The sequence below is a fragment of the Chroicocephalus ridibundus genome, chromosome 17 (genome assembly GCF_963924245.1).
Source record: "Chroicocephalus ridibundus chromosome 17, bChrRid1.1, whole genome shotgun sequence".
In the NCBI taxonomy this organism is placed as follows: Eukaryota; Metazoa; Chordata; class Aves; order Charadriiformes; family Laridae; genus Chroicocephalus; species Chroicocephalus ridibundus.
The window spans coordinates 7,987,019-8,111,962 of NC_086300.1; the positions used below are offsets into that span (position 1 = coordinate 7,987,019).

Sequence of the window (124,944 nt, forward strand, 5' to 3'; positions counted from 1 at the left end):
CCCATATTCTGATCCATCTCTCCATGTGTCTACCATCTCTTCCTAGTCCCCGAGACCCCTCTCCCATCTTTCCCTCTGCTTCCTTCATATCCATAACCACAAATTATCTTTTCTGCACTGTGTCATTATTCCATATATCCTCCGATCCCCCTGTGCTTTCAGCATTTATTCTTCTTCTCAATTCAACCCTTCATCCTTCACTGTAACACATTCAACTCTCCTGTCTCCTCTTCTTCTCCCCACCCATGCATCCACCCATCCATGCCTCCACCTGGCTTTCATTCGATCTCTGTATGCATCTATTACAGAGTCCCTTGCGGACTTGTCCCATTGCTCCACAAACCCACACAAGGATCACTCTTGATGACCACATGGTCCCCATTTGTTCCAGTCCAGCTCTATCCACATGCCACTCTTTCTGACGATTTCTCTGGCATAAGAGCCATCAGACCTGGGTGCTCTTTAGTGATCTTTGGCCTTTTCATATCCTTTCTCTGTAGTGGCTGCGGGCAGAGCCCAGGTGCTGCAGGAGCCGTCGGCAGAGACCAGCAAGGGCACCACCATCAGCATCAACTGCTCACACCCCAACATTAAGGGAAACATGAACATTCAGTGGTATCATCAGCTTCAAGACCAGGCACTGTGTCACATTGTGACAAGTGTCACCGGAGATAAACCAGTGTGGGACCTGCCGGAGCGGCTGTGGGTGTCGGCAGAGCGCCGCTCCAGCGCCCTGTGGCTCGCCCGGCCCCGGCGCGGGGACGCGGCCGTGTATTACTGCGCCCTGGGAGACACGGGGAGAGGAGCCGGGGCTGCGGCCGGGCAGGAACTGGCGTGGGCAGGGCCGGGCGTGTGTGTCGGGGCTGCAGGGACAGCCCCGGGCGGGCCCGCCACAGGGCGCTGCCGCTCCCAGCCAGGAGCAGCGCCTTTCTGCTCCGCACAGGGCGGTGGGCAGCAGGAATCCTCCTGCCCACGGGCAGCCGCACAGCCCTCGCTCCTGCCACACGGACTGCCCACTGCTGACATGGAACATACAGGGCCTCTTCTCGGCCTTTTGACTTTCCCCACGAGGATGCCGAGGGAATCCTGAGCAGGTGCTTTCCTCTGCTCTGCAACCATGGGGACTCCAGGGCAGAGTTACCAATGCCAAACCTGCCTTAGAAAAGGACAACCAGAAAGGGTTTCACAGTTCATTCCCCTGTAAAAGCTCAGATATACAATGGAAAACTGAGTCCTCCAGCTACAGAATTTCACACTCCTGCCCAAATGTTCCTGCTAGCCTTACACAGTCATTGCATGGGGTCAAGAGTTGAAGCTCCCCAGCAGCAGGAGAAGGGCATGTCGAGGTCAGAGGCACCTTCAAACGCTCCCCACAGGGGCTCAGTGGTGAGACCACGAGCTTCTTTGACAGGATTCAGCACATTTGCAGTTGGTGCCCAGGAGACAGGGCAAACTGCTTGGCCTGGACACACTGAGCACAGCCTCAAGGCATGCCAGGTTCCTCCTGGAGGAGTGAGTCAGTACGGGATTTACTGAGTTGCCCTAAGGGGCTGGAGGGCTGAGGGGAGTGAGAGCTGGCAGGAGTCCTCTAGCCTCCAGCCAGTCCCCGGGGAACCCTGTGTGGCTCGAGCAGCTGACAGAGGTGGACAAACCCATGGGCAGAGGCTTCTGAGTCACACAGGGAAAGATCAGCCCTGCTCTCTGTCCCAACTGGACTTGATAACTGTGTTCCCAGGGATCTCCTGGCAGGTGACAAACAAGGCAGAGCAACAGGCATGGCCAGGCCAGCACATGCATCTGATACATGGTCACATGGGATTGGCCCCTCTTATTGCTGTCTCTGTCTTCCCGTGTTTGCTCCTGGCCAAATTGCCTTGATCCTTCCCTTTCCCTGTCTCTGCTGCTTCTCCGAAATATCCCATGTCTTCCACAAACTAGAAAAAAACTTTTCCACTTCACAGAATCATAGAATGTGTTGGGTTGGAAGGGATCTTTGAAGGTCATCTAGTCCAACCCCCCTGCAGGAAGCGGGGACATCTTCAACTAGATCAGGTTGCTCAGAGCCTCATCAAGCCTGGCCTTGAATGTCTCCAGGGATGGGGCCTCCACCACTGCTCTGGGCAACCAGTTCCAGTGTCTCACCACCCTCATTGTAAAGAACTTCTTCCTCATGTCAAATCTAAACCTACCCTGCTCTAGCTTAAAACCATTGCCCTTTGTCCTATTGCTACATGCCCTTGCAAAGAGTCTCTCCCCAGCTTTCTTGTAGGCCCCCTTCAGGTACTGGAAGGCCGCTATAAGGTCTCCCCGGAGCCTTCTCTTCTCCAGGCTGAAAAACCCCAAATCTCTCAACCTGTCTTCATAGGAGACGTGCTCCAGCCTCGGATCATCTTTGTGTCCCTCCTCTGGATCTGCTCCCACAGGTCCATGTCCTTCTTGTGCTGAGGGTTCCAGAGCTGGAAGTGGAATCCCATAAGGTGTTTGATCCCCCTGAAGGTGGAAACATCCCTGAGTTTATAAGATGATCCTCTCTTCTCACCCTTCTGGAGGGTGTCGTCTTCAGGCAAAGGGGCAGACCGTTATACCTGAAGGGATGGGCAGTAGATGTCTGTGAAGCAGAGGGCTGTGCTGGATGTCCTCCAGCCAGAGAGAGGTGTTTTGTCTGACTGTGGGTGGGATGGTTACAGCAGGTGCTGTTCCCAGAGACATTTCCCTTGAAGGGCTTCATCCATGGCCTAGGGAGAAGGGAGAGAATACTCCTGTAGCAAAAGAGACACAGATACTGTTCCTGGGTGTGTCTTGTCTGTTCCTGGTTCTACCTCTTTTCAGACACTACGGAGGAACAGGGACCACATGAGTGGCTACAAATGGGTCTTTCTTCAGGTGGTTGCAGGCCCCTGTCTCCGGCTGGGCACTGCATGGCAGGAGCAGGTCACCATGGACCCTGCTCCCATGCTGGGGCTGGTTGGGCTGGTTGTGACCTCCAGGAGGAGCAAAAAGCAGGAAAACAGCCTGCAGCCTCCTAGACTAGAACTGGCCTTCTTCAGCGTTCAAAAGAGAAGCTTAAGAGAGACCTGTTCCTAAGACATGACTGGAGCATGAAAAGCCAGATGGAGCCAGACACTTCTTGAGCACAGTGACAGAGCGAAAGGCAATGGACATGATCTGGAACAGGGGAAATTCCTACTGAAAATTTGGAATTGTGGAGTTTTTTGATGATGAAGGCGCAGCATGGCTGTAGATAGATCCCACTAGGAATGGGTGTCTGCCTCCAGAGTCTTGACTAAAATACCATGAGCTGGAGATAGTACCAGAAGGTAAAAGGGGATAGAATGTGTGATGTTATGCCCCTTCAAATGCTGGGAACCCTGAGTTATGGAGCCTGAGGTGGAGATCGAGTTGGGACTTAGCGCATAGTGCAAATCCTGCCCATGCTGAGATTCATCTTAGGCATTGTCATCTCTGGAGTTTTCATGGCATTTCCTTAGAAATAAACCGCTCCCAATTTCTACTGTTCAGCAAAAGGGCATTTATATGAAAGCACAGTGCTTCACTCCTAGATCAAGACAAGGACGTGTTTGTGGCAGCGTTGCCAAGTTTGCCAAGCGATATATACAGCTCAGCACAGCACAGGTCTGGGCCTACTCAGGTCAGGTTAACTTAACGACAATGAGCGATTGGTTCTCTCTGCCATGAGTGGTGCATGGGATCACTCTGGAGTTCCTGTGGCAAGGGGGTGGGAGTAGGGGTCCCCACCTGCAGTACCCCCACCCCTTCACATGCCCTTTCAGCTGTGGGTGCGGGGCTGCCCTATCCCCATCCCTCACAGTGCAGCACTCCAATGGGTGTCCCATGTGCTCCCTGGGAGCGCAGGTGACCCACTCATGCCTAGTTCTGTTCCCTCCTGGTCCCTTACACTTTACCCTAGTGTAGGAGTCTGTTGTCCTTGATATCTCTGGGTTTGTTGCATCTACACAGCAGTTCTGGAGCCAGGTTCCTTGCTCATACTGTGGGTTGTCCTACCAGAACTGGACACAGCCAGAAGCCCCGGGCTGCTGGATGGTTCCTGTCCTAACTGGGGAGGACTCCACTGTGAGCTCGCTGGAACAGAGCGAGTCCCTTTCCACCACTGGGACCCCCAGATTCCCCAGGAACTCTTCATGGGGAAATGCTGAGAATGCCACTGGCTGAGGGAGCCACAGGTGTTGCTGTTGGAGGAGGGAGAAACCCAGAACCTTTGCTCCCCCAACAGCGTTGTTTCCAGCAGCTCTGTTATCTCGGGTCTGGGAGGGGGTTTTCTGACTCTCTCTCACTCCACAAACAGGTGGGTTGGTCTCAACATGCAAGTCAGATCTCTCATCCTCATGGCCTTCCTGGGGCAACTGCTGGGTAAGTCCTGGCTTTCTATAAATGCATCCTTCTTCTCCCAAGGCTTGCCAGGTTGATCAGGATCATGCAGAGAACTACTCCTTAACTAGAGGAAAATGCTGGGAAATATTGACTCACATTTTTGGATTTCAACCTGTTCTCTCAAGATCCTCTTTCTTTTGGATATGAAAAGAAAGAAGAGAGATACCTGCTTTTCTCTCACCTTCATGCCTTTCTCTCTGACTTTCGCTCCTGATCCGCATGCTGTCACCACAGGAGATCTCAGCTCTCATTTTTGCATGAGAGCACTCTCACATTTTCCCTTTCCAATGCAAATTGGCAGAACTTGTCAACACTGCCTGGAGGACATTTATGCTCTCATCCCACTGGCATTACCAGGGCGTCCCATTATGCCTCCTGGCTGGCACATGCCTGACATGCCTTCCAGTTTTCTCCTGTCTGTTTACACAGCCAGGGATCTCTCTTTCTACCATTCATCTCAGCATTGCCGCTCATCAGGGAGCTAGGAACTCTTGGAGATGACAGGCATAGTGAAACAGGATGAATCTTTTTGCCATAGCTCCATAGATGCCTCAACATGCTGGTCCCAGCACACAAAGGTTAGGCTGTTCCCTGGTTCTCTGGGCACTAGGAGCAGGGAGGAGGAACAGGACTTGGGAGGAGGAGCAGGGACACTGCACAGCTCTTCTCAAGCTCCACACTGGGCTCAGAGCTCCGAGCTGCTGCCCAAAACTCCTCTCCACCTGGATGTCCCCAGAACTCAGGATTTTCCTACAGGACAAGGGAGAGGCAGCCTTCTCTGCCTGGGTTTTGCTTCCACTCCTGGTTTGTTTCCCAGAGCCCTTCCCTGCTGAGCTGCTGACCTTCGCTTTCTTCCAGGCACCATGGGCCAGGTCACTGTCACCCAGCAAGAAGGACAAGTCACAGTGAAGCAGGGAGACAACTTTCAAATAACATGAACCTACCAGACTTCCAGCTATTATGGCTTGGTCTGGTACCAGCAGAGGAAAGGCCAAGGTCCCCAGCTGGTCTGTTATCAGGCAACTGCTGTCCGCAAGCCCAGTGGCCGTCTCACCACCGTGCTGAACACCATGGAGAAATACAGCCTCCTCCAGCTGGAGGAAGTCGGGCTCTTTGACAGTGCCTTGTACCTCTGTGCAGTGCGTGACACGCTGGTGCAGGGAGCTTCCTTGGCTGTGCAAGAGCCCAGGGGATGGAGGAGATGTGTCTGTGCAAGGCTGAGGATGAGGGAAGGGGCCGTCAGGTGTGCCCTGGCAGTGCTGCTTCCCCTGTACACCCAGGGGTCTGCAGGACAAGATCCTGTGATGGAACATTTTCTTTCCGTTCCACACATCAATTTATGCAACCATGGCCTTAAATATTCCCATACCACACTACATGAAGGCACAGTCTTCTTATTGCCAATGCTTTGGAAGTTCTGCTGTCTGATTAAACAGCACACACTTGAACCATTGCATTTATATATTAGCCATTTGTTTATCTTCACCGCTATTAATAACTGCAGGCACATCCATCCTCCACGACACCCACTGGGTTTGTCTTGTCTCAAGATGGAGACACCTTAAAGCTGGTTCCATTTTGTTATTTCCCTCTTGAACATTGGCCATGGCGGTTGATGTAAAGAGATGCTGTGCCTTTTCTTCTCCTAGGCAGATCCCAGCATGGGGCATCCATGGGTCTTCATTCCCCGGTTCTCGCTGGGGGCGTTAAACATTCTAGTGGGAGCTGGTCAGTTCCTCCTGCTCATCTGCTGTGATGAACTGGCACTTTTGGTAGCAAGTGTCCTGCATCTGCTCAGTCACAAATGAGTGCCTAAGCACTGCTCTCTTCCCCCAGACGGATTTTCTTTCCTTTTTGTCCCTGTGCATAGAGGTGGCTCCTCAAGGGAAACATCTCCATGAACAGCAGCTGCTGCTGCAGAGGCTCCCCACACAGGGACAGGCATTGTCCCTCACTCTGCTGGGTTGAGGGAGACACTCAGCACAGCCCTCTGCTTTACAGACAGTCCCTCTCCAAGCTTCACATAGTCACACGTGTGACCTCTAAATGCCTTTGCTTGCCAGGGTCCTGTCCCCTGGGCAAGCACATGGTCTACCCTAGTACAACAGCACAGTCCAGGGAAAGGCTGCATTGCTGTTGACAACAGGAACATTGGGTGCCCCTGACGTGTAACTGTCATCATCCCCTTGGGAGCTGCAGGCTCCAGTCCCCGAGAGGGAGATGCCAGGCTACAGTGACTTGGGCCCACAGCAGGAGCCTTTAAGGTTTTACATTTCAGGTGCAATTGGGTAGGCTAGAGTGAGAAAGCAAGAGCAGGAAATAGGAATGAAGATGACCCCAGTCCAGGTCAGGCAGTGCGCACACCATGGGTTCAGGTGCTCATGGATGACTTTCACCACCTCATTGTCTGCTGCAGGAGGAAAATGGCTGGGCACAAGCAAACCAGGACATGTGTGGGCTGTATGGAAGACACATTTTTGATGCAGGCAATCCATGAACACATTAGGACAGAGGCTCTCTGTGATCTGCTACTCACAAATGAGGAAGAACTGTTGGATGATGGAAAGTTCAAGATCAGCCTTGCCTGCAGTGACCAGGAGACTGTGGAATTTAAGCTCCTCAGAGAACTGACCAAGACAAACAAGACGACTACTGCAATGGACTTCAGAAAAGCGCATCTTGTAGTGGTAAGGAACCGACCGGCTTGGCACAATGCCCTGGGAAACTTCCCCAAGGCAGGGAGGTCCCAGAGGAGCTGGCTAACCTTCAAGGAGAGCCTCCTCAGAGCACAAGGATGGTCCTCTGCAAAATGGATTTAAAAGCACAGCTGGAGTGGAAAATTGCAAGAGATGTGAAGGGAATCAAGAAAGGTATTTCTGGGCCTATTGGCAGCAACAGGATGGCTAAGTAGATTTGGGCTCATTACTTGGTAAGGAAGTGGATCTGGAGACAAGTGACATGTACTCGATGTCTCTTTCTCCTCAGCTTTTACTGGTATGGCTTCTTCTCAGGGCTACCATATCCCTCACCCTCCCCACAGACTCTATGGGAATGAAGCAGCACCCACAGTAGAAGAATAAGGAATTAAGGAGCTCGTACTACCATTTGGACATACACAAGTTCATGGGATCACTTGGGATGCATCCAAGGGCATTCAAGGAGCTGACTGGACAGTATCTACCCAGACCCTGGAAGGAAGATGGAGACAATATTCTCAGGAACCTTCTCTAAGTGCATGAAAGGCAAGAAGGGGATTTGGAGCAGCTGACATGGTTTTACTGAGGACAAATGATGCCTCACCAACCTCATTGCTTTCCATGAGGAGTTGACAGGCACTGTGGGAAGGGGAGGGGCACTGCCTGGGGTGTGCCGTGACTTTAGCAAGACCTTTGACATAGCCTCATGGGTGCACACACATGCACACCCATAGGCAGACGAAGCTATGCACACTCACAGGCATGGACACGCACAAATATGTGTGCCGTTGGGGAATTTTTATTGTACCATTTGAGGCAAGTTAAACACTTGCCTATGCTTAGAGTTAAAAAAAAAAAAAAACAAAAACGAAAAAAAAACCCCAACAAACGACCACCAAATGATCAATCTATTGGCCAGAGTCCTATCACCATAAGCAGTTCTACAAGGAATCTGCAAAGATGAGTCAGAAGCCAATTCCTTATATACACTGGCAGAAGCACAGGTGCCAACTGTCATAAGTGATCTCCCTAAGGGTGCCGTGGGGGTGTGGGACCAGTCCCAGCTCTGTAAAGTCACTGGTGCCTCAGTGATCAGTATTCACAGGGCAGCAGAGTGTGGCACACCTGGGACAAGCCAGACTCCCCACAGGCTGCAAACACTGAGGCTGGAACACCTGAAATTATAATAACTGATCCCAGTAAGAAAGGCACTCTGCCTTTTCAAAGCATTCCTTAAAAATGTCATTTATTAGTGCCAGGACTAGAAAGAAAGAGATGATCATATAGGTAACCTTACATCCCTCGAGACGCTGGGAACACTGAGCAGGTCCCATTCTCAGAAGCGTTGCTCCATTTTGGTCCGTTGAGTTTTAGAGCATTTTCTTCAAAGGAAACAGTTCCATTCATCATTTCAACTGTCAAACGCCACAACTCTGCCAGTTGTTTATTGCATGTGAAAAACTACGAGCAGCTTTCCCATCCTTGTTTCTTAGGGTGGAAACCAAGGGATTGAGCAGGGGAGTAAGAATGATGCAAAGAAGAGCCACTGCTCTGCCTAGCGACCCTTTGGAGGGGGCTCCCATGTACGTGGAGACACACGTGCCATAGAAACTGGCCACAGCAGTGAAATGGGAAGCACGGGTTGAGTCAGCTCAGTGCCTGCCTTCTGCACAGCAAAGCCACAGGATGATTCTTGCTCTGCACCTGTAGAGAAGTGAGGATGAAGTGGAAGCAGCAGAGGGTGACCTCACCAATACTGAATGTGATGACATCCTTGTTGGCAGAAGTGCCAGCACAAGCCATGTCCAGGAGGAGGGGTGGCAGATGACTGAACTGGTGCATGTGCCTGGGTGCGCAGTAAACCAAGTGGGACGTGATCTTCTCATTCCCCTGCATGCTCTTTATGAGAGCAATTTGATCTCCCTCAGAAATACACCGTTTCACTGTCCTCATTTCTGTGCTGACTGCCCACAGTTCCCACAGGTTTAGCTCCAGTTTCCAGCCTCAATTCATTCAGCAGAATGAGTGACTTTTCCCTGCTGATGCCTCCAGGCCATGGCCCGAGATTTGGTGATGGAGGAAAGAGGTCACCCCAAAGCCTGTTCCCTGCATTACCACTCCTGCTATTCTGCAGAGCCAATCATCTTCTGGAACTCCACACCCACTACCCAACCACCCCAGCACAGCTCCGGCCATAGCAAGAGGAACACCCTTCCTCAAAAGCTCATAGGGCTGCTGCCCCCTCAGGGCCTCCTGCCTTTCTGGGCATCCATGAGCAGAGGCAGAGCAGGGCAACGCCTGATGCTCATTGGCAGCAGAGCAGCCCGGGATGCCTTCCTCAGCTCCAAGGGATGGTTCCCAAAAGAGAAGCCCCTGCAAGCCATCCCAACCTCCCACTCCTCTGAGAATGGAGACGGGTCTCCTTGTGCTCTCAATCCCTTCCATCCCTTCTCCTTTGGAAGCCAGGCAGTGTCCCTAGAGGGAAGGACCACGTGGATGCCAGGCTTGAATGCAACAGAACTTTAATGATTCAAAAGAGGGAAACAAAGTCATTCCACATGGAGGCCACCAATGCGTGGGGCCCCAAGGGCAGCTGTGAGTCTGCTGTCCTTGGCTATGGAGAAGTTCCCACATCATGTCTGTCATCCTGGCCCACAGAAGGAGATGAGACAGACAGTCCCTACCAGGCTGGCATTAGGGGGACAAGGGGATCCAAAGCAAACAAGGAAAAGGGAGAGAAAGGCAAAGCCATTCCGCTGTGTTGAAAACAACACTCAAAAGATCAATCCGCTGCCCAGCACCGTGTTCTGAGTTCCTCAGGGAGCCTCTTCTTGGGGCTTTCCTATAATCTTTATCAGAGGAGGGACCTTCTTCCATAGTAGCGGCTGGTAATGCCAGAGAGGTCACAGCACCCAGAGGTGATGGGCACTCCATCACATCTGAGGATGCTGCCAACGGCAGCGGAGGTGGAGGATCCCACAACGGTGTTCTGTGGGAAGGAGCTGAGGATGGGGCCAGGCAGGGTCACCACCACAGGAGAGGGCTCGATGACGACGGTGGAGTTCTGGCACTGCCTGACACAGGGCTCATTGCAGCTGTTGGCCAGAGGTGTTGGGCCACAGGGCCGGCAGGGCAGGCACTGGTTGTAGCAGGACATGTCTCTAAGGGTAGAGGTGCACCTGACAGAGAAGCAGGGAGGAAAGAGAGCACAAGGGTGGGTGAGGAGCAGCCTGGTTACCCTGTCACAAAGGATCTAAGGCCACTAATGAGTGGAGAGATGGAAGCTGTGTTAAGGAGACACATTGTTATCAATGGTCTACAAATTGGAGCCTGGCCCATGGAGGGTCTCGTAATTTGTAAACCAGGGCCACCACAGCTACATCCCAGCTACTCTCTTTGCAGAACTTCCCCACACTTCCCTCTAGCATGACAGGGAGCTCCAGGACACAGAAAAGAAGAGAGGCAATACCAGCTGAGAGGTCCATCGAGGAGACATATCACTTTGGAAGAGGAGGAGAAGGAGCTTCAGACTCACCTGGTTCCCAAGAAGGAGGCCAGAGAAGTGGAGGAGAGAGCAGGGACTTGGGCTGGCTTTTATACCTGCCCTTCATTGCCGCAGCACCAGAGGCACCCTTTGCAGAGGTAACAATTTTTGCACAAGCTCATCTTGAATGCAAACCATCACAGCTAATGATATGGGCTGTGCTTTGGTCTCCTGCACTGCTGCCTTTTCATTTCCAGAGTTGTACCATACCCATTCCTCAATCAAAGTTTCCTGTGATCACTGGGATGAAAGGCCCCAGGATTTCCAGGGCAGGAACGCAGCAGTGTAGGCAGAAGACTCAGTTCAAGTGCTGAGTGGGTCCAGAGGAGGCAAGTGACACCAGCCTGGGTCACTTCAATGGGGCTGTTTGGTGTCGTTCTCTGGAAGAAGCTCCAGCCGTCCTCCGGTGGCAGCCCAAGTGCTCCCGCACATGAGGAAGTGACACTTCCATCTCTTTCATTCCCTCCTCAGCTCACCCCGGTGGTCACTTGTTGTTGCCTCCCCAGGTGTGTGCGTTGTGCTGTTAGGTTTTTGACCCCATCCTGCCTAACACTGTCTTCAGGAAAAAACTGTGGCCTGTTTTGACTCGTCCCCACTCTGTGCAGTCTGTGAGTACACAAGTAAAGACATAGGAATGCCTGGGGCCTTGTCCTTTCCCAAATGCTCTAACCCTGCCACAGTTGTCCCCAGGTGTTGTCAGCAGGATCCACACCTGGGTGTGTTCCTGCATCTGTTCTTCTCATCTGTGCTTTACGAGCAGCTGTGTTAGCGTGGATGAATGTGGAATCACAAATTAGTGTATAATTTCAAGGTGGCCTGCATGAGACCGTGTGTGCATGTGTGTCCTTTTGTGTCCCTCCTCAAGAAGCAATATGCTGCTCATGACAGGGACATTCTCTGTTGCTCTCTCCATGAGCACCAGAGAGCAGCAGATTCCCAGATTCAGAAGGCACCTGAGTGCAGCTGAGTGGTGATGGCACCAGCCTGCTGGAGATGTGTCCAGGGAAGAGGCACTGAAATGCAGCCCCTGCCTCCTGACACCTCCTTCTCCTGCCCCTCCAAAGCTTCTGACAATTTCAGGCCACAAGAACAGTTTCCCTCCTGTTTGACTCCTTAGTTTAATTCATATTAGCAATATTGGGAGCTCCTCAGCAGGGTTGGCAGTCCCCGCTCCCTGCCTCTCCAGGCCAGGACACAGTTCCTTTCCCCAGTATTAGAGAGTTCAAAAGGATGGGGATTGCTTTCTGGGCAAGGAGAAAGGATGAGGGATCTTGTACACCATGTGCTGGCCATCCCTGAGTGGATCTGCTTCCAAAGCACTGTTGACTGTGTCTGGGATGGGACATAGCCCTCTCTCATGCCCAAGCCAATGCCAAACGTACTTGTGCTCTTCACAGGCGTGGTGCTGTGCCCGGCAGGGGCTGAGACCTTTTCCCAAACAGGTCCTGAATGAAAGGAACACAGAGTCTGATATCACTGCGCTGTGATTGGAAGAACAGACTCTGTGGATTTCATAGGAGAAGCCAAAGAACTGATGACAGCTTTGATGTTCATGCCCATAATGAACACTAGTGTCGGTGGTGTCTGGGGTGGGACACGGTCCTCTCTCATGTCCATGTCAATATCAAATGGGCTTGTTCAGCACATTGACCTGATGCCATGTCAGGCAGGGGCTGAGACCTTGGATCAAACAGGTCCTGAATGAAAGGAACATGAAGCCTGACATTGCTGTGCTGTGAGTGGAAGGACAGACCCTGTGGCTTACACAAGGAAAGCCAAAGAGCTGACAACTGCTTTGGTCTTACAGCCTACAAGGACCTTCATGTCCCACACTGGAATCTCAGTCTGAGTGCCCAGCAACTGCCGCAGGAGGGTACAGACATTAGATTTGAGGCCACATCCACCAAAGCCTAGTGCTGTCCCACAGGGGTTTCCAAAAGGGACCCTCTTTCCGACACGGGGTGTCAAGGGTGTATGGAGTTCCTGAGCCCATCTCCCCTCCTGAATGTTTGTCTTCCTGGACTCAGGCCCAACCAGGAGACAGTGTAGCCAAGGCTTCCCCCTTCCCTTTCATGTACTTTGGTGAGCTCATCGCCAGGGAGCTCTGCTGGGACAGCTCAGCCAGGGATGACTTCCCTCTCTGTGGAGCTGCTTCTGAGTCGAGACTCTAGTGTAGTTGAGGGCAAAGCTCATTGCTTTCTCAGGAGGTGATGGGCACTGTGGACAAGAAAAGGCAGTGGAGATGAGTATCTAGAGTATAGCAGGACCTCTGACAGCCTCTCCTGTCCTTTTTATGACCTAACTGGAGGTAATTGGGCTCAATAAGAGGATGGTAAGGTAAGAGTGGAATGTCGGTCAGAAAGAGTTGTGAGCAGTGGTGCAAAGCCCAGCTGGCAGACACGACCTGTGGGGTCCCACAGGGATCAGCAGTAGCACCAACACTTCCTAATGTTTTCATGTACAGTAGTGGGAAGGTCAGCACTTCCTGCAAGTTTGGGGATGACGCCCAAGTACAGGGAAGAGGCAGGACACTGATCTCTGTAAGCCAAATTGTTCCCAGCAGGTCCATGAAGTACCTGTTTCAAGGAAACCGAGAAGGTGGCCTAGACTCTGGAAGCACCCAATGGCAGGAGTAGAGGCAATGGACAGCAGCTGGCGCATGTCGAGCTCAAATTCAGTAATGGGCTAAAAGAATTGAGGACAGGAATAGATTTCCCTGGGGGTTTCTGCAATCTCCATCCTGGAGTGGCCTGATATAATGGGAATCAATAATGGGAACTGTTCAATGCAGGTGTTGGTCTAGATGACCTCTGAAGATCTCTTCTCACCTACATTCTGACACTGGGATTCCCCACCACCCCTGCCCTCCCTGACCCCTGCCCACCCATGGAGGACAGGGAGAGTCCATTTCCCAGTTGGGCAAAGTGCTCCCCGTGCCGGGGAGAGCCCCTGAGCGCTCTGAGCCCAGGTGAGCCCCCGAGCGGCGCCGGCACAGAGCTGAGCTCCGGGGCGGAGCTGGCGGCGGCGGAGAGGAGAGGAGGCGGTGGAGAGGAGGCGGAGCGGCCGGAGCAGAGAGCCGGGGCTGGCGGGGGGCAGCGAGGTGTGGGCGGCGGAGCGGCGGGATGCGGCGGTGCCGGGGCGCAGGGCTGTCGGGGCTGGCCGCGCTGCTGCTGGGTGCGTGGGGCTGGCGGTAGTGGATGGGTCCAGGGCTGTGCCCGGCGTGTTCCCCGGGGTGCCCAGCGCCAACTCTTCCCTCTCCTTCTTCAGCCTCTCTTTCCCACTCCTGGCTCTCTGCCATCTTTTATGCCTCCGAGCCTCCTCTTGCTATTTTCCCGATGTCCTCACCGTTTCGATCGGTAGACCTGCTTTGCATTCACCTTTGCATGTCTATTTTTGCATGCACCCTCTCCTTCCCCTGTGCATTCTGCAGTTCTTATTGCCCTGAAGATTGTCGTCTATCCTTTGCTGTAACACACACTTCCCCTCCTGGTCCTCTCTCACCATCCATCCACCCACCCACCCACCTGACTTTTATCTAATCTCCGCATGCATAAATTTCAACTTCACTCCCTGCCTTCTCTCATGCTTTCAGACACCCACACCCGGGTCACTCTCCATTTGTGTTGATAGGCCCATACTGCCATCTCTTCCTGTCCTGTGTCCCTGCCACTGTTCCTGACAATTCCTCTGCTAGAAGAGCCATCACAGCTGGACCACCTTTAACAGCTGTCGTCCTTTCCTTCTCCTTTCTCAGCAGCAGCTGCAGGAGGAGCCCAGGTACAGCAGCAGCAGACGGTAGAGACCCCCGAGGGCATCGGCATCAACATAAATTGCTCGCACCCCAATATAAACTCTTACGACTTCAAACACTGGTACACTCAGCTGCCAGGACGAGGCCCTGCATTGCTCATGCGCACACTTGAAGATTCGAAAGAGCTGCGGGACCCGCCGGGGCGGCTGTGGGTGTCGGCAGAGCGCCGCTCCAGCGCCCTGTGGCTCGCCCGGCCCCGGCGCGGGGACGCGGCGGTGTATTACTGCGCCCTGGGAGACACGGGGAGAGGAGCCGGGGCTGCGGCAGGGCAGGAACCGGCGCAGGCGGGGCCGGGCGTGTGTGTCGGGGCCGGGGGGACAGCCCCGCGCGGGCCCGCAAGGGGGCGATGCCGCCTCGACCCAACCGGCTCCAGCTGGCCCCGAGCCCCGGGCCGCTTCCCCCGCCCGACTGGGTCCGGGTCCGGCCCCGGCAGCGGCAACCCCGCACGCCAAGAGGGACGCCTTCCTGCACCGCACAGGGCGGCGGGCGGCAGAGATCCTCCTGCCCACGGGCAGCCGCCCAGCCCTCACTGCTGCCGCACGGACCACCCACTGCTGCTGCTCCATGGGCAGGTGCTGGGGATCTCTTTCCACCCCACTCAACGTTGCCAGGCACTCTTAGAAGAGAAAGACTCAACTGCTACAGTGCCCTCTCAAGCCCTTGCTCTGAAACCACAACCACAAGTGGTTTCTTGCTGGGAACTTTGTCAATCCGCTCAGCTACACAATTACAACCTGTACCCTCCAGCTTCACACTGCTTCTAGTGTTGCAAAGGCATCCTGTGGAGCTTGCAGTTCTACTCCGGCACCAACTTGAGAAAGAGATACTCATTGTCACAGACACCTTCAAGTGTCTCCTGCAGTGCCTGGTGATCGGAACATAGAGCTTGGGGCACCAGATTCCCCTTAACCTCAGATTGAGAGCCTTTGGTGTTGAAGGGAAGTCCAGGAGACAGGAGAGAAGCCTGAGCTGGGCACTAGCTGAAAGACACATCTGAGACTCAAGGTCAGACTCAGGAGGGAGCCCCAAAAGAGATGTGCTAAGTTACCCCATGGGGCTGAAGGTCTGTGGGGAGAGCTGAAAGGGGGCTTCTGGGCATGGGGTCCTGGGCCCAGCTAGTCCCCGGTGAGGCCTGTGTGGCTGTAGGAGCTGAGAGAGCTGGGACAGTCCGTGTTCAGAGGCTTCAGGGGCAGAGAGGAAAGGCTCAGTCCTCTTCCCTGCCCCAGCTGGGGCCTGTAGTGGCAGCCATAATTGTATTCCAAGGGAACTCCTGGCAGTTTTGCAGTCATTGGAGAGAAGAGGGGAGCCCACTGTCCTTCTGCCATGGCCTCGACTGAACAACAGGACAGTAAAGGCCTTGTGGGAGCGTGGCTGTGAATGGGGGCTGGTGTGCCAAGAACGTGCTTCCTGCAGTCCCTGCCAACTGTATGAGAAAGGCCCTGGGTGAGAAGAGGCAGAGGAGCCCTGCTCCAGGCAGCAGACACCAGAAGACATGAAAATCAAGTAGGCCTTTTGCTTGCCTGGGTATTGAGGTTCTGGGGCCCAGGGTGGGAGAAGCATGTGGAGGCTGTGTGTAATGTGGGTAAGTGAAGGGACACAGAAGGACTGCCTGCACAACACAGAGCTGGGTTGCCATGCCAGAGTGAGGCAGTGTGTCTGTCCCTGTGCAGCTGGTTTCTGGAGCAGATGCTCTTCACAGAGATGTTTCTCTTCAGGTTCCTCCTCTATGGGCAGAGGAGAAGGGAAAGAGTGTGTGACACCTGGGTCCAAGGCACTTCAGAGTGTGCCTGGTCCTCTCTCCATCCAGACAGTCCCAGGGACAGGGTGGACATGGGTGGGGGCAGGGGTGCCTTCTCCCTCTCCTGCAGAGCTGGGTGCAGGCCTGTGCAGCTGGCTAGGTGGTGGGTGTCAGGAGAAGTTCTCAAGGGATCTTTGTTCTTTAGATGGCCACTACTTAAACCATGATTCTTTTATGTCTCTAGAGGGCTGCCTTGTGGTAGAGGTCGGGGGACAGGCCCAAAGAGGCCTGGCTGGAGCAGCAGGGAGAGAGTTTTGCTCCACCCTCTGGGCTGTGGTTTGGAGGCCTCTTTGATCAGGCAGAGGTAGAAGAAGAGGTGAAGGTGCAAGCCTCGGGTCCCTCATGCTCGCAGGTCCCTGGGCACCCCCTGAAGAGAGAGCGTGACATGGTCCTGATTTTCCTGTCAGCCCTGGTGGGACTGGCTGACTTTGGTGAGATGTGACTTTCAGGCTGGGGAGATTGAGGCAAGAGTTTGTGCATCTGGTGGTGGAAGGGAGGAGATGTGAGTGCTGACTGCCGAGGACACCCGGGAGTGTATCCGTAGGGAGATCAGGGTCTGCATATGGGTACAGCAAATAATCTGGGAGATGTCAGGAGTAATGGGCATCAAAGGAGGAACAAGACCTCACCTGAACTTTGCAGCTTCTCAGCATTCCTGAATGTGCTGCTAATACATATTAAGCCTGAAAAGAGGGAAAGGTGCTGGGGAATGGACCAACGTGGCATAGAGCGGCTTCTCTGCTGTATGTATTGGATACAATGCTACCAATCTCTGTAGGGATGGTCATAAACAAGAAGCTGCAGAATAAACAAGGGCAAACAGCTAGCCATTTCTGAAGCTAGGAAAAGTGATAGGGACAGTGGGGACAGTGAGCAAACTGATGAAGTGGTAGATGGACAGGTCCATTGGCAAGCAAAGCTGAAAGCTCTTCCTGGCTTTACAGGTCATGCCCAAAAGGACTCTGTTCTCCAGTTCCCAGCAGAAATGACCATCCAGGTGGGACACAAGGCAACACGGCCTTGCAATTTCTCCACCAGCGATTCCAATCCCTACGCCTTCTGGTACCAGCAGAGCCAGACCCAGTCCCTTTAGATGCTGCTACGAGTAAGCAAGTACAGAGCTCGCAAGGCATCAGGGAGGTTCTCCTCCACACTGTCTGCAAAGGACTCCCAGGTGCTTCTGCATGTACGGGACACCGAGCTCCAGGACAGCGCTGCCTATTTCTGTGCACTGAGCCCACACTGGTGCCCACAGCTGGCAGCAGTGCACAGAAACGTGGGGGTGCTCTGAGGAGCAGTTCCCTCCCTGCCACTGCTTGCATGGAGCTCTGAGCTCAGCCTGCCCAGCAGTGGCACCTGGGGCTGTGGTGAGGGTGGGCCTCTGCCTCCCCAGCCTGTGCTGCTGTGAAGCACATGCCAATGTGACTTTTACAGCTGTGTCTAGATCCAGGGTCTTTGCTGGTGAATAGAACCAAAGAAACCTGACTTGGGGCAGGCCCATTGGAGGCTAAACCATAAAGAAGCCAAACCAGGCTTGTAAATGCCCTCTGTTTAAAATAGCTGGTATACTGGAGTGAGTCCGCAGGGCAAGTAACCTAGATGTTCAGTATGGATTCAATCATCTCAATGGAGAGCTCTACACTCAGGTGAAATCCGTCCCACACTGATCTTTGCCAATCTCATTGAAGTGTTTCCACAACAAAGCCCAAAATGGGTGGAATGATGGATTGTTAAAACTGATGTGGGGTTTCAGATGTGGAAATGTCCTGAGACATCTAGCATGAAGCATAGTGATTTGCATATTTTTAATTAGAAAGAACAAAGTACCTCCAGATACTGGATAGGGGGAAGGAAGAGGAGAGTAAATTTTGTTGACTGCCTTCTGTTAGAAGTAATGGCTTTTGAGATACCAGACATTGCCAAATTTTCTGTTGAACCAGAGCATGACTCTCTGAAACAGCCCCAAGAGTGGGACATAAATCCTTCCAGAAAATGTCAAACTAAACATAGAAATACATGCCCCTTTCCTAAAGCAGTGAGCCAGCTGCTAAAAATCATTTAGGGGGCACAGGTGAATCCCTGACAAAATGAAGCACTTGGCAACCTGGAATTCAAACCTGTGGGAGGACTACTCTTCCAGTGTTCTGTTGGAGAGCTGCTTCTGGATGGGGTTTGTGAGCCTTTCCAAGTGGTGGTCTTTAGAGCACTGGGAGGCATTCTGAGTTTACCCAGGAGGGAACAGAGGGAGGTGGGAGCATTAGAATTGAGGTGCAGCCCAGCCTAAGGTGGCTGTGAGGTGGATGAAATGGGCTCAGTGGGGAACTGGTGGCTTCTCACTACCTGTGATGCCCAGGTGCATTTACACATTGGTGAGGACCTTCTGCAGGGTGGAAACCATGGGAGGGAGGGGATGAACCTCTTTGGTCCCACTGAGGCCCTTTGAAAAGCCACTTCACTTGTTCTGGAAGGCCCACCACAGAGCTTGCTTCACATCTTTGTTCCTGAGTGTGTAAATGAAGGGGTTCAACACAGGAGTTACAGCTGTGTGAAAGGTGTTCATGAGTTTGTTCAGATCCAGGCAGTTCTGGGCCAATGGCTTGACGCACAGGAACATGGTGGAGCCATACCAGACTGTGATAACACTGAGGTGGGCGGAGGAAGTGGAAAATGCCTTTTTCTGACCATGAGCTGACATGATTCTGAGCATGGAAGAGGTGATGTACACGTAGGAGAGCTGGGTAACCACACAGGGCGCCACCAGAACAGTTTAGGAGGCAAGGATTGTTGCTAGCTCCATGGGCCACATGTCACTGCAGGAGAGGGCGAGGCAGGAATCTATATCACAGAGGAAATGATTGATGACATGTGGCCCACAGAACATCAGCCTGGATGTCAGAAAGGCCAGCAGCGAGACGGACAGAAAGCCTCCCAGCCAGGAGCTGAGCACCAGCCGAGCAGAGAGGACACTGCTGATGAGGGAGCTGTATCTCAAGGGGTAGCGTATGGCTAAGTAGTGGTCATAGGCCATGACAGACAAGAGAAAACACTAAGTGGAGCCTAGGGAGAGAAGAAAGAACAACTGGAGGATGCACACACTGAAGGAGATGGTCTGGCTACTCCCCAGCATGACTCCTATGGCTTTGGGAACAACACGAGTAGTGTGCCAGATCTCCAGAAAGGGGAGATTACGGAGGAGAAAGTACATTGGGGTACAGACGTTGCTGTTCATCCACATGAGAGCCATGATGGATGCATTGCATGTTACTCTCAGGGAGCACGTCAGTGCAAATACCACCACAAGGGAGACCCAGAAATGCCACGTGCCTGGCAAGCCAAGAAAAATGAATTCTTCCACAGTTGTCCCATTTGCAGTGTGCTCCCCAGAGTTGAGGTTCATTTGCAAAGACAGGAAAGTTTCTGTGAGCGTCTGCATGCCTGTGCTGGTCCTTCAGATGCCACTAGGAGTGAAACTAGAGCAAATGATGCCTCATCAACCTCATTGCTTTCTATGTGGACATGAGAGGCACTGTGGGAAGGGGAGGGGTACTGCCTGGGGTGTACCTTGATTTCGTCAAGACCTTTGACCTACCTTCATGGGTGCACACACATGCACACCCATGCGCACACAGAGGTATGCAGACTCACAGGCATGCACATGCACAATTACGAATATACAGACCAGTCACACACATTTATGCCCTCCTCCATGTGTGTATGTGTATGGCGGTGTGCTCTCCCCCTTTCCCCACCTCGGCTGCTGCTCAAGCCATAACCATCAGTGGGAGTTGTGATGAGTTGCAGCTGGACTTTGAGGGATGGCTGGCAACACAGTCAAAACACTGTCTGGAGTGGGGACCTAGCTATTTTGTTCCCATGCGAATATGACTATAGGACAACTCTCTTACTCTATAAATAGTGGACTGCGTGCCAGGATCTCCCCTCGAGTGGGGACACCCACTTAAGGTTCTTCTCCTCGAGGCTGAGAGGTTCCTTGCCACAACAGATTCTTGGTAAGTGACTAATAGCATGCTAAACTTTGAAATCTTAGCTAAGTGATATAAAGGATTGATTGCACATATATAATCCTTTAGACATAAACCGTTGAGCAAGTCTGGGACTAGGGCTGCATCCAGCCACGCCCAGACTCCTCTCTGAGAAGGAGTTTAGAAAGCAAGGGGGTCCTTACTGAACCTCGTGACTCAACGGGAGGGTTTCCCTGACAGCTTGTCTGACCCTGTCCTCTATGCAGTAAATAAACAAGTGTACCCTTCTACTGAAGCTCGTAAAACACTGTTGCATTCACTACTAACTTTGTTAAATTACTGTTTCATATAAATAAATATTTCACTATTTCTCTCTTACGAGTGAAGTTAATCACTCCCCCCATGACAGTCTGCGAAAACACATACACATGGATACAATTGCCAGAACACATACCCACAGAGGACATTGGTGCACGCTCACATTTGCATGTGTATTACCACAGGCACACACATGTATGTGTGAATGTGTTGTCCCAAATCTGGGTTCTTTACCCGGTGTGCAAGCCAATAACACACATAGCAGAGATATTTCCAAGTTTATTCCATTACTGCGCAGAAACGGAGTGCTCGTTCCAAGGGAGCACACCTTAGTTTCAAAAATTTCCCTTTTCATACACTGATTATTACATATGCTAATAATTGATACATATTCATTGTTATTCTCTTTAATGATTGGTCAAGGTTTCTTTGCTTCCTTTATGTATTGGTATGCAGACTCTGTCCTCTTCGTCTGTGCTTCTCTTTTAAATAGGTGGTATCAATGGGTCGGTGGTCACGGTCTCCCCCTACCAAAATTACCTTTTAACTACTTCTCCTCTAATCTTAGATTAATCATGTCAAGTTACTATTTCTCTATAATTAATGAAACATGGTTGGCGCTGTATAGATGACTTCTAGCAGCAGCGGCAGGTTCCCTTGGTTGCTTCAGATACATGCTATATTTCACTTTTCAAGTTAATATCAATTTTACTACAAGTGCACACATGAGTACAGCGAGAGGAACATGTACACAACCACGATCATGCACACACCCCACTGAGAACCAGGACTCCTGACACCAGCTCTCAGCCCCTCTAGAGGAATCTAGGCCAGTCCTTCAGACCCTACAGGTAAGGAAGGAATCAGCCCTGCATGCTCTGTATCAGAGCAATATGATCTCCCTCAGAAATATACCGTTTCACTGTCCCCGTTTCTGTGATGACTACCCTCAGCTCCCACAGGCTTAGCTCCGGTTTCCAGCCTCAACGCATTCGGCAACATGGATGACAATTCCCTGCTACTCCTCCTGATGCCTACTGGCCATGGCCCCTGGATTGGGCGATGGAGGGGAGAGGAAGGTGGAGTGGCAGCTATGGGCCATCCCAAGGGCTGTTTCCTGCTTAACCACTCCCGCCATTCTGCAGAACAAATCATCTTCTGTAGCCCCACACTGACCCCCTGACAGCCCAGAGCAGCTCTGGCCATAGCAAGAGGAAGGCCCTTCCTCAAGAGCTCATGGGGCTGCTGACACCTCAGGGACTCCTGCCTTTCTGGACATCTGTGGGCAGAGATAACAGCAAGGCAAGGCCTGATGGTCACTGGCAGGAGAGCAGACCAGGATGTCTTCCTCAGCTTCAAGGGTTGGTGCCCAAAACAGGAGCCACTACAGGCTGTCCCAACCTCCCACTCCTCTGAGAATGGAGACGTGTCTCCTTGTGCTCTAACCCCCTTCCACCCCAGAGCAACACCTTTCTCCTTTGGTAGCTTGGGGAGTGTCCACAGAGGGAAGGACCACATGGAGGCCAGGCTTGAATGCAGCAGAAGTTTAATGAGTCCAAAGAGGGAGACAAAGTCACTCCAGGTGGGGGCCGCCAGTTCATGGAGCCCCACGGGCAGCAGCAGAGGCTCTGTTGTCCTTGGCCGTGCAGAAGTTCTTGCATGCTGTCTGTCTGCCTGCCCCATAGAGGGAGAGGAGACAGCAGGTCCCTACCAGGCTGGCATTAGTAGCACCTTACTGCCAAGGGGAACTGAAGCAGTCAAAGAAAAGGGAGAGAAAAGCAAAGCTCTTCAGCTACACCAAAAACACATCCTAAATCTCGATCCCTTGCCCAGCATCATGTTCTGCATTGCTCGAGATGTCTCCCTGGGGCTTTCCCAGCATCTTTATCAGAGGAGGGACCTTCTGCCACAGTAGCGGCTGGAAATGCCAGAGAGGTCACAGCACCCAGAGGTGATGGGCACTCCATCACAGCTGAGGATGCTGCCAACAGCAGCGGAGGTGGAGGATCCCACAACGGTGTTCTGTGGGAAGGAGCTGAGGATGGGGCCGGGCAGGGTGACCACCACAGGAGGAGGCTCAATGACGACACTGGAGTTCTGGCACTGCCTGATGCAGGGCTCATTGCAGCTGTTGGCCAGTGGGGTCGGGCCACAGGGCCGGCAGGGCTGGCACTGGTTGTAGCAGGACATGTCTCAAGGGCCTGGAGGTGCACCTGCAGAGGATCAAGGAGGAAACAGAGCACAAGGGTGGGTGAGGAGCAGCCTTGTTACCCCGTCAGAAAGGAGCCAAGGCCACTACTGATTGGGGAGCTGGAATCTTGGCCAGGAGACACACAGTCTTCATCACCCTACAAAGAGTAGCCTGGCCCATGGAAGGTGTCTCCTAGAGCATAAACCAAAAGCCCTGTCAGCCACCACTCAGCTTGTCTCTAAGCAGACCTTCTCCCTGCTTTCCCCTAGCATGACAAGAAGACGCAAACCCAAGGATGGAGAGAGACAATATCAGCTGAGAGGTCCATCGAGGAGAGATCTCACTTTGGAAGAGGATGAGAAGGAGCTGCAGACTCACCTAGTCCCCAAGGAGAAGAAGGCCAGAGAAGTGGAGTAGAGAGCAGGGACTTGGGCTGGCTTTTATACCTGCCCTTCATTGACGCAGCACCAGAGGCATCCTTTGCAGAGGTAACAATTTTTGCACAAGCTCATCTTGAGTGCAAACCATTGCAGCTAATGATATGGGCTGTGCTTTGGTTTCCTGCACTGCTGCCTTTTCATTTCCAGAGTTGTTCCATGCCCATTCCCCATTCCCCATTCCCCAGTGAAGGCTTCCTGTCATCAGTGGGATGAAAGGCCCCAGGATTTCCAGGGCAGGAATGCAGCAGTGTGGGCAGAAGACTCAGATCAAGTGCTGGACAGGTTCAGAGCAGACGACAATAGCCTGGGTCACTCTGCTCATCTCGCCTCATCTCACCCCAATGGTCACTTACTGTTGCTTCCCCGGATGTATGTGTTGCACTGCCAGGTTTTCACCCCACCCTGCCTAATACTGCCCGGTTCCCAGGGGTCCTCAGAAGAATCCATGGTTCATGGTGTTCCTATGTGTGTTCTTGTCTTTTGTGTACTTGTAAGCAGCCAGGTTTTTGTGAATGCACATGGGAACACAAATTTTTGCATGATTCCATGCCAGCGTGCCTGAGCCTGTGTGTATGTGTCGTTGTGTGTCACTCATCAAGAGGGCATGTGCTGGTTATGGCAGGGATACTGTCCGCTGCTCTATCCATGAGCACCACAGAGCAGCATGTTCCCCGGGGCAAAAGGAGCCCGAGTGCAGCTGAGCGGTGATGGCACCAGCCTGCTGGAGGTGTATCCAGGGAAGAGGCACTGAAATGTAGCCCCTGCCTCCTGACACCTCCTTCTCCTGCCCCTGCAGAGCTCACACTCTGCTGCTGCCTATTTCAGGCCACAACGAGGATGGTTTCACTCCATTTTGGATCCTTAGTTGAATTCAGTGTGACACTATTTAGAGTTCCTCAGCACGGCCTCTCCAGGCCAGGGCACAGCTGCTCTCCCCAATGCTAGAGAGTTCAAAGGATGCGGATTGCATTCTGGGCAAGGAGAAAGGCTGAGCAATCCTGCCCACCTTGTGCTGGCTGCCCCTGAGTGCACTTCTTTCCAATGCAGTGTCGGTGGTGTCTGGGGTGGGACATGGCTCTCTCTCATGTCCATGTCAATGCCAAACGTATTTATGTAGCTTATCAACCTGGTGCGGGGACAGGCAGGGGCTGAGACCTTGGATCAAACAGGTCCTGAATGAAAGGAACATGAAGCCTGACATTGCTGTGCTGTGAGTGGAAGGACAGACCCTGCGGCTTGCACAGGAAAGCCAAAGAACTAATGACCACTTTGGACTTCAGCCAATAAGGTCCATCATGTCCCACATTGGAATCTCAGTCTGAGCCCAGCAACTGTCCCTGGGAGGGAAGGGACGTTGGATTCAAGACCACATCCCCCAAAGCCAGCTACTGTCCCACAGGGCTGTCCAGTATAGACCCTCTTTCTGACAAGGGCTGTGCCCAGTGGGGAAATTTTCTAAGGCCATCTCCCCTCCTGAATATCGGTCGCCCTGTGCTCACATCAAGCTTGGAGACAGTACAGCCAAGGGCTTTCCCCCTTGCCTTCGAGAGACCTTAGTGAGATCAGAGCCAGGGAGCTCTGCTGGGAGAGCTCAGCCAGGGCAGGTTCCCCTCTCCGTGGAGCTGCTGTTTCTGAGCTGAGGCTCTAGTGTAGCCACGATAGCTGACTGTTCCTTTTCTATTGCTACCTGAGAGCATCCAGCAGAACCCCGTGCCCTTCCCTTCCACATCTGCTTTTAAATGTCCAAGTTTTGTCCAAGAATGTCCGAGACCTATTCGAGAAAATAAGAGTACTGTTAAAATAGCAAGCACTTGACCTCCAAACCTTCCTGCCATGCCCTGCTGCTGTGCCATTTGCCCTCCCCTTGGCTCCTTCCAGGCCACCAGCGTCCCCGTGGCCGAGGTGCCCGTGCCGGGGACAGCCGGTGCCTGCCCTCCCTCACAGCCGGTGTAGCTGCGGGCAGCTCTGCTCCGGCCGGTCTCTGCCCCGGTGCCGCCTTCCTGCTCAGGGCGCAGGGCTGAGCCCCGGGGCGGAACTGGCGGAGGCGGAGAGGAGAGTAGAGGAGGTGGCGGAGAGAAGGGGGCACGGCAGGAGCAGAAAGCCGAGGCTGGCGGCGGGCAGCGAGGCACGGGCGGCGGAGCGGCGGGATGCAGCGGTACCGGCGCGCAGGGCTGTCGGGGCTGGCCGTGCTGCTGCTGGGTGTGTGGGGCTGGTGGCGGCAGGCAGTGGGCTGTGTGTTACCAGCGCTGGAGCCGGGGCTCTCCTGCTCCTTCTCGAACCTTATTCCCCCTCTGTTCTCCTTTCTACAGACATCCCTTCTGCCCTCAATGAGGACATTCCCTCCCAGATGACCTGTCTCACTCTGTTACTCCATCCATCCATCCATCCATCCATCCATCCATCCATCCATCCATCCATTCCTCCCAGTCCATATCTTTTCCTTATTCCTTTCTCCTCGTCTTTATTCTGTTCTTCCAAACATCCCTCCTACATTCTTGTCTCCAACCAAGCACTCTCAGAGAAATTTTCTCTCCATACTTTGTTCTCTGAACATATCCCCATCATCAGTGACCTGTCTTCTCCCCTCTCCTGGTGCATGACATTTCCTGCTGAAGCAAAGTGATTCTTCTTTTCTTCTTGGCAGTGGCTGCAGGCAGAACCCAGGTGCAGCAAGAGCCGTTGGCAGAGACCACCGAGGGCGCCGGCATCAGCATCAACTGCTCCCACCCCAACATAAAGATCACCTACTTCATCCACTGGTACCGTCAGCTCCTGGGCCGAGGCCCTGCATACCTCGTGAGCAGCCTAAAAGACTCCAAAGAGCTGCGGGACCCGCCGGGGCGGCTGTGGGTGTCGGCAGACCGCCGCTCCAGCGCCCTGTGGCTCGCCCGGCCCCGGCGCGGCGACGCGGCGGTGTATTACTGTGCCGTGGGTCTCCCACGGGGAGAGGAGCCGGGGCTGCAGCCGGGCAGGAACCGTCGCGGGCGGGGCCGGGCGTGTGTGTTGTGGGCGGAGGAACAGCCCTGGGCGGGCCCGCCAGGGGGCGCTGCGCTCCGCCCGCCGGGGCCCCTCCGGACAACCGGAAGGGGTTTCACAGTTCGTTCCCCTGTAAAAGCTCAGATATACAATGGAAAACTGAGTCCTCCAGCTACAGAATTTCAGACACCTGCCCAAATGTTCCTGCTAGTGTTACAAAGTCATTGCGTGGGGTCAGAAGTTGAAGCTCCCCAGCGGCAGGAGAAGGGCATGTCGAGGTCAGAGGCACCTTCAAACGCTCCCCACAGGGGCTCAGTGGTGAGACCAGGAGCTTGTTTGACAGGATTCAGCACCTTGGCAGCTGGGGCCCAGGAGACAGGGTAAACCGCTTGGCCTGGACACACTGAGCGCAGCCTCAAGGCATGCCAGGTTTCTCCTTGAGGGATGAGTCAGAAAGGGATTTACTGAGTTGCCCTCAGGGGCTGGAGGTCTGAAGGGAATGAGAGCTGGCAGGAGGCCTCTGGTAAGAGGCTGTGGGCTCCAGCCAGGCCCCGGGGAACTCTGTGTGACTCAAGCAGCTGACAGAGGTGGTCAAACCCATGGGCAGAGGCTTCCAAGGCACAGAGTGAAGGATCTGTCTTGCTCCCTGTCCCCGTCCCCTGCGCCATGGGGCTTCCCCCACCTGACCGGAACCGGCATCAGCACCAGCACTGGGCGTGGCATCAGCATCCACCATGGCCCCAGCACCGGCATCACCGGGTCCTCCTTGGAGTCAGTGCCTGGGCTCAGCCCCATTTCTCATCAATGGCTCCTGTGGATCTGTGCTCCTGAAGGCAGCGGACAGCCCCTTGGTCAGCAGACACATGGAGACTGAGATGCTCAGTGCAAGGCAGGGAGGGGAGTGTGGTGTTTCCTACAAGATTCTCTTGCTTCCCCATAAAGTGCTCCCAGTGTTCTGGGTAACGTGGCGTCCTCTGGCCTGTCCGTAAAGGCCTGACAGCTTTGTCTCAGAAATGCCTCACAGACGTAGAATAAGTTGCAATGGCAGTCATCCACCCCAGCGAACCATAAATGTTTGTAAGAGCTCCTTCAAGTTCTCTTTACTGTGGCCTACCACCTGCTCCTCAGCCCTGTCAGGGCCAGACCTTCACCTGGGCTGTAGTGGTTCCCTTGCTTTGCAGCAGTGCTTGATTTTATTCCTCTGACACCAATGGAGACAAAGAATTCACCCCAGAACACCTTTGGATCCTCCCTCTTGCCTAGGTAGCTGATTCCTTCTGGACATGACAAAGCTGTTTCAAACAGGGCAGTACGTTGCCCCAAAGGAAACACCAATATAGTCAAACAGGGGGACCTCCCCAGGGGGCACATGCTTCTGCTTGTCTTTGTCTTCTCCGTGCATCTCCTAATCATAGTGGGAATAGCCTCATGGTTGTCACCGCAGGATCCTGAGGTAGCTCTTCCTTGGCTGGTTTTCCTTCTTGGAGATCTGCTGTGCCACCACCGTTGTCCCCAGATGCTGGAGGCATTCCATCATTTGTGTTTCCTGCTTTCCTTTTCCCACTTCTTCCTAGGTATGACTGAGTTCCTGATCCTCTCAGCCACGTCCTTTGATCATTCTGTCACCATATGCAAGCTGCTCGGTGAAAAATGCTGTCACGACAAAGAAAGTCTGCTTCCTGCCAGCACTGGGAGCACGCACAGTCGGCTTTATGGTCATCTTTGCCCAGGTGGCTCTGCTGCTGCAGTGCCCTTTCTGCACCAAGAAGGTTGTTGACCAGTTCTACCGAGATGCTGGGCCAGCAGGATCATGGCCTGTTTGGGTTGGGTTGACCTTGGCTGGCTGCCAGGTGCCCACCAAGCTGCTCTGTCACCCCCACTCCTCAGGAGGACAGGGGGAGAAAAGAAGACGAAACAAGAGAAAACAAGCTCATGTGTTGAGAGAAGGACAAGGAGATCACTCAGCCATTACTGTCACGGGCAATACAGGCTTGACTTGGGGAAATCAATTTAATGTATTGACAATCAAATCCGAGTAGGATAACAGAAAATAACAAATCTAACAGCACCTTCCCCCCACCCCTCTCTTCTTCACAAGCTCAACTTCACTCCTGACTTCTCTACTTCCTCCTCCCAAGCATCTCAGGGGGAAGGGGAACGGGGGGTGCAGTCCGTTCATAACGCTTCTTCTCTGCCACTCCTTCCTTCTCGTGCTCTTCCTCTGCTCCAATGTGGAGTCCTTCCCATGGGAGACTTTATGAACCGCTCCAACACAGGCCCTTCCCATGGATTGCAGTTCTTCATGAACCGCTCCAGCATGGGCCCTTTCCATGGTCTGCAGTCCTTCAGGCACAGATTGTTGCAGTGTGGGTCCCCCGCAGGGCCACAGGTTCCGCCAGAAAACCTGCTGCAGTGTGGGGTCCTCTCCACGGGGCCACAGGTCCTGCCAGCAGCCTGGTCCAGCGTGGGGTCTCCATGGAGTCACAGCTTCCTTCAGGGCACATCTACCTGCTGTGGTGTGGGGTCCTCCATGGGCTGCAAGTGGATATCTGCTCCACCTCTAACCTCCATGGGCTGCAGGGGGACAGCCTGCGTCCCCATGGTCTTCACCATGAACTACAGGGGAATCTCTGCTCTGCGCCTGGAGCACCTCTTCCCACTCCTTCTTCACTGACATTGGTGTCTGCAGGGCTGTTTCTCTCACCTATTCTCACTCCTCTCTTCCAGCTGCTCTTGCGCAACTGTTTTTTCCCTTCTTAAATATGTTAGCATAGAGGTCCTACCACTATCGCTGGATGGCTCCGATTTAGTCAGTGGCGGACCTGTCTTGGAGCCGGCTGGAGCTGGTTCTGTTCAACATGGGACAGATGCAACTTCTGTCATCTTCTCACAGAAGCCACCCCTGCAGCCTCCCTGATACCAAACCCTTGTCCAATAAACCAGATACAGTCCACCCCTCGCCTCTGTGAATCGCATATTTGAGAATTGTCCTTAATAGATGCATTCATCACACAATCTACAATGTTCACAAACTTCTCTTACATCAACAAAAAAGAATTCCTCACACCAAAATCGAAATAACACCATCACAACACCCACTAAGGTGGGCAATTTACACACACTCCACGCCCCGTCCCTCCACAACAATGACATCAGCAGCAATTCCCCACAATTATTCCACTCTCTGGTCTCTAGCAATGTTTAGTCCATGTTCCAGGGTTCCCCAGGGCTCAATTTCAGGGCCAGTCCTCTTTAATGGTTTCATAAATGATCTGGAGGCAGGAATCAAATGTACCTTGAGTAAGTTTGCCAACGATACTAAACCAGGAGGAGCTGTGGACTTCCTTGAGGGTAGAGAGGCCTTGTAGAGAGATCTGGGTAAACCAGAGCACTGGGCAATCACCAGCCATATGAAAAGCAACAAGATCAAGTGACAGATTCCTCGCCTGGGATGAGGTAATCCTGGTTACACATACGAACCGGGGGATGAGAGGCTGGAGAGCAGCCCCGTGGAAAGAGGTCAGAGGGTTTGGGTCGATGGCAAGTTGAATATGAGTCACCAGTGTGCCCTGGCAGCCAAAAGGGCCAACAGTGTGCTGGGGTGCATCAAGCCCAGCGTAGCTAGCTGTTTTTGGGAGATGATTGTCCCACTCTACACTGCACTAGTGTGGCCCCACCTCGAGTCCTGTGTGCGGTTATGGGCGCCTCAACTTAAGAAGGACAGCAAACTATTGGAGTGTGTCCAAGAGAACGGTGATCAAGATGGTGAAAGGTCTCGAGGGCAAGACTTAGGAGGAGTGGCTGAGGTCACTTGGTAGGTTCAGCTTGGAGAAGAGAAGGCTGAGGGGTGACCTCATTGCAGTCCACAATTTCCTCAAGGAGGGGCAGTGGAAGGGCAGGTGCTGATCTCCTCTTTCTGGTGACCAGTGACAGGACACATAGAAATGGTATGAAGCTGCATCAGAGAAGCTCAGATTGAACATTAGGAAAAGGTTCTTCACTGAAAGGGAGATCGGTCACTGGAACAAGCTCCCCAGGGAAGTAGTCACAGCACCAAGCCTGTTAGAGTTGAAGGAACGTATGGATGATGCTCTTAGTCATATGGTTTAGTTTTAGGTAGAATCATAGAATCATAGAATCATAGAATCATTTAGGTTGGAAAAGACCCTTAGGATCATTGAGTCCAACCATCAACTCCACCCTATGAAGTTCTCCCTTACACTATATCCCTTAACACCACATCTAAACAAGTCTTAAACACATTCAGGGATGGTGAATCCACCACCTCCCCGGGCAGCCTATTCCAGTGTCTAACCACTCTTTCTCTGAAGAATTTTTTCCTAATGTCCAGCCTAACCCTACCCTGCTGCAGCTTGAACCCATTCCTTCTTGTTCTATCACTAATTACCTGTGAGAAGAGACCAGCAGCAACCTCTCGACAATGTCCTTTCAAGTAGTTGTAGAGAGTGATGAGGTCTCCCCTCAGCCTCCTGTTCCTCAAACTAAACAGTCCCAGCTCCTTCAATCGCTCCTCATCAGATTTATTCTCCAGGCCCTCCACCAGCTTCGTTGCCCTCCTCTGCACTCGCTCCAGCACCTCGATATCTCTCTCATATTGAGGTGCCCAAAACTGGCCACAATACTCAAGGTGTGGCCTCACCAGTGCTGAGTACAGGGCGACAATTACCTCCCTACTTCTGCTGGTCACACTATTTCTAATACAAGCCAGGATGCCATTGGCTTCTTGGCCACCTGGGCACACTTCTGGCTCATGTTCAGCCGCTTGTCAATTAGAACCCCCAGGTCCTTTTCTGCCGGGCAGCTCTCCAGCCACACTTCCCCAAGCCTGTAGCAATGCATGGGCTTGGGGAAGTGTGGCTGGAGAGCTGCCTGGCAGAAAAGGTAGTCCTGCAAGAAGCAGGGAGTTGGACGCGATGATCCTTATGGGTCCCTTCCAACTCGGGATATTCTAAGATTCTATGACATGCCAGCACACATAAAAATACATGTGCATATACATTCAGTTACATGGGAACCCCTGCGCAAGCACACACACACACACAATTTCACCCCTGAGACTTGTCACTACATAAGTGTTCACATATGCTTATACACACTTGCACCTAGATATATATGCAAGCTCCTGTACTGAGGAGAAATAACTGGACTCCAGACGATCCAATGTGAATCAACAGAAGCCGTTTATTAAGCACAGATCATCATCTTTTATACCCTGTGTTGTAGCCGTACATGCCACTTGCTTATTTCTGATTAGCTGGTTACACTGTCCACGCGCTGTCCATGCAGTTCATTCACACATCAGATTGGTTACAAGAATTCACATAGTAAATTGCTTAGTCATTAGCACAATATGTTTTCTGCCTTCTCAGTTCCCGTTTTTCCCATGTACTAATTCCATCTTCTACCACCTGTTTTGCCCTTAATCCAATCTCTCATAGTAGGGAGGCTGGCTCACATGACCATTTTCTCTCAGACACATTCCTACAATATGCCCTTTTTCTTCTTGAGCCAGCCAGACCTTATGCATGGCATTTTCTATCATGTCAGTCACTTTGCGGAGAACACACAAGGCTGCCATAATCAATAATAATATAACCAACAATAGCATGAGCCCTTGCTTTAGTAAATCTGATAACCATCCCATTATACCCCATGAGCTTAACCAATCATCAAAACCGTTTTTAACCACTTTTAATTTGGACGTGTTATCCTTCAGCTTCCGTAACTGCTTATGAATGGATGATAAGTGGTCAGAAAGGTTCATACAACACATACCTTCAAAATCTTCACATGCATGACCCTGAGCCAACAGCAAAAATCAATCATCACCCCTATGGTGTCTCCACAAAAGTTCACGAGGGACGTGTTAAATGTTGGGTAAACTGAATTGAATCCTGCTGTATTAAAAGAAGCCGAAATACCAAGGGTTCTCAATTTTGTGCTCAGCTGCAACTTCCAATCACAAAGATAAGCCCAACACTAATTCTCAGTGGCATCTTCAAATATCAGTACCCTTGCCCTTCTTTCTGCGCTGTAGATGACCGAACCTGTTGCTACAGTGACGTACTACCTGTTCCCACTAGTCCTCTGGAACCGACCAAACCTCTGGCAGTAGCACTGCGTAACAGCACTGTATGCCACACCTTGACCAATCCTTGTGAATGGTAGACTTCCCTAATCTCCTGTCGCTCAGCCAGCTCGTGTTGAGGTGAACCTGACTCTGTGTACTCTATTGCAATAGCTAAACGAATTAAACCCGTCACCTTACTTAGTTCTTTATTAAAACACACAGCATGCCAGATTTAAAACACACAGCACACTGGATTTAAAACACACAGCACACCCTGTCACCTTACTTAACTCCTTATTAAAACACACAGCACACCGGAATTAAAATACACAGCACACTGGATTAAAAACAGACAGCATACCCTGTCACTTTACCTAATTCCTTATTAAAATACACAGCACACTAAAATTAAAATACACAGCACACCGGATTAAAAACACACAGCACACCGGGTGGCAGCACGTGGTCTTTCAAACCACCACCGGCCTCAACAATCCTCACAAGGCACAAGGATCTATGGGTCACAGTTCCACACCTAGGGCACTGCACTTCTTCAGCCCTCATTGTCGTTGTTGGTATTGTGGGGTAACTCATTTGAATCCGTCTGCTCAAACCAGGGCTTTATCCGCTTGGCTGGTACCCATCTGGTTCCAGCATCTGTAGCGACACAGGCATATCCTCGACCCCAGGTTAATAGTCTACACGGTCCTTCCCACTTCCCTGTCACACTGTTTTTAACTGCTACCATGCCATTTTCCTGCCTAAAATCTCCCAGGTCTCTCTGCAGGCCTGTGCCGTGCCGCACGATTGGAGGTACAAGGCAGTGTTGAGGAAGGCGTAGGAAGTTCAGGATGTAAATGGCTTTGTTCAGTCGATCTACAGGACTCAGCCCTTGCTCTCCCCCTTTTTGTTTTTGAAGTAAATTTTTTAAAGACTGGTTCATGCGTTCCACTATGGCTTGACCCATCAGAGAATGTGGTGTGCCAGTCACATGTGTAATGCCTCACAGCTGTAGAAATACCTCTGTTGAACGGGCTACATACCCTGGGCCATTATCAGTCTTTATCACACGCGGTACACCTAAGGCTGCAAACGCGCATCGCAAATGCTTTCGTACATGTTTACTAGATTCACCAGTCTGCACAGTTGCCCAAATTGCAGTTGAATAACAGTCTACACTCAGGTGTATAAATTTCAGTTTTCCAAATTCTGACACATGGGTTACATCAGTCTGCCAGAACTCCAAAGGTCCGTGCCCTTGGGGACTGACGCCTGGGTTGAAGTTAGGTATAAATGGTTGACAATCAGCACAAGTTCACACAATATCATGTGCTTGTTGTTGTGTTAAAGAAAATTCCTTCCTCAATGCCTTCGCATTTTGATGAAAAAAAAAAATTACGCGACTTTTCAGCTTGCTGCATAATGTTCCAAGTTGTTACCAACAGTGTGATAATCCGCAACTGTGTTTCCCTCAGTTAAAGGACCAAGTAAACAGCTATGAGAGCGTATGTGGACAATAAAATAACGAAACTGTCTTTTTCATAAAAGCAACATTAATTGCAGTAAGAGACTAAATAACAATTGGTTCTCTACTTGTTTTATAAATGCTCCTTCAAGTCCTTGAACAATACCAGTAGCATATTGAGATTCTGCCTACATTTAACAGTTCCTGTTGAAATAAGTCAAAGGCCTTTACTGTGTCCCTGAACCATCTACAAACACCGAACAGGTGCCATCAAGAGGCTTTGGTGCTCACAGGATGCGCGGCTGTAAAGGAATTTGTGAAAGTGACTGTAATAGTCTGTGCTAGGGGAAAGAATAATTTATTTGCCCAATATAATGTACTAAGAAGGTTAAGACTTTGTGATAACCAAGGGTCAAGGTCATCCTTTTTGATGGGGACATGTATGTGGCTTGGATCCATTCCAGAAAGCTGGTGACAGCACAAACGACCCTGGAAAAACAATCGTGGTAACATTTCAATCATCATAGTTACTGGTTTTGAAAAGGTATGTGGCAAAAATACCCCCTCTAATGAAGTCAGGCTCTTTGTGAGTGCATCACCGCACTGTCCTATCAGGGCATAAAGTTGAAATTCTTGTAGGAAGGTGTTCAATGCGTCTTGCAGCAGTAGGAGACTATATCTTATCTTGCAACATGCTGTAATGCCTTCGGAGCTGTTGGGGTTAATGAACATAGAACTTATGGGGGGGCGGGGGTGGGGTGGGGGCAGACACAGTGCTTCAGGGCATCCCCTGTATCTTCAAAGTGTGCTCATGTCTCTCTCCCCCTCTCTGACCCGAGACAGCCCCCCTATATCCTACACTGCATTGAGTGGAGAAGTACAGGCTAGAGTCACTGCATGCATGGCCAGTGCACGCAGCAAGTCCCACCAGACTCTCCTGCACTGGACTGAGTAGAAAAGTACAGGCTAGAGTCGCTGCACACGTGGCCAGCGTATGCAGCGAGTCTCACCAAACTCATGATCCAGCTTTGCTAACAGCAGCTGTCTGATACGTGACTACATTGTTGTAATCCCTTCTTGTTATCTTCTTCTGTGAAGGTCAGGTTCTCATGGATACACACATAGTTTTTAGAGAACATATTCTACAACTCGTACAAGGGTACGATGCAAAGCGGCATTTACAGCTGATCGTATAATGCTTATTAAACACAGCAAACAGCATACTAAACATAACAGACAAATTCCTTCCACATAGGCAATGAGTATAATTTGCTTCAACCAACCCCACCCCCGAGTCCATCCAGCAAAAAGATTTTCAAAAGTGGTCTCCACAAGTTGCTGGTTCAGTCGGTGCAGTTCCTGCAACTGGGCATGGATGGATTTGGAGCGGTCACTTAGATTCATACAATACAGTCCTTTAATATCTTGACAACCATGTCTGTGAGCTGAAAGCAAAAAATCAGTAGCAGTTCTGTTTTGCAACATCGCATATCGAATACTATCTACATCTAGCAATAACTCAGAAATAGCGGTACTAGTAGCATTGTTAAACTTATCCTTGGCAGCAAGAGAGTCGTTGTTATCACGAATCCTTGGCAGCAAAAAAGTCCTTGTTAGCAAGAGCGCATGCGGACTCCCTGTTCTCGCTGGTACTGTGCTTTGATCTTCTTCCACAACAGGCCAAGATTCTCAAGCAGCTAGATAAGGTGTCTGAGAGTCCATTACAGGCTTATGTCATCCAAATGTTTTTCTTGCCAGCACCCGAGACTGAATAACGATTGGTGTGATATATGTGTTTTCCAGCACCCACGTGCGAGTCCCTTGAGTGTATTTACAATCCTCCTCGCCGATCTTCCGTTGCTTTCCCATATTCCACCCCCTTGCTCAAGAGACTGCTTCTGCTGGGGTTCATTTTAGTCTCGCAGGGTATAACACAGAGCAATCTACTAAGGCATGCAATAACATATACACATATAGGAAAAAACCCAAAAACATATCTCTATGGTACTGCTTTGAATCAGGTGTCCTATTTCTCTTTTTCTGATGCTTTCTCGTAATGCGTATGGCATACTTTTGTGCTAACGTGGCACATTTCCCATCTAATTGTTCCTGTTTGGTTTCTTTTTTTTTCTTTCTTTTTTTTTTCTCTTTTTTTTTCTCTTTTTAATTTTTTTCTTTTTTTTTCTTTTCTCTTTTTTTTTCTTGTCTCTTTTTTTTTTTTCCATCACTTACGACTGACATAAAAGTCTGCCTTTGCAACAAGAGCTCAGTTTCTCATTTTTCCTTAAGTTTCTCATTTTCATACAGAGCATCCTATAGACTTTGTCTCAAGTCCTTTTCCCAATCAACCATGATCTTATAGACAAACAACAAACAACCAGCGATACGCCCTGCACGGGCAAGCCATTCCCGAGAGTGTAAACGTGTCGGCTCGTGAAAACTCCCCCAATATTTCAGGACTTCCATCGGTTCTACAGCCCATCCTGGTGTATCTGCCTGGGGAGCGCTCACCTTACGTCTAAACATTGTGTATATACAAACTTCTTCACTTGACAGAGTGTCAGCCCTAGATGCATACGAGAACAGTACCACACTGGCAGAACACCTGCTCAAGTGGAGTCACCTAACGACACTGCACACAACAAAAAGCAAACAGTAGCACACATGCTGATCAGCAGGTATAAGCTGGCGCCCACACACACTTACACAGCAGACATAAAAAACCAGCACTTCTATCTCAGGGAGACGACTGGGGAGGGGGTGAGGCGGGCAATGTCAGGAGCAAACAGCTCCGGCTCTGTCCTTCTCTGCTGACATTCTGCCTCCTCCATCGGCCTCAGGTGGAGCAGAGGGGATCAGCAGGGGATCGTCCCAGACCTTCGTACCTGGCCAGTTTGATCCCCCTCCCGTGGGTTCTAATGCTGCAAAAGCCCCGGCTGCCATGGCTCGCTCTGCCTTCATATCTTGTAAGGTCGATAACACCAACCACCATGTTGTCGCTAATGGTGATGCCTCTTTGTCTCCTTTACTTATCACTTCCCACAGTTTTTTCCCAACAGCCTCCTGTATTTCTGGTTTAAAAGCTGTCTGGGGCTCTGGTGCGAATCCGTTCTCTCTGCACCAGGTTAACAACCTTCGGAGCATACGCTCGTCGTATTTCACCCCTCTCTTAGAGGGGATATGCAGGAGAAGTCTTAGTATAGCCCCTTCTTCTTTTGTTACTTGTTGCCCCATCTCCTGCCCCGGCTGCTCACCTCTCTCTGGGTGTCCATGGCCACGTCATCTGTTTCCTCTATTCCGGGTTGCCGCCCAATCCGCCCGGTCTCAGTCCAGCTGAGCCGTCCTCCAGCTGGTGGATCTCCTTCTGGGTCTTCCGCCCCTTGCATTCCGTTGCTCAAGACAAGTGCCAATCGGTATCACGTCGGGGTCACCATCTGAGGAGAAATAACTGGACTCCAGACGATCCAATGTGAATCAACAGAAGCCGTTTATTAAGCACAGATCATCATCTTTTATACCCTGTGTTGTAGCCGTACATGCCACTTGCTTATTTCTGATTAGCTGGTTACACTGTCCACGCGCTGTCCATGCAATTCATTCACGCATCAGATGATTGGTTACAAGAATTCTCATAGTAAATTGCTTAGTCATTAGCACAACATTTTTTCTGCCTTCTCAGTTCCCGTTTTTCCCATGTACTAATTCCATCTTCTACCACCTGTTTTGCTCTTAATCTAATCTCTCATAGTAGGGAGGCTGGCTCACATGACCATTTTCTCTCAGATGCATTCCTACACTGTACAAACACAGACATGTGTTCGTCTGCTCACATGTATGCCCACAGACATACAAACAGACACACACTGACAACACACAAACACTTACCTCCACACCTGCAAAAATGTGTGTGGACACAAACACATGCACAGACATAAACAGAAATGTCCTCGTTCACACGCACGCTGGCAGACACTCACTCTCACGTGTGCATTTGCAAATGCCCACACAAATGCAAATACAGAGGCACAAATATGCCCCCAGGTGCAGACAGATGCATATGCACATGAGGAAGCCCAGCCTCTCCCCACATTCTGAGAAGCAGGACTCCACGGGCAGCTCTCTGCCCCTGTGCCCCTGACAACTTCAGGCAAGTCCTCGAAAGCCTACTGCTAAGAAGAAGACACATGAGGTGCCAGCCACTGTTGGTGGATTTAGTGACAGCAGAGGGCTTTTGGGCTTTTGTGTGTTGGCCAGAAGTAGTTCAACTGATTGTGTTCTCAATTACAGGAAAGAGAGAAGGTGTATTGAGGTCCAAGCAGCGGGGTCTTTTTTTGAAATTCAACCATGTTCACATACCAATTCAGTCCATGAGAGACAAAGTCAAAGCTCAAGACCATCCCTATTGCTGCAGCTCCAGGCATTCTCCACTTTACAAGTCAAAATGATCCCGACGTTTTGCAAGCTCCGGCCCATCCCTGGTGATTGCCGTAAGGCAGTTGTGGAGGTCTGGGACCAGTTCCAGGTTCAATGCAGGGAGAGGTGCTGCCCTGACACGCTCACATGGCAGCAAAGGGTTGTGTGCGGGGGGTGAGCCCCATGGCCTGCAGCTGCAAATGCTGGGGCTGGGACACCAGAGAGGAAGCTGGCCTGATGAAGTTGCCTTAAGATAAATACCATCTCTTCAAAAGACAAACTAATATTAATTAGCAGGTGGCATCAGGAGGAGATTTCAAGCTGCCTGAGCCAAGCCCCAACATCTGTCAGTGAACGTGGCTCATTTGAGCTCAGGGAGCTGCTCTGCTGAGGTGACCATCTCCTCATCTGCTTTTAGCACTGGAGCAGCCGGGAGAGCCAGAGGAGTGGTGGCAGAAGGCTGTGCCCAGCACTGCACAGGCACCGGGAGGACAAGCCTTGTGCCCTGAGAACCTCCCAGAAAGGTTGGCATTTTCCAAGGGTCCTCACCTGGCCTGGAAGGCTCCCATTCAGGTCCCCCCAACTGGGACCTGCCTCCCTTGGAAGGAGTCCCTCTCCCAGCTGTGCTCTGCAAGTGCAGCATCAGGAAGCAAGGTGCCAGACAAACGGTTTTTCCGGCTTTGACAAACATGCAGGTATGGCCTGCTCTGAGCAAGCTCTTGAAATTGGTGACCTGCAGAGGTGCTGTCCAACCTAAATTATGCTATGGAAAGAGTAAAGACAGTTGGGTTAGTTGGTTTGTTAAATGCTAAAAGTAAGGAGAGGACAAATGGAGATCCTACCTGTGTTGAGGAAAGTGAGAATGGAAGGGCTATGGTCAAGTGGAAGGACCGTCTCTTTGGGTTTGAGTGTGTTTTTTTCCCCAATGAGCTTGAGATGGGAACGATTTATGAGATGGGATGGGAAGTGTGGCAGGAAACTTGATTTGTTGGTTCCTGAGACATCTTCTTTTGGACAGAGGAAGAAAGTGCCCAGTGCCTCGTTGGGCTGAGTAGGGCAGCTGGTGTCTGCAGGGTGTGGGGGTGTTGACCGTTGTGTTTCTGAGACCTGCGGGTTTGGGTATCCTGAAAGGAGCTTGGGACTAGATACCATGCAGGAGCCAGGAGAGGCCAACCCAGCCAAGGGCTTGAGGATGGAGAGAGAGAGGACGCAGGCATCAGGGAAGGAGACACTCCCAACACGTTGCAGAGGGGGATGTGTCAGAGAGGTGGGTCACCAGGTGCAGGCCTATCCCCCTTTCACCCCTCACCTTGCAAAGGCAGAAGCTGTTGACTGCAGGAGCAACATGTGCCAGTACTGGGGAAGGGAAAACCGCAGCACAGGCATTTGAGATGCGCTAAGAACAAGCATTTTCTCCTCCCCATTTCATTCTTTGTTCCCCTTGCAGAGCCATTTCCGGCAGCTCTGCTCTCTCGGGGCTCTTGGTGGGGACGTGTGGGTTTTCTGAGTCTGTCCCACACATGCAAGAGGATCGGTCTCAGCACGCACATCAGGTATCTCGTCCTCTCTGCCTTCCTGAGGCAACCACTGGGTAAGGATTGTCTTTGACTGGAGGCATGATTCCTCTTCTTCCCAGGAGACCCACACCCCCTCAACACGTCTCTGCGGGGAGCTGCTCTTGAATTATGGGCAAATGCACCTGCTTTCTCAAGATACTGCTACATAGAGAAAAGATGAGACCAAGAAGAAAGAGCTCCTCTCCTGACCATCATAGACCCCTTGCTTTCCTTTTCTCTTGCCACCCATCCACCTCTCTCTGCCTCTCTCTTCTGATCTCTCCGAGCCCAGTGTTTCACAGACATACCATTGCAGAAGCTCTTTTCTATCTTGGTAGTACACCTTTCCTGACCTTGTACTTGTGTTTTGACACACAGGGTTTTTTGAAAGCTGATGCAGGGACATGAAAGCTCTCTCATGCCACTCACGCTCTTAGGGTGTCCCAGTCTCTCTCCAGGCTGGTGCATGTCATGCAGCTTGCCCGGACTATCCATTCCTCCTGCAAGTCCTCAGTGCCTGGGCTTTCTTTTCCCTCCCTACCTTGACTTCGGAGCCTCCTGAGAGGACAGGGAATGGGGAGCAGCATGAAAGTGCTCACAGGTGTTCCCATGATCTCTCACCATGCTGGAGGTGACCTGGAGCCAGCACAGGAGGGCCAGGCACCACAGGTTCTTCCCTGGACACTCCAGGCAGCAGGAGAGTGGAAATTAAAAGTGTGGGTGAAAGCACAGCTCTCCTCTGGGGGTATCCCTGTGTGAGGTAGTTGGCATTACTGTGTTGTGAGATCCACGCTGAGCTGAGGTGTGAGGCTGCCTGCTCAAAGATACCGCCTTGCTGTACCCATCCATGGGGCTAGTGCTGCAGAGAAAGGAAAAGGGAGCCTGCTCCTCTGACATTTTGCATCTCCTCTTGTTTTGCATTTCAGAGTCTTTCCCTGCACAGTCACTGACCCTCTTTTTCTTCCAGGCACCATGGGATAGACCACTGTCACCCAGCAAGAAGCACAAGTCACAGTGAAGCAGGGAGACACCTTTGAAACCACCTGCACCTACCAAACCTCCAGCTTTGATGCCTTGCTCTGGTACAAACAGAGAAAAGGACAAGCTCCACAGCGTATCTCCTATCAGGCAGCAGCTGGCTACAAGCCCAGTGGCTGTCTCACCACCGTGCTGAACACCACCGAGAAATACAGCCTCCTGCAGCTGGAGAAAGTCGAGCTCTCTGACAGTGCCTTGTACCTCTGTGCTTTGCAAGACACCCTGGTGCAGGGAGCTTCCTTGGCTGTGCAAGAGCCCAGGGGATGGAGGGGATGTGTCTTAGAGTTGGGGAAGGGGTCGTCAGGTGTCCCTTGGCAGAGCTGCTTCCCCTGTACGCTCAGGGATTTGCAGGACAAGATCTTCTTCCAGGAGGGGACAGTGCCAGTGGCCTGAGAGGAAATAGAAGGGTGGTGAAAGACTCTCAGGTTCCCTTGTTTTCACCGGGGGTTATGTGGTTATTCTGCCCAATGGCACTAGTGAGCTGATGGGCAATGCAGGAGGTTGTGGGGGTTTGTGCAATGGTTCCTCGTTTGCTGCTCTTTGCTTTCTGGAGAAAGCATCTGAAAGATGGAAAACCTGCCCTCTGGCAATGCTCCTTCCTGGAATTACATGATTGCAATAATTTTCAAAAATACTCAGAACCACCATGCGGACCCTCCAATTGCTGCATGGCCGTGTGCTGAGATCTGGAGGACCTGCTCTCCCCAGTGCACTCTGCCCATCCTTGGAGCCCTTCTCATGCAGTACCTCATAGGTTTCCCGCAGCCCTGCCCCATTTCTTCTGCAGTGTGACCAGGCTGTGCAGCTCTATGCAAGATCTCGGTAGGGGAGTAGACCACCAAGCAGAGCTGGACAACATGCCCTGCCAGGAGAAGAGCTGGCCTAGGGGAAAGATACTTTGTGATTCCAACATCAACCTGGGAGTCCCCTTAGCCCTGCACATCTGTGCAACTGCTGGGCTGTGCAGGGGACTCTTTGGGGGCAGAAGGTGTATGGGTCGCCTGCCCTTACTGTCCTTGCCCTCGGGTTCAGGCCATGCTCCCTCATTCAGGGGAGAAGTTGGAGGATTAGGATGAGAAGGTCAGGGGTTGTTCTGAAGGCTTTTTCTCACACCATCTTTGCTCCTGCATCCTTGGGGGCCACCTTCTGACTGAGCTTCTTTTCCCACCACAGGGCTATCCAGAGCAGGAGGAATTCCCTTCTGCACAGGCTTGTGAGCTGCTGACCTCTCAGAGCCTCCAGCAGCACTGGGGAGCACTCTCTAAGGGAAAGCAATGGTCAGTCTCCTTGTTGCAGGACGTGTTCTGATGCCAAGAGATTCCATGTGAGCAGAGATGCTGGAATACAGGGCCTGATACCCACTGGCTGTGGAGGAGATGAGTATATCTTCCTCAGCACCAAGGGACAGTGAATGGAAGGGACCCATTACCCCATATCCCACCCTCCCCTTCCTCTTCTGCTTGTGCCCTCACCTTATCCCCCACCACCCAAGACAAAGTCTTTCTCCCTTGGCATACAAGACAAGGTCCACCATGAAAAGGATGACATGGAAGCAGAGGTCAGCATGCAGAAAACTTTAATGACTCTGAGGTGGAAAGAAGTTCACTTGTAGAGGAGGTGGCCAGAGCAGGGAGAGGATCAGCAGATGCCAAAATTCTGCTGCCATTGCCCACAGTTGAAATCCCACAGGCCTATCCCACAGAGGGTGAGGGGCCAGTAGATGCCCCATGGTGGCTTTGCAGGTCTTATGGCCTAGAAGAACAAAAAATACCAGAAGAAATGGGAGAGAGAATAAGGCACGGAAGTTAGACTTTGGCCAGATTTTCAGCGAACCCCAGCAGCTCTCCTTTGGAAGGGCAGCAATGGCTGCTCAGTCTCCCTAAAATCAATGGCCAGGAGCTTTGTCTTCAATCCAGCATCAGGTTCCTGGGGGTCCTTGTCAGGGCTGTCACCAGCGCATTTAGCAGGGGGGACACCTTCTGCCACAGTAGCGGCTGGAAATGCCAGAGAGGTCACAGCACCCAGAGTTGATGGGCACTCCATCACAGCTGAGGATGCTGCCAACGGCAGCAGAGGTGGAGGATCCCACAACGGTGTTCTGTGGGAAGGAGCTGAGGATGGGGCCAGGCAGGGTCACCACCACAGCAGGAGGCTCAATGACAACGGTGGAGTTCTGGCACTGCCTGACACAGGGCTCATTGCAGCTGTTGGCCAGCGGGGTGGGGCCACAGGGCCGGCAGGGCTGGCACCGGTCATAGCAGGACATGTCTCTGGGCTGCAGGAGCACCTGTGAGAGAGGGCAGAGAGGCAGTAGAGCACATACATATTTGAGGAACAGTCTGCCAGGAGTCTGTCACTCCACCACAAGCGTGTCAAAGGCACCTGCTGAGCCAGGAGCTAGAAACTGTGCAGTGAGGCAAAAGGGTTACCAGACACAGTACTGTGAGGATCACCCCGGCCCAACCAGGCTGCTGCCAATCTTTGCAGTGAAGGGCAACCTCAGCCAAGTGCCAAGTCCTCTTTCAAGATAATGCAAAGTGTCTCCAAGCCCAAGGAGGCTGCTGCCTATCTCTTAAGAGAACAGCTCCCTCAACCAAGTCCCAGACACTCTCTACTCAGACCTTCACCCTTCTTCCCCTTCTCATGGAGAGCAGCACCACAGCCCACTATAGGAGGGAGGAGTACACACCTGCATGAGCAGAAAACAACACAGGGAAAGGGCTTCAGACTCACCTGGTTCCCAAGGAGGAGGAGGAGAGAGAAGTGGATGGGAGAGCGAGGAGTTGGGCTGGCTTTTATGGTGGCCCTGACCTGCCCTGGGCCGAGAGGTAGCTTCTACCGAAGTGGCAATTGTCTAAGCTGCTCATGATGAACAGAAAACATCCCAGCTAATGACATGGTCTGTGTGGTTGTTTTCTCAATGCCACCTTCGCATTTCCTGGCTTATGCTGTCCACCTTCCCTCACGGAGGCTTCTTCTGAGTGCTGGGATTGTGAGACGCCATGATTTCCAAGGCAGGAATGTGTCAGTGAGTCAGTCTGGTGAGTGGTCTGTGGCTGCAATTACAGGAAAGGGCCAAACTACTCCCCACCCTTTAATCCATGGTTCGTCTCCCAAGGACGTGCCTTGTCTTTCTCTCCCTCCCAACTCACTCCAGTAGACTCTTTTAATCTTTTACCGAGGAAAATAAGCAGCCTTCCCCTAGCTATGGGTATTGAGGGCTGCAAAATTACTTCCACTGTTATTTCAATGCTGCTGAATACCAAAGTTATGTGTTTCCTCTACCACCACCGGGATATTACTCTGCCTTGGCGAGGCCACATCTGGAGGTGGAACTTCGTTAATTTGAGGGTGGCAGAACACTGGAACAGGCTGCCCAGAGAGGTGGTGGAGTCTCTGTGTCTGGAGACCTTCAAACCCATCTGGATGCGTTCCTGTGCAGCCTGCTCTAGGTGAATCTGCTCTGACAGGGGGGTTGGACTAGATGATCTCCAGAGGTCCCTTCCAACCCCCATCATTCTGTGATTCTGTGATGACCTCCCTCGAACTGCTGACCACACCCTTCTTAATGCACCCAGGAGACCACTGGCCCTCTTGGCCACAAGGACACATTGCTGCCTCACAGTCAACTTGCTGTCCACCAGGACTCCCAGGTCTCTCTCTACAGAGCCACTTTCCAGCAGATCAGATCCTATCCTGTTATTCCTCCCTTGGTGTAGGACCCTACACTTGCCCTTGTTGAACTTTATTAGGTTCCTCTCCACCCAAGTCTCCAGCCGGTCTATGTCTTGCTGTATGGCACCACAGCCTTCTGCTGTGTCAGCCACTCCTCCCAGTGTTGTACCATCACCAAACTTGCTGAGGGTATACTCTGTCCCCTCATCCAGGTTGTTGATGGGTACATTGAACAAGACTGGGCCCAGCACTGACCCCTGAGGAACATCTGCTAGTTACAGGCCTCCAACTGGACTCTGTGCCACTGCTCCTGGTCTCAAGGACATAGGATTCCTCAAGACTGGTCTTTGCTTGTAAAGACTGAGGCAAAGAAGGCATTCCACACCTCAGCCTTTCCATGTCCTGTGTTGCCAAGCTGTGCAACATCAGAGAAGGCCCACTCATTCAGCAGGGGGACTACAGTTCCTCTAGCCTTCCTTTTGTCACCTGTGCCCTTAGAGAATCCCTTCTTGTTGCCTTTGACAGCTGTTGCCAGAGTCAGTTCCACTTGGCCTTTGCCTTTCCTAACCTCATCCCTGCATGCTTGGACAGTGTCCCTGGAGTCCTCCCCAGTTTCCTCTGCTCACTTCCTTCTTGTGTTTTAGTTTGGCCAGGAGCTCCTTGTTCATCCATGCAGGCCTCCTGGCATGCTTTCCTGACTTTCTGCTCATTGGGATGGCCCGCTCTTGAGCTTGGAGGAAGTGGTCCAGATGTCTTAAGCCTCTGTTGCCTCCAGGGCTATACCCCACAGGAAATTTCCAAGCAGGTCTTTAAAGACACCAAAGCCTGCTGTCCTAAAGGCCCAGGTTATGAGCTTGCTATTTACCCTCCTCAGTCCCCTTGGGATCATGAACTCCACCATTTCACGGTCACTGCAACCCAGGCTGCCTTTGATCTTCACATCCACAACAAGCTCTTCCTTCTTGATACCTATGAGGTCCAGCAGAACACCTGTCCTCATGGGATCCTCTATCACTTGGGGGATGAAGTTGTCATCCATGCACTTGAGGAAACGTGCTTATGTCCTGCTGTGCTGCTCCTCCAGCAGATATTGGGGTGGTTGAATTTTCCCATGAAGGCCAGTGAATATCAGACTGCTCCTCCCTGCCTGTAGAGGGTCTCTTCTGCTGGTTCTTTCTGATCAGGTGTCCCATAGGGGACACCCACTACAGTGTGTCTTTATCTGTCTTCTCTTTAATGCTTACCCACAAGCTCTCGGTTGGCACATCACCCATCGCCAGGCAGAGCTCCATGCACTCCAGCTGCTCTCTCACAGAAAGAGAAAGTCCCCCTCCTCATCTTTTCAGTCTGTCTTCTGAAAGAGCCTGTATCCCTCACTGAAACATGCCAGTCATGGGAGCCATCCCACCCTGTCTCCATGATCCCAACATGATTGTAGCCCTGCAACTGCTCATTCATCTCTAACTCCTCACGTTTATTCTCTTTAAGGGCAATGAACTGTTTTGTAGTTGTAAACCCGTAGGTGGGGCAGAAGCCTTCCGCTTGGTGCCAGAAGTCACCAGCATCCATCCTGGGATTGTGCCTTTAGAATCTGCTTTTAGGAGTCTGCAAGCGGTATCCAGTTTTTAAGAACCATCTTTTAAAAGCACAGGAACAGGCAATTCCATTGTGTCTCAAGCTAAGCAAGAGGGGCAGAAGACCTCATGGAACTCAAGAGGAAAAAGAAATTGTAAAAACTCTGGAAGGAAGGTCAGGCTTCACAGGAAGGTTACAGAGCTGTGGTTAACATATGCAGGGAAAAGGCAGGAAAGGCCAAGGCTCAATGAGAGTTGAGAGTTGGCCCGTCTTGTGTCAGTCAACAAGAAAGGATTTTTAAGTACGTAGACAGCAAGAGGAGGTCTAAAGGAAACACTGAACAAATACCTGTTGAAGATGGTCACTTGACTAAACTCCTGTCGAATTAATAAGATATCCTTCAAAGTAAGGTCACCCACCGAGTGGATGAAGGGAAGGCGGTGGATGGAGTTTTTCTGAATTTTACTAAGGCTTTTAATAGTGTCCCTATCCTTCCGGAAAAGTTGGAAAGTCAAGTGAGTTCAGGAGAGTCAACTGTGGGATGAGCAGGAATATGGTGTGCTGGGTGAAAAACTGGCTGAAAGGCAGGGCTCAAAGGGTTGTAGTGAATGGGGCTACATCTGGCTGATGACCAGTCAGCACTGGTGCTCCTCAGGGCTCAATTCTAGGGATGGTTCTGTTCAATATTTTGATCAGTGATCTGGATGTAGGAGTTGAGTGTGCCATGAGCAATTTTGCTGATGATACCAAACTGGGAGGTGTTGACGGGTCTCTGGAGGGACAGGAGGCCCTGCAGAGGGATCTAGGTAAATTGGAGCATTGGGCAATCATTAATGGCATGAAATTTAACTAGTCCAAATGACAGATTCTGCATCTGGGATGGAGTAACTCCAGACACAGGTATAAATTTGGAGAGGAGTGGCTGGAGCTGCCCTGCAGAAAGGGATCTGGGGGTGCTGGTTGTCAGCAGGCTCAACAGGAGTCAGCAGTGTGCCCTGGAGGCCAGAGGGCAAACCACAGCCTGGGGTGCATTAACACAGTCCAACCAGCCGGTCAAGAGAGGGGATTACCCCGCCGTATCAAGTGTTGGGGTGGCCTCCCCTTGAGTACCGTGCGTAGTTCTGGGCCCCACAAGTTAAGAAGGAAGTGAAGGTGCTTGAATGCATCCAGAGGAGGACAACAAAGCCTGTGAAAAGGCTGGAAGGAATGTCCCATGAGGAGTGGCTAAGAACTTTGGGCTTGTCTAGTTTGGAGAAAAGGAGTCTGAGAGGTGACGTCATGGCTCTCTATAGCTTCCTGAGGAGGGGAAGTGGAGAGGGAAGTGCTGATGTCTTCTCCCTGGGATCCAGTGGCAGGACACATGACAATGGTTCAAAGCTGCATCAGGAGAGGTTCAAAGTTGTCATTAAGAAACAGTTCTTCACCAAGAGAGTGGTCATACACGGGGACAGCCTTCCTAGAGAGGGGGTTGATGCCTGTCAGTAGTTAAGAGGCATTTTTGGACAATGCCCTTTATAACATGCTTTAACTTTTTTAACTTGCAACTGCTTGACGACCGACGAATGCCCACTGCTTGCCTTGCATTTGTTATGCCTGAGAATATTCTGTGGTCTTACAGTTGCTGGCACAAGGAAGTGCTCTGGAAAGATCCTTTTACCAAATTTTTGGAGGACGTAAGGTTTGCTCTTCTGCTCATTACAGAGCTTTAGGTAAAGCAGGGATGGACTATGTGGGGAAAAAGAAGAACCTAGTCCATGCAAATTAGCACAAGCAACTATGGGGGCTGTAATTACCTTGGGAAGACATGAGGACTGACACAGTCCTCTCTTTGGATGCTGAAATGAGGGACATTCTCCAGACACCAGGTTTGCTGGCCTATGAGAAAGCTTAGGTGTATACAAACGCTCTGCAAAAGTACTTCTCCCACAAGAAGGAAAGCAATCAGAAAAGGGGGACAATAACTGCTGCTTTTCCAGAGAAAAACCAGACAGAGGTGGATAAGCCCCTGGAGACTCCTGAGGACTCCAGCCCTGTTGTTCAGGAAGTGCTTGATAATATGCATCCACGGTATTGGAAGAATGCGCAAGTGCTCCTAGGTGAACTAGGGCAGCACAAGCATATCTCTTCTTGGGAAAACCAGGGAAGTGTTGTGTACAAAAGAGATGTCATTAAGGGGTCCCACCTGCTTGATTTAGTCCGAGGTGTCCTTCAGACTTGTGTCCCATCTGAGAAGACCTAAAGGCTGGAATGTTTTTAGGAAAGCCATGGCTGCAGTGAATGTCCCATCATGCATCACGGGTCATACAACAACCACGGTCTCTGGAAAAACTAAAAGTGACTGAAGATGTCCAAGAAGCATCCCAGACATCTTGTAATATGAGGATGATACCTAAAAATCAGTGGTGCATGCTGTAAACTTTACTGTTGAAATAAAAATATTCATGGAACCATGGAATCACAGGATGGCTTTACTAGGAAAGGACCTTTAAAAGGCCATCTAGTCCAACTCCCCCTGCCATGGAGGTTTTATATTCATAAAATCTTGAAACTTTGCTGTCTGTTGTGTCCATTCAAAAAACATGTTGGGTTGGGTTGAGATTAGAAAGCACACGGTCAGCTGTGCAGTTGGGTTGTAAGCTTTATTTATGGAACACAGTTACGAAAATGACTGCAAGAAATGCTGGTCTGGGTCTTCTGAAAATTATTTTGAGTAGGTGTGGCCATGAGGAGAGCTCCATCTTCATATTTTACAAAACACGTCAGTATCTGATCATTTTCTACTGGATTGTGAGAATACAAATTTGAAAACTGTTTGGAAGGTAATCCTTTGTTATGGTGATGTAGGAAAAGACGCAGTGGTATCCACAGGCCATGAGGGGGAGATGCTGCAGTTGCTTCCTCTGGAAAGCACTTTCTGTAGCATTGTGATTTTCAAAGGCCATGATGCTTTCAGGAAAGAGAGCACTCTTTGAGTGGGGGGTAACCACATGAGTCAAAAAACTCTGTGTGGTTCTGATGTGCCAAGAAAATTGCTAGCCAGTGCTCTCTGGGCTGGTTATGAGGGTGTGTGGTCACCACCACGCTCACTGGTCTTGGGGGAACATGGGCCCTAGGGAGCTAGTTCCTCGGCTAAGCACCCAGAAGTGTTTCCCTGGTGTAGGGCTCTGCTAAGACAAAAGGAGAAGGAGGCAAGAGAAGTGGATGAGAGAGTGAGGAGCTGGGCTGGCTTTTATCATGCACCTTAACTGCCCCAGGCTGCCAGAGGCATCCCTTGCAGAGGTGATTCTTTGCTGACAAGCTCATCTTGAATGCAAAACATCCCGAGCAATGCTATGAGCTATGTTTTGACTTCCTGGATTGCTGTCTTTCCATTTCCTGCTTTATGCCAGGCACATTCTCCAGTGGAGGCATCTTTTGCATGACAGGATGAGAGCCCCAAGCATTTCTGGTGCAATACACGTTGGCGTGGGCAGACGACTCACCTCACATGCTGGAAGAGTCCAGGAAGGGTCACTCAAGACACACTAAACAGATGCTTTGACAACACACACACACACACATACTCACACACTAATCTAGACCTCCAGGCATCTAGAGTGAAATGAGGAGACTCAAGACACCCAATGAGAGGCTGCCTACACCGTCCAGGGCACAGGGCATGGACCTGACAGAGTCATCTTCTGCAAATCCTGTTTGAAAGAGTTCATTGTAGCTGAGGGAAGACTGATGTGCACTCAGGGAGAGCCAGAGATGCAGCTGAGGAGAGTGACATACCCAGCTTGATGCCATTCACCCACACAAAAGCCCTTTCCCTGTTATCCATCTGTGCCTGAGTACCAGGGACATGGATATGGGGTTTAGCCGTGGGATAGAGGTGTTTGTAAGCTCTGATGGAAGAGCCTGTGGGTTCACTTCTGACCGTATGGTGAAGCAAGCCATGTGCAGGTGACCAGGTAGGCAGGCCCTGCTGTGAGCTTAGTTCGGAGATCAGAGGCAACCATTGGTCAATTGCAGGATCAGTGTCTCCAGAAAGATGATTCATTCCGTTTACTGTGGACGTCTGCTTAGGATGGGATAAGTCCCCTGTGTGAGCTCATGTCTCTCTACTAACTGTGGGCAGAGTCTGTAGAGTCTGTTGGAGTGGGTCCAAAGAAAGGCTCCAGAAATGATCCGAGGGTTGGAACACCTCTCCTGTGAAGAAAGGCTGAGAGAGGTGGGGTTGTTTAGCCTGGAGAGGAGGAGGCTCTGGGGAGACCTTCTTGTGGTTTTGCAATTTTTGAAGGTGGCTTATAAGAAAGAAGGAGAAAGACATTTTACCAGGACCTGTAGTGAAAGGACAAAGGTCAATGGCTTAAAACTGAAAGAGGGTAGATTTAGATTTAATATATAAGGAAGAAATTATTGTATGATGAGGGTGGTGACACACTAGAAGAGTTTGGCCAGAGATGTTATGGAAGCCCTGTCATTGGAAGTTAGTCTCAAGGTCAGGTTGGATGGGGCTCTGAGCAACCTGATCTAGTGAGAGATGCCACTGGCCATGGCAGGGGGTTGGACTAGATGGTCTTTCAAGGTGTCTTCCCATGTGTGCAAATGCATACATGAGCACAGCAAGAGGAACATGTATGTGAGCATGAACCTGCACACACACCGCTGAGAACTAGGGCACCCAATGCCAGCTCTCAGCCTCTTGGGATGACTCTAGGCAAGTCCTTCAGGTGCCACAGTCAAGGCAATGAATCAGGCAGCATCAGCTTTAATGAACTCAAGAGCTTGACGCTGGTTCAGTAAATTCTTTTCTCGCCAGAAAAGAGAGAGAAAGCACAGTGGAGTCGAAGCTGCCATGACCTTTCCAGATATTGAGCTTCTCCATGCCCCAGCTCTGCGGGTCAGGCACAACATAAAATCTAGAGAACATCCATATTGCTGCAACTACAAAGAATCTCCACATTACAACGGAAAAAACTCCTCCGGCCCTCAGATCATCCCAGATGTCCTAAGTGATCTCTTTAAGGACGATGTTGGGGTGTGGGACTTGGCCCAGCACTGTAAAGGGTACAGTGCCTCAGTGGTGAGCCTGGGACAAGCCCGACTCCCCACAAGCTGCAAAAACAGGCTGGAGCACCAGAAATGACATGGACTGATCCCACTAAGAAAGTCACTCAGCATCGTCAACGCATTCCTTAAAATGCTATTTACTAGCGCTAAGACTAGAAAGAGAGGATAGGAGGGATTGAAGGAGCTGGGACTGTTTAGTTTGAGGAAGACGAGGCTGAGGGGAGACCTCATCGCTCTCTACAACTACTTGAAAGGACATTGTCGAGAGGTTGCTGCTGGTCTCTTCTCACAGGTAATTAGCGATAGAACAAGAGGGAATGGCTTCAAGCTGCAACAGGGTAGGTTTAGACTGGACATTAGGAAAAAAATTCTTCACAGAAAGAGTGGTCAGACACTGGAATAGGCTGCCCAGGGAGGTGGTGGAATCACCATCCCTGAATGTGTTTAAGAGTCGTTTAGATGTGGTGTTAGGGCATATGGTGTAGGGGAGAACTTTGTAGAGTGGGGTTGATGGTTGGACTCGATGATCCCAAGGGTCTTTTCCAACCTAAATGATTCTATGATTCTATAGATAACCTTGTATCCCGTCAGAGGGTGGGAACTCAGAGCTGCTCTATATCAGCTGCTCTCAGAGAAAGAAAGAATCACAGAATGGCTGAAGTTGGAAGGGACTCCTGGAGGTCATCTTGTCCACCCTCCCTGCACAAGCAGAACCACGAAGAGCCAGTTGCCCAGGACCGTGTCCAGGTAGTTTTTGAACATCTCTAAAGAGGGAGACTTGGTAAACTCCTTGGAATACCTATGCCAGTGCCCAGTCACTCCCACAGCACAGTACAATGTGCTTCCCCCTCTCCAGGGCACAGGTCACTGGACTGATCCCATCCACAGAGGATTACCCAGTTTCGGTCAGTCGAGTATTAGAGCATTGTCTTCAAAGGAAACAGTTCTATTCATCAGTTCTACCATCAAACACCACAACCCTGCCAGCTGTTTATTGGATGCGAACAAATACAAGCAGCTTTCCCATCCCCGTTTCTTAGGGTGCAAATCAAGGGGTTGAGCAGAGGAGTAAGAATCGTGTAAAGAACAGCTGCTGTTCTGTCCAATGACCATTTGGAGGTCACTTCCCATGATGGTGGAGACACATGGGCCCTAGCAACAGACCATAGCAGTGAAATGGGAAGCACAGGTTGAGGTAGCTTCGTGCCTGTCTTCTGCACAGCAGAGTCACAGGGTGGTTCTTGCTCTGCACCTGTAGGAAGTGAGAATGAAGATGGGAGGTTCTCATCACCAATACTGAAGGTAATCACGGACTTGTTGGCACAAGTGCCAGCACAAGCCATGTCCAGGGCAGCTTGTGAATCAGCTAAGAAGTGGAGGATGTGCTTGGGCCTGCAGGAAGCCAAACGGGAGGTGAGTATTGCATGCAGAGAAGGAGGCAGGGAACTGGCCAGCCTGTTCTGTGCCTGAACTGTGCCTGCCACCAGCCAGATGCACACAGCCTTATGCACGATGGCCTCATAGTGCAGTGGGTTGCAGAGCGTCAAGCAGTGGCCGTAGGACATGAGATCGTAGAGGAAGCATTGAGCACTTCCCAGCAGATGGAAGAATGGAAGAAGTACAGGTGGGCCATGCAGCTGTGGAAGGAGATGTGTATGTCCCCTGGCCTGTGTATGTCCCCCAGCACCTTGGAAGGAAGGCACAAGAGAAGAGAGACTGCAACTTTTGGTCTTCAGTCATTCTGAGCTACACTTCATCCGTCCTAATTCCCTCTCAGTGGAGGACATGGGTGGGGGGATTACCATCCTTGCATGTGTACTTTTTTTGCAAGGCAACTGAATTTTCATGGTGGGAAAGAGGATATGAGACTGTAGTGGCTGCCAAGAGATAGTTCCACTGGTCATAAGGGATAAGATTTACACGTGTCCTGGCTCCGGTGGGGATAGGGTTAGTTCTCCCCAGGCTCCAGCAGGGACACAGGTATTCCATCCCATGTGAGCCATTCCCACAGGGAGCTGCTGGGGGAGGGGGCAGGAAGTCGAGCTTGGAGCAGGCTGGGGCATCCAGGGTCTGGTCGGTGAGCGGCGATTCTGTAATCGTGTTTGTATATTCCTCTATCCGTGTTGTTGTTTTCTTATTCCCTTTGCTGTTCTGTTAAACTGCCTTGGTCTTAACCCACATGTTTTGCCTTTTTTCTTCTTATTCTTCTCCATATTGGGGAAGCCCGAGAGAGCAGCACATGGTTCTTTGTTGCCATATGAGGCCAAACCACATCAACACGTTAAAAAGTACTCTCCCCCCGAGAAGGGCAGCCAATTTCTGAGTACAAATTCTTTGGGGGGACCAAGGAAGCAGTCAAGAGCTCTGCACCTGCCTTCAGCACTCATGGGAAGTGCACCCAGTACCCTCATCCTTGCTGATCTTCCCGTTCTCCTGCACGATCTCTATCACAGCAATTTGATCTCCTTCAGAAATAAACTGTCCCCACTTCTGTCCTGACCACCCTCAGCTCCCACATGCTTAGCTCCAGTTTCGAGCCTTGATACCTTCAGTGGCATAGACAACTTTACCCTGCTGCTGCCTCCAGGCCATGGCCCCTAAATTACGTGGTGGAGGGGAGAGGTCATCCCAAAGGCTGTTCCCTGCATGACCACTCCTGCTATTCTGCCAGCAAATCATCTTCCGGAGCCCCACACCCTTCACCCCACCACCCCACAGCAGCTCCGTCCATAGCAAGAGGAACACCCTTCCTCAAGAGCTCATGGGGCTGCTGGGTCCTCAGGATCTCCTGCCTTCTGGGCATTTGTGGGCAGAGATACCAGCAGGGCAAGGCCTGATGCTCACTGGCAGCAGAGCAGCTACAGATGTTTTCCTCAGCTCCAAGGGATGGTTCCCAAAAGAGGAGCCGATGTAGGATGTTTGAACTGCTCATTTGTCTGTGACTGGAGCAGGGTTTCCTTGTGCTCTCAACCCCTTCCACCCCTTGTGCTTTGTCAGGATGGGAAGTGTCCACAGAGGGAAGGACCACATGGAGACCAAGCTTGAATGCAACGGAACTTTAATGAGTCAAAAGAGGGAAAGAAACTCATTCCAAGTGGGGGGTGCCAGTTCATGGAGCCCCACGGGCAGCTGTGAGGGTGCGGTCCTTGGCCGTGGAGATGTTCCTGCATCATGTCTGTCTGCCTGCCCCATAAAGGATGAAGAAGACACATGGTTCCCACCAGGTGGGCCTTGAGGGAACCTTGCTGCTAAGGGGATATGAAGCAAACAAGGAAAAGGGAGAGAAAAGCAAAGTCGTTCAGCTATGCTGAAAGCAACATTGAAAACATTGAACCTTTGCCCAGCACCATGTTCTGAGTTCCTCAGGGTGTCTCCTTGGGGTTTCCCCCACAGTCTTTAGCAGGGGAGGCACCTTCTGCCATAGTAGCGGCTGGAAATGCCAGAGAGGTCACAGCACCCAGAGGTGATGGGCACTCCATCACAGCTGAGGATGCTGCCAACGGCAGCAGAGGTGGAGGATCCCACAACGGTGTTCTGTGGGAAGGAGCTGAGGATGGGGCCAGGCAGGGTCACCACCACGGGGGAGGGCTGGATGACAACAGAAGAGTTCTGGCACTGCCTGACACAGGGCTCATTGCAGCTGTTGGCCAGAGGTGTTGGGCCACAGGGCCGGCAGGGCTGGCACTGGTCGTAGCAGGACATGTCTCAAGGGTGGAGGTGCACCTGGGAGAGAAGCAGGGAGGAAAGAGAGCACAAGGGTGGGTGAGGAGCAGCCTGGTTACCCCACCACAAAGGAGCCAAGGCCACTTCTGGGTGGGGAGCTGGAAGCTCGGCAGGGCCCACATGGTATATATTGCACTACAAAGAGCAGCTGGCCCAGGGAAGGCCTTTCATTGGGCATAAACCAAAAGATCCCTCTGCCACGTCCCAGTCTCTCACTAAGCAGGCACTCACCCCTCTTCCTTCTGTCAAGAGAAGAAGTCAGAAAACCCAGGAGAGGACATAGCCAATATCAGCGGAGATGTCCATCAGGGAGAGATCTCACTTTGAAAGAAGAAAAGAGGCTCCAGACTCACCTGGTTCCCAAGGAGAAGGAGGCCAGAGAAGTGGATGAGAAAGCAGGGACTTGGGCTGGCTTTTATACCTGCCCTTCATTGCCACAGGACCAGAGGCACCCTTTGCAGAGGTAACAATTTTTGGACACAGTCATCTTGAATGCAAACCATCGCAGCTAATGATATGGGCTGTGCTTTGGTTTCCTGCACTGCTGCCTTTTCATTTCCAGAGCTGTGCCATGCCCATTCCCAAATGAAAGCTTCTTGTTACTGCTAGAATGAAAGGCCCCAGGATTTCCAGGGCAGGAATGCAGCAGTGCAAGGCAGAAGAGTCAGCTCAAGTGCTGGAGTGGTCCAGGGCAGGAAAGACACCTCAGCTTGGGTCACTCCGGTGGGGCTGTTTGAAGTGTTTTCCTCAGGAAGACAATTCAGCCATCCTCAGCTCGACGCCCATGGGCTCCCATGCATGAGGACGCTTTCCCTCCCTCCTCTACTCCCTCCAGTGGTCACTTGTTGTTGCCTCCCCAGGTATGTGCGTTGTGTTGCTAGGTTTTGAACCTGTCCTGACTACCACTGACCTCAGGAAAAAATTCTGGCTGCTTTGGAATGGTGCCCACTCCCTGGAGTCTGTGAGTACACAAACAATGGCATGGGCATGCCTGGGGCCTTGTGCTTCCGCACAGAGTTCTAACTCTGTAACAACCCCATCTGTCCTTGGCAGACTCCACGCTTGCTTGTGTCCCTACTTGTCTTCTTGTCTTATGTGCACTTGTGTGCAGCCGTGTTTGTGTGGATGAATGTGGGAGCACAAATTTGTGGATGACTTGATGCTGTTGTGCATTAATGTGTGAGTGTGTGTGTCCTCGTGTGTCCCTCATTACAAGGGAATGTGCTGCTTATGGTGGGGACAGTCAGAATAATGTCGAAGTGCAGCAGGTTCCCAGGGTCAGAAGGAGCCCGACCTCAGCGGAGTGGTGATGGCACCAGCCTGCTGGAGATGCGTCCAGGGAAGAGGCACTGAAATGCAGCCCCTGCCTCCTGACGCCTCCTTCTCCTGCCCCTGCAGAGCTCACACTCTGCTGCTGCCCATTTCAGGCCACGACAAGGATTGTTCCACTCCAATTTGGATCCTTAGTTGAATTCAGTGTAATGATATTGGGAGTGCCTCAGCATGGCTGGCAGTCCCCACTCCCTGCCTCTCCAGGCCAGAACACAGCTGCTCTCCCCAGTGCTAGAGAGTTCAAAGGATGGGGACTGCATTCTGGGCAAAGTGAAAGGCTGAGGAATCCTGCCCACCATGTGCTGGCCATCCCTGAGTGGATCTTCTTCCAAAGCAGTGTCAGTGCTTTCTGGGATGCACTTGTGCTCTTCACAGGCCTGGTGCTGTGCCAGGCAGGGGCCAAGACCTTTTCCCAAACAGGTCCTGAATGAACGGAACACAGAGTCTGATATCACTGCACTGTGAGTGGAAGAACAGACTCTGAGGATTTCACAGGAGGAGCCAAAGAACTGATGACAGCTTTGATGTTCATGCTCAGAATGTTCATGTCCTATATTGGAATCTCAGTGTGAGCACCCAGCAACTGTCCCTGGGAGGGAAGGACATTGGATCCAAGGCCACAGTCCCCCAAAGCCCACTGCTGTCCTGCAGGGCTGTCCAGAGACACCCTCATTCAAACAAGGGCTATGCACAGTACAGAAAGTTCCTGAGCCCATATCCCTGTCTGAATGTTTGTCTGCCTGGACTCACATCCAGCTTGGAGATGACGCAGCTGAGGGCTCCTCCACTTCCCTGTAGTGACCCCATAGAGATGAGTGCCAGGGAACTCCTCCAGGGGAGCTCAGCCAGGGCTGGTTTCCCTCTCCATGGAGGTGCTTCCCAGCTGAGGAGCTGATGGCCAAGCTCATTGCTTTCTCAGGAGGTAACAGTCACTGTGGAGAAGGGAAAGGCAGGACATGAATGTACATAGAGTTTAGCAAGACCTTTGACAGCCTCTCTCCTACTTCCTTCAGAGCCAAATTGGGGATAAATGGGTTGGAGCATGATAAGGTGAGAGGAAAATTGGCTGGAGTGTTATGCAGAAAGAATTGTGAGCAGTGGTGCAAAGCCCAGCTGGCAGTCAGGTACTAGTGGGGTCTCTCAGGGATCAGCAGTAGGACCAACACTGTTTCTTGATTTCTTGAGCAACATGAGAGGTGGGAAGGAGAGCACTCCCAGCAAGGCTTTGGCAAACACTGACTCAGGGGGAACAGTTGCTACACTGAGCTGTGTAGAGGTAAAGTGTTCTGAACGGGTCGAGGAACCACATATTCAGAGGAGAAGGAGTAGACGGGCCTTGCCTCTGGAAGTGCTCAATGACAGGAGTAGAGGCAATGGACATCAGCTGAAACAGGGGAATTCTCGTGAAGCAGTAGGCTAAAAGAAATAGTGAATCAAGGAAGGGGTTTCCCAGGGAGGCTGTGCAATCTCCATCCTGGGAGGTGTTCAAGGCTGGGCTGAATGTGACCTTGAGCAACCGGATTTGTTCTAAGCAGGGGTTGTTACAGATGACCTCTGGAGATCCCTTCTCACCTACATTCTGACACTGTGATTCCCCACCACCCCTGTCCTCCGTGATCCCTGCCCGCCCATGGGCACATTTGTCCTCACACTCCCTCTGCCCCAACACAACTCCTAGGCATTGTGCTGGGGCTGCAAAGCAGCAGCTGAAAAGAGGCTCTCAGCTGCCTCACTCCCAGCTGCAGGAAACGAGTGGCTGCTGGTTCCAGTCCATGGGCTCGGAGAGAACCCTGGGAAGCTGGTCCATGCGCTGGTCCAAGGCCCCGCTGCTGTGCCAGGCTGCAGCTGGCGCTGTGCAGGCTTCTTCTTGCTGGAGGACGGGGAGAGTCCATTTCCCAGCTGGGAAAAGCAGCAAACCCTGAGCGGTCTGAGCAGGAGCGAGCCCCCGGGCGGTGCCGGCGCAGAGCTGAGCCCCAGGACGGAGCTGGCGGCAGATGGCAGGAGCGGAGAGGAGGCGGTGGAGAGGAGGCGGCCTTGTGGGGCTGGCCGCACTGCTGCTGGGTGCATGGGGTGGCAGGGCCGGATGGGGCCGGGGCTGTGCCCAGTGGGTGCCCCAGGGAGCCCAGCGTCAACTCTTCCCTCTCCTTCTTCAGCCTCTCTTTACCACTCCTGACTCTCTGCCATCTTTTGTGCCCCTTTCCAACCCCCCGAGTCCCCTCTTCCTGTTCTTCCTCTTTCTTCCCCACCTCTGTCGGTACTAGCCTCCTTGCATGTACACCTGATTTTTCATGCACCCTCTCCTTCCCTTGTGCATTCTGCAGTTCTTATTGCCCTCAATATAGACCTCTCTCCTTCACTGTAACAAGCCCTCTCCCAGTCTGCTCTTTATTCACTCACACACTCATATTCTGACTCATGTCTCCATGCATCTACCATCTCCGAAGCCTCTTCCTACTCCTCGAGACCCCTCTCTCATCTTTCTCTCTGCTTCCTTCATATCCATAACCACAAATTGTCTTTTCTGCACCGTGCCATTATTCCATATATCCTCTGATCCCCCTGCGCTTTCTGCATTTATTCTTCTTCTCAATTAAGCCCTTCATCATTCACTGTAACACTTCCAACTTTCCTGTCTCCCCTTCTTCTCTCCACCCATGCATCCATCCACCCATGCATCCATGCATCCATCCCTCCACCTAGTTTTCATTCTAACTCTGTATGCATCCATTAAAAAGTCCCTTGCAGACTTGTCCCCTTGCTCCACAAACTCACACCAGCATCACTCTCGATAGCCACATGGTCCCCATTTGTTACAGTCCAGCTCTATCCACATGCCACTCTTTCTGACGATTTTTCTGGCAAAACAGCCATCAGAGATGGTTGCTCTTAGGTGATCTTTGGCCTTTTCTTATACTTTCTCAGCAGTGGCTATGGGCAGAGCCCAGGTGGAGCAGGAGCCGTCGGCAGAGACCACCGAGAGCACCGGCATCAGCATCAACTGCTCGTATCCCAACATAAAGCTTTCCTACTACATCTACTGGTACCGCCAGCTCCCGGGACGAGGCCCCGCACTGCTCCTGAGCACTCTCAAAGACTCCAAAGAGCTGCGGGACCCGCCGGGGCGGCTGTGGGTGTCGGCACACCGCCGCTCCAGCGCCCTGTGGCTCACCCGGCCCCGGCGCGGGGACGCGGTGGTGTATTACTGTGCCGTGGGTCTCCCACGGGGAGAGGAGCCGGGGCTGCGGCCGGGCAGGAACCGGCGCGGGCGGGGCCGGGCGTGTGTGTCGGGGCCGAGGGGACAGCCCCGGGCGGGCCCGCCAGGGGGCGCTGCCGCTCCGGCCGCCGGGGCCGCCTCGCCCCAAACGGCCCCAGCCAGCCCCTGGCCCCGGGCCGCTTCCCATGCCCGACCAGCCCCGGCAGCGGCAACCCCGCACTCCCAGTGGGACGCACAGAGAAATCCCCCGCCACACTGCCGCCACCGCCGGGGCAGGAATGGCGCCCGGAGCGCTGGCCGTGTCCGGCGGGGCCCGCCAAGGAGAGATGGCAGCCGCCGGCCCCGCTGGCGCCCGGCCGGGAGCAGCGCCTTTCTGCTCTGCACAGGGCGGCGGGCGGCAGAGATCCTCCTGCCAACGGGCAGCTGCCCAGCCCTCTCTCCTGCCGCACGGACCGCCCAGTGCTGACATGGAACATACAGGGCCTATTCTGGGCCTTTTGACTTTCCCCACGAGGATGCCGAGGGAACCCTGAGCAGCTGCTTTTGTCTGCTCTGCAACCACGGGGACTCCAGGGCACAGTTGCCAATGCCAAACCTGCCTTAGAAAAGGAGAACCAGAAAGGGTTTCTCATTTCATTGCTCTGTGAAAGCTCAGATATACAATGGAAAACTGAGTCCTCCAGCCCCACATTTTCGCAGAGCTTTCAAAATGTTCCTGCTGACATTACAAAGTCGTTGCATGGGGTCAGGAGTTGAAGCTCGCCAGCAGCAGGAGAAGGGCATGTCGAGGTCAGAGGCACCTTCAAGCGCGCCCCACAGGGGCTCAGTGGTGAGACCAGGAGCTTGTTTGACAGGATTCAGCACCTTTGGAGTTGAGGCCCAGGAGGCAGGGTAAACCGCTTGGCCTGGACACACTGAGCGCAGTCTCAAGGCATGCCAGGTTCCTCCTTGAGGAGTGAGTCAGAAAGGGATTTGCTGAGTTGCCCTCAGGGGCTGGAGATCTGAGGGGAGTGAGAGCTGGCAGGAGGCCTCTGGCAAGAGACTGTGGGCTCCAGCCAGTCCCCGGGGAACCCTGTGTGTCCCAAATAGCTGACAGAGGTAGTCAAACCCCATGGGCAGAGGCTTCCAAGGCACAGAGTGAAGGATCAGCCCTGCTCCTTATTTTCTTTCGACTTGATGGCTTTATTTCCAGGGAACTCCTGGCAGGTGACAAACAAGGCAGAGCAACAGGTATGGCCAGGCCAGCACTCACATTAGACACATGCTCACACACTTTAGCCCCTCTCATCGCTTTCTCCATCTGTCTTCCCACACTTGCTCCTGTCCAAATGGCCTTGATCCCTCTCTTTCCCCATCTCTGCTGCTTCTCCTAAACATCCCATGTCACACACAATCCCCAAATACTTTTTGACCCTATCCCATAAGGCGTTTGATCCCCTTGTAGGCAGAAACATCCCTGAGTTTTTGTGATGATCCTCTCTTCTCACACTTCTGGAGGGTGCCATCCCTAGAGAAAGTGGCTGATTGTGATACTTGAATGAAGAAGGATTTGATGTCTGTGAAGCAGAGGGCTGTGCTGGATGTCCTCCAGCCAAGAGAGCTGGTGTGTCTTACTGTGGGTGGGATGTTTACAGCAGGTGCTCTTCCTAGAGACATTTCTCTTGAAAGGTCTCATCCATGGCCTTGGGAGAAAGGAGAGAAAACCCTGTAGGGACAGGGAGTCAGACACCTGGATCTAGGTGCTATTGGCCATTCCTCGTTCTGCCTCCTTTCAGACACTACCGAGGCACAAGGACCACATCATGAGTGCAAAAGTTCCTCTCTCAAACCCCATGACAGGTGAGTGCAGACCCTTTTCCCTGGCTGGGCAGTGGATGCCAGGAGAAGTTCACTGCTCCCATGCTGGGGGCTGGTTGTGCTGGTTGTGATCTCCAGGAAGAGCAAAAAGCAGGAAAACAGCCTGCAGCCTCCTAGTCTCTGACAACAGACTGCTTGCTCTCTTCCTTCAGGCTTCCACAGGAGTTTTCCGGTCCTCAGGTCCCTTTGGCAGTGTGACCTGGAGCTGAGAGGCAGCGCTTCTACACCAAGCTATGTCTGCCTGAGGGGATGCTCAAGCACCTTCTGACATGGAACACTGTGAGAAGCCTGGCTGTGGCCTGACTTCCCAAAGACGAGCCTTCCCGTGCTGAACAACCTCCCCTTGGCACTTGTAAAATTAGGGTCACAGTTTGGTTTCGTTCCTTGGGCTGAGCACTTTAACAACTTCAATTAGTCTCTCTGCAGAGCCTCCTCGTGGCAGAGATGTGGAGTCCCAAGCCAGACAGTCCCAAACTCCTGTCTGCAGCAGCAGAGAAAGGGTTTTGCTCCACCCCCTGTGCTGAGGGTTGGTGGGTGCTTTGGGCTGGCAGAGGGAGGAGAAGTGGTGAACTCTCAAGCTTCAACTCCCGCTTCCTGTGACATGCTTTGACACGGGGTGCATGGGAGAGTGTGACATGGTCCTGATTTTCCTGGCAGCTCTGGTGGGACTGGCATATTTTGGTGAGACACAAGGTTCAGGCTGGGGAGGAGCAGGGCAAGAGGTTGTTGTGCCAGTGGTGGGAGAAGAAATTTGAGTTTGACTCTGCAGGAAACTGGGATTCATTCCACAGGGAGAGCAGGGAGTACAGGTGGGAATGGAAAATCATCTGGGAGATGTCAGCTGTAATGGGTATGGAAGGAGGACGAAGACTCTGCACATGCCTTTCAGTGCTCGCAAGAACCTTTCTATGGGTTATTTTTGCACGGGTGTTTAGAGAAAGAGAGAGCTGCTTGGGTAGAGTCCTACACTGGAAATGGAAACTTCTCTCCCAGGTGTATTTGACCAAATGCTGCCAGCCTGTGTAGGGATGGTTGAAATTCTAGGGGAAGGCTGGGTCAATGCAAGGAATGTTGGAATTCCTTTACAGGTCATGCACAGAAGGACTCTGTGCTCCAATTCCCTCCAGAAAGGACCATCCAGGCAGGATACGACACAACACTGCACTGCAATTTCTCCACCAACTATTCCGGTGCCTTCACCTACTGGTACCAGCAGCTCCCAAAGCAGTCCCCTCAGATGCTGTTGTGGGTGAGCAAATACAAAGCTCATGTGGATTCAGGGAGGTTCTCCTCCATGCTGTCTGCAGAGGACTCCCAGGTGCTTCTGCATATGCGCGATGCCGAGCTCCAGGACAACGCTCTCTACCTCTGCGCACTGAACCCACATCTGTGCCCTCAGTGTGCAGCACTGCACAAGAAGGGGAGGGTGTACCCTGGGGAGTGATTCCCTCCCCACCACTGCTTGCATGGAGCTCTAAGCTCATCTTGCCCAGGAACCACACCCGGGTGCTGTGGTGAGGCTGGGTCTCTGTCTGCACAGTCTATGCATCAGGGAGAGGATCTGAGAATTGGTTAGGTTGAAAAGCATCTTTTGAGATCATGCAGTCCCTGTTAAAGCTGGGCCAGCCAGAGCAGGTTTCCCAGGACTACGTTCATTTTGGTTTTTCTGCTGGTGGGCACTCACTCTTCTCCCATCAGTGGGCATTACTGAGAAGAGTCTCTTCTTCATTCCCTCCCATCAGCTATTTACACACATTGCCAAGATCTCCCACAAGCCTTCTCTTCCCCAGGCTGAACACTGCCAGCCCTCTCAGCCCATCCTCAGAGGAAACATGCTCCAGTCCATCCACTATTTTGCTGTGCTCACTCCAGTATCTTTCTTGTACTGGGGAGCCCAGAACTGGACCCAGCACTCCACAAGTGGCCTCACCAGCACTGAGTGGAGAGGAAGGGTCAGGTACCTTGTCCTGCTGGTGATTCTCTTCCTGCTGCAGCCCAGGATGCTGTTGGCCTGCCTTGCCACGAGGGTGCATTGCCACAGCAGGCTCAGGGACACCCCTGAGCCACTGAGACTGAGTGGGACACAGCAGTGAGTGTTCAGGAGAAGCATCCCAGAGGCTTCTTCAGCTATAACTTTTCCTGAGCGTCCCTCAATGACCACTGTGTGAGAAGGGGGCTCTTGGTAGGAGACATGACTGCTCATGTCGCTTTACTTCCCAGGTACAGAAGCCCAAAGTGGGAAAATGACTTCCTGGCCCTATGTCTGGGGATCAGGCAAAGCTTAGACATGTGAGCAGGACCCATCAACCAGGCATTGGACAAGATTCCCTGTTCAACCACTTGAGCTGTCCGCCTGCTTTTCATGTCTCCCCTCCAGCCCTGAGCACTCACTAGTACTTGGCTGGGGCGATGCCTGTGTCCCTGAGTCCCTCTGGGTTCTCTGCCCAACAGAAAACCACTGGTGGCTGCATTTCCAGGATGTGCATTTCTGGGCTCTAGTTTGTCCCTCTGTGCACAAGGCTCTTGCCATACTAAGTCCCTCAGCCTTTCTTTATGAGAGAGGTGTTCCAGTCCCCTAATCATCTTGGTAGCCCTTTGCTGTACCCTCTCCAGCAGTTCCCTGTCCTTCTTGAACCAGGGAGCCCAGAAATGGACACAGCACTCCAGATGCAGCCTCACCAGGGCAGAGTAGAGAGGAAGGATGACCTCCACTCGATCTGCTGGTCACGCTCTTCTTGATGCACCCCAGGATGCCATCAGCCTTTTTGTCCACCGGGGCGCATTGCTGGCTCATGTCTGAGGCCAGGTTGTCCACCAGGATTCCCAGGTCCTTTTCCACTGAGCCACTCTCCAGCAGGTCAGCCCGCAACCTGTACTGATGCATGGGGTTATTCCTCCCCACGTGCAGCACCCTACGCTTGCCCTTATTGAATTTCATAAGGTTTCTCTCCACCCAGCTCTCACGCCTTTCCAGGTCTCACTGTATGGCAGCACAGGCTTCTGGTGTGTCAGCCACTCCTCCCAGTTTTGTATCATCAGCAAACTTGCTGAGGGTGCACTCTATCCCTTCATCCAGGTCATTGATGAATATATTCACTAGGACTGGGCCCAGTACTGACCCCTGGGGAACACCACTTGTTACTGACCTCCAACTAAACTCTGTGCCTCTAATCACAACCCTCTGAGCTCTATCTTTCAACCAGTTTTCAATGCTTAGGGGAAGGGTCACAGGTGAGGGGGAAAGAGGGGACTGGGGATGAGCAAGGGGAGCCAATAGAGAGGAGGAAGGAAAAAGGGAGGTACTTGCAAGTAGGCAGCGGCTGGTCAGTGCGCTTGTTGGGATGAGCCCTGTGCCCGATCACCACAGTCCCCTCTACCTTCTTCATAAATCCTTTCTTAATCTTCCTTCTGTCTACCTTCACTCCCTTTCCCATATGTGAGTGCTGCAAGGTCTGAGTGCCAGTAAATGGAGCGACTGATGTGCAAGAGAGATCTGGGTGCCAGTAACTGGGCAAACAACCAATGGCCATGGGGACTGTAGGCCTGGGTGCCAGTAACTGGATGGACCAGGGTGTGCTGCAAGGTCTCAGTGCCAGCAACTGGAGAAGCGGCCTCTGGTCACAGACCCTGTCGATCTCTGTGCCGGGGCTGGAGGGACTGGGGTGTAAGCAAGGTCTGGGTGCCAGCAACTGGAGAAGGAAGAACGTGTCCCAGGGCTCATATCTCTTGCTGTCAGCAACTGGAGGCACCACACTGCACATGTGTGTGTGAGAGGTCAAAGGACCAACGACTGCAGGGACTTCAGTGTGTTTTCTCCTGGGTGAATTGAACCTGACATGCATGGGTGATTATGTGGACTCTACCAGCATATTTCAAGCTGGCCCATCCAGAGAGTGGGAGAAAAAGCTGTATCTAAAGTCTGAGACAGAGATGGGTAAGTGAGCTCAAGGCTAGTGCATGGCTATTAGAGAGCCTCATGTGGTGGCAATATCTGAGGGATCTGCAATTGTGAGGGTGGTTGTGAGAGGAGCGGGTGATTGCATGTATCTGTCTGTTGGAGAAAAACAGCCTAGTCTAGCCAGAGACCCCAGTGCTGGGTAAGAGGGCCCAGGCTGCAGGCAGGGCTATTGGATGGGCTGAGGGCCTGTGTTGGTATTTGAGACACGCACAAATGTGGGTGTGCTTGTGACTCCAGAGGGTGAGGGGGTGTGTGTTAGAACTAGGGAAGTACATGTCACGGCCGTAATGGAGTCAGTCAAACAAAGGGACACTTTAATGATGAAGAGACCGGAGCATCTCTGGTAGGCTGAGAGAACTGGGCCCGTTCAGCCCCAAGAAGAGAAGGCTCAGGGGAGATCTCATCAAGGCATACAAATAGCTGAAAGGCAGCTGTGAAGAAAGTGGAGCCAGGCTCTTCTCCCTGGTGTCCAGTGACAGGCATTTGGCACAAACTGAAACAACGGAGGCTCCGTCTGAACCCCAGGAAACCCTTTTTCACTGTGAGGGAGCCCTGGCACAGGGTGGCCAGAGAGGTTGTGGTGTCTCCGTCCTTGGAGGAATACAAAATCCATCTGGACATGGTCCTTTGCACCCAGGTCTAGGTCACGCTTCCTGAGGTGGTGTGTGGACCCACTGACCTCCAGACATCCCTTCCAAACTTACTAATTCTGTGTTTCTTTAACAGAAGACATGAGGAGGGTCTGAGAGGACTGGCCTTCTTCAGCCTTCAAAAGAGAAACTAAAGTTGAGAGCTTTTTCTAACACTTGATTGGAGCATGAAGAGCCAGATGGAGCCAAACTCCTTCTTGAGCACAGTGAAACAGAGAAAGGCAATGGCCATGGTCTGGAACAGGGGAAATTCCTACTAGAAATTTGGAGTTCTGGTTGTTTTTTGTTTTTTTTTTTGTTTGTTTGTTTTTGGTTGTTTTTTTTTAATGCATGCATGTTGATCCCATTAAGAATGGGACTCTGCCTCCACAGAGTCTTGACTAAAATACCACCAGTTGGAGATAAGAAGGTAAAGGGGCATAGCACAGGTGATGTTATGTCCCTTCAGGTGCTGGGAGCCCCAGCTCTGGGGCATGAAGTAGAGCTCGAGTCGGGTCTTAACACATAGTGCAAATCCTGCCCATGCTGAGATTCATCTTAGGCATTGTCATCTCTGGAGTTTTCATGGCATTTCCTTAGCAATAAACCGCTCCCAATTTCTACTGTTCAGCAAAAGGGCGTTTATATGAAAGCACAGTGCTTCACTCCTAGATCAAGACAAGGACGTGTTTGTGGCAGCGTTGCCAAGTTTGCCAAGCGATATATACAGCTCAGCACAGCACAGGTCTGGGCCTACTCAGGTCAGGTTAACTTAACGACAATGAGCGGTTGGTTCTCTCTGTCATGAGTGGTGCATGGGATCACTCTGGAGTTCCTGTGGCAAGGGGGTGGGAGTAGGGGTCCCCACCTGCAGTACCCCCACCCCTTCACATGCCCTTTCAGCTGTGGGTGCAGGGCTGCCCTATCCATAGCCCTCGCAGTGCAGCACTCCAATGGGTGCCCCATGTTCTCCCTGGGAGTGGGTGTCACCACTCATCCCTCATCCTGCTCTCCGGTGAACTTATACCATTTTCCTAGGGTAAATCGTCCTTATCATCTCTGGGTTTGTTGCATCTACACAGCAGTTCTGGAGCCAGGTTCTTCTCTCACACTCTGGGTTATCCCACCAGAATAGGACAGAGCCAGAAGCCCTGGGCTGCTGCACAGCAGCTTTCATCTTGTGTTTGGGGGAATCTGGGGGAGAGTTGTTTTTCCCAGGTAGCTGAGGAAATAATGGGAAGAAGTGAGAGAAATGGAAGAGACTTCTGTTCCCAAAGGAAATAACAGTGTCCCCAAAGAGCTCAGGCCCCCAGGCAAAGTTCTGAAACTTCACTGTGGAAGAAACCCCTGACGTCCAATATAAGCCAGCACTGGTGTTCAGAAGAGCAGGGGATTCTCGCTGGGGAGGAGGGGACTCCACTGTGAGCTCACTGGGAACAGCCTCTTCCCACCACTGGGACACGCAGAGCCCACAGGGGCTCTTCATGGGGAAATGCTGAGAATGCCACTGGCTGAGGGAGCCACAGGTGTTGCTGCTGGAGGAGGGAGAAACTCAGAAGCAGCATCTGAGGCACAGGAGGAACAGATCTCTGCTCTTCCCCGCTTCTTCCTTTGCTCCCCCAACAAAGTTGTTTCCGGCAGCTCTGTTATCTCGGGGCTGGGAGGGGGTTTTCTGACTCTCTCTCACTCCACAAAGAGGTGGGTTGATGTCAACGTGCAGCTTGGATCTCTCATCCTCACGGCCTTCCTGGGGCAACTGCTGGGTAAGTCCTGGCTTACTATAAATGCATCCTTCTTCCCCCAAGGAAATCCTTGCCAGCCTGATCAGGATCATGCAGAGAACAACTCTTGAATTACAGGAAAACACTGTGAAATACCAGCTCACATTTGTGGTTTTGCACCATTTTTCTCAAGACGCTCTTACTGTTTGAAAGGAGAGAGAAGAGATACCTCAGACCTCTTCTGCTGCTCTTCTCTCACCTTCAATGCCTTTCTCTCTGCCTCTCTCTTCTGATCCACCTGCTCTCACCATAGGAGATCTCATCTCTCTCTGCACTCTCACATTTTTTCTTTCCAATGCAAATCAGCAGAACTTGTATGCTCTCATCCCACTGACATTAACTGGGTGTCCCATTCTGCCTCCTGGATGGCTTATGTCTGCCATGGCTTCCAGTTTTCCCCTGGTTGTTGACTCAGTCGGGGATCCCTCTTTCTACCATTCAGCTCACCATTGTATATACTCAGGGAGCTAGGAGCCCTCAGGGATGAGAGGGATGGGGAAGCAGGATGAATCTTTTTGACAGAGCCCTATGGATGCCTCAACATGATAGAAGGGTGCTGGTCCCAGCATGCAAACACTAGGCATGAAAGGCTGTTCCCTGGTTCTCTGGGTAGTAGGAGCAGGAGCAGGGAGGAGGAGCAGGAGGAGCAAGGAGGAGCAGGGACTCAGCACAGCTCTTCTCAAGATCCACACTGAGCTCAGAGCTCCACATTGCTACTCAAACTCCTCTCCACCTGACTGTCCCCAGGCCTCAGGATTTTCCTCTAAGGCAGATGACAGGGAGCCTTCTATGCTTGCTTTTCACATGTGCTGGTGGTTTTCTTCCCCTGCTGAGCTGCTGACCTTCGCTTTCTTCCAGGCACCATGGGCCAGGTCACTGTCACCCAGCAAGAAGGACAAGTCACAGTGAAGCAGGGAGACACCTTCCAGACAACCTGCACATACCAGACTTCCAGCTTTTATGCCTTGCTTTGGTACCAGCAGAGGAAAGGCCAAGGTCCCCAGCTGGTCTCCTATCAGGTAGCAGCTGGCCGCAAGCCCAGTGGCCGTCTCACCACCGTGCTGAACACCATGGAGAAATACAGCCTCCTCCAGCTGGAGGAAGTCAGGCTCTCTGACAGTGCCTTGTACCTCTGTGCAGTGCGTGACACCCCGGTGCAGGGAGCTTCCTTGGCTGTGCAAGAACCCAGGGGAAGGAGGGGATGTGTCTGTGCAAGGATGAGGGTGGGGGAAGGGGCTGTCAGGTGTGCCCTGGCAGTGCTGCTTCCTCTGTACACCCAGGGATCTGCAGGACAAGATCCTGTGATGGAATGTTTTCTGTCCATTCCACACATTGATTTACGCAACCATGGTCTTAAATAGTCCCATACCACACTAAATGAAGGCACAGTCTTCCTATAGCCAATGCATTGGAAGTCTGGTAAAACACAAGCAGCACGCACATGAGCCATTGCATGTACATATTAGCGATTTATTCGTCTTCACCACTCCTAATACCCACAGGCACATACATCCTCCCCAACAGCGACTGAGTTTGTCTTGTCTCAAGATGGTGACACCTTAAAACTGGTTCCATTGTGTTATTTCCCTCTGGAACATTGGCCATGGCAGTTGATGTAAAGAGATGCTGTACCTTTTCTTCACGTAGGCAGATCTCAGCATGGGGCCTCCATGCATCCTCATTCCCCTGTTCTCGCTGGGGACATTAAACATTCTAGTGGGAGCTGCTCAGTTCCTCCTGCTCATCTGCTGTGACGAACTGGCACTTTTGGTAGCAAGTGTCCTGGATCTGCTCAGTCACAAATGATCAAATTGTGTCTGAGCACTGCTCTCTTCCCCTAGAGGGTCCTTCTGTCCTTTAATCCCTGGGTACTGTGGTGGGGGAAACAAAGGAAACATCTCAAGGGAAACATCCCCATGAACAGCAGCTGCTGCTGCAGAGGCTCCCCACACAGGGACAGGCGTTGCCCCTCACTCCACTGTGTTGGGGAGGATACTCATCACAGCCTCACAGACTCTCTGGGAATTTAGCAGCACCCACAGTAGAAGAATATGGAACTAAGGAGCTCTTAATACAATTTGGACATACACAAGTTCATGGAATCATCGGAGTGTGGCAACCTGGGACAAGTCAGACTCCCCACAGGTTGCAAACACTGAGGCTGGGCCACCAGAAATGACACTGACTGATCACAGTAAGAAAGGCACTCAGCCTCTTCACAGCATTCCTTAAAATGCTATTTGTTAGCATTAAGACTAGAAAGAAAGAGAAGACCAGTATGGATAACCTGACAGCCCTTCAGATGATGGAACCCAGAACGGCGCTACATCATTTGCCATCACAGAATGAGAGAATCACAGAATGGCTGAGGTTGGAAGGGAGCCCTGCAGGTCATCTGGTCCAACCTCCCTGCTCAAGCAAGGGCACCTAGAGCCATTTGCCCAGGATGGTGTCTAGGTGGCTTTTGAATATCTCTAAGGAAAGAGCCTTGGCAACTTCCCCGGGCCAGCCAGGCCAGTGCTCTGTCACTCCCACAGCACAGGACAATGTGTTGTCCCCTTGACAGGGCACAGGACACTGTGCATATCTCATCCACAGAAGGTTTACACAGCTTTGGTCAGTCATGATTTCAGATCATTTTCATCAAAGGAAACAGATCTTGTCATCGTTTCTACTGTCAACAACTACGACCCTGCCAGAAGTGTATTGTACACGAACAAGTATCAGCAGCTTCACGTCCTTATTTCTTGGGGTGTAAATCAAGGAGTTCAGCAAGGGAGTAAGAAAGGTGTAAAGAACAGATGCTGTTCTGTCAGTAGATGGTTTAAATCACCATTAAAAAGAAAAGAAAGAAAAGAACTTTTGGCTACAGTGCCCTTAATTGGAGCTGTAAAACCCACATGGATCCTGTGCCCTTTTCCTGCCTTTCCAGGATCATTTTTGTAGAGCTGGCCATCCTAAGGGCCGTTCCCTGTATTAGCACTCTAGACATTCTGCAAAACAAATCATGTTCCGGAGCATCACACCCATCACCGCACAACCCCAGAGCAGTTCTGGCCATAGCAAGAGGGACACCCTTCCTCAAGAGCTCATGGGGATGCTGACACCTCAGGGTCTCCTGCCTTCCATGGCATTTGTGGGGAGACACAGATCAAAGCAAGGTCTGATGCTCGCTGGAAGTAGAGCAACTCAGAATATCTTCCTTAGCTCCAAGGAATGGTGCTCAAGAGAGGAGCCACTGCAGGCTGTCCCAACCTCCCACTCCTCTGAGAATGGAGACGGGTCTCCTTGTGCCCTCACCCCCTTCCACCCCAGAGCAACACCTTTCTCCTTTGGCAGCCTGGGCAGTGTCCACAGAGGAAAGGGAAAGGACTACATGGAGGCCAGGCTTGAATGCAATGGAGCTTTAATGAGTCCAAAGATGGAAAGGAAGTCATTCCAAATGAAGGATAGGAGTGTAGGGGGCCCTGGAGGCAGTCAAGAGTCTGCTGTGCTTGACCATGTAGAAGTCTTCGCATGATGTCTGTCTGCCTGCCCCATAGAAGGAGAGGAGAAAGATGATCCCCACCAGGCACGTCTTGGTGGGACCTTGCTGCCAAGGGGAATTGAACGAAGCAAGGAAAATGAAAGAAGGACAAAGCCGTTCAGCTACACTGCAAACACATCCCAAATCCTGATCCTTTGCCCAGCATGATGTTCTGAGTTCCTCAGGGAATCTCCCTGGGTCTTTCCCAGCATCTTTATCAGAGGAGGGACCTTCTGCCGCAGTAGCGGCTGGAAATGCCAGAGAGGTCACAGCACCCAGAGGTGATGGGCACTCCATCACAGCTGAGGATGCTGCCAACAGCAGCGGAGGTGGAGGATCCCACAACGGTGTTCTGTGGGAAGGAGCTGAGGATGGGGCCAGGCAGGGTCACCACCACGGGGGAGGGCTGGATGACAACAGAAGAGTTCTGGCACTGCCTGACACAGGGCTCATTGCAGCTGTTGGCCAGTGGGGTGGGGCCACAGGGCCGGCAGGGCAGGCACTGGTTGTAGCAGGACATTCTATAAGGGTTTGGAGGTGCACCTGGGAGAGAGAATACAGACAGTGAAGAGCACAAGGGTGAATGAGAAGCAGCCTTGTTTCCCTGTCACAAAGAATCTAAGGCCACTACCGAGTGGGGAGCTCAAAGCTCAGCCCAGAGCCCCATGGTCCTTATTGCCCTACAAAGAGCAGCCTGGACCATGGAGGATCTTCCCTAGTGCATAAACCAAAAGATACCTCTGCCACGTCCCAGCCTCTCACTAAGCAGACGCTCGCCCCTCTGACAAGAACATCCAAGCCCCAGCACAGGCCACAGACAATATCAGCTGATATGTCCATCAAGGAGAGACCTCACTTAGGAAAAGAAGGAGAAGGAGCTGCAGACTCACCTGGTTCCCAAGGAGAAGGAGGCCAGAGAAGTGGAGGAGAGAGCAGGGACTTGGGCTGGCTTTTATACCTGCCCTTCATTGCCACAGCACCAGAGGCATCCTTTGCAGAGGTAACAATTTTTGCACAAGCTCATCTTGAATGCAAACCATCACAGCTAATGATATGGGCTGTGCTTTGGTTTCCAACACTGCTGCCTTTTCATTTCCAGAGTTGTTTCACGCACATTCCCCATTCCCCAGTGAAGGCTTCCGGTGATCAGTGGGATGAAAGGCCCCAGGATTTCCAGGGCAGGAATGCAGCAGTGTGGACAGAAGAGTCAGCTCAAGTGCTGTATGGTTCCAGGGCAGGAAAGACGCCTCAACATAGGTCACTCTGTTGGGGCTGTTTGAAGTGTCGTTCTGAGAAAGAAGCTCCAGCCGTCCTCACCTAGACACCCATGGGCTCCTGTGCATGAGGAAGTGCCACATCCTTCTCTTGCCCTCCCTCCTCAGCTCACCCCAACGGTCACTTGATGTTGCCTTCCCAGCTGTGTGCGTTGTGCTGCTAGGTTATGACAACATCCTGCCTCACACTGCCCTCAGGAAACTGGCCAGTTTTGACTGTCTCCTTGCAGTCTGTGAGTACATCAAAGACACCATGGGCATGCCAGGGGCCTTGTACTATCCCAGAATGCCCTAGCCTTGCTGTGGTTGTCCCCAGATGTCCTCAGCAGAGCCCACAGTGCATTTTTATGTGTTTCCATCTTGTGTGCTTTTGAGTGCAGCCAGCTTTTTGTGAATGGATACGGGAGCACAAATTTGTTTATGATTCCACACCAGTGTGCATAAGCCTGTGTGAGTGTGTGTATATGTCCTTGTTGTCCCTCCTCAGGAGGGAATGTGCAGGTCATAGTGAGGACAATCTCCCCTGCTCTCTCCATGAGCACCACAGAGCAGCAGGTTCCCAGGATTAGGAGCCCGAGCGCAGCTGAGTGGTGATGGCACCAGCCTGCTGGAGATGCGTCCAGGGAAGAGGCACTGAAATGCAGCCCCTGCCTTCTGAGATCTCCTTCTTCTGCCTCTCCACAGCTGACACTCTGCTGCTGCCCATTTCATGCCACAACAAGGATGGTTCCACTCCACTTCGGATCCTTAGTTCAATTGAGTGTGACAATATCAGGAGTACCTCAGCATGGCCGGCAGTCCCCGCTCCCTGCCTCTCCAGGCCAGGACACAGCTGCTCTCCCCAGTGCTAGAGAGTTCAAAGGATGGGGATTGCTTTCTGGGCAAGGTGAAGGCTGAGAAATCCTGCCCACCATGTGCTGGCCATCCCTGAGTGGATCTGCTTCCAATACCGTGTCAGGGATATCTGGGTTAGGACACAGGGCCCCTCTCATGCCCAAGCTAAGGCCCAACGGAGTTGTTCAGCTCATTGGCCTGGTGCTGTGTCAGGCAAGGCCTGAGAGTGTGTCCCAAACAGGTACTGAATGAAAAGAACATGAAGCCAAGGGCCAAGTGCATTGCTTTCTCAGGAGGTAACAGGCACTGTGGAGAGGGCAAGGGCAGGGGATATGGGTACCTGGAGTTCAGAAGGAACTTTGATACCCTCTCCCATTCTTCTTTATGACCAAATTGGAGATGAATGGGTTCATTAAGAGGATGATAAAATGGGTGGAAAATTGGCTGGACTACCAGGCTCAAAGAGTTGTGCCTATGGAGAAATGGGCTGACTGGAGCCTCATGAAGGCCAAAAAGTGCAAGGGCAATGTTTTGTATCTGATGGAGGAACCAGCCCATGCACTCACGTGAGCTGGGAGCTGGCTGCCTAGGAAGCAGATCCACAGAAAAGGATGTGGGGTATAAGGACAGCAAGCTGAACGTAAGACCACAGTGTGCCCTTGCAGCAAAGGTCAAGTGCATCCTGAGCTGGATTAGTCAAAGCGTAGCCCACAGGTCCAGGAAGGTGACCCTGCCCCTCTGGCCCATGTGAGACCACATCTGGAGCACTGCCTCCAGGCTGAGGTGCCCTCTTCCAAGAAGGATATTGACCTACTGAAGCAAGTCCAACAAAGGCCACCAAAGTAGATAGGGGGCGGGCAAACATGACGTGCGAGGAGAGCCTGAGAGAACTGGGCCTGACCACCTCGGAAAAGGAAAGGCTCAGGGGAGACCTTCTTGCTTTCTACAACTACTTGATCAGAGAGAAAAGAGACAAAGGACGAAGACACTGGAAGTGCTAAGTGACTGAGTAGCGTCAATGGACATCACCTAGCACAGGGAGAAATCTGTAGGATTTCATATGGGAAGCTGGACCATCTGCTGTGCCAAGGCCCCACTGCTGCGCCAGGCTGCAGCTGGCGCTGTGCAGGCTTCTTCTTGCTGGAGGACAGGGAGAGTCCATTTCCCAGTTGGGCAAAGTGGTATTCGTGCGGAGTCCCTGAGCAGCGCCGGCACAGAGCTGAGCTGTGGGGCGGAGCTGGCGGTGGCGGAGAGGAGAGGAGGCGGTTGAGAGGAGGCGGAGTGGCTGGAGCAGAGAGCCGGGGCTGGCGGGGGGCAGCGAGGGGCGGATGGCGGAGCAGCAGGATGCGGCAGTGCCAGGGCACAGGGCTGGCAGGGCTGGCTGCGCTGCTGCTGGGTGCGTGGGGCTGGCGGTAGTGGATGGGTCCAGGGCTGTGCCCGGCGTGTTCCCCGGGGAGCCCAGCGCCAACTCTTCCCTCTCCTTCTTCAGCCTCTCCTTCCCCCTCCTGCGTCTGACATCTTTTGTGCCCCTTTAAAAACCCTCCGAGTCTTCCTATTCTTCTCCTCCCTCTTTCGTCACCACCTCTATTGGTACAAGCCTCCTTGCATGCACGCCTGATTTTTCATGCACCCTCTCCCTCCCCTGTGCATTCAGCAGTACTTATTGCCCTCAATATAGCCCTCTCTCCTTCACTCTAAGAACCCCTCTACCTCTCTACTCTTCCTCTCTTCCCTCGCTGATCTTCTGACCCATCTCTCCATGCAACTACCATCCCTAACCCCTCTTCCTGCTCCCTGAGGTCCCTTTCTCTTCTTACCCTCTGCTTCTCTCATATATGTAGGCACAAGTTTGATTTCTGCATCGTGCCATACATCCACTCATCCCCCTGTGCATTCACCTTTTATACTTCTGAATTCATCCCTCCATCCTTCACTGTAACACACTCACCTTTCCTGTCCTTCTGCCTCTCATCATTCATCCATCCATCCATGCACCTGACTTTCCTTCTGTCTCTCCATGCATCATTTGCAATTTCCCTCCCAGACTGCTCCCCTTGTTCCACACATGCCAGGATCACTCTCCATCCCTGTTGATGAGCTCCCTGTCCCCAGTTGTGCCAGTCTGTCTCTGTCTCACTTCCACCCTTTGTAACGATTTCTTGGGGAAAAGAGCCATCAGAGCTGGGCGACCATTCTTGATTTTTGGCCTTTCCTTCTCTTTCTCGGCAGTGGCTGTGGGCAGAGCCCAGGTGCTGCAGGAGCTGTCGGCAGAGACCACCGAGGGCACTGAAATCAACATCACTTGCTCGCACCCCAATATACAGACCATGGAGTTCATCTACTGGTACTGTCAGCTCCCGGGACGAGGCCCTGCATTGCTCCTGAGCACTCACAAAGACTCCAAAGAGCTGCGGGACCCGCCGGGGCGGCTGTGGGTGTCGGCAGACCGCCGCTCCAGCGCCCTGTGGCTCGCCCGGCCCCGGCGCAGGGACGCAGCCGTGTATTACTGTGCCGTGGGTCTCCCACGGGGAGAGGAGCTGGGGCTGCGGCCGGGCAGGAACCGTCGCGGGCGGGGCCAGGCGTGTGTGTCGGGGCCGGGGGGACAGCCCCGCGCGGGCTCGCCAGGAGGCGCTGCCGCTCCGCCCGCCGGGGCCGCCTCGCCCCAAACGGCCCCAACCGGCCCCTCGCCCCGGTCCGCTTCCCTCGCCCGACCGGCCCCGGCCCCGGCAGTGGCAATCCCGTACACCCAGTGGGACGCACAGAGAAATCCCCCGCCACACTGCCGCCACCGCCGGGGCAGGAATGGTACCCGGAGCGCTGGCCGTGTCCGGCGGGGTCCGGCAAGGAGCGATGGCAGCCGCCGGCCCCGCTGGCGCCCGGCCAGGAGCAGCGCCTTTCTGCTCTGCAAAGGGCTGCGGGTGGCAGAGATCCACCTGCCCACGGGCAGCCGCCCAGCCCTTGCTCCTGCCGCATGGACCGCCCACTGCTGACATGGAACAAACGGGGCCTCTTCTCGGCCTCTTGACGTTCCCCACGAGGATGCCGAGGGAACCCTGAGCAGCTGCTTTTGTCTGCTCTGCAACCACGGGGACTCCAGGGCGCAGTTGCCAATGCCAAACCTGCCTTAGAAAAGGACAGCCAGAAAGGGTTTGTTATAGATTGTGGCCCAATAATTGACAGGAACCAGTCCAATTAATCAAATTAGTTTATTAAGCAAGCGGCAGCAAGCAAAACAGCGCTGGGTGGCCGGGGAGTCTTTGCTCCGCCAACGGCGCACACCCACTTCCCGAAAGTAGCTGATTATATACTCTTCTGGTTCCCGTATATGTGTCAATCCTGGTATATTCTGTGTCTGAGCGACGTGTTGCTAGGGGGTTGTTGCGTGAAACGGGGCCAAGCGGTTTTGGCAGAAGATAAACCCCCTTGCGTTCTAACACTCCTCACCGAGGTGGGAGGCTAGGTGCGGCTAGGTTTAAATTCTGAGTGATGCCCAATTCAGCACTATCAGTCCAATCGCGTTTAATATGTATTAAACTACTACGATTTGGATACACTAATAGTGGACTGCACCTTCAGTCTAGTCGTGCTCCTGAACTAGCACGGCCTCTCTCAAGTTTTGGTCGCGTTCAGTGAGAAAGCGAAACGGCTAGCTACTTAAACAGTGCAGTTTATTTAAACAACAGATATACAGGTTCTTTAGGATTGCCGGTGATAAATACACTGTCTGCAAAGCACGTGCAAATAAAGATATTGCTAAGTATACAAACGCGCGACAAAATTATAAACGATACAGCCTGGCTATAAATGTAGGGTAGAGATTCTCTAGAGAAATTTCTAAGTCCCCGAGAAAGCGCTCGGTGTAATTGAAGTCTTACCCAAAGGCGTCCCTATGGGGGGGAAGAAAGGCTCAGCCCGTCGACTGATCCCGGAAATCAGCGGTGGAATTCTTCGCGATGGTGTCTTCCCTGACATTCCCTCTCTCTTGGGCTATTTTTATATTATTTTTTTATCTTCAAAGTGGAGTTTGAGTGACTTTAGTCATACGTACTTTTATTATGATTAATGTATTCAAGGAGGAGTGTTCACACCTCAGGGGCGGATAGCCTCCGGGATGGAGGTGTGTTTTGGTACATTGTGGTGAGCAAAGTTCGCACAACAGGACAGCATTTCATCAACATTCGACGAAATGTTGGCTCGGGTAGCGTGTAGGCCGCTTATCAGTTCCGTAGTACCATCTCGTCCCCATATCTGCTATTCGTCACAAGGGAATGCCACGGAACAAGCGTGTTCCGTTCCATCCCTCGTGTAGTTTCGCAGACAACCTTGTACAGGGAATCACAAGTGTTGCATTCTTCGTGTGCTAGCTGCGGCTGTATTCTACCTCAGAAGCCTCTTGATTTTATGACTTTCCTTAATGTGTGAACAATGCTGTATTTTTGTATTCTTGGCCAATTTAGTAATTATTCCACAGGGGTCGGTCTTGTCCCGCCTCCTGGTGGTCGTGAGGCTGAAGGCTCCTCATCTTGATCAGTGTCCTTGGGGAGACTCTTTTCAGCTTATCGCACAACTTAGCTCTTCCCTTTGAAGTGTTAAAGCACACCAGATGCCTGTGATTTAGGCCTTGAGGTGTCAAAGCGCACCAGATAGCACACTGGATGCCTGCGATTTAAGTATGTGAAGAGTCGAAACATTGTAATTTTTCACCAGCCTTTAAGAAAGCCTGATTTGATTAACAAACATGATTTTATTTATTACAGGTTTCACATTCTTTTACTCTTTAAAAGCTCAGATATATAGAATGGAAAACTGAGTCTGCCAGCTACCGAATTTCACACTCCTGCCCAAATGTTCCTGCTAGTGTTACAAAGTCAACCCATGGGGTCAGGAGTTGAAGCTCCCCAGCAGCAGGAGAAGGGCATGTTGAGGTCAGAGGCACCTTCAAGCACTCCCCACAGGGGCTCAGTGGTGAGACCACGAGCTTCTTTGACAGGATTCAGCACATTTGCAGTTGGTGCCCAGGAGGAAGGGTAAACACTTGTCCTGGACACACTGAGCACAGCCTCAAGGCATGCCAGGTTCCTCCTGGAGGAGTGAGTCAGAACGGGATTTACTGAGTTGCCCTAAGGGGCTGGAGGGCTGAGGGGAGTGAGAGCTGGCAGGAGTCCTCTAACCTCCAGCCAGTCCCCGGGGAACCCTGTGTGGCTCGAGCAGCTGACAGAGGTGGTCAAACCTATGGGCAGAGGCTTCTGAGTCACAGAGGGAAGGATCAGCCCTGCTCTCTGTCCCAACTGGACTTGATAACTGTGTTCCCAGGGATCTCCTGGCAGGTGACAAACAAGGCAGAGCAACAGGCATGGCCAGGCCAGCACATGCATCTGATACATGGTCACATGGGATTGGCCCCTCTTATTGCTGTCTCTGTCTTCCCGTGTTTGCTCCTGGCCAAATTGCCTTGATTCTTCCCTTTCCCTGTCTCTGCTGCTTCTCCGAAATATCCCATGTCTTCCACAAACTAGAAAAAAACTTTTCCACTTCACAGAATCATAGAATGTGTTGGGTTGGAAGGGATCTTTGAAGGTCATCTAGTCCAACCCCCCTGCAGGAAGCGGGGACATCTTCAACTAGATCAGGTTGCTCAGAGCCTCATCAAGCCTGGCCTTGAATGTCTCCAGGGATGGGGCCTCCACCACTGCTCTGGGCAACCAGTTCCAGTGTCTCACCACCCTCATTGTAAAGAACTTCTTCCTCATGTCAAATCTAAACCTACCCTGCTCTAGCTTAAAACCATTGCCCTTTGTCCTATTGCTACATGCCCTTGCAAAGAGTCTCTCCCCAGCTTTCTTGTAGGCCCCCTTCAGGTACTGGAAGGCCGCTATAAGGTCTTCCTGGAGCCTTCTCTTCTCCAGGCTGAAAAACCCCAAATCTCTCAACCGGTCTTCATAGGAGACGTGCTCCAGCCATCGGATCATCTTTGTGTCCCTCCTCTGGATCTGCTCCCACAGGTCCATGTCCTTCTTGTGCTGAGGGTTCCAGAGCTGGAAGTGGAATCCCATAAGGTGTTTGATCCCCCTGAAGGTGGAAACATCCCTGAGTTTATAAGATGATCCTCTCTTCTCACCCTTCTGGAGGGTGTTGTCTTCAGGCAAAGGGGCAGACCGTTATACCTGAAGGGATGGGCAGTAGATGTCTGTGAAGCAGAGGGCTGTGCTGGATGTCCTCCAGCCAGAGAGAGGTGTTTTGTCTGACTGTGGGTGGGATGGTTACAGCAGGTGCTGTTCCCAGAGACATTTCCCTTGAAGGGCTTCATCCATGGCCTAGGGAGAAGGGAGAGAATACTCCTGTAGCAAAAGAGACACAGATACTGTTCCTGGGTGTGTCTTGTCTGTTCCTGGTTCTACCTCTTTTCAGACACTACGGAGGAACAGAGACCACATGAGTGGCTACAAATGGGTCTTTCTTCAGGTGGTTGCAGGCCCCTGTCTCCGGCTGGGCACTGCATGGCAGGAGCAGGTCACCATGGACCCTGCTCCCATGCTGGGGCTGGTTGGGCTGGTTGTGACCTCCAGGAGGAGCAAAAAGCAGGAAAACAGCCTGCAGCCTCCTAGACTAGAACTGGCCTTCTTCAATGTTCAAAAGAGAAGCTTAAGAGAGACCTGTTCCTAAGACATGACTGGAGCATGAAAAGCCAGATGGAGCCAGACACTTCTTGAGCACAGTGACAGAGCGAAAGGCAATGGACATGATCTGGAACAGGGGAAATTCCTACTGAAAATTTGGAATTGTGGAGTTTTTTGATGATGAAGGCGCAGCATGGCTGTAGATAGATCCCACTAGGAATGGGTGTCTGCCTCCAGAGTCTTGACTAAAATACCATGAGCTGGAGATAGTACCAGAAGGTAAAAGGGGATAGAATGTGTGATGTTATGCCCCTTCAAATGCTGGGAACCCTGAGTTATGGAGCCTGAGGTGGAGATCGAGTTGGGACTTAGCGCATAGTGCAAATCCTGCCCATGCTGAGATTCATCTTAGGCATTGTCATCTCTGGAGTTTTCATGGCATTTCCTTAGAAATAAACCGCTCCCAATTTCTACTGTTCAGCAAAAGGGCATTTATATGAAAGCACAGTGCTTCACTCCTAGATCAAGACAAGGACGTGTTTGTGGCAGCGTTGCCAAGTTTGCCAAGTGATATATACAGCTCAGCACAGCACAGGTCTGGGCCTACTCAGGTCAGGTTAACTTAACGACAATGAGCGGTTGGTTCTCTCTGCCATGAGTGGTGCATGGGATCACTCTGGAGTTCCTGTGGCAAGGGGGTGGGAGTAGGGGTCCCCACCTGCAGTACCCCCACCCCTTCACATGCCCTTTCAGCTGTGGGTGCGGGGCTGCCCTATCCCCATCCCTCACAGTGCAGCACTCCAATGGGTGTCCCATGTGCTCCCTGGGAGCGCAGGTGACCCACTCATGCCTAGTTCTGTTCCCTCCTGGTCCCTTACACTTTACCCTAGTGTAGGAGTCTGTTGTCCTTGATATCTCTGGGTTTGTTGCATCTACACAGCAGTTCTGGAGCCAGGTTCCTTGCTCATACTGTGGGTTGTCCTACCAGAACTGGACACAGCCAGAAGCCCCGGGCTGCTGGATGGTTCCTGTCCTAACTGGGGAGGACTCCACTGTGAGCTCGCTGGAACAGAGCGAGTCCCTTTCCACCACTGGGACCCCCAGATTCCCCAGGAACTCTTCATGGGGAAATGCTGAGAATGCCACTGGCTGAGGGAGCCACAGGTGTTGCTGTTGGAGGAAGGAGAAACCCAGAACCTTTGCTCCCCCAACAGCGTTGTTTCCAGCAGCTCTGTTATCTCGGGTCTGGGAGGGGGTTTTCTGACTCTCTCTCACTCCACAAACAGGTGGGTTGGTCTCAACATGCAAGTCAGATCTCTCATCCTCACGGCCTTCCTGGGGCAACTGCTGGGTAAGTCCTGGCTTTCTATAAATGCATCCTTCTTCTCCCAAGGCTTGCCAGGTTGATCAGGATCATGCAGAGAACTACTCCTTAACTAGAAAAAAATGCTGGGAAATATTGACTCACATTTTTGGATTTCAACCTGTTCTCTCAAGATCCTCTTTCTTTTGGATATGAAAAGAAAGAAGAGAGATACCTGCTTTTCTCTCACCTTCATGCCTTTCTCTCTGACTTTCGCTCCTGATCCGCATGCTGTCACCACAGGAGATCTCAGCTCTCATTTTTGCATGAGAGCACTCTCACATTTTCCCTTTCCAATGCAAATTGGCAGAACTTGTCAACACTGCCTGGAGGACATTTATGCTCTCATCCCACTGGCATTACCAGGGCGTCCCATTATGCCTCCTGGCTGGCACATGCCTGACGAGCCTTCCAGTTTTCTCCTGTCTGTTTACACAGCCAGGGATCTCTCTTTCTACCATTCATCTCAGCATTGCCGCTCATCAGGGAGCTAGGAACTCTTGGAGATGACAGGCATAGTGAAACAGGATGAATCTTTTTGCCATAGCTCCATAGATGCCTCAACATGCTGGAGTTGTGCTGGTCCCAGCACACAAAGGTTAGGCTGTTCCCTGGTTCTCTGGGCACTAGGAGCAGGGAGGAGGAACAGGACTTGGGAGGAGGAGCAGGGACACTGCACAGCTCTTCTCAAGCTCCACACTGGGCTCAGAGCTCCGAGCTGCTGCCCAAAACTCCTCTCCACCTGGATGTCCCCAGAACTCAGGATTTTCCTACAGGACAAGGGAGAGGCAGCCTTCTCTGCCTGGGTCTTGCTTCCACTCCTGGTTTGTTTCCCAGAGCCCTTCCCTGCTGAGCTGCTGACCTTCGCTTTCTTCCAGGCACCATGGGCCAGGTCACTGTCACCCAGCAAGAAGGACAAGTCACAGTGAAGCAGGGAGACAACTTTCAAATAACATGAACCTACCAGACTTCCAGCTATTATGGCTTGGTCTGGTACCAGCAGAGGAAAGGCCAAGGTCCCCAGCTGGTCTGTTATCAGGCAACTGCTGGCCGCAAGCCCAGTGGCCGTCTCACCACCGTGCTGAACACCATGGAGAAATACAGCCTCCTGCAGCTGGAGGAAGTCGGGCTCTTTGACAGTGCCTTGTACCTCTGTGCAGTGCGTGACACCCCGGTGCAGGGAGCTTCCTTGGCTGTGGAAGAGCCCAGGGGATGGAGGAGATGTGTCTGTGCAAGGCTGAGGGTGGGGGAAGGGGCTGTCAGGTGTGCCCTTGCAGCGCTGCTTCCCCTGTACACGCAGGGGAAGTGCCCTCGGGGGTCCGTTCCACACATCAATTTATGCAACCATGGCCTTAAATATTCCCATACCACACTACATGAAGGCACAGTCTTCTTATTGCCAATGCTTTGGAAGTTCTGCTGTCTGATTAAACAGCACACACTTGAACCATTGCATTTATATATTAGCCATTTGTTTATCTTCACCACTATTAATAACCGCAGGCACATCCATCCTCCACGACACCCACTGGGTTTGTCTTGTCTCAAGATGGAGACACCTTAAAGCTGGTTCCATTTTGTTATTTCCCTCTTGAACATGGCGGTTGATGTAAAGAGATGCTGTGCCTTTTCTTCTCCTAGGCAGATCCCAGCATGGGGCATCCATGGGTCTTCATTCCCCTGTTCTCGCTGGGGGCGTTAAACATTCTAGTGGGAGCTGGTCAGTTCCTCCTGCTCATCTGCTGTGATGAACTGGCACTTTTGGTAGCAAGTGTCCTGGATCTGCTCAGTCACAAATGAGTGCCTGAGCACTGCTCTCTTCCCCCAGAGGGATTTTCTTTCCCTTTTGTCCCTGTGCATAGAGGTGGCTCCTCAAGGGAAACATCTCCATGAACAGTAGCTGCTGCAGAAGCTCCCCACACAGGGACAGGCATTGTCCCTCACTCTGCTGGGTTAAGGGAGACACTCAGCACAGCCCTCTGCTTTACAGACAGTCCCTCTCCAAGCTTCACATAGTCACACGTGTGACCTCTAAATGCCTTTGCTAGCCAGGGTCCTGTCCCCTGGGCAAGCACATGGTCTACCCTAGTACAACAGCACAGTCCAGGGAAAGGCTGCATTGCTGTTGACAACAGGAACATTGGGTGCCCCTGACGTGTAACTGTCATCATCCCCTTGGGAGCTGCAGGCTCCAGTCCCCGAGAGGGAGATGCCAGGCTACAGTGACTTGGGCCCACAGCAGGAGCCTTTAAGGTTTTACATTTCAGGTGCAGTGACCAGGAGACTGTGGAATTTAAGATCCTCAGAGAACTGACCAAGGCAAACAAGACGACTACTGCAATGGACTTCAGAAGAGCGCATCTTGTAGTGGTAAGGAACCGACCGGCTTGGCACAATGCCCTGGGAAACTTCCCCAAGGCAGGGAGGTCCCAGAGGAGCTGGCTAACCTTCAAGGAGAGCCTCCTCAGAGCACAAGGATGGTCCTCTGCAAAATGGATTTAAAAGCACAGCTGGAGTGGAAAATTGCAAGAGATGTGAAGGGAATCAAGAAAGGTATTTCTGGGCCTATTGGCAGCAACAGGATGGCTAAGTAGATTTGGGCTCATTACTTGGTAAGGAAGTGGATCTGGAGACAAATGACATGTACTCGATGTCTCTTTCTCCTCAGCTTTTACTGGTATGGCTTCTTCTCAGGGCTACCATATCCCTCACCCTCCCCACAGACTCTATGGGAATGAAGCAGCACCCACAGTAGAAGAATAAGGAATTAAGGAGCTCGTACTACCATTTGGACATACACAAGTTCATGGGATCACTTGGGATGCATCCAAGGGCATTCAAGGAGCTGACTGGACAGTATCTACCCAGACCCTGGAAGGAAGATGGAGACAATATTCTCAGGAACCTTCTCTAAATGCATGAAAGGCAAGAAGGGGATTGGGAGCAGCTGACATGGTTTTACTGAGGGCAAATGATGCCTCACCAACCTCATTGCTTTCCATGAGGAGTTGACAGGCACTGTGGGAAGGGGAGGGGCACTGCCTGGGGTGTGCCGTGACTTTAGCAAGACCTTTGACATAGCCTCATGGGTGCACACACATGCACACCCATAGGCAGACGAAGCTATGCACACTCACAGGCATGGACACGCACAAATATGTGTGCTGTTGGGGAATTTTTATTGTACCATTTGAGGCAAGTTAAACACTTGCCTATGCTTAGAGTTAAAAAAAAAAAAAAAAAAAAAAAAAAAACGAAAGAAAACCCCCAACAAACGACAACCAAATGATCAATCTATTGGCCAGAGTCCTATCACCATAAGCAGTTCTACAAGGAATCTGCAAAGATGAGTCAGAAGCCAATTCCTTATATACACTGGCAGAAGCACAGGTGCCAACTGTCATAAGTGATCTCCCTAAGGGTGCCGTCGGGGTGTGGGACCAGTCCCAGCTCTGTAAAGTCACTGGTGCCTCAGTGATCAGTATTCACAGGGCAGCAGAGTGTGGCACACCTGGGACAAGCCAGACTCCCCACAGGCTGCAAACAATGAGGCTGGAACACCTGAAATTATAATAACTGATCCCAGTAAGAAAGGCACTCTGCCTTTTCAAAGCATTCCTTAAAAATGTCATTTATTAGTGCCAGGACTAGAAAGAAAGAGATGATAATACAGGTAACCTTACATCCCTCGAGACGCTGGGAACACTGAGCAGATCCCATTCACAGAAGCGTTGCTCCATTTTGGTCCGTTGAGTTTTAGAGCATTTTCTTCAAAGGAAACAGTTCCATTCATCATTTCAACTGTCAAACGCCACAACTCTGCCAGTTGTTTATTGCATGTGAAAAACTACGAGCAGCTTTCCCATCCTTGTTTCTTAGGGTGGAAACCAAGGGGTTGAGCAGGGGAGTAAGAATGATGCAAAGAAGAGCCACTGCTCTGCCTAGCGACCCTTTGGAGGGGGCTCCCATGTACGTGGAGACACACGTGCCATAGAAACTGGCCACAGCAGTGAAATGGGAAGCACGGGTTGAGGCAGCTCAGTGCCTGCCTTCTGCACAGCAAAGCCACAGGATGATTCTTGCTCTGCACCTGTAGAGAAGTGAGGATGAAGTGGAAGCAGCAGAGGGTGACCTCACCAATACTGAATGTGATGACATCCTTGTTGGCAGAAGTGCCAGCAAAAGCCATGTCCAGGAGGAGGGGTGGCAGATGACTGAACTGGTGCATGTGCCTGGGTGCGCAGTAAACCAAGTGGGACGTGATCTTCTCATTCCCCTGCATGCTCTTTATGAGAGCAATTTGATCTCCCTCAGAAATACACCGTTTCACTGTCCCCATTTCTGTGCTGACTGCCCACAGTTCCCACAGGTTTAGCTCCAGTTTCCAGCCTCAATTCATTCAGCAGAATGAGTGACTTTTCCCTGCTGATGCCTCCAGGCCATGGCCCGAGATTTGGTGATGGAGGAAGGAGGTCACCCCAAAGCCTGTTCCCTGCATTACCACTCCTGCTATTCTGCGGAGCCAATCATCTTCTGGAACTCCACACCCACTACCCAACCACCCCAGCACAGCTCCGGCCATAGCAAGAGGAACACCCTTCCTCAAGAGCTCATAGGGCTGCTGCCCCCTCAGGGCCTCCTGCCTTTCTGGGCATCCATGAGCAGAGGCAGAGCAGGGCAACGCCTGATGCTCATTGGCAGCAGAACAGCCCGGGATGCCTTCCTCAGCTCCAAGGGATGGTTCCCAAAAGAGAAGCCCCTGCAAGCTGTCCCAACCTCCCACTCCTCTGAGAATGGAGACGGGTCTCCTTGTGCTCTCAATCCCTTCCATCCCTTCTCCTTTGGAAGCCAGGCAGTGTCCCTAGAGGGAAGGACCACATAGAGGCCAGGCTTGAATGCAACAGAACTTTAATGATTCAAAAGAGGGAAACAAAGTCATTCCACATGGAGGCCACCAATGCGTGGGGCCCCAAGGGCAGCTGTGAGTCTGCTGTCCTTGGCTATGGAGAAGTTCCCACATCATGTCTGTCATCCTGGCCCACAGAAGGAGATGAGACAGACAGTCCCTAGCAGGCTGGCATTAGGGGGACAAGGGGATCCAAAGCAAACAAGGAAAAGGGAGAGAAAGGCAAAGCCATTCCGCTGTGTTGAAAACAACATTCAAAAGATCAATCCGCTGCCCAGCACCGTGTTCTGAGTTCCTCAGGGAGCCTCTTCTTGGGGCTTTCCTATAATCTTTATCAGAGGAGGGACCTTCTTCCACAGTAGCGGCTGGTAATGCCAGAGAGGTCACAGCACGCAGAGGTGATGGGCACTCCATCACAGCTGAGGATGCTGCCAACGGCAGCGGAGGTGGAGGATCCCACAACGGTGTTCTGTGGGAAGGAGCTGAGGATGGGGCCAGGCAGGGTCACCACCACGGGAGAGGGCTCGATGATGACGGTGGAGTTTTGGCACTGCCTGACACAGGGCTCATTGCAGCTGTTGGCCAGAGGTGTTGGGCCACAGGGCCGGCAGGGCAGGCACTGGTTGTAGCAGGACATGTCTCTAAGGGTAGAGGTGCACCTGGCAGAGAAGCAGGGAGGAAAGAGAGCACAAGGGTGGGTGAGAAGCAGCCTGGTTACCCTGTCACAAAGGATCTAAGGCCACTACTGAGTGGAGAGATGGAAGCTGTGTTAAGGAGCCACATTGTTATCAATGGTCTACAAATTGGAGCCTGGCCCATGGAGGGTCTCGTAATTTGTAAACCAGGGCCACCACAGCTACATCCCAGCTACTCTCTTTGCAGAACTTCCCCACACTTCCCTCTAGCATGACAGGGAGCTCCAGGACACAGAAAAGAAGAGAGGCAATACCAGCTGAGAGGTCCATCGAGGAGACATATCACTTTGGAAGAGGAGGAGAAGGAGCTTCAGACTCACCTGGTTCCCAAGGAGAAGGAGGCCAGAGAAGTGGAGGAGAGAGCAGGGACTTGGGCTGGCTTTTATACCTGCCCTTCATTGCCGCAGCACCAGAGGCACCCTTTGCAGAGGTAACAATTTTTGCACAAGCTCATCTTGAATGCAAACCATCACAGCTAATGATATGGGCTGTGCTTTGGTCTCCTGCACTGCTGCCTTTTAATTTCCAGAGTTGTACCATACCCATTCCTCAATCAAAGTTTCCTGTGATCACTGGGATGAAAGGCCCCAGGATTTCCAGGGCAGGAACGCAGCAGTGTAGGCAGAAGACTCAGTTCAAGTGCTGAGTGGGTCCAGAGGAGGCAAGTGACACCAGCCTGGGTCACTTCAGTGGAGCTGTTTGGTGTCGTTCTCTGGAAGAAGCTCCAGCCGTCCTCTGCTGGCAGCCCAAGTGCTCCCGCACATGAGGAAGTGACACTTCCATCTCTTTCGTTCCCTCCTCAGCTCACCCCGGTGGTCACTTGTTGTTGCCTCCCCAGGTGTGTGCGTTGTGCTGTTAGGTTTTTGACCCCATCCTGCCTAACACTGTCTTCAGGAAAAAACTGTGGCCTGTTTTGACTCGTCCCCACTCTGTGCAGTCTGTGAGTACACAAGTAAAGACATAGGAATGCCTGGGGCCTTGTCCTTTCCCAAATGCCCTAACCCTGCCACAGTTGTCCCCAGGTGTTGTCAGCAGGATCCACACCTGGGTGTGTTCCTGCATCTGTTCTTCTCATCTGTGCTTTACGAGCAGCTGTGTTAGCGTGGATGAATGTGGAATCACAAATTAGTGTATAATTTCAAGGTGGCCTGCATGAGACCGTGTGTGCATGTGTGTCCTTGTGTGTCCCTCCTCAAGAAGCAATATGCTGCTCATGACAGGGACATTCTCTGTTGCTCTCTCCATGAGCACCAGAGAGCAGCAGATTCCCAGATTCAGAAGGCACCTGAGTGCAGCTGAGTGGTGAACAAGAACAAGAACAGTTTCACTCCTGTTTGACTCCTTAGTTTAATTCATATTAGCAATATTGGGAGCTCCTCAGCAGGGTTGGCAGTCCCCACTCCCTGCCTCTCCAGGCCAGGACACAGTTCCTTTCCCCAGTATTAGAGAGTTCAAAAGGATGGGGATTGCTTTCTGGGCAAGGAGAAAGGATGAGGGATCTTGTCCACCATGTGCTGGCCATCCCTGAGTGGATCTGCTTCCAAAGCACTGTTGACTGTGTCTGGGATGGGACATAGCCCTCTCTCATGCCCAAGCCAATGCCAAACGTACTTGTGCTCTTCACAGGCGTGGTGCTGTGCCCGGCAGGGGCTGAGACCTTTTCCCAAACAGGTCCTGAATGAAAGGAACACAGAGTCTGATATCACTGCGCTGTGATTGGAAGAACAGACTCTGTGGATTTCATAGGAGAAGCCAAAGAACTGATGACAGCTTTGATGTTCATGCCCATAATGAACACTAGTGTCGGTGGTGTCTGGGGTGGGACACGGTCCTCTCTCATGTCCATGTCAATGCCAAATGGGCTTGTTCAGCACATTGACCTGATGCCATGTCAGGCAGGGGCTGAGACCTTGGATCAAACAGGTCCTGAATGAAAGGAACATGAAGCCTGACATCGCTGTGCTGTGAGTGGAAGGACAGACCCTGTGGCTTGCACAGGGAAAGCCAAAGGGCTGACAACTGCTTTGGTCTTACAGCCTACAAGGACCTTCATGTCCCACACTGGAATCTCAGTCTGAGTGCCCAGCAACTGCCGCAGGAGGGTACAGACATTAGATTTGAGGTCACATCCACCAAAGCCTAGTGCTGTTCCACAGGGGTTTCCAAAAGGGACCCTCTTTCCGACACGGGGTGTCAAGGGTGTATGGAGTTCCTGAGCCCATCTCCCCTCCTGAATGTTTGTCTTCCTGGACTCAGGCCCAACCAGGAGACAGTGTAGCCAAGGCTTCCCCCTTCCCTTTCATGTACTTTGGTGAGCTCATCGCCAGGGAGCTCTGCTGGGACAGCTCAGCCAGGGATGACTTCCCTCTCTGTGGAGCTGCTTCTGAGTCGAGACTCTAGTGTAGTTGAGGGCAAAGCTCATTGCTTTCTCAGGAGGTGATGGGCACTGTGGACAAGAAAAGGCAGTGGAGATGAGTATCTAGAGTATAGCAGGACCTCTGACAGCCTCTCCTGTCCTTTTTATGACCTAACTGGAGGTAATTGGGCTCAATAAGAGGATGGTAAGGTAAGAGTGGAATGTCGGTCAGAAAGAGTTGTGAGCAGTGGTGCAAAGCCCAGCTGGCAGACACGACCTTGTGGGGTCCCACAGGGATCAGCAGTAGCACCAACACTTCCTAATGTTTTCATGTACAGTAGTGGGAAGGTCAGCACTTCCTGCAAGTTTGGGGATGACGCCCAAGTACAGGGAAGAGGCAGGACACTGATCTCTGTAAGCCAAATTGTTCCCAGCAGGTCCATGAAGTACCTGTTTCAAGGAAACCGAGAAGGTGGCCTAGACTCTGGAAGCACCCAATGGCAGGAGTAGAGGCAATGGACAGCAGCTGGCGCATGTCGAGCTCAAATTCAGTAATGGGCTAAAAGAATTGAGGACAGGAATAGATTTCCCTGAGGGTTTCTGCAATCTCCATCCTGGAGTGGCCTGATATAATGGGAATCAATAATGGGAACTGTTCAATGCAGGTGTTGGTCTAGATGACCTCTGAAGATCTCTTCTCACCTACATTCTGACACTGGGATTCCCCACCACCCCTGCCCTCCCTGACCCCTGCCCACCCATGGAGGACAGGGAGAGTCCATTTCCCAGTTGGGCAAAGTGCTCCCCGTGCCGGGGAGAGCCCCTGAGCGCTCTGAGCCCAGGTGAGCCCCCGAGCGGCGCCGGCACAGAGCTGAGCTCCGGGGCGGAGCTGGCGGCGGCGGAGAGGAGAGGAGGCGGTGGAGAGGAGGCGGAGCGGCCGGAGCAGAGAGCCGGGGCTGGCGGGGGGCAGCGAGGTGTGGGCGGCGGAGTGGCGGGATGCGGCGGTGCCGGGGCGCAGGGCTGTCGGGGCTGGCCGCGCTGCTGCTGGGTGCGTGGGGCTGGCGGTAGTGGATGGGTCCAGGGCTGTGCCCGGCGTGTTCCCCGGGGTGCCCAGCGCCAACTCTTCCCTCTCCTTCTTCAGCCTCTCTTTCCCACTCCTGGCTCTCTGCCATCTTTTATGCCTCCGAGCCTCCTCTTGCTATTTTCCCGATGTCCTCACCGTTTCGATCGGTAGACCTGCTTTGCATTCACCTTTGCATGTCTATTTTTGCATGCACCCTCTCCTTCCCCTGTGCATTCTGCAGTTCTTATTGCCCTGAAGATTGTCGTCTATCCTTTGCTGTAACACACACTTCCTCTCCTGGTCCTCTCTCGCCATCCATCCACCCACCCACCCACCTGACTTTTATCTAATCTCCGCATGCATAAATTTCAACTTCACTCCCTGCCTTCTCTCATGCCTTCAGACACCCACACCCGGGTCACTCTCCATTTGTGTTGATAGGCCCATACTGCCATCTCTTCCTGTCCTGTGTCCCTGCCACTGTTCCTGACAATTCCTCTGCTAGAAGAGCCATCACAGCTGGACCACCTTTAACAGCTGTCGTCCTTTCCTTCTCCTTTCTCAGCAGCAGCTGCAGGAGGAGCCCAGGTACAGCAGCAGCAGACGGTAGAGACCCCCGAGGGCACTGGCATCAACATAAATTGCTCGCACCCCAATATAAACTCTTACGACTTCAAACACTGGTACACTCAGCTGCCAGGACGAGGCCCTGCATTGCTCATGCGCACACTTGAAGATTCGAAAGAGCTGCGGGACCCGCCGGGGCGGCTGTGGGTGTCGGCAGAGCGCCGCTCCAGCACCCTGTGGCTCGCCCGGCCCCGGCGCGGGGGCCGCGCTCGCGTATTACTGCGCCCTGGGAGACACGGGGAGAGAAGCCGGGGCTGCGGCCGGGCAGGAACCGGCGCAGGCGGGGCCGGGCGTGTGTGTCGGGGTCGGGGGGACAGCCCCGGGCGGGCCCGCCAGGGGGCGATGCCGCCTCGCCCCAACCGGCTCCAGCTGGCCCCGAGCCCCGGGCCGCTTCCCCCGCCCGACTGGGTCCGGGTCCGGCCCCGGCAGCGGCAACCCCGCACGCCAAGAGGGACGCACAGAGAAATCCCCCGCCACACTGCCGCCGCCGCCGGGGCAGGAATGGCGCCCGGAGCGCTTGCGGTGTCCGGCGGGGCCCGGCAAGGAGAGATGGCAGCCGCCGGCCCCGCTGGCTCCCGGTCAGGAGCCGCGCCTTCCTGCACCGCACAGGGCTGCGGGCGGCAGAGATCCTCCTGCCCACGGGCAGCCGCCCAGCCCTCACTGCTGCCGCACGGACCACCCACTGCTGCTGCTCCATGGGCAGGTGCTGGGGATCTCTTTCCACCCCACTCAACGTTGCCAGGCACTCTTAGAAGAGAAAGACTCAACTGCTACAGTGCCCTCTCAAGCCCTTGCTCTGAAACCACAACCACAAGTGGTTTCTTGCTGGGAACTTTGTCAATCCGCTCAGCTACACAATTACAACCTGTACCCTCCAGCTTCACACTGCTTCTAGTGTTGCAAAGGCATCCTGTGGAGCTGGCAGTTCTACTCCGGCACCAACTTGAGAAAGAGATACTCATTGTCACAGACACCTTCAAGTGTCTCCTGCAGTGCCTGGTGATCGGAACATAGAGCTTGGGGCACCAGATTCCCCTTAACCTCAGATTGAGAGCCTTTGGTGTTGAAGGGAAGTCCAGGAGACAGGAGAGAAGCCTGAGCTGGGCACTAGCTGAAAGACACATCTGAGACTCAAGGCCAGACTCAGGAGGGAGCCCCAAAAGAGATGTGCTAAGTTACCCCATGGGGCTGAAGGTCTGTGGGGAGAGCTGAAAGGGGGCTTCTGGGCATGGGGTCCTGGGCCCACCTAGTCCCCGGTGAGGCCTGTGTGGCTGTAGGAGCTGAGAGAGCTGGGACAGTCCGTGTTCAGAGGCTTCAGGGGCAGAGAGGAAAGGCTCAGGTCTCTTCCCTGCCTCAGCTGGCGCCTGTAGTGGCAGCCATAATTGTATTCCAAGGGAACTCCTGGCAGTTTTGCAGTCATTGGAGAGAAGAGGGGAGCCCACTGTCCTTCTGAAATGGCCTCGACTGAACAACAGGACAGTAAAGGCCTTGTGGGAGCGTGGCTGTGAATGGGGGCTGGTGTGCCAATAACGTGCTTCCTGCAGTCCCTGCCAACTGTATGAGAAAGGCCCTGGGTGAGAAGAGGCAGAGGAGCCCTGCTCCAGGCAGCAGACACCAGAAGACATGAAAATCAAGTAGGCCTTTTGCTTGCCTGGGTATTGAGGTTCTGGGGCTCAGGGTGGGAGAAGCATGTGGAGGCTGTGTGTAATGTGGGTAAGTGAAGGGACACAGAAGGACTGCCAGCACAACAGAGAGCTGGGTTGCCATGCCAGAGTGAGGCAGTGTGTCTGTCCCTGTGCAGCTGGTTTCTGGAGCAGATGCTCTTCACAGAGATGTTTCTCTTCAGGTTCCTCCTCTATGGGCAGAGGAGAAGGGAAAGAGTGTGTGACACCTGGGTCCAAGGCACTTCAGAGTGTGCCTGGTCCTCTCTCCATCCAGACAGTCCCAAGGACAGGGTGGACATGGGTGGGTGCAGGGGTGCTTTCTCCCTCTCCTGCAGAGCTGGGTGCAGGCCTGTGCAGCTGGCTAGGTGGTGGGTGTCAGGAGAAGTTCTCAAGGGATCTTTGTTCTTTAGATGGCCACTACTTAAACCATGATTCTTTTATGTCTCTAGAGGGCTGCCTTGTGGTAGAGGTCGGGGGACAGGCCCAAAGAGGCCTGGCTGAAGCAGCAGGGAGAGAGTTTTGCTCCACCCTCTGGGCTGTGGTTTGGAGGCCTCTTTGATCGGGCAGAGGTAGAAGAAGAGGTGAAGGTGCAAGCCTCAGGTCCCTCATGCTTGCAGGTCCCTGGGCACCCCGGTGAAGACAGAGCGTGACATGATCCTGATTTTCCTGTCAGCCCTGGTGGGACTGGCTGACTTTGGTGAGATGTGACTTTCAGGCTGGGGAGATTGAGGCAAGAGTTTGTGCATCTGGTGGTGGAAGGGAGGAGATGTGAGTGCTGACTGCCGAGGACACCCGGGAGTGTATCCGTAGGGAGATCAGGGGCTGCATATGGGTACAGCAAATAATCTGGGAGATGTCAGGAGTAATGGGCATCAAAGGAGGAATAAGACCTCACCTGAACTTTGCAGCTGCTCAGCATTCCTGAATGTGCTGCTAATACATATTAAGCCTGAAAAGAGGGAAAGGTGCTGGGGAATGGACCAACGTGGCATAGAGCGGCTTCTCTGCTGTATGTATTGGATACAATGCTACCAATCTCTGTAGGGATGGTCATAAACAAGAAGCTGCAGAACAAACAAGGGCAAACAGCTAGTCATTTCTGAAGCTAGGAAAAGTGAGAGGGACAGTGGGGACAGTGAGCAAACTGATGAAGTGGTAGATGGACAGGTCCATTGACAAGCAAAGCTGAAAGCTCTGGCTTTACAGGTCATGCCCAAAAGGACTCTGTTCTCCAGTTCCCAGCAGAAATGACCATCCAGGCGGGACACAAGGCAACGCGGCCTTGCAATTTCTCCACCAGCGATTCCAATCCCTACGCCTCCTGGTACCAGCAGAGCCAGACCCAGTCCCTTCAGATGCTGCTACGAGTAAGCAAGTACAGAGCTCGCAAGGCATCAGGGAGGTTCTCCTCCACACTGTCTGCAAAGGACTCCCAGGTGCTTCTGCATGTGCGAGACACCGAGCTCCAGGACAGCGCTGCCTATTTCTGTGCACTGAGCCCACACTGGTGCCCACAGCTGGCAGCAGTGCACAGAAACGTGGGAGTGCTCTGAGGAGCAGTTCCCTCCCTGCCACTGCTTGCATGGAGCTCTGAGCTCAGCCTGCCCAGCAGTGGCACCTGGGGCTGTGGTGAGGGTGGGCCTCTGCCTCCCCAGCCTGTGCTGCTGTGAAGCACATGCCAATGTGACTTTTACAGCTGTGTCTAGATCCAGGGTCTTTGTTGGTGAATAGAACCAAAGAAACCTGACTTGGGGCAGGCCCATTGGAGGCTAAACCATAAAGAAGCCAAACCAGGCTTGTAAATGCCCTCTGTTTAAAATAGCTGGTATACTGGAGTGAGTCCGCAGGGCAAGTAACCTAGATGTTCAGTATGGATTCAATCATCTCAATGGAGAGCTCTACACTCAGGTGAAATCCGTCCCACACTGATCTTAATGGTGTGTCTGCCATCTTGATGCCTCCTCCTTCTTTAGTGGTCACATGGACGCCCTTCAGTGTCCATGTGCAGAAAGAAGAGCTTTGAGAACATGATGCCTCAAATGAAAATTGGAAGGGGGAAAAGCAAGTGCCCTTTGGAAGTGCTGACGTCCTCCCAATGAGTGTGAGGAGAGAGTTGCTGCCCAGCCAGCCTTTCACAGTTCTGCAGTTTGGGGACTTTGCCAATCTCATTGAAGTGTTTCCACAACAAAGCCCAAAATGGGTGGAATGATGGATTGTTAAAAAATGATGTGGAGTTTCAGATGTGGAAATGTCCTGAGACGTCTAGCATGAAGCATAGTGATTTGCATATTTTTAATTAGAGAGAACAAAGTACCTCCAGATACTGGATAGGGGGAAGGAAGAGGAGTGTGAATTTTGTTGACTGCCTTCTGTTAGAAGTAATGGCTTTTGAGATACCAGAACTTGCCAAATTTTCTGTTGAACCAGAGCATGACTCTCTGAAACAGCCCCAAGAGTGGGACATAAATCCTTCCAGAAAATGTCAAACTAAACATAGAAATACATGCCCCTTTCCTAAAGCAGTGAGCCAGCTGCTAAAAATCATTTAGGGGGCACAGGTGAATCCCTGACAAAATGAAGCACTTGGCAACCTGGAATTCAAACCTGTGGGAGGACTACTCTTCCAGTGTTCTGTTGGAGAGCTGCTTCTGGATGGGGTTTGTGAGCCTTTCCAAGTGGTGGTCTTTAGAGCACTGGGAGGCATTCTGAGTTTACCCAGGAGGGAACAGAGGGAGGTGGGAGCATTCGAATTGAGGTGCAGCCCAGCCTAAGGTGGCTGTGAGGTGGATGAAATGGGCTCAGTGGGGAACTGGTGGCTTCTCACTACCTGTGATGCCCAGGTGCAGTTACACATTGGTGAGGACCTTCTGCAGGGTGGAAACCATGGGAGGGAGGGGATGAACCTCTTTGGTCCCACTGAGACCCTTTGAAAAGCCACTTCACTTGTTCTGGAAGGCCCACCACAGAGCTTGCTTCACATCTTTGTTCCTGAGTGTGTAAATGAAGGGGCTCAACAAAGGAGTTACAGCTGTGTGAAAGGTGTTCATGAGTTTGTTCAGATCCAGTGAGTTCTGGGCCAATGGCTTGACGCACAGGAACATGGTGGAGCCATACCAGACTGTGATAACACTGAGGTGGGCGGAGGAAGTGGAAAATGCCTTTTTCTGACCATGAGCTGACATGATTCTGAGCATGGAAGAGGTGATGTACACGTAGGAGAGCTGGGTAACCACACAGGGCGCCACCAGAACAGTTTAGGAGGCAAGGATTGTTGCTAGCTCCATGGGCCACATGTCACTGCAGGAGAGGGCGAGGCAGGAATCTATATCACAGAGGAAATGATTGATGACATGTGGCCCACAGAACGTCAGCCTGGATGTCAGAAAGGCCGGCAGCGAGACGGACAGAAAGCCTCCCAGCCAGGAGCTGAGCACCAGCCGAGCAGAGAGGACACTGCTGATGAGGGAGCTGTATCTCAAGGGGTAGCGTGTGGCTAAGTAGTGGTCATAGGCCATGACAGACAGGAGAAAACACTGAGTGGAGCCTAGGGAGAGAAGAAAGAACAACTGGAGGATGCACACACTGAAGGAGATGGTCTGGCTACTCACCAGCATGACTCCTATGGCTTTGGGAACAACACGAGTAGTGTGCCAGATCTCCAGAAAGGGGAGTTTATGGAGGAGAAAGTACATTGGGGTACAGACGTTGCTGTTCATCCACATGAGAGCCATGATGGATGCATTGCATGTTACTCTCAGGGAGCACGTCAGTGCAAATACCACCACAAGGGAGACCCAGAAATGCCATGTGCCTGGCAAGCCAAGAAAAATGAATTCTTCCACAGTTGTCCCATTTGCAGTGTGCTCCCCAGAGTTGAGGTTCATTTGCAAAGACAGGAAAGTTTCTGTGAGATTCTGCATGCCTGTGCTGGTCCTTCAGATGCCACTAGGAGTGAAACTAGAGCAAATGATGCCTCATCAACCTCATTGCTTTCTATGTGGACATGAGACGCACTGTGGGAAGGGGAGGGGCACTGCCTGGGGTGTACCTTGATTTCGTCAAGACCTTTGACCTACCTTCATGGGTGCACACACATGCACACCCATGCGCACACAGAGGTATGCAGACTCACAGGCATGCACATGCACAATTACGAATATACAGACCAGTCACACACATTTATGCCCTCCTCCATGTGTGTATGTGTATGGCGGTGTGCTCTCCCCCTTTCCCCACCTCGGCTGCTGCTCAAGCCATAACCATCAGTGGGAGTTGTGATGAGTTGCAGCTGGACTTTGAGGGATGGCTGGCAACACAGTCAAAACACTGTCTGGAGTGGGGACCTAGCTATTTTGTTCCCATGCGAATATGACTATAGGACAACTCTCTTACTCTATAAATAGTGGACTGCGTGCCAGGATCTCCCCTCGAGTGGGGACACCCACTTAAGGTTCTTCTCCTCGAGGCCGAGAGGTTCCTTGCCACAACAGATTCTTGGTAAGTGACTAATAGCATGCTAAACTTTGAAATCTTAGCTAAGTGATATAAAGGATTGATTGCACATATATAATCCTTTAGACATAAACCGTTGAGCAAGTCTGGGACTAGGGCTGCATCCAGCCACGCCCAGACTCCTCTCTGAGAAGGAGTTTAGAAAGCAAGGGGGTCCTTACTGAACCTCGTGACTCAACGGGAGGGTTTCCCTGACAGCTTGTCTGACCCTGTCCTCTATGCAGTAAATAAACAAGTGTACCCTTCTACTGAAGCTCGTAAAACACTGTTGCATTCACTACTAACTTTGTTAAATTACTGTTTTATATAAATAAATATTTCACTATTTCTCTCTTACGAGTGAAGTTAATCACTCCCCCCATGACAGTCTGCGAAAACACATACACATGGATACAATTGCCAGAACACATACCCACAGAGGACATTGGTGCACGCTCACATTTGCATGTGTATTACCACAGGCACACACATGTATGTGTGAATGTGTTGTCCCAAATCTGGGTTCTTTACCCGGTGTGCAAGCCAATAACACACATAGCAGAGATATTTCCAAGTTTATTCCATTACTGCGCAGAAACGGAGTGCTCGTTCCAAGGGAGCACACCTTAGTTTCAAAAATTTCCCTTTTCATACACTGATTATTACATATGCTAATAATTGATACATATTCATTGTTATTCTCTTTAATGATTGGTCAAGGTTTCTTTGCTTCCTTTATGTATTGGTATGCAGACTCTGTCCTCTTCGTCTGTGCTTCTCTTTTAAATAGGTGGTATCAATGGGTCGGTGGTCACGGTCTCCCCCTACCAAAATTACCTTTTAACTACTTCTCCTCTAATCTTAGATTAATCATGTCAAGTTACTATTTCTCTATAATTAATGAAACATGGTTGGCACTGTATAGATGACTTCTAGCAGCAGCGACAGGTTCCCTTGGTTGCTTCAGATACATGCTATATTTCACTTTTCAAGTTAATATCAATTTTACTACAAGTGCACACATGAGTACAGCGAGAGGAACATGTACACAACCACGATCATGCACACACCCCACTGAGAACCAGGACTCCTGACACCAGCTCTCAGCCCCTCTAGAGGAATCTAGGCCAGTCCTTCAGACCCTACAGGTAAGGAAGGAATCAGCCCTGCATGCTCTGTATCAGAGCAATATGATCTCCCTCAGAAATATACCGTTTCACTGTCCCCGTTTCTGTGATGACTACCCTCAGCTCCCACAGGCTTAGCTCCGGTTTCCAGCCTCAACGCATTCGGCAACATGGATGACAATTCCCTGCTACTCCTCCTGATGCCTACTGGCCATGGCCCCTGGATTGGGCGATGGAGGGGAGAGGAAGGTGGAGTGGCAGCTATGGGCCATCCCAAGGGCTGTTTCCTGCTTAACCACTCCCGCCATTCTGCAGAACAAATCATCTTCTGTAGCCCCACACTGACCCCCTGACAGCCCAGAGCAGCTCTGGCCATAGCAAGAGGAAGGCCCTTCCTCAAGAGCTCATGGGGCTGCTGACACCTCAGGGACTCCTGCCTTTCTGGACATCTGTGGGCAGAGATAACAGCAAGGCAAGGCCTGATGGTCACTGGCAGGAGAGCAGACCAGGATGTCTTCCTCAGCTTCAAGGGTTGGTGCCCAAAACAGGAGCCACTACAGGCTGTCCCAACCTCCCACTCCTCTGAGAATGGAGACGTGTCTCCTTGTGCTCTAACCCCCTTCCACCCCAGAGCAACACCTTTCTCCTTTGGTAGCTTGGGGAGTGTCCACAGAGGGAAGGACCACATGGAGGCCAGGCTTGAATGCAGCAGAAGTTTAATGAGTCCAAAGAGGGAGACAAAGTCACTCCAGGTGGGGGCCGCCAGTTCATGGAGCCCCACGGGCAGCAGCAGAGGCTCTGTTGTCCTTGGCCGTGCAGAAGTTCTTGCATGCTGTCTGTCTGCCTGCCCCATAGAGGGAGAGGAGACAGCAGGTCCCTACCAGGCTGGCATTAGTAGCACCTTACTGCCAAGGGGAACTGAAGCAGTCAAAGAAAAGGGAGAGAAAAGCAAAGCTCTTCAGCTACACCAAAAACACATCCTAAATCTCGATCCCTTGCCCAGCATCATGTTCTGCATTGCTCGAGATGTCTCCCTGGGGCTTTCCCAGCATCTTTATCAGAGGAGGGACCTTCTGCCACAGTAGCGGCTGGAAATGCCAGAGAGGTCACAGCACCCAGAGGTGATGGGCACTCCATCACAGCTGAGGATGCTGCCAACAGCAGCGGAGGTGGAGGATCCCACAACGGTGTTCTGTGGGAAGGAGCTGAGGATGGGGCCGGGCAGGGTGACCACCACAGGAGGAGGCTCAATGACGACACTGGAGTTCTGGCACTGCCTGATGCAGGGCTCATTGCAGCTGTTGGCCAGTGGGGTGGGGCCACAGGGCCGGCAGGGCTGGCACTGGTTGTAGCAGGACATGTCTCAAGGGCCTGGAGGTGCACCTGCAGAGGATCAAGGAGGAAACAGAGCACAAGGGTGGGTGAGGAGCAGCCTTGTTACCCCGTCAGAAAGGAGCCAAGGCCACTACTGATTGGGGAGCTGGAATCTTGGCCAGGAGACACACAGTCTTCATCACCCTACAAAGAGTAGCCTGGCCCATGGAAGGTGTCTCCTAGAGCATAAACCAAAAGCCCTGTCGGCCACCACTCAGCTTGTCTCTAAGCAGGCCTTCTCCCTGCTTTCCCCTAGCATGACAAGAAGACGCAAACCCAAGGATGGAGAGAGACAATATCAGCTGAGAGGTCCATCGAGGAGAGATCTCACTTTGGAAGAGGAGGAGAAGGAGCTGCAGACTCACCTAGTCCCCAAGGAGAAGGCGGCCAGAGAAGTGGAGTAGAGAGCAGGGACTTGGGCTGGCTTTTATACCTGCCCTTCATTGACGCAGCACCAGAGGCATCCTTTGCAGAGGTAACAATTTTTGCACAAGCTCATCTTGAGTGCAAACCATTGCAGCTAATGATATGGGCTGTGCTTTGGTTTCCTGCACTGCTGCCTTTTCATTTCCAGAGTTGTTCCATGCCCATTCCCCATTCCCCATTCCCCAGTGAAGGCTTCCTGTCATCAGTGGGATGAAAGGCCCCAGGATTTCCAGGGCAGGAATGCAGCAGTGTGGGCAGAAGACTCAGATCAAGTGCTGGACAGGTTCAGAGCAGACGACAATAGCCTGGGTCACTCTGCTCATCTCGCCTCATCTCACCCCAATGGTCACTTACTGTTGCTTCCCCGGATGTATGTGTTGCACTGCCAGGTTTTCACCCCACCCTGCCTAATACTGCCCGGTTCCCAGGGGTCCTCAGAAGAATCCATGGTTCATGGTGTTCCTATGTGTGTTCTTGTCTTTTGTGTACTTGTAAGCAGCCAGGTTTTTGTGAATGCACATGGGAACACAAATTTTTGCATGATTCCATGCCAGCGTGCCTGAGCCTGTGTGTATGTGTCGTTGTGTGTCACTCATCAAGAGGGCATGTGCTGGTTATGGCAGGGATACTGTCCGCTGCTCTATCCATGAGCACCACAGAGCAGCATGTTCCCCGGGGCAAAAGGAGCCCGAGTGCAGCTGAGCGGTGATGGCACCAGCCTGCTGGAGGTGTATCCAGGGAAGAGGCACTGAAATGTAGCCCCTGCCTCCTGACACCTCCTTCTCCTGCCCCTGCAGAGCTCACACTCTGCTGCTGCCTATTTCAGGCCACAACGAGGATGGTTTCACTCCATTTTGGATCCTTAGTTGAATTCAGTGTGACACTATTTAGAGTTCCTCAGCACGGCCTCTCCAGGCCAGGGCACAGCTGCTCTCCCCAATGCTAGAGAGTTCAAAGGACGCGGATTGCATTCTGGGCAAGGAGAAAGGCTGAGCAATCCTGCCCACCTTGTGCTGGCTGCCCCTGAGTGCACTTCTTTCCAATGCAGTGTCGGTGGTGTCTGGGGTGGGACATGGCTCTCTCTCATGTCCATGTCAATGCCAAACGTATTTATGTAGCTTATCAACCTGGTGCGGGGACAGGCAGGGGCTGAGACCTTGGATCAAACAGGTCCTGAATGAAAGGAACATGAAGCCTGACATTGCTGTGCTGTGAGTGGAAGGACAGACCCTGCGGCTTGCACAGGAAAGCCAAAGAACTAATGACCACTTTGGACTTCAGCCAATAAGGTCCATCATGTCCCACATTGGAATCTCAGTCTGAGCCCAGCAACTGTCCCTGGGAGGGAAGGGACATTGGATTCAAGACCACATCCCCCAAAGCCAGCTACTGTCCCACAGGGCTGTCCAGTATAGACCCTCTTTCTGACAAGGGCTGTGCCCAGTGGGGAAATTTTCTAAGGCCATCTCCCCTCCTGAATATCGGTCGCCCTGTGCTCACATCAAGCTTGGAGACAGTACAGCCAAGGGCTTTCCCCCTTGCCTTCGAGAGACCTTAGTGAGATCAGAGCCAGGGAGCTCTGCTGGGAGAGCTCAGCCAGGGCAGGTTCCCCTCTCCGTGGAGCTGCTGTTTCTGAGCTGAGGCTCTAGTGTAGCCACGATAGCTGACTGTTCCTTTTCTATTGCTACCTGAGGGCATCCAGCAGAACCCCGTGCCCTTCCCTTCCACATCTGCTTTTAAATGTCCAAGTTTTGTCCAAGAATGTCCGAGACCTATTCGAGAAAATAAGAGTACTGTTAAAATAGCAAGCACTTGACCTCCAAACCTTCCTGCCATGCCCTGCTGCTGTGCCATTTGCCCTCCCCTTGGCTCCTTCCAGGCCACCAGCATCCCCGTGGCCGAGGTGCCCGTGCCGGGGACAGCCGGTGCCTGCCCTCCCTCACAGCCGGTGTAGCTGCGGGCAGCTCTGCTCCGGCCGGTCTCTGCCCCGGTGCCGCCTTCCTGCTCAGGGCGCAGGGCTGAGCCCCGGGGCGGAACTGGCGGAGGCGGAGAGGAGAGTAGAGGAGGTGGCGGAGAGAAGGGGGCGCGGCAGGAGCAGAAAGCCGAGGCTGGCGGCGGGCAGCGAGGCACGGGCGGCGGAGCGGCGGGATGCAGCGGTACCGGCGCGCAGGGCTGTCGGGGCTGGCCGTGCTGCTGCTGGGTGTGTGGGGCTGGTGGCGGCAGGCAGTGGGCTGTGTGTTACCAGCGCTGGAGCCGGGGCTCTCCTGCTCCTTCTCAAACCTTATTCCCCCTCTGTTCTCCTTTCTACAGACATCCCTTCTGCCCTCAATGAGGACATTCCCTCCCAGATGACCTGTCTCACTCTGTTACTCCATCCATCCATCCATCCATCCATCCATCCATTCCTCCCAGTCCATATCTTTTCCTTATTCCTTTCTCCTCGTCTTTATTCTGTTCTTCCAAACATCCCTCCTACATTCTTGTCTCCAACCAAGCACTCTCAGAGAAATTTTCTCTCCATACTTTGTTCTCTGAACATATCCCCATCATCAGTGACCTGTCTTCTCCCCTCTCCTGGTGCATGACATTTCCTGCTGAAGCAAAGTGATTCTTCTTTTCTTCTTGGCAGTGGCTGCAGGCAGAACCCAGGTGCAGCAAGAGCCGTTGGCAGAGACCACCGAGGGCGCCGGCATCAGCATCAACTGCTCCCACCCCAACATAAAGATCACCTACTTCATCCACTGGTACCGTCAGCTCCTGGGCCGAGGCCCTGCATACCTCGTGAGCAGCCTAAAAGACTCCAAAGAGCTGCGGGACCCGCCGGGGCGGCTGTGGGTGTCGGCAGACCGCCGCTCCAGCGCCCTGTGGCTCGCCCGGCCCCGGCGCGGCGACGCGGCGGTGTATTACTGTGCCGTGGGTCTCCCACGGGGAGAGGAGCCGGGGCTGCAGCCGGGCAGGAACCGTCGCGGGCGGGGCCGGGCGTGTGTGTTGTGGGCGGAGGAACAGCCCTGGGCGGGCCCGCCAGGGGGCGCTGCGCTCCGCCCGCCGGGGCCCCTCCGGACAACCGGAAGGGGTTTCACAGTTCGTTCCCTGTAAAAGCTCAGATATACAATGGAAAACTGAGTCCTCCAGCTACAGAATTTCAGACACCTGCCCAAATGTTCCTGCTAGTGTTACAAAGTCATTGCGTGGGGTCAGAAGTTGAAGCTCCCCAGCGGCAGGAGAAGGGCATGTCGAGGTCAGAGGCACCTTCAAACGCTCCCCACAGGGGCTCAGTGGTGAGACCAGGAGCTTGTTTGACAGGATTCAGCACCTTGGCAGCTGGGGCCCAGGAGACAGGGTAAACCGCTTGGCCTGGACACACTGAGCGCAGCCTCAAGGCATGCCAGGTTTCTCCTTGAGGGATGAGTCAGAAAGGGATTTACTGAGTTGCCCTCAGGGGCTGGAGGTCTGAAGGGAATGAGAGCTGGCAGGAGGCCTCTGGTAAGAGGCTGTAGGCTCCAGCCAGGCCCCGGGGGACTCTGTGTGACTGAAGCAGCTGACAGAGGTGGTCAAACCCATGGGCAGAGGCTTCCAAGGCACAGAGTGAAGGATCTGTCTTGCTCCCTGTCCCCGTCCCCTGCGCCATGGGGCTTCCCCCACCTGACCGGAACCGGCATCAGCACCAGCACTGGGCGTGGCATCAGCATCCACCATGGCCCCAGCACCGGCATCACCGGGTCCTCCTTGGAGTCAGTGCCTGGGCTCAGCCCCATTTCTCATCAATGGCTCCTGTGGATCTGTGCTCCTGAAGGCAGCGGACAGCCCCTTGGTCAGCAGACACATGGAGACTGAGATGCTCAGTGCAAGGCAGGGAGGGGAGTGTGGTGTTTCCTACAAGATTCTCTTGCTTCCCCATAAAGTGCTCCCAGTGTTCTGGGTAACGTGGCGTCCTCTGGCCTGTCCGTAAAGGCCTGACAGCTTTGTCTCAGAAATGCCTCACAGACGTAGAATAAGTTGCAATGGCAGTCATCCACCCCAGCGAACCATAAATGTTTGTAAGAGCTCCTTCAAGTTCTCTTTACTGTGGCCTACCACCTGCTCCTCAGCTCTGTCAGGGCCAGACCTTCACCTGGGCTGTAGTGGTTCCCTTGCTTTGCAGCAGTGCTTGATTTTATTCCTCTGACACCAATGGAGACAAAGAATTCACCCCAGAACACCTTTGGATCCTCCTTCTTGCCTAGGTAGCTGATTCCTTCTGGACATGACAAAGCTGTTTCAAACAGGGCAGTACGTTGCCCCAAAGGAAACACCAATATAGTCAAACAGGGGGACCTCCCCAGGGGGCACATGCTTCTGCTTGTCTTTGTCTTCTCCGTGCATCTCCTAATCATAGTGGGAATAGCCTCATGGTTGTCACCGCAGGATCCTGAGGTAGCTCTTCCTTGGCTGGTTTTCCTTCTTGGAGATCTGCTGTGCCACCACCGTTGTCCCCAGATGCTGGAGGCATTCCATCATTTGTGTTTCCTGCTTTCCTTTTCCCACTTCTTCCTAGGTATGACTGAGTTCCTGATCCTCTCAGCCACGTCCTTTGATCATTCTGTCACCATATGCAAGCTGCTCGGTGAAAAATGCTGTCACAACAAAGAAAGTCTGCTTCCTGCCAGCACTGGGAGCACGCACAGTCGGCTTTATGGTCATCTTTGCCCAGGTGGCTCTGCTGCTGCAGTGCCCTTTCTGCACCAAGAAGGTTGTTGACCAGTTCTACCGAGATGCTGGGCCAGCAGGATCATGGCCTGTTTGGGTTGGGTTGACCTTGGCTGGCTGCCAGGTGCCCACCAAGCTGCTCTGTCACCCCCACTCCTCAGGAGGACAGGGGGAGAAAAGAAGACGAAACAAGAGAAAACAAGCTCATGTGTTGAGAGAAGGACAAGGAGATCACTCAGCCATTACTGTCACGGGCAATACAGGCTTGACTTGGGGAAATCAATTTAATGTATTGACAATCAAATCCGAGTAGGATAACAGAAAATAACAAATCTAACAGCACCTTCCCCCCACCCCTCTCTTCTTCACAAGCTCAACTTCACTCCTGACTTCTCTACTTCCTCCTCCCAAGCATCTCAGGGGGAAGGGGAACGGGGGGTGCAGTCCGTTCATAACGCTTCTTCTCTGCCACTCCTTCCTTCTCGTGCTCTTCCTCTGCTCCAATGTGGAGTCCTTCCCATGGGAGACTTTGTGAACCGCTCCAACACAGGCCCTTCCCATGGATTGCAGTTCTTCATGAACTGCTCCAGCATGGGCCCTTTCCATGGTCTGCAGTCCTTCAGGCACAGATTGTTGCAGTGTGGGTCCCCCGCAGGGCCACAGGTTCCGCCAGAAAACCTGCTGCAGTGTGGGGTCCTCTCCACGGGGCCACAGGTCCTGCCAGCAGCCTGGTCCAGCGTGGGGTCTCCATGGAGTCACAGCTTCCTTCAGGGCACATCTACCTGCTGTGGTGTGGGGTCCTCCATGGGCTGCAAGTGGATATCTGCTCCACCTCTAACCTCCATGGGCTGCAGGGGGACAGCCTGCGTCCCCATGGTCTTCACCATGAACTACAGGGGAATCTCTGCTCTGCGCCTGGAGCACCTCTTCCCACTCCTTCTTCACTGACATTGGTGTCTGCAGGGCTGTTTCTCTCACCTATTCTCACTCCTCTCTTCCAGCTGCTCTTGCGCAACTGTTTTTTCCCTTCTTAAATATGTTAGCATAGAGGTCCTACCACTATCGCTGGATGGCTCCGATTTAGTCAGTGGCGGACCTGTCTTGGAGCCGGCTGGAGCTGGTTCTGTTCAACATGGGACAGATGCAACTTCTGTCATCTTCTCACAGAAGCCACCCCTGCAGCCTCCCTGATACCAAACCCTTGTCCAATAAACCAGATACAGTCCACCCCTCGCCTCTGTGAATCGCATATTTGAGAATTGTCCTTAATAGATGCATTCATCACACAATCTACAATGTTCACAAACTTCTCTTACATCAACAAAAAAGAATTCCTCACACCAAAATCGAAATAACACCATCACAACACCCACTAAGGTGGGCAATTTACACACACTCCACGCCCCGTCCCTCCACAACAATGACATCAGCAGCAATTCCCCACAATTATTCCACTCTCTGGTCTCTAGCAATGTTTAGTCCATGTTCCAGGGTTCCCCAGGGCTCAATTTCAGGGCCAGTCCTCTTTAATGGTTTCATAAATGATCTGGAGGCAGGAATCAAATGTACCTTGAGTAAGTTTGCCAACGATACTAAACCAGGAGGAGCTGTGGACTTCCTTGAGGGTAGAGAGGCCTTGTAGAGAGATCTGGGTAAACCAGAGCACTGGGCAATCACCAGCCATATGAAAAGCAACAAGATCAAGTGACAGATTCCTCGCCTGGGATGAGGTAATCCTGGTTACACATACGAACCGGGGGATGAGAGGCTGGAGAGCAGCCCCGTGGAAAGAGGTCAGAGGGTTTGGGTCGATGGCAAGTTGAATATGAGTCACCAGTGTGCCCTGGCAGCCAAAAGGGCCAACAGTGTGCTGGGGTGCATCAAGCCCAGCGTAGCTAGCTGTTTTTGGGAGATGATTGTCCCACTCTACACTGCACTAGTGTGGCCCCACCTCGAGTCCTGTGTGCGGTTATGGGCGCCTCAACTTAAGAAGGACAGCAAACTATTGGAGTGTGTCCAAGAGAACGGTGATCAAGATGGTGAAAGGTCTCGAGGGCAAGACTTAGGAGGAGTGGCTGAGGTCACTTGGTAGGTTCAGCTTGGAGAAGAGAAGGCTGAGGGGTGACCTCATTGCAGTCCACAATTTCCTCAAGGAGGGGCAGTGGAAGGGCAGGTGCTGATCTCCTCTTTCTGGTGACCAGTGACAGGACACATAGAAATGGTATGAAGCTGCATCAGAGAAGCTCAGATTGAACATTAGGAAAAGGTTCTTCACTGAAAGGGAGATCGGTCACTGGAACAAGCTCCCCAGGGAAGTAGTCACAGCACCAAGCCTGTCAGAGTTGAAGGAACGTATGGATGATGCTCTTAGTCATATGGTTTAGTTTTAGGTAGTCCTGCAAGCAGCAGGGAGTTGGACGCGATGATCCTTATGAGTCCCTTCCAACTCGGGATATTCTACGGTGCTATGACATGCCAGCACACATAAAAATACATGTGCATATACATCCAGTTACACGGGAACCCCTGTGCAGGCACACACACACACACGTTCACCCCTGAGACTTGTCACCACATAAGTGTTCACATGTGCTTATACACACGTGCACCTATATATATATGCAAGCTCCTGTACAAACACAGACATGTGTTCGTCTGCTCACATGTATGCCCACAGACATACAAAGGCACGCACACTGACAACACACACACACTTACCTCCACACCTGCAAAAATGTGTGTGGACACAAACACATGCACAGACATAAACAGAAATGTCCTCGTTCACACGCACGCTGGCAGACACTCACTCTCACGTGTGCATTTGCAAATGCCCACACAAATGCAAGTACAGAGGCACAAATATGCCCCCAGGTGCAGACAGATGCATATGCACATGAGGAAGCCCAGCTTCTTCCCACACTCTGAGAAGCAGGACTCCACGGGCAGCTCTCTGCCCCTGTGCCCCTGAGGCAAGTCCTTGAAAGCCTACTGCTAAGAAGACACATGCGGCGCCAGCCACTGTTGGTGGATTTAGTGACAGCAGAGGGCTTTTGGGCTTTTGTGCGTTGGCCGGTAGTTCAACTGATTGTGTTCTCATTACAGGAAAGAGAGAAGGTGTATTGAGGTCCAAGCAGCGGGGTCTTTTTTTGAAATTCAACCATGTTCACATACCAGTTCAGTCCATGAGAGACAAAGTCAAAGCTCAAGACCATCCCTATTGCTGCAGCTCCAGGCATTCTCCACTTTACAAGTCAAAATGATCCCGACGTTTTGCAAGCTCCGGCCCATCCCTGGTGATTGCCGTAAGGCAGTTGTGGAGGTCTGGGACCAGTTCCAGGTTCAATGCAGGGAGAGGTGCTGCCCTGACACGCTCACATGGCAGCAAAGGGTTGTGTGCGGGGGGTGAGCCCCATGGCCTGCAGCTGCAAATGCTGGGGCTGGGACACCAGAGAGGAAGCTGGCCTGATGAAGTTGCCTTAAGATAAATACCATCTCTTCAAAAGACAAACTAATATTAATTAGCAGGTGGCATCAGGAGGAGATTTCAAGCTGCCTGAGCCAAGCCCCAACATCTGTCAGTGAACGTGGCTCATTTGAGCTCAGGGAGCTGCTCTGCTGAGGTGACCATCTCCTCATCTGCTTTTAGCACTGGAGCAGCCGGGAGAGCCAGAGGAGTGGTGGCAGAAGGCTGTGCCCAGCACTGCACAGGCACCGGGAGGACAAGCCTTGTGCCCTGAGAACCTCCCAGAAAGGTTGGCATTTTCCAAGGGTCCTCACCTGGCCTGGAAGGCTCCCATTCAGGTCCCCCCAACTGGGACCTGCCTCCCTTGGAAGGAGTCCCTCTCCCAGCTGTGCTCTGCAAGTGCAGCATCAGGAAGCAAGGTGCCAGACAAACGGTTTTTCCGGCTTTAACAAACATGCAGGTATGGCCTGCTCTGAGCAAGCTCTTGAAATTGGTGACCTGCAGAGGTGCTGTCCAACCTAAATTATGCTATGGAAAGAGTAAAGACAGTTGGGTTAGTTGGTTTGTTAAATGCTAAAAGTAAGGAGAGGACAAATGGAGATCCTACCTGTGTTGAGGAAAGTGAGAATGGAAGGGCTATGGTCAAGTGGAAGGACTGTCTCTTTGGGTTTGAGTGTGTTTTTTTCCCCAATGAGCTTGAGATGGGAACGATTTATGAGATGGGATGGGAAGTGTGGCAGGAAACTTGATTTGTTGGTTCCTGAGACATCTTCTTTTGGACAGAGGAAGAAAGTGCCCAGTGCCTCGTTGGGCTGAGTAGGGCAGCTGGTGTCTGCAGGGTGTGGGGGTGTTGACCGTTGTGTTTCTGAGACCTGCGGGTTTGGGTATGCTGAAAGGAGCTTGGGACTAGACACCATGCAGGAGCCAGGAGAGGCCAACCCAGCCAAGGGCTTGAGGATGGAGAGAGAGAGGACGCAGGCATCAGGGAAGGAGACACTCCCAACACGTTGCAGAGGGGGATGTGCAGAGAGGCCTATCCCCCTTTCACCCCTCACCTTGCAAAGGCAGAAGCTGTTGACTGCAGGAGCAACATGTGCCAGTACTGGGGAAGGGAAAACCGCAGCACAGGCATTTGAGATGCGCTAAGAACAAGCATTTTCTCCTCCCCATTTCATTCTTTGTTCCCCTTGCAGAGCCATTTCCGGCAGCTCTGCTCTCTCGGGGCTCTTGGTGGGGACGTGTGGGTTTTCTGAGTCTGTCCCACACATGCAAGAGGATCAGTCTCAGCACGCACATCAGGTATCTCGTCCTCTCTGCCTTCCTGAGGCAACCACTGGGTAAGGATTGTCTTTGACTGGAGGCATGATTCCTCTTCTTCCCAGGAGACCCACACCCCCTCAACACGTCTCTGCGGGGAGCTGCTCTTGAATTATGGGCAAATGCACCTGCTTTCTCAAGATACTGCTACATAGAGAAAAGATGAGACCAAGAAGAAAGAGCTCCTCTCCTGACCATCATAGACCCCTTGCTTTCCTTTTCTCTTGCCACCCATCCACCTCTCTCTGCCTCTCTCTTCTGATCTCTCCGAGCCCAGTGTTTCACAGACATACCATTGCAGAAGCTCTTTTCTATCTTGGTAGTACACCTTTCCTGACCTTGTACTTGTGTTTTGACACACAGGGTTTTTTGAAAGCTGATGCAGGGACATGAAAGCTCTCTCATGCCACTCACGCTCTTAGGGTGTCCCAGTCTCTCTCCAGGCTGGTGCATGTCATGCAGCTTGCCCGGACTATCCATTCCTCCTGCAAGTCCTCAGTGCCTGGGCTTTCTTTTCCCTCCCTACCTTGACTTCGGAGCCTCCTGAGAGGACAGGGAATGGGGAGCAGCATGAAAGTGCTCACAGGTGTTCCCATGATCTCTCACCATGCTGGAGGTGACCTGGAGCCAGCACAGGAGGGCCAGGCACCACAGGCTCTTCCCTGGGCACTCCAGGCAGCAGGAGAGTGGAAATTAAAAGTGTGGGTGAAAGCACAGCTCTCCTCTGGGGGTATCCCTGTGTGAGGTAGTTGGCATTACTGTGTTGTGGGATCCACGCTGAGCTGAGGTGTGAGGCTGCCTGCTCAAAGATACCGCCTTGCTGTACCCATCCATGGGGCTAGTGCTGCAGAGAAAGGAAAAGGGAGCCTGCTCCTCTGACATTTTGCATCTCCTCTTGTTTTGCATTTCAGAGTCTTTCCCTGCACAGTCACTGACCCTCTTTTTCTTCCAGGCACCATGGGATAGACCACTGTCACCCAGCAAGAAGCACAAGTCACAGTGAAGCAGGGAGACACCTCTGAAACCACCTGCACCTACCAAACCTCCAGCTTTGATGCCTTGCTCTGATACAAACAGAAGAAAGGACAAGCTCCACAGCGTATCTCCTATCAGGCAGCAGCTGGCTACAAGCCCAGTGGCTGTCTCACCACCGTGCTGAACACCACCGAGAAATACAGCCTCCTCCAGCTGGAGAAAGTCGAGCTCTCTGACAGTGCCTTCTACCTCTGTGCTTTGCATGACACCCCGGTGCAGGGAGCTTCCTTGGCTGTGCAAGAGCCCAGGGGAGGGAGGGGATGGGTCTGAGCTTGGGGGAAGGGGCCCTCAGGTGTCCCTTGGCAGCGATGCTTCCCCTGTTCACCCAGGGATTTGCAAGACAAGATCCTCTTCCAGGAGAGGACAGTGCCAGTGGCCTGAGAAGAAATAGAAGGGTGGTGAAAGACTCTCAGGTTCCCTTGTTTTCACCAGGGGTTATGTGGTTATTCTGCCCAATGGCTCTGGTGAGCTGGTGGGCAATGCAGGAGGTTGTGGGGGTTTGTGCAATAGTTCCCCGCTGCTGCTCTTTGCTTTCTGGATCTCCCTGCTGCACACTGCTTCCTCAGGGTTTCCTGTGGGCCTGTTTCTTTGAGTCTCTGCTCTGAGACGTGTCCCTTAGCGGCTGGAGTTCAAAGAAAGATGGAAAACCTGCCCTCTGGCAATGCTCCTTCCTGGAATTACATGATTGCAATAATTTTCAAAAATACTCAGAACCACCATGCGGACCCTCCAATTGCTGCATGGCCGTGTGCTGAGATCTGGAGGACCTGCTCTCCCCAGTGCACTCTGCCCATCCTTGGAGCCCTTCTCATGCAGTACCTCATAGGTTTCCCACAGCCCTGCCCCATTTCTTCTGCAGTGTGACCAGGCTGTACAGCTCTATGCAAGATCTCGGTAGGGGAGTAGACCAGCAAGCGGAAGTGAGTAACAGGCTCCGTGAGGAGAAGAGCTGGCCTTAGGGAAAGCTATTTCATGATTCCAACATCAACCTGTGAGTCCCCTTAGCCTTGCACATCTGTGTAACTGCTGGGCTGTGCAGGAAATTCTTTCGGGGTAGAGGGTGTATAGGTGGGCTGCCCTTACTACCCTTGGCCTTGCGTTCAGGCCGTGTGCCCTCATTCAGGGGACAAGTGTGAGGACAAGGATGAGAAGGCCGGATGTTGCTCTAAAGGCTTTTTCTCACACCATCTTTGCTCCTGCATCCTTGGGGGCCACCTTCTGACTGAGCTTCTTTTCCCACCACAGGGCTATCCAGAGCAGGAGGAATTCCCTTCTGCACAGGCTTGTGAGCTGCTGACCTCTCAGAGCCTCCAGCAGCACTGGGGAGCACTCTCTAAGGGAAAGCAACGGTCAGTCTCCTTGTTGCAGGACGTGTTCTGATGCCAAGAGATTCCATGTGAGCAGAGATGCTGGAATACAGGGCCTGATACCCACTGGCTGTGGAGGAGATGAGTATATCTTCCTCAGCTCCAAGGGACAGTGATTGGAAGGGACCCATTACCCCATGTCCCACCCTCCCCTTCCTCTTCTGCTTGTGCCCGCACCTTATCCCCCACCACCCAAGACAATGCCTTTCTTCCTTGGCATACAAGGCAATGTTGACCATGAAAATGATTACACGAAAGCAGACGTAAGTATGAGAAAACTTTAATGACTCTGAGGTGGAAAGAAGTACACTTGTAGAGGAGGTGGCCAGAGCAGGGAGAGGACCAGCAGATGACAGAAGTCTGCTGCCATTGCCCACAGTTGAGACCCCACAGGCCTGTCCCACAGAGGGTGAGGGGCCAGCAGATGCCCCATGGCGGCTTTGCACGTCTTATGGCCTAGAAGAACAAAAAATACCAGAAGAAATGGGAGAGAGAATAAGGCACGGAAGTTAGACTTTGGCCAGATTTTCAGTGAAACCCATCAGCTCTCCTTTGGAAGGGCAGCAATGGATGCTCAGCCTCCCTAAAATCAATGGCCAGGAGCTTTGTCTTCAATCCAGCATCAGGTTCCTGGGGGCCCTTGTCAGGGCTGTCACCAGCGCATTTAGCAGGGGGGACACCTTCTGCCATAGTAGCGGCTGGAAATGTCAGAGAGGTCACAGAACCCAGAGTTGATGGGCACTCCATCACAGCTGAGGATGCTGCCAACGGCAGCGGAGGTGGAGGATCCCACAACGGTGTTCTGCGGGAAGGAGCTGAGGATGGGGCCGGGCAGGGTCACCACCACGGGGGAGGGCTCGATGATGACGGTGGAGTTCTGGTACTGCCTGACACAGGGCTCATTGCAGCTGTTGGCCAGCGGGGTGGGGCCACAGGGCCGGCAGGGCTGGCACTGGTCATAGCAGGACATGTCTCTGGGCTGCAGGAGCACCTGTGAGAGAGGGCAGAGAGGCAGTAGAGCACATACATATTTGAGGAACAGTCTGCCAGGAGTCTGTCACTCCACCACAAGCATGTCAAAGGCATCTGCTGAGCCAGGAGCTAGAAACTGTGCAGTGAGGCAAAAGGGTTACCAGACACAGTACTGTGAGGATCACCCCGGCCCAACCAGGCTGCTGCCAATCTTTTCAGTGAAGGGCAACCTCAGCCAAGTGCCAAGTCCTCTTTCAAGATAATGCAAAGTGTCTCCAAGCCCAAGGAGGCTGCTGCCTATCTCTTAAGAGAACAGCTCCCTCAACCAAGTCCCAGACACTCTCTGACTCAGACCTTCATCCTTCTTCCCCTTCTCATGGAGAGCAGCACCACAGCCCACTATAGAAGGGAGGAGTACACACCTGCATGAGCAGAAAACAACGCAGGGAAAGGGCTTCAGACTCACCTGGTTCCCAAGGAGAAGGAGGAGAGAGAAGTGGATGGGAGAACAAGGAGTTGGGCTGGTTTTATGGTGGCCCTGACCTGCCCTGGGCCGAGAGGTAGCTTCTACCGAAGTGGCATTGTCTAAGCTGCTCATGATGAACAGAAAACATCCCAGCTAATGACATGGGCTGGGTAGCTGTTTTCTCAATGCCGCCTTCTCATTTCCTAGCTTATGCTGTCCGCCTTCCCTCACGGAGTCTTCTTCTGAGTGCTGGGATTGTGAGACCCCATGATTTCTGGGGCAGGAATGTGTCAGTGCCTGCTGCAGCCTCAGCTCAAGTGCCGAATGGGTGCAGTGCAGGCAAGTGATGTTGGCCTGGGGCACACTGGTGGGGTGGTCTGTGGCTGCATTGACAGGAATGAGCCAAACTACTCCCAACTCTGCAATCCTTGGTCGGTCTCCCAAGAACGTACCTTGTCTTTCCCTCCCATCTCACTCCAGTGGTCACTTGTAGGGTGCAGGTGGGCTGCACTGCTGGGTTTCATAGACTCTTCAAATCTTTTAAGCAGGAAACTAAGCAGCCCTCCCCAAGCTATGGGTATTAAAGAGCTGTAAAATTATTTCCCCCATTATTTCAATGCTGATGAAAATCAAAGTTATGCGGGTCCTCTACCAGCACCAGGATATAGCTCTGCCCTGGTGAGGCCACATCTGGAGGAGGAATTTCTTTACTTTGAGGGTGACAGAGCACTGGAACAGGCTGCCCAGAGAGGTGGTGGAGTCTCCGTCTCTGGAGACATTGAAAACCCATCTGGATGCGTTCCTGTGCAACCTGCTCTAGGTGAATCTGCTCTGACAGGGGGGTTGGACTAGGTAATTTCCAGAGGTCCTTTCCAACCCCCATCATTCTGTGATTCTGTGATGACCTCCCTCGACCTGCTGACCACACCCTTCTTAATGTACCCAGGAGACCACTGTCCCTCTTGGCCACAAGGACACATTGCTGCCTCACAGTCAACTTGCTGTCCACCAGGACTCCCAGGTCTCTCTCTACAGAGCCACTTTCCAGCAGATCAGATCCTATCCTGTTATTCCTCCCTTGGTGTAGGACCCTACACTTGCCCTTGTTGAACTTTATTAGGTTCCTCTCCACCCAAGTCTCCAGCCGGTCTATGTCTTGCTGTATGGCACCACAGCCTTCTGCTATGTCAGCCAGTCCTCCCAGTTTTGTATCATCACCAAACTTGCTGAGGGTACACTCTGTCCCCTTACCCAGGTTGCTGATGGATGCATTGAACAAGACTGGGCCCAGCACTGACCCCTGAAGAACACCCACTGGTTACAGGCCTCCAACTGGACTCTGTGCCCCTGTTCCTGGTCTCAAGGACATAGGATTCCTCAAGACTGGTCTTGGCTTGTAAAGACTGAGGCAAAGAAGGCATTCCGCACCTCAGCCTTTCCATGTCCTGTGTTGCCAGGCTGCACAGCATCGGAGAAGGCCCGCTCATTCAGCAGGGGGACTACAGTTCCTCTAGCCTTCCTTTTGTCACCTGTGTCCTTAGAGAATCCCTTCTTGTTGCCTTTGACAGCTGTTGCCAGAGTCAGTTCCACTTGGCCTTTGCCTTTCCTAACCTCATCCCTGCATGCTTGGACAGTGTCCCTGGAGTCCTCCCCAGTTTCCTCTGCTCACTTCCTTCTTGTGTTTTAGTTTGGCCAGGAGCTCCTTGTTCATCCATGCAGGCCTCCTGGCATGCTTTCCTGACTTTCTGCTCATTGGGATGGCCTGCTCTTGAGCTTGGAGGAAGTGGTCCAGATGTCTTAAGCCTCTGTTGCCTCCAGGGCTATACCCCACAGGAATTTTCCAAGCAGGTCTTTAAAGGCACCAAAGCCTGCTGTCCTAAAGGCCCAGGTTATGAGCTTGCTATTTACCCTCCTCAGTCCCCTTGGGATCATGAACTCCACCATTTCACGGTCACTGCAACCCAGGCTGCCTTTGATCTTCACATCCACAACAAGCTCTTCCTTCTTGATACCTATGAGGTCCAGCAGAACACCTGTCCTCATGGGATCCTCTATCACTTGGGGGATGAAGTTGTCATCCATGCACTTGAGGAAACGTGCTTATGTCCTGCTGTGCTGCTCCTCCAGCAGATATTGGGGTGGTTGAATTTTCCCATGAAGGCCAGTGAATATCAGACTGCTCCTGCCTGCCTGTAGAGGGTCTCCTCTGCTGGTTCTTCTTGGTAAGGTGTCCTATAGGAGACACCCACTACAGTATGTTCTTTATCTGTCTTCTCTTTAATGCTTACCCACAAGCTCTTGGTTGGCATATCACCCATCCTCAGGCAGAGCTCCATGCACTCCAGCTGCTGTCTCACAGAAAGAGAAAGTCCCCCTCCTCATCTTTTCAGTCTGTCTTCTGAAAGAGCCTGTATCCCTCCACTGAAACATGCCAGTCATGGGAGCCATCCCACCCTGTCTCCATGATCCCAACATGATCGTAGCCCTGCAACTGCTCACTGATCTCTAACTCCTCACATTTATTCTCTTTAAGGGCAATGAACTGTTTTGTAGTTGTAAACCCGTAGGTGGGGCAGAAGCCTTCCGCTTGGTGCCAGAAGTCACCAGCATCCATCCTCCAATTGTCCTCTGCAAATCTGCTTTTAGGAGTCTACAAGCAGTATTCAGTTTTTAAGAACCATCTTTTAAAAGCACAGGAACAGGCAATTCCATTGTGTTTCATGTTAAGCAAGCAGGACAGAAGACCTCATGGAACTCAAGAGGAAAAAGAAATTGTAAAAACTCTGGAAGGAAGGTCAGGCTTCGCAGGAAGGTTATAAAGGTGTGGTTCACATATGCAGGGAAAAGGCAGGAAAGGCCAAGGCTCAATGAGAGTTGAGAGTTGGCCCGTCTTGTGTCAGTCAACAAGAAAGGATTTTTAAGTACGTAGACAGCAAGAGGAGGTCTAAAGGAAACACTGAACAAATACCTGTTGAAGATGGTCACTTGACTGAAGTCCTGTTGAACTACTTAGATATCCTTCTATGATGAGGTCACCCACCTAGTGGATGAAGGGAAGGTGGTGGATGGAGTTTTTCTGAATTTTACTAAGGCTTTTAATAGTGTCCCTATCCTTCTGGAAAAGTTGGGAAGTCAAGTGAGTTCTGGAGAGTCAACTGTGGGATGAGCAGGAATATGGTGTGCTGGGAGAAAAACTGGCTGAAAGGCAGGGCTCAAAGGGTTGTAGTGAATGGGGCTACATCTGGCTGATGACCAGTCAGCACTGGTGCTCCTCAGGGCTCAATTCTAGGGATGGTTCTGTTCAATATTTTGATCAGTGATCTGGATGTAGGAGTTGAGTGTGCCATGAGCAATTTTGCTGATGATACCAAACTGGGAGGTGTTGAGGCGTCTCTGGAGGGACAAAAGGCCCTGCAGAGGGATCTAGGTAAATCAGAGCATTGGGCAATCATTAATGGCATGAAATTTAACAAGTCCAAATGACAGATTCTGCATCTGGGATGGAGTAACACCAGACACAGGTATAAATTTGGAGAGGAGTGGCTGGAGCTGCCCTGCAGAAAGGGATCTGGGGGTGCTGGTTGTCAGCAGGCTCAACAGGAGTCAGCAGTGTGCCCTGGAGGCCAGAGGGCAAACCACAGCCTGGGGTGCATTAACACAGTCCAACCAGCCAGTCAAGAGAGGGGATTATCCCACTGCATCAAGCACTGGGGTGGCCTCCCCTTGAGTACTGTGTGTATTTCGGGGCCCCACAAGTTAAGAAGGAAGTGAAGGTGCTTGAATGCATCCAGAGGAGGACAACAAAGCCTGTGAAAAGGCTGGAAGGAATGTCCCATGAAGAGTGGCTAAGAACTTTGGGCTTGTCTAGTTTGGAGAAAAGGAGTCTGAGAAGTGACCTCATGGCTCTCTATAGCTTCCTGAGGAGGGGAAGTGGAGAGGGAAGTGCTGATGTCTTCTCCCTGGGATCCAGTAACACGACACAGAGCAATGGTTCAAAGCTGCATCAGGAGAGGTTCAAAGTTGTCATTAACAAACAGTTCTTCACCAAGAGAGTGGTCACACACGGGGACAGGCTTCCTAAAGAGGGGGTTGATGCCTGTCAGTAGTTAAGAGGCATTTTTGGACAATGCCCTTAATAACATGCTTTAACTTTTTTAACTTGCAACTGCTTGACGACTGACGAATGCCCACTGCTTGCTGTTTGTTATGCCTGAGAATATTCTGTGGTCTTACAGTTGCTGCCAACTGCTGCCTAAGGAAGTGCTCTGGAAAGATCCTTTTAGCAAATTTTTGGAGGACGTAAGGTTTGCTCTTCTGCTCATTTACAGAGCTTTAGGTAAAGCAGGGATGGACTATTTGGGGGAAAAAGAAGCACCTAGTCCATGCAAATTAGCACGAGCAACTATGGGGGCTGTAATGACCTGGGAAAGACAGGAGGACTGACACAGTCCTCTCTTTGGATGCTGAAATGAGGGACATTCTCCAGACACCAGGTTTGCTGGCCTATGAGAAAGCTTAGGTGTATACAAACGCTCTGCAAAAGTACTTCTCCCACAAGAAGCAGAGCAATCAGAAAAGGGGGACAATAACTGCTGCTTTTCCAGAGAAAAACCAGACAGAGGTGGATAAGCCCCTGGAGACTCCTGAGGACTCCAGCCCTGTTGTTCAGGAAGTGCCTGATAATATGCATCCACGGTATTGGAAGAATGCGCAAGTGCTCCTAGGTGAACTAGGGCAGCACAAGCCTGTTTCTTCTTGGGAAAACCAGGGAAGTTTTGTGTACAAAAGAGATGTCAGTAAGGGGTCCCACCTGCATGATTTAGTCCAAGGTATCCTTCAGACTTGTGTCCCATCTGAGAAGACCTGAAGACTAGGATGTGTTTAGGAAAGCCATGGCTGCGGTGAATGTCCCCTCTGGCATCATGGATCATACAACAACCACGGTCTCTGGGAAAACTAAAAGTGACTGAAGATGTCCAAGAAGCATCCCAGACATCTTGTAATATGAGGGTGATACCTAAAACTCAGTGGCACATGCTCTAAAGTTTACTGTTGAAATAAAAATATTCATGATGCAGTAGTATCCGCAGGCCATGAGGGAGAGATGCTGCAGTTTCTTCCTCTGGAAAGCACTTTCTGTAGCATTGTGATTTTCAAAGGCAATGATGCTTTCAGGAAAGAGAGCACTCTTTGAGTGGGGGGTAACCACATGAGTCAAAAAACTCTGTGTGGTTCTGATGTGCCAAGAAAATTGCTAGCCAGTGCACTCCGGTCTGGTTACGAGGGTGTGTAGTCACCACCACGCTCACTGGTCTTGCGGGAACATGGGCCCCAGGGAGCTAGTTCCTCAGCTAAGCGCCCAGAAATGTTTTCCTGGTGTAGGGCTCTGCTAAGAAAAAACAAGAGAGTTGCTCCATCTCAGACTGCGATCTCATCCCTGTGTTACCACTGGACTCAGCACTGACTCCTACAGAAGAGGGAGAGGTGGGGAGAGGTGTCCCCAGTCCTAACCCCATGCAGGAATCACTCTGTCCTCTGCCCTGGTCCTGTGCTGCTGTCGGTGTGTGGCATTTGTGTGAGGGCAAACTCCCACAGCACATGGGCACAGAGCCTGCAGTTGTGGGATGCCCTTGGCCTGTGTGTGGGGAGCAGCAGTGCTGCATGGAGCACAAGGGTCACTTCAGCCCCAGGGTTCTGGGAATGCTGAAGGAGGTTGGTGCCAGGGGAAAGGCACCCCAGCGTGTAGCCCGTGTTTGGGCTGGTGCGTGCCCTATGCCGTTCAGAGACAGCTCATGGATCCTGCTGAGGGTTGAATGAAATCCCACTCTTGCTGCCATGTCTCCATGAAGCTGGAATATCTCCTCTCACACAGCACCTTTCTGGACTAGACTGGGGTTGTGGCACTTGTGGGGCTGCAGAGTTCCCGCACCTCAGGAAAGCTCTGCTTGAGGAAGACAAGGCAGCACAGAGCAGTGCTGCATCTTTGGGCACCAGTCACTGTCCTAGGCCTGCCTTCAGCCAAGGGGTGCTGGGTTCACTGGGACAGGGGACTCCAGTGAGTGGCCTACTGTAGCCGATACCAATAGTAACTTGTGAACACCTCAGCCCTACATATCTGGGCAACAGATGGGCCATGACAGATGCTGGAGAGTGATAGAATTGTATGGGGAATCTGTCCCTGCTGCTCGTGCCTGGCATACTGACCATGTCCCCTAGATCAGGTGATGGAGGGAAGCGGCAGGTGGAGTAGGCAATGTGGGCCATCCCCAAGGCTATTCACCCATTCCCAGTTCCTGCCATCCTTTGGGAACATGGTTTTCTGAGCCTCCTTGCCCAGCACAGCTCCACCCAAAGCAAGAGGAGCACTCTTCCCCAAGAGCTTGTGGGACTGCAGACTTCCCAGGCCTCTTACATGCCCACAGTTCCTCTCTGGAGGACAAGAGTTGTCATGATTCCCTTTCACATGACACGGGCCATGGCAAAGGGGCTATTTCTGAGCAGAGCTGCAGCAAGGCAAGGACTGATGGCCGTTGGCTGTGGAGTAACCAGGGATGTCTTCTTCAGCTTCAAGAGGCAGTGCCTGAAAGAGGACTCGCTGCAGTGTGTCCCACCCTCCAATGCCTCTAGGAGTGATGAAAGGTTCCCCTGTGCCCCCACCTAATTCCTCCTGGAAAGCAATGGTTTTCTCCTTCCACAGTCAGTGTGCAGATGGAAAGACAATATAAAGGGCACAGGCAGGGTTGCAGTAGTTGTTTAATGAGTCTAAAGAATGAGAATGAGTCTAAAGAATGTGATCATTCCAAGTGGAGGCCCCCAGCGTGGGGAGCAGAAGGAGCAGACAAGAATGTGTTCCCCATTTCCTGTGGCAGAGTTCCCACAGGGCATCTGTTGACCTGCCCATCAAAGGGAGACAGGCTAGCAGGTTCCTCCAGGCCGGTTTCTGAGGTCTTCACAACAAGGCTTTAAGGGAAGCACAGGACATCAAAGAAAAGATAGAAAAAGGGTGAGAGGAAGACCGGAAAGGTAAATATTGTCTGTGTTTTCAGAGACACCAGGTTGGCGTCTTCACATCTGTACTTGCAGGGAGAGTCAGAGATGGTCAGCTGCTTTTAAAAAAAATGGCATGAAGTCTGATCCTCTGTTCAGCACCATGTTCTGAGTTCCAAGGGGTCCTTACGGGGAGCCGTTGTCAGCATGTTTAGCAGGGGGGGCATCTGCTGCCACAGTAGCGGCTGGAAATGCAGGAAAGGTCACAGCACCCAGAGATGATGGGCACTCCATCACAGCTGAGGATGCTGCCAACAGCAGCAGAGGTGGAGGATCCCACAACGGTGTTCTGTGGGAAGGAGCTGAGGATGGGGCCAGGCAGGGTGACCACCACGGGGGAGGGCTCAATGACGACGGTGGAGTTCTGGCACTGCCTGACACAGGGCTCATTGCAGCTGTTGGCCAGTGGGGTGGGGCCACAGGGCCGGCAGGGTTGGCACGGCTGGCACTGGTCGTAGCAGGACATGTCTTGGGTTCAGAGGTGCGCCTGCGAGACAACCAAGTGAGGAAGCAAAACAACGGGTTGTATGAGGAACAGCCTGTCACAGCACCATGAGAGAGAGAAAGAACATGCAGGGCTGGGAGACGGAGGCTGTGCCAAGAATGTGAGGACTTCTTGGCCTCATTCTGACAAGGCCCAAAAAAAGCCACCAGCTCCTACACAGCTACTGCCTGGCCCCTGAGTCCAGAAGCCACCTCAGCAGAGTCCCAGCCTCCCTCCATGTCTAACCTTCTCCCTGCTTCCCCCTCCCATGACAAGCAGCCCCATGAGCTGGCAGAGAACAAAGCTGGTATCAGCTGAGAGGTCAGCTGAAGTGAGACCCCCTTTTAGAGACAGTGGAAAAGAAGGTTCTTCAGACTCACCTGACTCCCAAGGAGAAGGAGGCAAGAGAAGTGGATGAGAGAGTGAGGAGCTGGGCTGGCTTTTATCATGCACCTTAACTGCCCCAGGCTGCCAGAGGCATCCCTTGCAGAGGTGATTCTTTGCTGACAAGCTCATCTTGAATGCAAAACATCCCGAGCAATGCTATGAGCTATGTTTTGGCTTCCTGGATTGCTGTCTTTCCATTTCCTGCTTTATGCCAGGCACATTCCCCAGTGGAGGCATCTTTTACATGACAGGATGAGAGCCCCAAGCATTTCCAGTGCAATACACGTTGGCGTGGGCAGACGACTCACCTCACATGCTGGAAGAGTCCAGGAAGGGTCACTCAAGACACACTAAACAGATGCTTTGACAACACACACACACACACACACACACATACTCACACACTAATCTAGACCTCCAGGCATCTAGAGTGAAATGAGGAGACTCAAGACACCCAATGAGAGGCTGCCTACACTGTCCAGGGCACAGGACATGGACCTGACAGAGTCATCTTCTGCAAATCCTGTTTGAAAGAGTTCATTGTAGCTGAGGGAAGACTGATGTGCACTCAGGGAGAGCCAGAGATGCAGCTGAGGAGAGTGACATACCCAGCTTGATGCCGTTCACCCACACAAAAGCCCTTTCCCTGCTACCCATCTGCGCCTGAGTACCAGGGACATGGATATGGGGTTTAGCCGTGGGATAGAGGTGTTTGTAGGCTCTGGTGGAAGAGCCTGTGGGTTCACTTCTGACCGTATGGTGAAGCAAGCCATGTGCAGGTGACCAGGTAGACAGGCCCTGCTGTGAGCTTATGCTAGCTGAGGAGTTCAGAGGCAACCATTGGTCATTTGCAGGATCGGTGTCTCCAGAAAGATGATTCATTCCATTTCCTGTGGACATCTGCTTAGGATGGGACAAGTCCCCTGTGTGAGCTGATGTCTCTCTACTGACTGTGGGAAGAGTCTGTTGGAGTGGGTCCAAAGAAAGGCTCCAGAAATGATCCGAGGGTTGGAACACCTCTCCTGTGAAGAAAGGCTGAGAGAGGTGGGGTTGTTTAGCCTGGAGAGGAGGAGGCTCTGGGGAGACCTTCTTGTGGTTTTGCAATTTTTGAAGGTGGCTTATAAGAAAGAAGGAGAAAGACATTTTACCAGGACCTGTAGTGAAAGGACAAAGGTCAATGGCTTAAAACTGAAAGAGGGTAGATTTAGATTGGACTAAGGAAGAAATTATTCTATGATGAGGGTGGTGAGAAACTATAAAAGATTGACTGGAGACGTTATGAAAGCCCCATCATTGGAGGTGTTCAAGGTGAGGTTTGGTGCAGGCTCTGAGCAATGTGATCTAGTGAGAGATGCTGCTGGCCATGACAAGGGATATTGAACTAGATGGTCTTTCAAGGTGCCTTCCCATGGGTGCAAATGCATACATGAGCAGAGCAAGAGGAACATGTACGTGAGCATGAACCTGCACACACACCGTTGAGAACTAGGGCAACCAATGCCAGCTCACAGCCTCTTGGGATGACTTCAGGCAAATCCTTCAGACCCCACAGTCAAGGCAATGAATCAGGCACCATCAGCTTTAGTGAGTTCAAGAGCTTGACGCTGGTTCAGTCAATTGTTTTCTCACTAGAAAAGAGAGAGAAAGCACAGTGGAGTCAAAGCTGCCATGACCTTTCCAGATATTGAGCTTCTCCATGTCCCAACTCTGTGCGTCAGGCATAACAAAAAATCTAGAGAACATCCATATTGCTGCAGCTACAAAGAATCTCCACATTACAATTGAAAAAAACTCCTCCAGCCTTAGATGGTCCCGGGTGTCCTAAGTGATCTCTTTAAGGGCGATGTTGGGGTGTGGGACTTGGCCCAGCACTGTAAAGGGTACAGTGCCTCAGTGGTGAGCCTGGGACAAGCCCGACTCCCCACAGGCTGCAAAAACTGAGGCTGGAGCACCAGAAATGACATGGACTGATCCCACAAATAAAGTCACTCAGCATCTTCAAAGCATTCCTTAAAATGCTATTTACTAGCACTAAGACTAGAAAGAGAGGACCATGTGGATAACCTTAAATCCCGCCAGAGACTGGGAACTCCAAGATGGGAACTCCAACAACACCTGCTGTTCTGTCCAGTGACCATTTGGAGGTCACTTCCCATGATGGTGAAGACACACGGGCCCTAGCAACAGACCACAGCAGTGAAATGGGAAGCATAGGTTGAGGCAGCTCTGGCCCTGCCTTCTGTACAGCAGTCACAGGATGGTTCTCGCTCTGCACCTGTAGGAAGTGAGTATGAAGATGAAGCAGTGGAGGGTCTCATCACCAATACTGAAGGTAATCACGGCCATGTGATTAATCATGGCCAATCACGGCCAGCACAAGCCATGTCCAGGGCAGCTTGTGAATCAGCTAAGAAGTGGAGGATGTGCTTGGGCCTGCAGGAAGCCAAATGGGAGGTGAGTATTGCATGCAGAGAAGGAGACAGGGAACTGGCCAGCCATGTGCCTGCCGCCAGCCAGATGCACACAGCCTTATGCACGATGGCCTCATAGTGCAGTGGGTTGCAGAGAGTCAAGCAGTGGCCGTAGGACATGAGATCGTAGAGGAAGCATTGAGCACTTCCCAGGAGCCAGAAGTATAGCTGGGCCATGCAGCTGTGGAAGGAGATGTGTATGTCCCCTGGCCTGAGAAGTCATCCAGCACCTTTGGAAGGAAGGCACCAGAGAAGAGAGACTGCAACTTTTGGTCTTCAGTCATTCTGAGCTACACTTCATCCACCATAATTCCCTCTCAGTGGAGGACATGGGTGGGAGGATTACCATCCTTGCACTTGTACAGTTTTTGCCAAGGCAACTGAATTTTCATGGTGGGAAATAAGATATGAGACTGTAGTGGCGGCCAAGAGGTAGTTCCACGGATCATAAGGGATGAGACGTACAGGCTAAAAAGTGCTCTGCTCCCAAGAAAGGCAGCCAATTCCTGAGTTGCACATTCTTTAGGGGGACCAATGAAGCAGTCAAGAGCTCTGCACCTGCCTTCAGCATTCATGGGAAGTGCTCCCAGTACCCTCATCCTTGCTGATCTTCCCGTTCTCCTGCACGGTCTCTATCACAGCAATTTGATCTCCTTCAGAAATCAACTGTCCCCACTTCCATGCTGACCACTCTCAGCTCCCACATGCTTAGCTCCAGTTTCGAGCCTTGATACCTTCAGCGGCATAGATAACTACCCTGCTGCTGCCTCCAGGCCATGGCCCCTAAATTAGGTGGTGAAGGGGAGAGGTCATGCCAAAGGCTGTTCCCTGCATGACCACTCCTGCTATTCTGCCAGCAAATCATCTTCCGGAGCCCCACACCCTTCACCCCACCACCCCAGAGCAGCTCCGTCCATAGCAAGAGGAACGCCCTTCCTCAAGAGCTCATGGGGCTGCTGAGTCCTCAGGACCTCCTGCCTTCTGGGCATTTGTGGGCAGAGATACCAGCAGGCCAAGGCCTGATGCTCACTGGCAGCAGAGCAGCCACAGATGTCTTCCTCAGCTCCAAGGGATGGTTCCCAAAAGAGGAGCCAATGTACGGTGTTTGAACCGCTCATTTGTCTGTGACTGGAACAGGGTTTCCTTGTGCTCTCAACCCCTTCCACCCCTTGTGCTTTGTCAGGATGGGATGTGTCCACAGAGGGAAGGACCACATGGAGGCCAAGCTTGAATGCAACAGAACTTTAATGAGTCAAAAGAGGGAAAGAAAGTCATTCCAAGTGGGGGGTGCCAGTTCATGAAGCCCCAGGGGCATCTGTGAATCTGCGGTCCTCGGCTGTGGAGAAGTTCCTGCATCATGTCTCTCTACCCGCC

The 124,944-nt window shown here is 52.2% G+C and overlaps 4 protein-coding genes, 1 pseudogene and 6 gene segments (V, D, J or C); 6 read left to right on the plus strand and 5 right to left on the minus strand.

Moving 5' to 3' along the window:
* Positions 1–18,711: 18,711 nt before the first annotated feature.
* On the minus strand, positions 18,712–19,656 carry LOC134524790 (olfactory receptor 6F1-like; annotated as a pseudogene).
* A 5,652-nt stretch (positions 19,657–25,308) lies between these two features.
* On the plus strand, positions 25,309–32,303 carry LOC134524708 (T cell receptor alpha variable 26-2-like). The segment is given in 3 exon segments: positions 25,309–25,390; positions 25,836–26,119; positions 32,226–32,303. Coding segments are annotated over 3 exon segments (414 nt in total).
* Positions 32,304–42,690: 10,387 nt separating this feature from the next.
* On the minus strand, positions 42,691–42,996 carry LOC134524511 (feather keratin Cos2-3-like). Its single transcript, XM_063354609.1, has one exon. The coding sequence runs from the start codon at positions 42,994–42,996 to the stop codon at positions 42,691–42,693; it is 306 nt and encodes a 101-aa protein (XP_063210679.1).
* An 11,435-nt stretch (positions 42,997–54,431) lies between these two features.
* Positions 54,432–54,737, minus strand: LOC134524449 (feather keratin Cos2-3-like). The gene has a single exon (XM_063354495.1). It carries the CDS (start codon positions 54,735–54,737, stop codon positions 54,432–54,434), a length of 306 nt encoding a protein of 101 aa, XP_063210565.1.
* Positions 54,738–58,084: 3,347 nt separating this feature from the next.
* Positions 58,085–61,429, plus strand: LOC134524709 (T cell receptor alpha variable 4-like). The segment is given in 4 exon segments: positions 58,085–58,151; positions 59,016–59,299; positions 61,080–61,143; positions 61,314–61,429. Coding segments are annotated over 4 exon segments (531 nt in total).
* Positions 61,430–61,796: 367 nt separating this feature from the next.
* On the plus strand, positions 61,797–62,605 carry LOC134524710 (T cell receptor alpha variable 12-1-like). The segment is given in 2 exon segments: positions 61,797–61,842; positions 62,250–62,605. Coding segments are annotated over 2 exon segments (402 nt in total).
* A 3,516-nt stretch (positions 62,606–66,121) lies between these two features.
* Positions 66,122–68,671, plus strand: LOC134524711 (T cell receptor alpha variable 1-1-like; the record flags this gene model as incomplete). The annotated part of the segment is given in 3 exon segments: positions 66,122–66,178; positions 67,445–67,511; positions 68,388–68,671. Coding segments are annotated over 3 exon segments (408 nt in total), but the record flags the coding sequence as incomplete, so codon positions are not given.
* Positions 68,672–71,272: 2,601 nt separating this feature from the next.
* On the minus strand, positions 71,273–71,575 carry LOC134524712 (feather keratin Cos2-3-like). Its single transcript, XM_063354897.1, has one exon. The coding sequence runs from the start codon at positions 71,573–71,575 to the stop codon at positions 71,273–71,275; it is 303 nt and encodes a 100-aa protein (XP_063210967.1).
* Positions 71,576–93,105: 21,530 nt separating this feature from the next.
* Positions 93,106–94,007, plus strand: LOC134524713 (T cell receptor alpha variable 38-2/delta variable 8-like). The segment is given in 2 exon segments: positions 93,106–93,151; positions 93,661–94,007. Coding segments are annotated over 2 exon segments (393 nt in total).
* A 1,386-nt stretch (positions 94,008–95,393) lies between these two features.
* Positions 95,394–96,338, minus strand: LOC134524663 (olfactory receptor 6F1-like). Its single transcript, XM_063354863.1, is given in 1 exon segment — positions 95,394–96,338. A coding segment is annotated over 1 exon segment (945 nt).
* A 5,652-nt stretch (positions 96,339–101,990) lies between these two features.
* On the plus strand, positions 101,991–104,119 carry LOC134524714 (T cell receptor alpha variable 26-2-like). The segment is given in 3 exon segments: positions 101,991–102,072; positions 102,502–102,785; positions 104,096–104,119. Coding segments are annotated over 3 exon segments (360 nt in total).
* The last annotated feature ends 20,825 nt before the right edge of the window (positions 104,120–124,944 follow it).

What these genes read in the sequence shown, in the direction of transcription:
- LOC134524449 (XM_063354495.1), bottom strand. Translation starts at nt 54,737, where the DNA reads ATGTCCTGCTACGACCAGTGCCAGCCCTGCCGGCCCTGTGGCCCAACA.
- LOC134524712 (XM_063354897.1), bottom strand. Translation starts at nt 71,575, where the DNA reads ATGTCCTGCTACAACCAGTGCCTGCCCTGCCGGCCCTGTGGCCCCACC.
- LOC134524511 (XM_063354609.1), bottom strand. Translation starts at nt 42,996, where the DNA reads ATGTCCTGCTATGACCGGTGCCAGCCCTGCCGGCCCTGTGGCCCCACC.